The sequence below is a fragment of the Engystomops pustulosus genome, chromosome 2, assembly GCF_040894005.1.
Source record: "Engystomops pustulosus chromosome 2, aEngPut4.maternal, whole genome shotgun sequence".
In the NCBI taxonomy this organism is placed as follows: Eukaryota; Metazoa; Chordata; class Amphibia; order Anura; family Leptodactylidae; genus Engystomops; species Engystomops pustulosus.
Genome location: NC_092412.1, coordinates 193,597,375 through 193,741,553, shown reverse-complemented (window position 1 = coordinate 193,741,553; position 144,179 = coordinate 193,597,375). Strand labels below are relative to the sequence as shown.

The following is a 144,179-nucleotide window of genomic DNA, read 5'->3' as shown; positions in this document are numbered from 1 at the left end:
TTTTAAGCTGCAATTGCATCGGCCTGGAACTCTTATAGGTAAATTATATTACATAGATGTCATTACATTATTTATGTGCAGACTTCTGAAGACATCAATTCTATATGGCATGTTGTATACTAAGCTGTAAACGTGAGATGCCATGCCTTATTCAATTACTGAGTACATAATCTCTGTTAAGATGATTCTTTACCAGTTCATTTAACATTAAATCTCTCATTGGATAATATTTTTATTTTACAGTATAATAGCTATACATTTATATAGTATAAGAACTAGTGTTGATGTGATTTTTCACTGAATCACAATGTCAAACACACTGCCATCCTTTCAGGCCTTGCTTGAAATTAACATAACAGTTTTTACAAGGAGTATTCCTTCAGGGCTCTTTAGAATTATTGACATGCCCCCTTAGCTTGAATTTTGTTAAATACCCTCATGGTTAATGAAATCAAATAAATGTTGAAACATTCTAAAAAGATGAATGAGGCTGCAAATCACAACACAACAACTAGCCTGTCACACGCAACTACATGTAGCACATGCAACACAATACTGTGCCACATTTATCAATGAAACATGGCTAAAGGTCTTCATGGATCTGGCCACCCCGGCACTGCTCCAACAGAATGCACCAACTTTATTTGGTGCACCTTTAACATAGGGCGTGCAACAAAATTCTGTTCAGTCGCGGTAATAATTGTGGTGCACGGTTTGACTGTGCACAAGAATACCCCTTTAGGTGCAGACATTTGTGTAGCGTCAGGCATGGTGCAGCTGCGACAAATTTGTAACATTTTATAAATACATCTGTAAGCAGTTTGCACTGAAAAGTTTTAAACCATCCCAGACGTAGGGGCACATTTACTAAGAATGGTTCAAACTGCACTAGGTGTGGCTTGCCTGTGTATAATGCAGGGTGCAACAGATTCATGATTTCAGGTGCCTGTTCTTCATGAATCTGGCGATCCCTGAAATGACCCGACAGAGTGCAGCACTTTTTTTCTGGTCTAAGTGTGTGCAACACACTTCTGTCGGATTTGCATGTTAAATGTGGCGCATGGTTCAACTGAGCATCAGAACGCCCCCTAATTTGTGCTGCATGGTGCCTAGTGGCACACTGGCACAAAGCGTAAATGTGCCCTATAGTGTCAAGTAAAAGAAAGGGATGCAGGCCCTGAATCCACCCACAACACCAATGTTGTACTACTGGTTGACAATCCCTATTCTCAATATGTGCTCAGTATAGAAGATGAACAGAGAGACAGATAAATAGACACAAGAGAATCAGGGAAGAATCTCAGGAACAGGGTTCAGTTTTCCAGATTAAGTTGCAATTCATGGTTCAGGATCATGCAGGATTTAGACTCAGGTACAGGTTCTGGGTTCTGGATCAGGCTTGGGTTCAGATAACCAGACGAGGCAGGATACAGGCTCAGGTACAGGTTTTTTTATGCAGGTCCAGCAAAACACAGACAGTAGTACTACAAATCACAGAAGAAAGTATAACTAGCCCTGTGTGAACTGAGGATTGGATATTTATTGGATCCCTGGATGCCACCCTTGCAGCTGACTGGCTACTCCATCTATCAATCAAACCACACCTGAAACCCTCCAAGCTCAGAAGCAAGATAAAACCAACCAGCTTACCATAAAACCCACACCCAACTTAGCCAAGAGAATCTCCTCTACATGTCATCTAGCAATCACATCTCCAACAAAGAAGCCCTGTGTATGGTAAACAAGCAGCCAACTCTGCAGCCAGAATCTATTTGGATGGCACTGACAGATTTTCATAGAAACAGTTTAAGGAAAAGTACTTAAAGTACAAGTTTACAGTATTACAACTTTTGCCTAGCTCTGCACTACGCCAAAATTCTCTAATTTACACTAATTAGTTATCTGCAGCCATTTGTCACCTAGCAGGCTGGAAACAAGCAGTTACCTTCTCTGTCTGGCTGTCTCTCTTTGGTTGGTTGCCATGGGAATCCGTAGCTAAATGGAGGAGAGGAATGGTGGATGGATGTTGTTGGGAGGGGTTACTAGTACATGCACGCTCATGATCAGTAGATGCTGGGTACAGGAGAATATCAGTCCCGACAGCATGTTAAAAACTCCACGACAGATATGTCATAAGCATGTGACTGATCAAATCCTTCAGGTTATCCAATTACATATCAGGAATGGTATGTAGCAGAGCTGTTTGTGTTTAAAAATTTTAATATAGTGGAAATGTGTAATATGAAAATGTGAATGCACAAATAAAGACAAGGATTGTTGTCAAAGACTCTCTCCAGCTGTGCTGAAACTATTTTTTGTCAAGTAACTTTACAGTTACGCTTTAAATTTTTTTCTCTTCTCGCTTCATTAGGAAGGACCACAATGCTAAAAAATTACAACACAATCACATGGAAATTCCACCACCAAGGAATGTATCTATGAACTTATTTACTGTCCTGGATTTACTTTACCCTCTTTTGTTTTACTTTTTTCTCTTCACGCCTTCAAAAATCTATAATTCTTTAATTTTCCGTGCACAGAGCTATGTCAGGGTTTGTTTTCTGCATAACAAATAGTAGTTCGTAGTTACGGTATTTCATATTCAATGCTGCATACAGAAAAAAATATTAAATGAGGGGAAATTGGCAAAAAACTTAATTTGCACAATTTTCATGGTTTTCACTGTGAGCTACAAATTACACATCTCTTTATTCTTTCAGGTGGTAGGATCAACAGTTTATACAGTTTTATTGTTATACAGTTTTATTGTTTTTAATACATTTAAAAAATTAAAACCTTTTGTATGGAAAAAATTTTTTCGCTTTGCATATTCTGACACCAATAATTTTTTTTCTACTTTGTGTGCTAAGTAAGAAGAAACTTTTAACAAGATGAGCAACCTTTTGATCACCTTTCATTAAATTTTAAATGGCAAAAAAGTGGCGCTTTGGACATTTGGGGTTTACCACCATAAATAATAATTTTTATATTCTGACAGACTTTTGGGTCATAGAAATACTTAACATGTTTATTATTTTATTTGTTTATATTTATATCAGTTCTTGGGAAAGGGGGGTAATTTTAACTTTTAGGATTTTACATTTTTTTACATTTTTTAACTTTTTAAAATGTTTTACTATCTTTACACCCCCTAGGATATTTTAACTCTAGGGAATCTGATTGCGCTTACCATATACTGCAATACTAATGTATTGCAGTATAATTAGAATTTGCTATAACCACTAGCACACTGTTACCGATCTTCAGCAATGACAGATCCTGGAGTCTTATCAGGGGCGTAACTACAATGGTAGCAGCCATAGCAGCTGCTATTGGGCCCCGTAGTACGGAGGGCATACATTGGCGCCGGGGAGAGGAGGAGCGCTGCTCACCCCTGCCCCTCCCCATAGTAATAGATGGCGCAAGGCGCCTTATTACAGGGAAAGATAGGACATGTCCTATCTTTCTCCTGACCACGGAACAGTTCGGTGCCACACAATGCCCATAACATCCTTGTGACATACAATTTTACACCTTCCTTGCGATCCCCTATGTCAGTGATGGCAAACCTTTTGGAGAGCGAGTGCCCAAACGACAACAAAAACCCACGTATTTATTTCAAAGTGCCAACATTGCAATTTAAGCAATAACTTTTTGCTTACTGCTTAGTCAAAGCTTTCAATCGTATTGGCGTCCTGAGGACATCAATGCAGTAGAAAGAGGAGAAATTTAGATTTTGGTGGTGTCCCTCCAGGGTCCCCTGTGCAGGATGAATGCAAGGCCTATGGCAGAAGTCCTAGGCAGCCAAGGATGTGTTGCTTTAAAATAATACACAATGTCCTGTGTGGCCTGGGACTGCAGGAGGAGGCCATGGGTCCTGTATTATATACTCTATGCTGAGGACCTGGGTGCCCAAAGAAAGGGCTCTGAGTGCCACCTCTGGCACCCGTGCCATAGGTTCGCCACCACTGCCCTATGTCAACTTTCTCTAGGGAGAAACTTACTTACTTGTCCTATTGTAATAACATTGTGACTATATACATATTGCTTTTGTAGAAGTTAATTTGTGCCCATTCCCTGAAATCTTTAGGTTTACAAATTATGCTGAGAAGACTCTTTTTTTCCATTGAAACCTCTGATTCTGCACTATTAACTATAGGGTCTGACCTCTGATGTATGCTGGCTGTAAAAAGACCAGATTTTACAGTTAGTCCTATGAGCCCATACAGATAATTACCAGGTCAGCTCTTCTGAATAAGCCACCTGTGCTGAAACTGAGATTTAAATCCTTACGTATTATGGCAGGGCTTGTATCAAGGGCATAGCAATAAGCAGTCAATGAGCAGCACAGAAACCAGGGATTAGGATGCTGCCTTCATGTCTCTTTTACAGAAAATAAATCAATTTTCAATGAAAGTAGGTTGTACATGTTTCATTTTAAGATACTTGTTTTTGATGAGTCATTTTACAAAAATAACTATATATAATGTATAATACTAAGTGATAAAGTATATTCATATACAGTAGTTCGTACATGAACAAATTATAGGTAAATGAGCATCAAAACACATTTTCTTAATGCGCCCAAAGCCTAATTTTTGAGCACTCCCTGGGATTCTCTTATGTATATTGCATTCACTTCCAGGCAGTTTGCTGATCAAATTCCATCTTGCATTTAATATTAAATTATGATTTCTTTCCGCTTTGCTATCAATCCCATGATTTCTCAGCACAAAAGTAAATGTATTGATTCAGGACTGCTGCACTGTAATCTAGTGGATTATTACTGTGTAACAGGAGCTTGTCTAATCTTAAAGAAGTTGGCCAAGTTACTTAATGTTCTTGTAATGTGTGTGTAAGTGTGGGGGGTTGAATATTACGAAGCTGCCAATATACGCCAATAATAGTTATGGACCAATTTCTTGATATGTAAAGTTAAGCCCCTGTTTCAAAAATGTCTGTTGCCTCATCAGCTGCCATAAACTGGCTGCAAATGGAGGGCCATGGGATCCTAAGCATCCATGACCAATCTCACTTCCAGGAATCTTTAGGATAGTATTCATGAATGCAAAACTTTAGGTCCTGGAAGGGCAATTGGACTTGAGCCTAACTCTCCATTTTATGGACAGGAATGGCATCTGATGAGGTAAAAGATATGAGGGGTGCATTACTATGCACTCTGTCCGTGTGCACTCACTGTGATGCCGCTGGCTGATGACATCATAGCGGGTGCGCGGCAGGCGGCATAGATGTTTCTCTCTCGGCAGTGCCGGGAAGACAGAAAAAGCTGGGACTGATTTTTTTTTCCAGATTTCTGTTTTTGGCCGTGGCCCAGGTATTGCACGGCCGGTTTTGGGCCGCAGCCCGGCTGTTGCTGCCCACTGCTTTAGAGGACCCAAATAGTATCTTCTCCCCATATAAATAAGCTAATATAAAAATTATACAATACAGATGGGAAAACAGATTCAGATTTTGCATAAGGCTCATAAGCACATATAAGCCTTTGCATAACTAAGTAACAATGACCCTGATAGATACGTGTCCTTTGGAGGTAAGTAATAAAGGTTCCCTTACAATATATTAAACACGTGCATCCCTGTCTCCTAGGTACTCCAGCGCATCGCTTTCCCAGATTTTGATAAAAGCCGACATCTCCCGGCGTTTCTATTGTACAGCGCGGCAGTGTCTGCTATCGGAGATAAGCAGCTCCTACTGCCGTTTTTACAGGTGACAGGTCCTCTTTTAGCCACCCCCCCCCCCCCTTAAGTGTCTAAAAACTATCTGTAAGGTTTATAAACTGTTTTCTGGTGCAAATTAGGACATACTTCAGTTGTAAATGGATTGATACATTTTACCCAAGATCTCTAGACTGACTTTCCCACTTTCCAATAATGGATACTGCACATAGGTTGTTGATTGTTAAAGGGTTATGTAGGAATGCACACAATAAGAGATGGTAAATGATGAGTTTTTCATGGTACAATGATCAATCGTAAGCTCTCTAGTCTGCTTTCCTAAGAAACTGCTTACTAGACAATTTTGCAGACTGTCTCATCTCCAATCAATTCTGCTGGATCTGAACTGCGCTGTCATTATCATTAGGAGAAATTATATGCTATTATTAGAGTTATAATCAGATCATCATTGTGTCGTTTTGTGCATGCACTGTCAGTATGCAAAGAATGTTACCTGGACTTTATCTTCATTTTCTTGAACTTCCATCATTTAAAGGGAATGTTCAATTAATTTTCATGAACCATTAGGGATTTTTTTTTTTAAACTTTCAACATATTGTTATATTTTAGAACCACAGCTTTCAGGGCTACAGTGATGCTGGTTCTCCGGCTATGTGCTGTGTGTATTATGCCAGGTCAAACACGATCCAAACAGCTGATCAGGGGATAGGAGTAGCCATCCCCTCCATTTAGATATCCTGGGGATATTTGTTTGTGATAAATTACAGCAAACACAGTGTTGCTAGTCTCCTTAAACTATAAAAGGAGAAATGAAAGGGGTTTTCCCACGGAGACAAGTTAGGCCCTATCAACTACCTGCTGATCAGGAGGGGGGTCCCAGTGCTGAGACACCCGCAGATCGCAAAAAAGAGGGGTCCGTCAGACCCCTCGTTTCTCCTCAGACTAATGGAGCAGAAGGGGCATTTGCAACATCCCCCACTGGGGCCTCGCCTTTTCTTGGAGCATGGAGGAAGCCTGGGCCCATAATACTGGAGTGGCTGGCTATTGCGGCCTAGGGCATGCTGATGTCACGGTGCTTGGTATGGGGACTGGAGGGCTTCCTTACAGCCTGGCAGGTCTCCAGCAGGTGGTGTGTGCAAGAAATATGGAGGGGGAGGATGATGTGCTGGTTCTCTCTTAGAAAACCCCTGAGTGTCTGTAAGATAGGTCCCTGGGTAATGGGTGGTGGCCCGTATCAAGGGATCAGATGGAGGCAACGTTGTGCAAATTAACTCACCGTTCTTTATTGAACAGGTAGCAGGCAACAGGCCTAAATGGTTAACAGCAGATTCTGGTACTGGTGTGGTCATGCACAGTGGTCCTAAGGAATAGTGCACCAGCCTGCAGGATGGGAGAATTAGGATGGAGCTTTGTCTAAGATGCAGCTCTGAATTTCTGAGTCTGACTCTGGGATCCCTGACTTGGTCCTGGGATTAGGTTTTGTGTCAGTACTGAAGGTGTACTGAACTCTGTCTCTCTCTCTCTGTTCACTCTGTCTCTGTGGACAGAACATACGGTCTAGAAGATGTGCTCTTCAGGAGAGCTGGTGGTAAAGAGGCCTGTGCTCCCACTACCCAGGGGTTTTATCCTCCCCCTGTTCAGGTGGTAGCAGCTCTCCAATCACACTCCAGTTTACAATACAGCCAACTCATTGGTCAATAACTTACACCCATTTAACTATTGCCTGTTTAAGCAGGATCTGCTATTACATAACCTTCAGAGAGGGTTCACGACTCCCCCTAACGGCTCCTGACCTGGAGAGGGCGTTCTTTGCAACCAACATGCCTTTGTATTTGCAGGGGTGTTGCACATTGGAGGCCCCTGGTTTATATTTTTGTCATTAGTGGCCAAATGCTCTTCAAAACAGTGGATTATAGTGTGTCCTTTTAGTGTTGCTCAGGGCAAAAGGGTATTTAGGATGGAATGGGGGTTCCTAACCACCCAAACAGCATGTCATAATCACTTATTTATAAGCCACTTACTGAATAAAGAGTAGGCCCAAGTATGGGGATAGTTTACTATTATGTAAATTATATTAGTATTGTATACTTATAATATAAGTATAATTATTTAGGTATTTTTTCATTAGTTAGATTTTTTATATTTGTATTACTTTCTATTTTATTTTTCATCATTTTGGCATGTCATTAATAGTGCAATTGTTTTTCATACTGTCTAAGGCCGCAACCTGGGTGTAGCATACTTCTGACTTCAAAGGGGATGAGCACTCCTCAACCATCCCCTCTACACTGGCATTAACATGAGCCATGTGGCAAAAGCAGGGCAGAACTTTTTTGGATTATATTATCAATCTCCACCATGCCTTAACATCATTCTATATGGGTTCCAAATTCTGTCAACAGCCTAGAGCAGTGGTGGCGAACCTATGGCACGGGTGCCAGAGGTGGCACTCGGAGCCCTCTCTATGGGCACCCGTGCCATCAACCCACTGCAGAGTTCGCCAGACAGGACTCAAGGCCTCTTGCAGTCCCAGGACCCTAGAAGGAAGCTACAATGATATTCCAAACTTCTTCTCCTCCTTTCTACTGTATTGGTGTCCTCAGGTGCCTATACAATTTAAACCTGTGACAGAGCAGGGAGTAATAAGTAACTGTTTAAATTGTCGCATCGGCACTTTGCGAAAAATATGAGGGATTTGGATGTAGTTTGGGCACTCAGTGTCTAAAAGGTTCGCCTCCACTGGCCTAGAGCATATACATAATTAATCCTACTTGTTGTTCAATACTATTATACTATAAACAACAACATTGAAAAAAATCGTTAAAATAATTATTTAATTTGGAAGGGTTCTCTAGTGGGGAAATTGTTCTTAAAACTGGTGGAAAATGGGTAAAATACATACAAAATTCCTAATTAGGGCCTGGATTAGGGGAAGGTAAACTGTGCAATTCTAATAGTACTTGATGCAACCAAAGTAGGATCTTCAATTACTACTTAATCCTCTAGTGTAAATACTCAGTGTAGGTGTTAGCGCCTCTTTTCTGATACTTCTTTTGTTGTCACTTTTACTTACCCCCTTTTGTTGATCGGGTTTGGGCTGTGGGCTGCAGTAAGATATTGGTTACAAATGACTGAATTGTCTATCATGTTCTTGAAGAGCAGGGTCACCTACTTACCTTTGGATTTGATAATTGTATTGTATCTGTATTTAGAGACTTCAGAATGTACCACAAAATTGGAGTTATCAGGAATTGTGAGGATCAGGCTTACTTCCTTACTGCACATACTTTTTACATTTTTTATGTGCTAATCCTTAGTAAGCCCTTGAGAAAAGAAATTTGTTCTGCCAAAATGGTTGCCCTTTACGATGGATATATCTGTGTAATTAAATGGCAAAACTGCATGTTGTATGTTCTTTTTAGTGCAAACTGCTTGCACATGTATTTATAAAGTGTGTACTATATACCGACCCAAAATTCTGCACTCACAGGGGGTGCTTATTATGGCCTTTTAACCCCTTAACACTGAAGCCACTTTTCACCTTCCTGACACGGCCCATTTTTTAAAATCTGACATGTGTCTATTTAAGTGGTTAAAACTTTGGAACGCTTTAACACATCCAGTTGATTTTGAGATCGCTTATTCGTGACACATTGTACTTCATGTTGGTTAAGACATTTAATCAATATGTTTAGTATTTATTTATGAAATAAATGGAAATTTGGCAAATATTTTGAAAAAAGCAATGTTTTCCAAATTCAAAATTTTCTACTTTTTGGAAAGTTGGTCATATCACTAAAATAACTTGATAACTAACATTTTCCATACATCTGCTTTAACTTGGCATCATTTTTCAAACATCTTTTCCTTTTTTTAGGATGCTAGGAGGCTTATAACTTTAGGTGCAATTTTTCAGATTTTCATGAAATTCATCAAAACCTACTTTTGGAGGGTCAATTTAGTTAGAAGTGACTTTATAAGACCCACATGACAGAAAACCCCAACAAATGACACCATTTTAGAAACTACACCCCTCAAAATATTCAAAACAACCTTTGGGAATTTTGTTAACCCTATGAGCGTTTCATGAGGGTGAAAGATAAATGAAAGTAAAATTAAAGAAATGTAATTTTATCTTACTATAGATTCATTGAACACTAAAATTTGCACCTTCACAATGGGTTAAAAAGGAAAATGCATTTTACAATGTTTAGGGCAATTCCTCCTGAGTATGCCAGTACCCATTTTGTCACTGTACTCAGCTGTACGGGCACAGGGGGGCACTTGGAATGGAAAGAGCGTTGTTTCGTTTTTGGAGGGCAAATATGGTTGAAAAAGTTTTCATGTGTCAGGATGCATTTGGAGAGCCATAATGGTACCAAAACAGAGGAAAGCCCCAACAAGAGATACCATTTTGGAAAGTTCACCCCTTGGAGAGTTTAGCAAGGTGTAATTTGTGTATTTGCCCCAACAGGTGTTTGATTCAATTAGGCCCCAAAAGGAAAAAAGGTGAAAATTTTCTCAAAAAAATCACTTTTACCCAAATTTTTGTAAACCACAAGGGATAAAAGATGAAACAACACCCATAAATGTGTAAAACTATTTCTCCTAAGCACAGAACTGCACCCCTTTTGCATATAAAGTGTTGTATGGGTACACAGTAGGGCTCAGAAGGGAAAGAGGGGCTTTGGCCTTTTAGAAGCCAGATTTGACAATCATCCATTACATGTGTCAGGATGCATTTGGAGAGCCCTAGTGGTACCAAAACAGAGGGGAACCCCAACAAGTGTCACCATTTTGGAAAGTGCACCCTTTGGAGAATTTAGCAAGGTATAATATGTGTATTTTCCCCTACAGGTGTTTGCTTCAATTAGGTCCCTAAATGGAAAAATATGAACATTTTCCCCAAAAAGTCACTTTTACAGCTAATTTTTGTATCCCTTAAGGAATTAAAGATAAAACAACCCCAAAAAATGTGTACTAGCATTTCTCCCGAGTATAAAATTGCCCCACACATGCAAATAAAATGTTGTATGGGTACGCAGTGAAGCTCAGAAGGGAAAGAGGAGTGTTGGCCTTTTAAAAGCCAAATTTGACAGACATCCTTTACATGTGTCAGGATGCATTTAGAGAGCCGTAGTGGTACCAAAACAGAGGGGAACCCCAACAAGTGTCACCATTTTGGAAAGCACACCCCTTAGAGAATTTAGCAAGGTGTAATATGTGTATTTGTCCATAAAGTTGTTTGATTTAATTAGGACTTAAATAGGAAAAAGGTGAAAATTTTCTTATAAAGGTCATTGTACCCCTAATTTTTTATAGCCACAAGGGATAAAAAAATGTAATAACCCCCCAAAATGTGTAAACCTATTTCATGTGTATATAAAATGTTGTATGGGCGCAAAGTAAAAGGAAAGGGGGATGTTTGCCTTTTATAAGCCAAATTTGACAGAAATGTTTGACATGCATTTGAAGAACCCTAGTGGTATAAAACAGATAAGAATCCGAAAAGTGACCCTAATTTTTGAACGCACACCCCTTAGAGGATTTTGCAATGTGTAATATATGTATTTGCCCCTACAGTTGAATGATCCAATTAGGCCCTAAACATTACAAAGGTGAAAATTTTCCTATAAATGTCACTTTACCCCTAATTTTTGTAAGCCACAATGGATAATATATTAAATAACCCTGAAAAAGGTGTAAAACTATTTCTCGCGAGTGTAGAAGTACCCCACATGTGCATATAAAATGCTTTATGGGCGCACAGTAGAGGAAAAGAGGGATGTTTGTCTTTTAGAGGCCAAATTTGACAGAAATCCTTCACAACAGAGGAAAACCCGAAAAGTGACCCTAATTGTTGAATGTACACCTCTTGGGGAATGTATTGCACTGTGTAATGTAAGACACTGAGCATGCTGCGCATGCCCAGTGTCTTACAGCCGGGTCCTGCCAGAAGGCAGGGACCCAGCACCGGGAGGAAGATCGCGCAATCGGAGCTGCGGACCCCACGGTAAGCGCCGCGGGGGGGTCCGATTGACTTTAAATATCCGATCGCGGGTGTTAGAAGCGGGTGTCGGCTATAATATATAGCCAACACCTGCAGCTTCTGGTGCCGGCTCCGTTCAGGTGCCGGCACCAGAAGCTTGACGTAATAATACTGCATTTTGCGGGAACGCACCTCCCGCCATGCAGTACTATTACGTCAAATGTCGGGAAGGGGTTAAGCGGAAAACTGGCAGTGTTTTTTTCGTCTTTGTGCCTTTTGCACCTGCATTTATTTAAGTGTCGGTGGCTTAATATTAGTGTTTTATGACACTCTCGACTTGTTCTACTTTTGGGTGCAAAATTTTGGCGCCACTTGTGAATCCACTAGTTTTCTGGCATTTCTTTTTTTCCTTCACATTTTTGACCGCTTTTTGTGGTGCAAAAATAGCTCAGCAAAAAGCTGGTCTAGGGAGTTTAAAACCTTTCAGTCCATGCGTCAATTAATTAATCCCTTACACCAAAAACTTATATCCCACTGAAAAATATAGAAGGGTTCTAGGACCACCCTGCACCAAAATTAATAAAGGTTCCAACAGAATTGCACGTTTTATGTTAAAGGTGCACAAAGAAAGTTGGTGCTCTCTGCTGCAGCAGTGCAGGGGACGTCAGAGTAATGAAGAAAATGGCACAATTGATTAATTTGGCGCACACAACACAAGCATTGTACTGTTTTTATAAATTTGGGCCATTATTATGACACTGTGATGCTTTCTGAAGATGGATTGACACTACTAAGAGGTTGTTATTAGTTATTATTATTGTAGTCAGCATTTATGATCGTCGTGTAAGTGTATTTTTGAGAATTACCTGGTAATTTTGGATACAATGGGGCACATTTACTTACCCATACCTGGCGCGTTCCCCGATATGCATTATCCGACCGGAATGCACTGTGCCACGATTCACTAAGATTGTGTGCCCGATATCCTGCATGTGTCGCTTCCCCGATCAGGTCAGCTGGAGTTCACCATCTTCTTCCTGGTGTATGTAAGTGCATTGGATGCAACACAATTTAAATATTAAATCCTGTGCTCAGACCGAATCAGTGAAAGCCGTCGCATGAAAGCCGGCACCACTGCGCCAAAATCCGAACACGTGCAACACAATCCCCTTCTAAATACGGTGGCACATCCTGAAAACGTCGGGAAGTCCGACAGAAATGCAATCTGCGGACCCTTAGTAAATAAGCCCCAATATATTGAAGGGATCAGTGGCAGTGGGGAGGCAAACTTAACCTTCCTGAACCTGCAACTACATACCCCAGTTCAAAGCCTGTTAATCATGATTGTCATGAAAATAATGTCTCATTGCTTCTTTATGACCACAGAAGTTTGCAGAGCTTACCTGTCTATTATAAGTCAAAGGGATACATTAAGACCAATTACCAAAAATATCAATGTCATATTCACTAAGGCTCCTACAAAATATTGCTGCCTTGTCATCTGTGTAAACATAGACCAATACAAAATTTCTGCATTATCACCATTATTGTAAAACATCAAAAGCTTTTATGTTTCAAAGTTGTTAATAAGACTGAAAAGCAAAGGATGACAGCCAGACAGGGTTAACAAGAGCGTCTTAGGCAGGTCAGACGGTGATACATAATCGTGTCAGGGAAGTACCTGAGGCTGGCACTCTGAATTCTCCTTGTCAGCATTTAAACAATGTCAAACCAATAAATCACTATCCCACAGCTAGTAAAACTCACTTGTTCATTTTTGTTGACGAATAATGCCAGCGAAAACAGTGTATCGTGTGTCTCATTTGAGGATAACCTGAATCTTCTACAATTATCTGTTATAACTGATATATTCAGGTCTTGTATGGAATGTATCAGTGTTGGAACAGGGGATTTATCAAATCACTATTGGTTACTTTGTTATTTTATCACATGTCTGCCTTCCAGCCCTTTTTATCTTGAACAACTACTTTAAATAACATAATTTTGGCTTTTAAAACTTTGAAGTGTACTCTATTAGTCAGCGTTGGCAAACCAGGGCATGGGTGCCAGAGGTGGCACTCAGAGCCCTCACTGTAGGCACCAAGGTTGGCACCCTACCACAGAGTTTGCAAGACAGGAGTCAAGGCCTCCTCCTGCAGTCCGAGATAACCCAGGACATGCCGTGCTCAGTTCTATTTTCAAATACATGCTGGTCTGCCTGAGACTACTGGAGGAGCAAGAAGATGTGGTCAGAGCTGGACTATAATTGGAGATTCCTGTTCAGGAAGGAATCTACAATTCTACATTGAAGTTCTCCACTTTCTCTCTACAGTGTTTTACTTAGGACGCTGAAACGATTGAAAGCACTTTGTAATAAATAAGTGGGTTTTGGTTGTGGTTTTGGCACTTGGGCCAGATGTACCACCCGTACCACTGTCGAAAATAACCATGTTTTCCTCATTTATCCTATCAATCCAAATGTTTTGCTGCGCCTACTTATGATTCACTTTTTCATTTAGGCACAATTTAGGCGCAAAAACACTCCAGCCCAAAAGTGGCGTAGACAGATAAGCAACACTGAGCTCTTCTGCAGAGCAGCGTATCCCCAACAGCAAAGCAGTGTATCCCCTGTATAGCACAGCAGCAGAGTAGTGTATCCCCTGTATAGTACAGCAGCAGAGCTTAGCCAGACACTACATGCAGCCTCTGTTTACAGTTAATGAGCTTCTATTTACAAATAATCTGCAAAAGCACCAACACAAAGCAGGAGAGAAGAGAAGTATGTGGGATTTTGCAGATAGTACTTAGAAGTGTCCCATTGTGGCAGGATGACCACACTAGTGTGTGAAGATGAATATTGGCCAGAATTGACAGCAGAAGATCAGCACTGGAGGATCCCCTCCAGGGAAAGCCACTGCAGCTTGTCAGAGCTTGTCTGCAGCTTGTAGGTGGCTTACATGTTATTGCCCAAATCAAACATTGTGCCTATATCGCACCTAAAGTAAAGTGCAGTCGCAAAACTGCAAAACTGATAATTCATGTGCAACAATGCACCTTATTTAGGCGCAAAAGCAGAACTATTGAGCCACAACTGTGATACATCTGGCCCCATGTCTCTAAAAGGTTCCACATTACTGCTATAGATATATTCAAAAAGAAAATAGTATAAACTTTAGAGGAATCTTTTGACCTTCCCATCCCTACCATAGTAGCTGTATGTAACATCTGGCGTAAAAATAGCCTCTGGATTTTTGGAGCCGCAACATTATCATGAGCTGGCCTACAAGTGGCGGCGTATGATATATAACCCCCCATTGCATCCACACAATGGGGGATTTATCACGGCTCTTACACCTGAAAAGCAGAGCCAGAAATTGCAACTTCTATGCCGGGTGGGCATGGTGGCGGCGTTTCTGCCCTGCACCTGTGTACTGCCTATAGCCTGTGCCCTTTTAGATGCAAGTGTAGAAGTGGTGTACACCTGGTGTAGAAGTGTCCCTTCGGCACAGCGCTGACACCCGCTGGGATTTATCAGGAGGCCGGAGACCCGGTGAGTGCCTAGTGTAGGGGCAACATCATATGCCGGTGCACTTTGCTCCAACATTTGATAAATATGTTCCAATATCATTTTTTTTAAATAAAGAAAACCTTGATTTTGAAATATTCTGTCTTTAGATGTTTTTTCAATGTATGGGTTTCTTACCACTGGTGCTGTGATTTGCTCCCAAAAAGGGGTGCGAATAGCAAGCTGAGATATTAAAAATTATTAAAAAGCTAGCAAGTTGAGATATTTTGCTGGATTTTCTAGAAGGTCCAAATTCAAGCTAAGAAATGGGTGGACATCTGTAGACTGTTGTCTGTAGACAATGTTTAGGTTAAGCAACATAAGAACTTATGTACTTGATACATGCAACCTAGTGTAATTTTGCTATGTCGTATTCTTTCATATTTTACACATATGTCCTGCCTTAACATTGATCAAATCTGAGTGTGGATTTGTGCCACAAAAGACACACGATAGAGAATAAGTGACAGATCACTAGAGATGTTGTCACTGGGGCCCCTTAGTGATCAGGAAAATGGTGAACCTCATGGGCACAGGTGCATGCCCCACTTGCACTTAATTTACTTTGAGGAACTTCCAGAATGGCAGTCCTGGAACTCACATAGAAGTTAATGGAGGAAGTTTGGCTTGTGAATGGAGCACATCACAGGGACTTTTAATCCCATATCTTCCACTGGTCGAAAACTCTAGTGATCATTTATTCCCTATCATATGGATAGGAGATTGGTGTATTTTATGGCACAACTCCTCTAACAGCAATTTCTACTTAAGCCAATATACAGGCTGCAATTTACCACAAAACCATTGCGTGGCTGCACATGTAAAATACACATATAATAGCACATCGTTTTTATGCCACAAATTGCGCCAAAAAATAGAACCCCAAGAAAACTGTATGGATTCACAAGCGGTGCCAAAATTTTGTGCTTAAAAATAGAAAAAGTCGAGTGTCGGAAAACAACAATATTGTGGAGTCGACACTTCATAAATTAAGGTGCAAGAGGCGCAGAAAGGGAAAAAAAACACTGCCAGTTTTCCATTTGAAAGGTCATATAAAAGACCCCTATTGGCTTGAAAAGCTGTTCATCTAGTGACATATAACCAGCCAAGAGGAGAGGTAAGGAAAGAAGGACACACGTGTTCAATTCATATGTAATGAAATGCCATCTATTATGGTTTCAATGGGCCCGATGGATTATGGTTCCTGTGCCATTTTTGGCTTGCATAGTTTATTGATTGCCACAATTTAAAAAGTTGCAAAAAAAAGTTGCAAACGTACACCACAGAAAAGGTAAGCTAAAAAACCCAAACAGCTATAAAGGAGATTTACGCGAAAGTATTGCAAAATAAAACAGTTCACAGTTAGACTACACATTCTTATGCTGTGCTAGATTTATCACTGTGCTTGATTTATCCCTGTGCTTGATACTGGATGATAAATCTTATCTAATTGTACTGTGCACCGTGTATACGTTGGTCCAATCTATGAGCCTGAAAACTGAAAGGGATGCATTTGCATTTGAGTTTTTTTTAGTGAAGCAACATCCTCTTTTCTGATTGAACCAACTTTTTTCCATACTTGACCTAAAACCTATTTAAAACCCTAAATAAATATGGTTCAGGACATTTTAAATGCAAATGGTGCAGATTCTAACAGAATTCTGTCACAAACAGTTTGATAAATCTGCCCCACTTCTCTGATCTAAAGTTACACCAGCATCCAAAGTTTCATAGGCCATATGACATTATAATAATTTTAGTCTCTGTTAGAGTCCATCATTTTACACATCAGTGAATGCAACTTATCCGTAACCTTTTTTACCCCAAATCTTTTAGTGCAGCAGTAAATGAAAATTACAAAACACGGGTCATTGGTCAAACTGAGCATTTTATACACAAGCATCAATAGAATACAGTATAATTGTCATCTATTAATTACATCATTTATACTTTAAATGGACCAATATGGTGTAAATAAATCTTACATATGGTATGTAAGAATAAAATTATTGTGTTTAAAAACATGTACTGTATTTATGTGCATGTGCTTGTATTTTATATGCATATACCTAAAAATGATAAAACATTGACATTTAAACCTGTTTTTCGTGAAGAACTTGCAAGAAAATGTCATATTGTAATAAAGAAGGAAATAAACATATACAATTGATTTAATCATACACTTAGATTTTGCTTGTGGCAGAGCTGGATTCATCTAGGAAGTAAATGCTCAGGGCAAACAGATTTTGAAATTAATTTTGTCCATTTTAGATTAAAAAGTCATGAATTTTTTTCCCCGGAAATAACACTATTTTTGTTAATAGGATGAGCATGGTATTGCAGCTATATTTAACATTACAGCAAAATAATATACATTCAATGGGAGAGATTTGTGTTATTTATGTTAAAAAAAACAGATCTTAGTCTAAACAATATAATCAGAAAAACAAGCAAAAAATAAAGTTTTTTCTATTTCATGTGGTTTCACTTTTACTCTGCTTTTTGTTATCATTACCTAAAGTAAGTATAGGAACCTCGAACCATAGTAGAGAGGGGGGGGGGGCATCTACAAGGTGGTAATTGTGCGGCCTCCTCCATCTAACGAAAACCAGCAGGACACAGATCACATCAGGATGTCCGAGTCCTGCTGCCAAAAGGTTCCGTTCCAAATGAAAGAAATCAATGGGGAAAAGCAGGGAGGTTCAGAACAAGAATCACAGGGATTCGTTTCTACTGCTTTGCAATTTCGGAATAAATTGCAAACATTTTGTATGAGAACAACAATTATTTACCTTTTGGAAGAAAAAATGAATAGAAAGTAACAGAAACCTTCTGTTATGTTGTTTTTGGAGGGAATGCACAATAAAATGCTGAATTATGTTTTTTAGCAACACACTGTTGTATTTTTTGTATTGAGTCGCAAGGATAGATTCTCTAAACCAGTCCTAAAATACCTGATGCAAAAGGGCCTAAAAGCAAATAAATTTAATAGAAAAACATAAACACAGTTTACATATCAAATGAAAAAATAATCAAAGACTCCTGAATCAACAGTACTCGACTGTACAAGATATTGCCATGATTATGGTCCAAAAGCATAGAAATGAATTGTCCTTTTGTATATTTAGCATTGACATAAATTGTTAACATTTTTAACAATTTCCACAATTAAGCAGCTGTTCATAGAACCACAATGTTCTATAATAAACAATATGAACTTTCTACAAACCCCAAATATGTTGTATCATTCCACAATATAATTATAGTGACATTCCAGTTTTCTCCCACCAAGGAACTCTTTCATACAAAACTACCTTGGCAAGAGTAAAAATCTTAGACTCTCTTTGTCTGCTGCAGCCCAGGATTACCAATCTCATAGTTAAATAGCATATTTTTTAAAAATTCTTTGGGGCTCTCAACTGTCTAATTGGTGCTCAACAGCCTTGCTCTATCTATCTGACAGTAGAGATCCAAAAATATTGGCATTAATTCCTCTAGAGAGATTAAATTCCAAATATTTTACAATCAGTGGCATGGCACCTATTAAAGGACACAAAGTGTTGAAGTTGATGGAGGTTTTGAAAAGTCCTCTTTAAATGTACGTTGGTAAGTTACCAAATATCCTGCCCCCCATATATTACAAAAAGATGTAAAAGGGTTTTTTTCCACAAATTAGGCCCCAACTTGCTGATTGGTGGGGGTTCGAGTAATAAGACCATCACAGATCGTGAGAATGGGGGGCCTAATGGGTCTGATGTACTCCTATCTGACCCCTTTTCACTACCCGAGATGAGAGGAGAAGTCGTCCCGGCTTCCCCATTTATCTTTATGGGGCTGACGAAGATTGCCGAAGTTGTACTTGGCAATCTCTATCAGCTCCATGGAGATGAACGGAGCAACCAGGACATGCGCATCCTGCTGCTCCACTCATCCCGAGGAGCCACATCGTACCACATCATACCCCTCATTTTGGGCTCATCACTGAGAATTCCACCGATCAGCAGGTTAGGCCCTATTCTGTGGATAAAGCCTAACTTGTTTTGTGGGAAACCCCCTTTTAAGTTGTTTTGTAATAAATGGGGGGGGGGGGGTTAGGTAACTTACCACTGTACATTTAGTAAAACTTAAGGACAGGAATGACCGTCTTTCACCTAACATGAACAAGGAAATCTAGGCTTATACGATCTTAAATGTCTATGAGCAGTCTGCACATACTCTACCCCCCAAGACGTTAAGGTAGTATTCAGTCCTTTTTCATTACTGTCACTCCCCTGCACTTCGCTAGGGCAGTGACAGGAGGAGAGGATTAATAAACAACGCCCCTTGTCTTCAGTAAAGGAGAGTGACAGTAATGAGACTGAATACTAAACAGTGCAGACCCATAGATTAATAAGAGCTGAGCATTGATAAGCACAAATCTCTATACAAAATAATACTAAAAATAGTAAACATGTAAATACATAGTAAAACATGTAAACATGTAAAACTCAGTAATAATTAAAAAAAGTTAAATATTAAACAAAGTTATCCAAAATCCACATCAAAGTCAGTCAATACTACACTACTATATATTAATAGTGTGATATTGGTATTTACTTTAAAGGGGTTGGCCACTCTTTTATATAAGATGCCCCTTTAATGCCTTAATAATAATCCCTGAATATTCATCAAGTGATTCAGCATACCTGCTACTTACATTTGTGATCTCTGTAGACTATCCGAGGGGCATTTTTTAATCTTGCCACTGGGTGGCGCTAGAACCGTGCTATATTTTTCAGTGGGATATAAGTTAGTGGCGCAAGGGATTAATGAATTGGCGCATGGACTAAAGGGTTTAGAAATCCCTAGACCTGCTTTTATCTGGGCTATTTTTAACAACAAAAAGAACCAAATAACGTGTCAAAAAATAGAGCCGTAGGAAACTGGTGCCTTTCACAAGTCAAGAGTGTTGGAAAACACCAATATTATGGCGCCAACACAGAGGGGGAAAAAACTGTTTTCCGTTTTAAGGCCATAATAAATGCCCTCTCTGTGATTATTTCTTTACATGTGTGAAAACTTATATGTAGGAGGAGCTGAACCCCCTCCCCTTTTCCTGTGTCTGTGAGTTTGAACAGACAGAGGGACAAAATGGGAGACACCACCAGAGGACGGCTTAGAGCAGTGAAAGGAAGCTATGTATATATGCAGGGGGCAGCACGGTGAGAAGAGGGAAAGACACAGGTACATATACATGCAGAGACATGTCTAATGGAACAGATTTACTGAACAGTGACCAATCCCTTTAATGTAATGCATTTTACATTCAAATGATACTGTCCTCTGATGGGCTGCAACTGAAAGCATCATAGATGACTGTACATAGGAGTACAGATCCAGAGCAGTGTTCATTCTCATAAATGTGACAGTCATACCAGTCATGATGTGATAGAATGAATTTGACCATGGAAAAGAGGAGCAGTCATAGAGGTTGGTCACACCCAGGTTTATCAATGTTTTTATATTTCTAGGAGGAATATAGTAGTTGAATGGCACATAGTAGAAACAGAAATTTGTATCATTGTTGCTTTAAAGGAAGTGTAAAGACATAGAAAAAGAGAATCTTAAGGTTTACTTTAATACCAGAGATTCAGTGAGGGATTTGACTAATCACGTTCACTATTGTTCAGCAGTAGATGTGAGATCATATGACAGACCAGGCAATTTGCAGCTTATACAGAATACTAAGTTATGTATTCTAATACGGCCAGACATCTATTCATGGACAGACGATTTTACTAGATGTGACGGATGAAATTTGTGGGAATAAAAAATCTTGTTATATGAATGCAATAAACCCTTATATGGTAGAATACATTCATTATAGGGTCCAAAAACTTCTACTCTCTGGTGCGGGTCATCTCATCATCTCTATCATCTCATAGGATTAATTTACATAATTAGAAAATCCAAACTTCACCACCATTTATAGTATGTGGCAAAGGATTCATGGAGCAGTATGGCTAAAATTATTGTAACCGAACTGTTACATTTTGGAGTGTAACATCAATATTCTGAAAACACATTACCAGAAACAGTCCAAAAGAACAAAAAGTTATGTTTCATCTAACTGCAGAAACTAAATTATATCGGCCTATTAAACGACAATGGGGGCATTTATCATTGGCCTTGTTTTTTGTTACAGCATCTTTTTGTTGCAGCTCTTCAATCTGAACACTGTTCCTAGTGCATTGCACTAGTTTCACATCACTTTTTAGGTAATTTTTTGACGCAAGATTAGACCAACAAAAAGAAAGTCTACCAACTTCTAAACCCCTTCTTAAGTGTTTTGACATTTCTGACGCGCATTTGTTCTTCTTTTGGTGCGCAAAATACATAAAGCCCGTGCTCCTCTGGTGCTCCAGTTAGGTTTCTGGTACCGTCCTGGCCACAGCCATGCTACATCCTACAGCCTGAAATTCCTACTATTGCAAGTGCTCGGCTATGGTTGGGATAGCCAGCCTCTGTATACAAACAGAGACCAGCTGTGGCTGGTGGCACGGCGGGTGAATCACTTGAAAAAGTGAATATAAAAGGTTTGTTATTTTTAAAGCCTCCTCCCCTCCCTCAACCCAACCATATGTAAAATAAATGGTATCCCCGGACATCCCTTTTAAACCTTTCAATATTTGAGGAGTATACACTGTAATAATTATTAATTGACGACAAGCAGAGTTTATGAAAACTCATACATTGGGTATATTCACAAACTGGATAACTTTTTATCACACGCATTCACAGTGTAATACATCTTTAAATATTAACAGAGTTTTAATATCAAGGGCTGTATGTGGCACAGTTGTATCCCAAGATCCTTGGGGGATGTGATATTTTGTTTTTCCCTTTTATATATATGCCTCTTGTATAATTGTCTATTATAGCTGGTGCCCTGTGTAAATTTTGCATTGAAGCCCCTCGCAGAAAGCCCAAACTTTCTTTAAATGTTTTGAATGTATTTATGTGTAATTTGTAAATAAAGCAAAAATGAAGACAACACATAACCCCTGATGGCCAGGAACATAACAATAGGCCTATAGGGAAAAGAGGGCACATACTTTCAGCTGTTTACTGCAGTTGCGGACCCAATTCACTGTGATAAGCAAAAGGGACATGGGCCCCCTTTCCTATGATCCGTTACCTTAGTACTCAATGTGCCAGAACACGTTTGAGTACTTAACTTACTGTAGGCTTTAATATCCTATGAGAATTTACTGGAATAATTGGAGAGTGGTGTATTAATACAAGATGTATATCGGAACATGGATATTAGTAAATTATTGAACAAATAATAGGATAAAGTAAAAGAGTGGCTGAAGGTTAGGGGGGTGTTCACATTTAGTCTAATATGGTATAATTTTAATCTTAAAGGGGTATTCTCGTCTGCGCATTCACATTCAGTTTGATAAATCTGCCATATATAAACATTTCTTCAATTAGATGTTATTAAAAAAAATGTTCCTGTGTGAAGATAATTTCTCATAAATGTAGTGATTTTGTCCCTTAGAAACGAGATGGCTTCCTCGGATACGGCCACCTCTGCTGGAGGGATTGCACAAAGAAACAAAAGGTTTTTGTATATGAAATGTCCTGGATTTACTGTATGACCCACAGCGGTCCTCTGGTAATGATTTCTGAATCCAGGAGGTCAGACAGGACTCAATAGCGCATGTCTGGCCACTGCTACCAGAGTGTGACGTGGTCGTAACCGAGGAAGCAATCTCGTTTCTAAGGGACAACATGGCTACATTTATGAGAAATTATCTTCACACAGGAACATTTTTTTTAATAACATCCAATTGAAGAAATGTTTATAAATGGAAGATTAGTTAAACTGATTGTGAATCCCCAGACGAGAATACCCCTTTAAGGAATTTTTGACTATCCTAGAACACAATTTTTGGATTAAACAGGGGGTTAAATATATTTCACAAATTGTAGATAAGGACGGTAGAATCACCATGGATTTTTTGATGAAAATGCCAGAATTAAGAAGGATGGGGTCATTTAGGGCCTTTCCAGTCTATCACGCAGCATACAAAATAGAAAGGGAAAGACTGGGTTTGGAGATACACGAAAGTGTTGAAATTTTAAGGTTAGGTGTTATACACAAAGGGGTTTTGTCACGGTTATATAAGAGCATAATGAAGGAGAAATGTAATTATAAACACTATCCTGCAAGGAAATGGTGGGAAAAGGAGTTAGGAAGTATAGTGGAAAGAAAATGGTTAGAGATATATAGGAATATAAAATGTTTGTCACTAGGTGGTAATCATAGAATAGTTCAATTTAACATTATACAAATATTGCATTATATGCCCGAAAAAATGTACAGAATGAAGCTGAGGGAAAATGCTGATTGTGAGAAATGTTTTAATCCAAACGCTGGCTACCTACACAAAATATGGGAGTGTCCAAAAATTCGGGCCTTTTGGGGGAAAAATAAATATTTGGTTTATAGAAAATTAGAAACGGGTAGAAATAGAGGCTTCCTTCTATGTTATTGGTTGATGGTAATTTAAAAGACATAGCCCAGTATCATTCTTGGCTAACTACATTTATATAAAGCAAGAATTGAAAATTTTTTAAGGGCAGGACGCTTTGAGATTGTATTTCAATTTGATTGATATATGTAATTTTATGTATCTGCATGCAAGTATATTGTAAATGGTGGGGGCACCATTAGAAATATTTCCCAAAAGGGCCCAGAAGACTGTAGTTACACCACTAGTGATAGTGAAGACCACTCACTGGCATTAAATTATTCTATTAAAATGCATTTAAAGGGAAACATCTTTGATCTATTGTAAAATATACTGTCTACACATATGCTAATATGATCTGCGTCAGCATTAACTGAGGTATAACAAAGCCATTGTGAGCATTGTATTGAGGTTTCCAAGTCTCAGGGGTTAAATTGTAGAAAATGTCTAATTGCAGATTTGCTTAAGCAATCCCAAGAAACAGATGATTTGGCTGCCCTTGACTGTTTGTAGACACATAAACCAAATGTCTATATTTTGTAAAAAAAAAATAAAAAAAATACAATTAATTACTTGAACAATGACTTATTTGTGTAACATTTGATATAAAATGATGCTTAATTTTAAATTATTAGCAATTCATGTTTATATAAAAAATAAACCAGACACCTTTGATCGACTAACCTTATGTTTTATATTATCTTATATTGTTTTATGTTTTATATTGTATCCGCATAATAGTTTATCATTATTACTCTGCATATCGTCAATTCTGTCTTCTATCAAGTCGTGAAATGTTATTTATAGTAATTATTGTATACTTTTTATATTATTATGAAATATAATTTATATAGGTGCTAGCTCTCTTTTGGTCTTAGAGGTACTTTATATGTGTAGAATTTGGACACATTAGAAACCTCTTGGTAGTTTTTAGGTTTTATTCCATTTATGAAAGAGGATTACACAGGGTTCCTTTGGAATCTGTATGGCCCAAGCAAAGTTATATCTAGGTGGACCCTCCTAATGTACCTCTAACTCCATTTAGTTGTAATTTTTTGTTTATCCCCCACCATTGTTACTCTCTCTACAGTTATGATCACAGGGTGATCCCGCTATTAAATAGTAAATAAATTAACACATTTGATACATATTAGGTCCCGAAATTACCTGCCACAATTGCTTGGGAAAGGAGGGGCCAGAGAGAAATTTCAATGAGTTGGACCCTGTGGATGTGGTAAAATGTTTTCTTTAACTTGTGAATGATGATTATATTTAAAGCATCGTATCCACTTCTACACTAGTTCTCTATCACTGGGTACCCCATGCATTTTCATGGATTTCATTCACTACATGTCAAATCAGGATCAGTTCCCACGGTTCAACATGAAATTGAATTACTTTTTGTCACATGGATTACAGTAAATGCCATTTAAATATCCATATTACAATCCAACCTCTCTGACCTATTTATGGCACAACTTAACTAGGCTCAGATAGCCCATAGGGTCTTATATTGAATCAGGGACTGATACATTTGGTTTAATTGAACTCCAAGAATCTCAGCTGTAATAAAAACACTAAAATATGCCCTAAATGGGGCTGTCGGAGTCTATATGCACACCCATATCTGTTGATTTTGGTTACTGTCCTACAAAAACAAGGCATCACAATCCATTACACAAATACCCGGAGTAAGCAAGCCTGCCTATATCAATTCTATTGCACCAATACATATATGTGTCTTACATAAGCTTGACTATATTTGCATCCTTTAACAAATAGAACATACAGCCATGTACAGTATTTGTTATACATATATACTTACAGTATGTTATAGAATATAATCTCAATATAAATTTGTACAATTTAAAGTGGAAAATATATTCTTAAAATTACCCATTTCTGCTTTTATATATACATAGCACTGGTCCCACAGGAATGTGCCAATGTATGACTGCATATTTGTGCATATATATTAATATACATATATATGTATATACAGTGTACATATATATATACACACCATAATTTCACAATCTAAATATACATTGACACCAATCATGCACATGCATACACGCTGCTCACACACAGACACACATATATACAATGTGCAAGGTTTAAGATGCTATTTGTGCCTATGGCCAATCAAATGATTTTTTTCAATGGCTGCCATAATATTTTTATTAAACATGATATAACACTTTTGTTCCCCCACGTCCTTTATCTTCCCATTTTCAATGCAGTTGTCTTTTATTATATGACTAGAACAATACAACAGATATACTTTCAAGTGTAACAAAGTTTCCCTGAAATGTATGTACAATCCTTGGTGCAAGCATATTTGACGTTGAAACCTCTTGATAAAATGTACAATCAGTGTGTCCCTTTTCCTGATCTGAGATTTGTATTTCAATTAGAAAGTTATTACAAGAATGAAGTCCTAGAATAAATAGTAGAAACAGTGATACTGAACTGAATTGGGAAGAGGATAACTAAGATGTGTGTGCATTATATGTGTACTGATGTATGTCTGCGCGTGTATGGGAATATATATCTATATAGATAGATAGTGTGTGCATGCAATAATTATCCATGCATTACTCTTTTTTTCACAGTTACTAATTCATAAATGGAATGTAGTCAAGAGTATAGAAGTGTGATAGAATACTAGATTTTCTAACACGACACCTGAAACCTTCACACTAGAGGAGGCCTGTTACACTTTAGCAGCAAGGTATGGTATACCTCTATAATAACCTGATATGTAGCAAAGTGTTAAATCAGGGGCTCTCCCTAGGTAGGCCTGAAGTAGAAACGTTTTCAAGCGGATGTAATCCACTTTATAGAGAACTGCTAGATAACAGGATTGTTAGTAGCAGTGAAAAACGACTATTAACATATGCATGCAGTTAATTTACATATAGTTGGAGTTATATACGTGGGTTACCCTAACCATGGTCTTATTGCAGTCCCAAACAAATGTGATAGGATTTGACCTTTGCACCCTGTGCAGCATGTCGCCTTGAAGGGTGAAGGTTCCTCCTGAATATTGATTCTTCCATCCAAGCTACTGCCCTTCCCATCATCTTCTAACTAAGAAGCAGTAGACCATGGCGCCATATTTCTTCCTCAGTGGTCTGCAGATCATAGTACACATTAAGATCCTGTTAGCATTGTTTTATACATCCCAGCAGAGACACACTGCATTTGCAGCAAAGCATTTTTTTCTACAGTTCTTTCAAAAATAAAATTCAAATATTGAAGCTCGATATACAAATAATAGAACCTTAACACAAAAATATATATGTTCCTCATTAAAATATGGAAGGCCTTTTTTTAATCAGCTATTTAATTATTAAAGCATGAAATGTAGCGCTGTACATATGTGCATTGATCATTTAAGTGCAATTATCGTTTACATCACTACGGGATATGCGGTGCACATCCAATAGAGTCGGACTATATTGTACTACTAGTTTTCTTGCCAGGGTAATATAGTATCCGTGAATTCATTGTGAAGTTCATTTCTTTGGAAACCACCATCTTTTAGGTGTAATTAACAGGAGTTGTTTATCTCCTCCGCATTGCAATAAATAGAAGTGATACCACCAATGTCTCCAATAAGTGAAGTCAGTTGTCACTGCAGAACCTCTTGTGAAAAGTGCCCTCCATGATGCTATGTCTTTACACGGTCACAGAGCTAAATGTGACACTTATGGGTTGCAAGAGGTTGTACAGCTGAGTTGGATTATTCACACTATTCTGGCTAAGATGCCCATTTATATATGTGAATAGTCAAGTTCACTGATGGCCACCCCATCATTGAAATACTCCCTATTCAAGAATGCTACCAGATGAGTCTGGCCTACCAGTGTTGACAATAGATGTTTCTGTGAATTAGTATTTGTTGCAGATGCAATAAAACATCACTTACACAACTATTGCTTTCCATGCAGAATTGACACATCTAGAAAAAGTATTACCTAGCAGATTATTGCATTACACAAATTCTGCAGCTGCTCCGTACACTTGCAAAGAGCAGATTCGTCAAACATCAGTCAGCATTTTGGTTATATTTACATAGTTCGTATTTCCTAAGGTGCAATTTGCAGTTTTTAAATTCTTCTCCCTAAAATCTTCGTTGCTATGATTAACTCCTTCTTGTATCTCCATGTAATCCGATTTACTTAGCGTGGAGGCACTTCTGCTTTTTTGAAGGTCAGGGGAAGAAGGGATCTTTGGACAGCTGGTTACTTGCAAATATTGTGCTTGCTCCTCACCCTCTGTCTCTCTGTGGTAGAAGTAATTGAAGTTGGACACTATTACAGGGACTGGTAAGGCAATGGTTAACACGCCTGCAATTGCACAGAGGGAGCCTACTATTTTGCCACCTATTGTTGTAGGGACCATGTCTCCATATCCTACTGTTGTCATGGAAACCACAGCCCACCAGAAGGCATCTGGGATGCTGGGAAACTGAGATTCTCTCTCATCAGCCTCTGCAAAATATACAGCACTGGAGAACAGAATAACACCAATGAAGAGGAAAAAGATTAGCAGACCTAGTTCCCTCATACTTGCTTTGAGTGTTTGACCCAAAATCTGAAGGCCCTTTGAATGTCTGGAAAGTTTGAAGATCCTAAACACCCTAACCAGTCTTATTACTCTAAGAATTGCTAAAGACATTGCTTGCTGACCCTGTTGCCCATCTTCAGTTTTCTCTGCCAGTTCTGTACCTAGCGTTATAAAATAAGGAATGATAGCCACTATGTCAATGATGTTCATTATATTGGTAAAAAATCCAGCTTTGCTTGGACAGGCAAAAAAACGAACCAAGAACTCAAATGAGAACCATATGATGCAAAGTGTTTCAACAATGAAGAATGGATCTGTGAAGGTATTGGATTGTTGGTACCGGCCTGTGCTGTTGGAATATGGATAGTAGTTTACAGCACTCCCATGCATGTCCTCATTCTCATCCCTAAAAACAGGCAAGGTTTCAAGGCAAAAACTCACAATCGAGATTAGGATCACCATAACTGATATAATTGCAATTATCCTAGCTGGACCAGAGCTTTCAGGATATTCAAAGAGGAGCCATACTTGTTTCTGAAACTCATTGTCTGGCAAAGGGCGTTCCTCCTCCTTAATAAACCCTTCATCTTCCCTAAAGATCTCCATGGCTTCTTCACCAAGTTCATAGAACCGAATTTCCTCTGAAAATATGTCTAAGGGCACATTCACAGGTCTCCTTAATCGGCCACCAGACTGGTAATAATACAAGATGGCATCAAAACTTGGCCTGTTGCGGTCAAAGAAATATTCATTCCTCAATGGATCAAAGTATCTCATTCTCTTTTTAGGATCCCCTAGCAATGTTTCAGGAAACTGAGATAAAGTTTTGAGCTGCGTTTCAAAGCGAAGGCCAGAAATGTTAATAACAACTCTTTCACAACATTCATGATCAGGATCTGGATCATAACTGTCCTGTGGGTGACCCGGCAAAGCTGATGCTTCATCTGTGGGATCTCCAGTGGCAACTGTCATAGTTAGTCCAAATTATTGCACAACCTTGTTCTTCTGGTTGGCTGTTGAAAGGTGACCACAGAGTAGATAGATGCACTCAAGATAGGAATGGTTTTCGGAAAATGAGAGGCATATAACCTCTCACCTAAAAGAGAGGAGAAAATAGTTAAAATGATGGTCACCTTTTTCCATATATCTGCACCATTCTGTCTTCTGCCTAGCAACTGTTCAAGAAAACTACAAGTAGTATGAAGTGCTGAGTGCTCCGTAGATCAATGCATATATCCTGATAGCATTGTATAGATTAAAGTTATCCATCCTCACCCTACATTATAGCATCATAAATGCAGTCTTACTGCATTCATTTCATATGAGATCCCAGGAGCATTATCAGTAATATACATGACAAGGCCAGTATAGATAGCCTTGTGTATGGATACACCATACAGTTACTGTAAATATAGATTTTAAAGTCGTTGGTCATTATAGAAGACAAATATTGGTAACATTTCTCATCCGTACAATAAAAAAAAATATATTCATTTATCTATACATAGAGCCATCATCTATCTTAGCACTACATATATAGATTATTAATATCTCCTCACCTGTCATCATCAAGGAGTTATTCAGTGTTGCACAGCAATGACAAATTGTGAAACAGATTAATACAAAATGATATTTTATTTACAAAGACATTTATTCATATTCATATCTAGCACAGTATAACACCTAAAGGTCACACCATGCAACATATTCATCTTAACATATCATAAATGATAAAAATCCTCTGTGTCGTTCTCATTCTAAGCAGTGCCTTCCTATATTAAAGCAATGAAACATTACCTTGAGAAACAATCCTCCAGGTTTCTTAGTAACCAGACTAGGTAGAATCCGTTCTCCAGGGAATACAATGAAGAAAAACAGGTTTTCTGGCATCCTATACATTTATTTGTCCAAAGAATCCCAAAAAAATGAAATCAGCTGTTGCTAAAATGGGGGATTCCTTGGTAAGAGGAGCTCATTCTTCTTGAAGTGAAAGGATAGGATTGGTCTGGCAGGTTCCCTTTCTTGAAAACCTCTGTTAAAAATGTATAATGTAATAGATGGAAGATGCAAAGCTCAGCAAAAAGGGGAAAAAAATGGTCTGGTGTCCTCAAGAGGTGTGACGTTGCCTGGTGGTAAGGAATAAAAAAGCAGGAGCTAGGTAAAGCTGGTACATCATGAAACATCTGCAGAGACCCAGTTTCCAGATGCAGTAGTCACACAGCCTTCCCCCTTGTCAGCCTGCGTTATGATGCTTCGCTATTCTGCACTGCAACAAAACAAGAGGCAGCATTCACAGCACATCCCACATCACAGGGAGAGATGAATACAGGGAACAGTGGAATCCATATAGAATAAAATCTCTCAACAGAAACATCAAGACACGTAAATAAATGTATGCGGATGTAACAGTATATGTAACCCACAAATGCAGTATTCTGCCAGTACAGCTATATTAAACATAACCCATGTCCTGAGTTCTAGCCTGCAACCACCATTTGCATAGCTAAACACAAGACTAATGCTGAAAAAATGTGAACTTGAAAACTAAATGTGATCTTTAAAATGTCAGGACAAAACACCCATGTCTACAATAATAGCATGGAAGTAGGACACCTCTCTGCAGTATGTACATTTCATTATTCATCTTTTAACTTTTCCATACCCAGAGCGCAGAGATATAGACACAACATGAGTGCATGTCCTTCATCCTACTCATGGAAGTCATTCATAAGCAAGGATGGGTGCAGTTGGGGAAGCAAGAAGAAGATAATATGTGGTAAGCATTGTTTCCGCTTGTAATATTGAAGTCCACTCTTTTGCTCCTAACAACAATACAAGGAATGCCATATATTCGCCCACTGTTTTCGGAGGATGTGGTGGATCCCCACCCTTCAGCAATAAAGCAGGCTTTTTGTCTCCTGCCCAGGTCACACAGCTCAGAGAGAAGACAAATGAAATGTGTATTCAAGTGTATTCTGCATAACAAATGAGCTGCCAGGGTACAGAGCCTTGAATCAATTGGATAGGTTTACTGACAGCAGACAGCAAGCTGACATTTGATCTCTTGCAAAAGGAATCTTAGCAAATCTAACACTGCATTTTCAAGATACACCCTGCTGTAAAATGTTTCATTAATGCAGATGAATTAACTGGAACATATTATGCACTATGTATAGATCATTGTGGAGCCTTTTTTTTAACACAACAGGAGTCTCAGTGCTGACGTTGTAATGGGGAGATCCCAAGTCCCTTTATCTACTGTTTCACTGCTGGGGGATGCCAGTAAATGCATTGATTGCACTGCATTGATCTTTTACACAATGCAGCGGCCCAGTACTCAAGAGGTTAAAGTAAATCCCTCTAGTGTTCTACCTACAGCAGCTACATAGCTATGTCTTCACAGCCCAGGGATTACAGAATTAGTCTAGGGACAGGTGGGGTTCCACATGATCTCCAAATGAATTCCACTTTCAAAATCAGCCACTAGATATTCTTAAAATGCCGGTATTGTTGCCACAGGTTATAGTATGCTTCCATATAATAAATCATTTTGTTTTGGAGAACAAGGAGCATCAGCAATCCATTTTCCTATGTATCACCTCCCTTTCCTAAACATCAGAGAGATAGTACATTCCTTACAGTTCCCTGCACAGAAGGCTGGAATTCCCTATTAAGTATAGTCTACAGATTCCATTAATGAGCCATGTTCTTAGGATTCAATAACAGCTTTATAAAACAACCTGCAAGCAAAAATGCATGAAGCTACAATCACAAAATCCATGCATAAAACTCAGTCATACCAAAGTAATACCTATATAAAATAATATCAAAACCTACAACATTGTAAACAATGAGGACCTTATAGCAAAGAACAATATAATAAAGAAATTACAGTATACTGTATAAGAATTTGAACAATGAGGGAAATACAACTTAGAACATAAACAATGAAGAAATCACAACATATAACAACATAAACAATTAAGATGTCAAATGACAGCAAATAACATAAGTAACAAAGAAATTGTATGATATCATAAACAATGAATACATTATGACATATAATAACATAAACAATGAAGAAATCACAGCTAATAAAAGCATAAATAATAAAAACAAATATAACCTATGACATTATAAAAAAAAGAAGAAATCACAACATATTCCACTACTATAAAGATATTCAAGAAGAGCGTAATGTAATAATGTACACAATGGAGCAATCACGGCAATAAAAAGAAACATATAAGAATATTAAAATGTCTTCAGTACTTACAATCTATCCCTTACTAAATTACAAGGAATTGTGCCTCTATCTAGAAGTGTCCTCCATGAAGTTACATCTCTCAGCTGTAAGACATTGATTAAAGGTTTATGCATGGAATAGCTCAAATATGGTCCATGTACCCATAATTTGGCTTCTCCTATGCAAATGGCCTTAATTGGTGTTTCATCACAGCAGCATGCACACTGTTGATGATAATGAACCACGTTGCAGGCACTTGGCCTCCCATATTATACATGCAATTACTAATTCTTTCTTACAGACAAGAACAGGTCACAATCTGCATGCAATGAGGTAATTGCCATGTTTGATTTACCCTTTTCATTCGGATTCTGAAGCATCCATTTTCCCAGTTTGTGGTAAAGCTTTACTTAATGGGTGGGGGGGAGCAGAAACTTACAATTGGCTCTGCAGTAAGGCATGCAGTGCATACATAAAGACTTCACTGCACTATAGTATCTCCACAGCACCTGACAACAGTTCTCATAAATGGATGAAGCATTTATATCAATTCTCTACAAGACCAATTACTTGTTTGTGTTATGGAGGATTTTTTCTTTATATTGCTCTTTAAATTTTAATGTCATGTTAAATTAGGCTTAATTGATTGGTATATACATATAAGATATATATGAGATGCAGGCTGAAAGCTCCTTTCAATACCAGAAGCGCTGAGAAAAATCTTCAAGCTGCACATACCTTTGACAGTGCAATCCAAACAGTACACAGTGAGGGGCATTTATTATTTTTGGCGCAGGTTGGTGCTAGAACCATTCTATATTTTTCAGTGGGATATAAGTTTGTGGCGCAAGGGATTAATGAATTAGCGCACGGACTGAAAGGTTTAGAACTCTCTATATCAGATTTTAACTGGGCTATTTTTGCACCACACAAAGTGTCTGAAAAATAGAAACACCAGATTCACAGGTGGCACCAAAATTTGGCGCCCAAAAATAGAATGAGAGGGTTAGAAAACAGGAATTTATGGCACCATCATTTCATAAATTCAAGTGCAAGAGGCGCAAAGAGGGAAAAAATTTTTTTCCCAGTTTTCAATTTGAAAGGCCATAATAAATGCACCTCAGTATGTAAGGCAAAGAAACAGTTACGGAGCCCCAAAGTTTTATAAACATGGGGGCCATTCATTATTGACTTATTGACTGTTTTTTTTTCTAACCATACGCCACAATATTGATGAGTTTTTTTGTGGCATGCAATAGAGCTGTAATAAGCCGGTCTCATGCGTTCTATTTCTCCTTTATGAATGTGGAGACAGTTCTAAACCTTTTCGGTCCAAATGAACATAGGACACTTTGACATAGACCCTGCGACTTTTGATGTCTTTTTGCGACTTTTCATGCAACTGTTGCAAACAACTCTCGTAACATAAGACACTGCCAGCAGATTTATCAAGAGCCAAAGCCACTTTAATGAATTTGACTGCAAGGAGCCAGTCTAATGATAAATTACCCCCAAGTCCAATCTTACCTGCTCTATGTTCTGACAACTTTGGCCTCCCATATATAAATAAGCCGTGCAACCAAACAACCCAGAACAGCAATGTTACTAAAAAGTGTAGGGCACCGTATTATTCTCACATTTGAAGATGAATCTTCAAATAAGGGAAAACATTTTCCACTGTTCATATCAGCAATAGAAAGAGTAACTACCACCTTAAACTATATAGGGATAGGGTCATACCTGCTTCAGTAGTTGTATAGACAATAAACAATAGACAATGAAATGGTCTACTAAACATAATACCCAGACATATGCAATCAACAATGGTCCAAAAGAGGGTCAATGATTCTACGGTGGGCCACAGAGGTCCTGCTGAAGACAACCCAGTTTAGAGGCTACAGGGGCTGTTTTTTACAGACTTAGGGAGTGCATGTCCTGAAGAAATTTAGTTTTTTTGGTGGGTGCAAGGAAATGGGTGGGTAAACAAGCCAATGCAGTTTACTCCCATAAAAAGTATTTTATGCACTATGTGGGGTATTTAGCAATTTTGTTGCAGGGTCTGTGTTTTTGGAGCACAAATCATGCATAATGTATACTGGGATGTTATGTGGTGCAAGGGGTTAATGAATAGGCGCACAACCAAAAAGGCTTAGAACTTTCTCCACATTCATGATGAATGATGAAATTCCAAAGTCCAAAATTTTGCGCAACAAAAATTGGGCCATATTGCCGCTTAGCATTTCATTTTTTTTTTCACTTATTTCGTGCGTATTAGATAAAAGAAACGACAGGAAAGCTACATTAATGTATTTATTTTATTACTTTAGCGCACCTAGCATGTTGATTTCACAAATTTATACTGTAAATATATTAGTGAGGCTGTGGTAGATGGCTGTTCCTGCCAATCACAAAGGAAATGCAAGAAGGATGTGGGCATCTTTTCTAAGAAAAACTGTTTACTAGGCTATAAAAGCATTAGGTCTTCTGCTATTCTGCTAAACATAGGATAAAAATGAAAAATCCAAATTGCTTGAGATGCCTTCAGGGGAGGCTGGACTTGTTTGTGGTCCTGTGTAAAGGACTCCTGCCATGGTGTATGTGATAAAGAAATTGCTTGTGATGGGACTCTGGACTCAGGGACGACAGATAAGACAGTGAACCCTAAAACTCAATCTCCCCAACAGCACTGCCTGTTTGCCTCAGCATCTACATGGTAATAAGGGACAACCATGAAGATGTCCCTACCTATTCCATACTGTGGTGACAAAACAAGACAAAAAAAGCAAACAATACAAAATAAAGGTCAGCAATCGGGGTCACAAAAGAGATAGCAAATCAGGCATAAAATTGCACATGCAAGGAATGGAGGTTTAGAGCTTGGCAAGACAGGAGGAATGTATTTTTCCAAAAGGACACTGGATAAATGACTTCAGTTATTACACATGGACCCATGTTTCCAGACTGAATGTTAAGGTTCTTGGTAGATAACCACAATCACTTTTCCAACACAGAGAGATACCCAGACAACTACAGAACTCTCTCTGGAACCTAGACTCAAATTTCACACCACAGTCAGAAACAATGGGGGTCATTTACTAAGGGCCTGAATCGCTTTTTTACGGCGAATTACCTGAATTTTTCCATTTTGCGCCAATTTTTCCTGAATTGGCCCGGGATTTTGGCGCTCCCGATCAGATTTCGGCGCATTGGCGCAGGCATGCACACGACGGAAATGGGGGGCGTGGACGTACGAAAACCCGCCGTATTCGGAAAAACCGCCACATTTAAAAAAAAAAGTGTTGCTGGACACGCGGTTACCTGCACTCGGCCAGGCTTGGTGAAGTTCAGTGCATTCCGAGGAATTCAGTGCAGGAGGAATTACCTTAGTGAATCCCGGCAGAACCCAAATCCTCCGCACAGAACGTGCCACTGGATCGCGAATGGACCAGGTAAGTAAATCTGCCCTAATATGTTCTAGAATTCCATGCAGACGTAGTATGTGGCTAAAATCTTAGCTTCACTGGCCAGTTTCTTCAGAAGTATTAAATGAAACATCTTAGAAAACCTGTCACCCAAATAACTGTTTTACCCTGGGTAAAATCTATTATAAAGTCCATGGAAATGTGGGTCCAGGGAGAGGCAGTGAATGGAGAAGCCCCTCAGACAGGTAATTGGTACACACTTTGCAAGCAGCTACAAAACTTTGAACATCACGTTACCAGGATGGCTACCATTAGGACCTAGATAACAGATACTTGGTTCCAGCAATACCCAGATGTCCTGCTAAAAAAGTGCAATGTATTTCTTCAAGTACACGAAGATGAAGATTGGGGGGCACAAACAAGCTTTCTTCAGGAATATTTTCAGGAGCAGAATCCTGAGTATTTGCGATAGATGTGGTCACATCCTAATCAATTACAGCAAATGACAACCATAGAAGACAGGATTTTTCATAAGCAACTCCTGGAGAATTGCTGGAAAAACTGTGAAAAAAGGCATCACCCTTAAAGGGAACCTGTAATCAGGAGCTCTTTGTCTTGCCCCCACCCAACCCCCATGTCCCTACAGAGAATAGAGTGCACATTGCCAAAGTGTTTTTATAATAAAACTGTCTTTTTCTGATAAAAATCAAAGTTAGATGAAAGTTTATTTTTCTCTATGTTCAGAGCAGTGTCCCATCAGAATGAATAGTGAGAACCAGTTACCCCACACACAATCTTGGGAAACTGCTCCGTCCTGCGTCTATTTCAAATTTAAAAAAAACACCCATTTCCCTCCTATTTGAAATAGATGCATGACGGAATGGTTTCCCAAGGGTGGGTGGGAAACTGCTTCTTACTGGCCACTCCCGTGGGACATTGCTTTGTTACTAAACTGTAATTTTTTGCAAACAATATTGTGAACCAAAATTGCTAAATTTTGCAAACTATTCTCAGCAGTTTATGTAATGCATTTACTGTTTAACCAGCCCAGTATGTACAGACTTGGAGCAACTACTTATATTGCAAAAATTCTTTGTGATATTGCTAAATATTCAAATTGAGTCTAACAGGAATAGTACACAGCAGTTGTGTGGTGGAGTTGTCTATTTCAGGTTCCCTTCTCAATAGGAACATATTTGTGTTTTTTTTCTAATTCCGGATACTCATCTAAATGACTATTAGCACCATAAACTGGTACATCATGTAGCATAAACTGCATCATTGGTCTCCCCTTAGCTCTGTACCTAGGGGCAAAAATGTTACAATGATTTTATGGCACTCAGAGAGGTTGTCACCCCTCTTTCCCCATACATAACTGAAAAGGACAGGAGCTTTCCTAGCATAGGTGGAAGGTTTGTCCAGCCTAGAAGTTCTTAGATTTTGGCACTCTGCCAGATATTGATCTAGTACAGACACCTTTTATCATGTTAGAGCTTTTCCAGCTAGAAAAGAGCTAGTGTGATTGATTGCACTTAACTCCTTAACTCCTCTTCAGACAGACTTCAATCTGCAATGTACACAGATTTAAAATTGTTATGAAAACTGGGCATCTTTTAGACTATCATTGGCTCTATATCACAATTCTACATTATTCGTCATTGCCTCTAATTCTGTTGCTGTGACTTATGTTAGATATGGCCAAATTCATGCTATCCTGGACCAGAGACATTAAAGATCAGTACAAGTTTTGGAAGAATGTTATTCGCTTCCATATATCTTCAGGATAAAGAAGAGTGGCAGCGAGGACAGGTAACGGTATGGCTGACACCACTGTTCTCTGCACCATGTGCATTTGATAGATTTAGCAATGCAAAACTCTGCAGATACAGTACGTAGCTTTGTAATTGGATAATTCATCCTCATTATCCTCATTACAATCTGGTTTTAAAAGTCCACAGTGAACATTTAAAGGCATCAGTTACTGATACTATTAAAGGAAGAACTGTAATTTGAAGCTCAGAGATCCCAATGCAACAACTGGTCCCAATTATCTACAATGTGCTACTGATAATACTGTATTTTCTTTGGGTCACCTCTGAATCCAGAAATTCTGCCTATATATATGTCCCTGGGAAGTGCTGTTTGGCTGACACATTTGGGGGCAATGTGTGAATGTAATAGGAGACTTAATATGAGCCATAAAAATAACAGTTAAATGAATGCTACCATACACATCAATTATGATCAACCTGTGACACTTACATATAGATCCAGGCACTGCGGTTGTGATAATCATCTCATATTTGTTAGCCATGGCCTCCTTCCTTCTAAAATTAATTTTGAAAATAGTGCTAATGAGCCATAATGGCTCTGGTTACCAGAGACCCGCATTGCTGCAGCTTTACAGGCTGTTACACTGTGAAAGGAGCACTTCCACCTTCCACTGTTTGCTAAAATGCATTATTGTAATATCAATATATTACAACAGGCAACAAAAGGGGGAGTGATGAAGGAGCAGGAGGGAGTGTGAGAAAAGTCTAACAGCCTGTAAAGCATCATAAGCATAATTTCAATAGTTGATTTTAGAAGGAAGGAGGCCATGGATAACAAATATAAGAAGATTACCACAATCATAGTGCCTGGATAAATGAGTAAGTGTCCCTGGTTTATCATGCTTGATTTTGATGGTAGATTTCCTTTAGGCCACATTCACACGGCCTTTTATATATTCACCCCTCATAGGCTGACACACGTGCCATACCATACCATAGCATACCATACCATTCTATGCCCAGGAGAAAGATAGGACATGTCCTATCTTTCCCCAGAATACGGCGCTGTGCTCCATACATCTATATAGAGAGAGGCGGCGGTGAGCGGTGATCACCCCCTTCTCCTCTCTCGGGTGCCGACATGTGCTACGGTACGTAGTGAATATAGCCTATGGTTGTAAGCTTCTGATAGCAACAATTTAATAGCTGGAGAAATTTAGGGAGTGCAGATTCATTAGTCAACCTGGTAGCAAGAAAAATGTTCCCCTCATTTACATTTGTGCCCGATGCAACCTTAAAGGGGTACTCTCATATGGGCATTCACATTGAATTTAATTAATCTGCCATACATATACATTTCGTCAATTAAATGTTATTTTAAGAAATGTTCCTATGTGAAGATAATTTCCCATATATGTACTCATATGGTCCCTTAGAAACTGTATCCAGAAGACTGTGTCCCTGGATACAACCACCTCCACCTGTGATTGCACAAATAAACAAAAGGTTTTTGTATATGAAATGTCCGGAAGTTACTGCATGTCCCCCAGCCGTCCGGTAATGATCGCTGAAGCCCAGTGGTCAGGCAGGGCTCAATAGCGTATGTCTGGCCATTGCTGCCAAAATGTGACGTGGTCGTATTCGAGGAAGCTATCTCATGACTACATTTTTGACAAATTATCTTCACACAGGAACAGTTTTTTAATAACATCCAATTGAAGAAATGTTTACATATGGCAAATGAATGAAACTAAATGTGAATGCCCAGATGGGAATACCCCTTTAACAATCTCATGAAGCTATTGTCCTAACTAAATTTTAAAAAGACTTTGTTCTTTAAAAAGATTTTACAATTATCTTTCTATTTGGATTCCTTCACCTTTGTGGGTTAATGAAAGAGATGACCTAAGGCCGGCAGTGAAAGAAATGAAAAAATGAACAGATGAAATATCATTTCAAATGTAATGTGAGATGCCTCCTGTTCTGTCTTCACTACATCTCATTTCCACTTTGTAATCTCCTTTTGTTTAAAGGGAACCTGTCACCAGATTTTACCCTATTAAACTACCCACAGCATCAGGTAGGATATGAAATGTCTTTTCTAGAATTCTCTTTTCATAAGAATCTTTTCCAAAAATGAGCAGAGAAGGGGAATACAACTCAAGATACAGACAGTTAAAAGGCCAGGAACTAGATAATTTCCAAATATTATTTAAAGGAAACCTGTTAGCAGGAAGGTTGACTTTGACTGCCCAAATCTCTGGTTCCTGAAGCTTCCCTTCAACTTATCCTGAGTTCTCTACTTAAAGGGGCTGAACCATTAGGATAATTCATGTGTCCTATTAGTGCCTACAGTCAGAAAGTCTATCAATGCATTATAAAGCAGCCAATAAAACACTTGGCTTTAATTTGAAACTACTTAGCATCTGTATCTTGTGATATGTGCTTTGACGTGGCTCATATCTCATCCATCATCATGCATTAATATGAGCACCTGATCAGAGGAAACATTTGAGATCCCAGTGATGGAATTTCTCAAATGCTTTAAAAGCAGGGTAATCATTAGTATGATATAACACTTTACAATAGAACCTTATGGGAGACTTATCATTAAAAATCAATGGAGCAGATTATGAAGCCTAACACTTACATTTACTGGTATCTGCTTGACAGTAGTATTGTTACACTGATGTATTAGTTCCGTACTCTTCTGTAAATCTTTCTTCTCAACTATTAGCACTTGCAATTTATTTCCTCCAGGGCTCAGAGCCATGTCTCCTATTTCAGAGTATAAGCCGTACCAAAGAAAAATAGAAAATCAAGATCCTCTGAAGGTTGTTTACTTATTTTTCTTACCTAATAATTATTATTTCATGTACAAATGTGACTTATGTGGTCATCCTATGAAAAGAAGATTTAATCACTTTCCATTACCATGCAACTTAAAGGGAATGTGCTGCAAATTTTCTTTTTTATGAAAAACTGCACAAGAAGTGATGCAATAAACTGCCTCAAAGTATAATACAAAAAATACAAAAGTTTATTATTCAATCACATAGGATACACAACACTAATAAAAACACCCCAAAAAGGTGCAAAACAATGCACATTGTTACAGTGACAGAGAAAGGTACAAAGCAGTGTCCCTGAACAATCCCCTATAACCTTCATAAATTCAAATAAAGTTCAACACCCCTGCCAATACATAGGCAGGCTGCTGGTAGTTGCGAATAGCGCCCCCTCCAGGTTAGGAGCTGACGGAGGGAGTCATGAGCCCTCTATGAAGGTTCTAGAACCTGAACAGGCAATAGTTAAATGGGTGTAAGAAATTAACCAATGATATGGCTTTATTGTAAACTGGAGTGTGATTGGAGAGGTCCTACCACCTGACCAGGGGAATATAAAACCCCTGTGCATTGGGAGCACACACAGACCTCATGGTCTTTCCACAGAAAAGCAGTCCAGTCTGCAGATACAGAGAGTCAGTGCACAGCACACCTTCAGTACTGACACAGAACCAAATTCCAGGACTGAGTCAGGAGACTCAGATTCAGAGCTGCAGCTTTCTCCCAGCCTTCATCCACTACCAGGCTGCACTATTCCTGAGGACCCTCTCCACAACCACTCCAGTACCAGAAACTGGTGTTGTTCAATAAAGAACCGTGAGTTAATTTGCACAACGTTGCCTCAGTCTAATCCCTGGATACGGCTGTCTACCACCACGGGCTCCCCCATCCATTACCAAGGGATCCATTTCACAGACACTCAGGGTCTGCCCCAGGGAGATCCAGTACATCAGCCTCTTTCTCCATATTTCTTGCACACACCAACTGCTGGAGACCAGCCAGGCTGTAAGACAGCCCTCCGGTCCACATACCAAGCACTGGCTTCCTCCAGGCCCCAAGAAAAGGCTGGGGGATGTTGTAGAAGTAATACATGATCTTCACTGCAGGGTGACTTCCTTAGGGTTAGGTGAGGTATCTGTTGTGTGATACCCCATAAATAGCCGTGTTACCACTCCCCCACAACACAACCCCCCCCCCAAAGCGAAAAATCACAATACACCTGTGATGCTCAAGCAAGCTCCAACAGTGTCCTCATGGAGAGAACATCCGGTGCGCTGCATATTTTTTGTATTATAGTTAAGGGCTATTTATTGCATAACTTCCTGTGCTTTTTTTCATGATTCTAATTGATGCATGGCCACATATATTTAGCTGTGCTAACCTCATTTCTTGCAAGTAATGTGGTCTTCACTATTCTGTTCATGACTTGTGATGAGTGGGTTGGCAAAATTTGGGTTTGATGAGTTTGATGAGAAATTTTGTGACCCATAAATGGCTGTAAAATGTGGGCTGTAAGAGCTAGATGGCTGAAAATGATGGCAATAACAGGGCTGTTGCCCTGCCCAAAATGGGCTTCGGTAAGTACTTGAAATAATTAGCATAAAATAAATTTAATAAACAAAGAAATAATAGTAGAAAAAAATGCTAAAAAATGCTGTTAATGTTATAGCGGATAAAGGTGCACTGGGTGTTCAGTCCTAGTTATTTACATAGAGGTTTAAAGAAGCAATGGAGAAACTCCTCTAAAACAGTAACTGTCTCAAACAGGAATATTAATTTTTCACTCATTTCTTTCTGCTCTTTAACATCCATTCATACATATTTTAAGACTTAATTTAATTAAGCAATAACAATATATGAAACATAATACCATTTATTACCCCTCAATCAGCAATTGAATTCACAGTTATAGAAGATCTGGACAGTTTTTAATACAGTATTGCTAACTGGATTAGCAAAAACTTACCTTAAAAGATACAGGTCTTCAATGTGGTCTTCATCTAATGGTCTTATAGCTCTGTACAGCTTTGCTCTAGGAATTATGCCAACAATTATTCCTCATAACGATCAATAAATAATATAAAATCTTTTCTGTAGAACTTTTAATTGGTAACGTTACAAGACCAAGCAAAGACCAGTTATGTATAACCTAATCCTCTTTCACTGATATCTACTGTATGAACAGTATATATTTACCTAGTCACATACTGTAGTTTATAAGGCTCATATAGTTCATATAGTTCAGTATTTGTATTGTCAGGAGAGATTTATCAATGCTTCTACGGCAATTTCTTGCAAAGTGCAACAAATTGTGACTATTTCCATGACTGCTGAATGTTTGCGGTCTTTTACGCAAAACTATGCCCGGTCGGACAAGATCCGAGGTGGCGGCATGGGAGCGGGGCATACTCTGGTGCACAAAGCTAAGTTACTCATTAGTTATTTCTTACACTAATATTTGAATCTTTTTGGGTACACTTTACCCTTTACATTTGTTACTTTGGTGACCCACTTCAGTTCTGCTACATGTTTTCTAAACTATACAGTATATGCCTGTCCCAGGTCGTCACAATGATGGTGGTATGGGTGCCAGAGGTTGCCCTCGGAGCCCTCTGTGGACGCTTAGGTTGTCACCCCAGCATGGTCACTCCTGCAGTCTAAGGAAGCCCATGACATGCAGCTCTCAGTGCTATCTTAAAGCAGCACATCCTTATCCGCCTGGCACTGCTGAAGGAGAAAAGAGGCCCTCTTTCTCTGGGCCCAGCAATTCTTTCTGTTCAGTGGACCCTGCAGAGAAGCTACAATAATAATACTAATTCTTCCTCCTTCCTTCTACTGTTTTGGTGTCCTCAGGATGCTAATATAATTGAAAGCTATACAGGGAGGAATAAGTTACTGCTTAAGGACATCTACCACCAGCATGAACACTGCAGGTTTTATTTTTGCTTAAAAATGTCTTTTCCAAACTGCAATCAGCAATTTTGCTTCAGTTTTGTCCGATCGTCCAAATTTGCACAACTTTTGATGTTTCTAAATAAAACCTAAAATATTTTTTAAAGTGGTCAACTTTTTTGCATTTTTTTTAAAGTCCCAGTTGCCAAATCCATCTAAGTATAGCTTATCAAGGCTTCTGCGCCACACTCTAAAATAATCGCATATGTTAGGTTATTGCAAGCACTTGCCATTATTTCCCCTTTTCGCCACCACCACACCAGGGGGGTGTGGAGGGGCATGAAGGGGGGGGGGGTGGCACAATCTTTTATCGGTAAGCCAGACAGGGCCTGGTATATAGATAATTGCAGAGCAGGACCCTGGCCGATACATCAAGATGTATCTGACTGCGACGGATGCACGGCGTGGTTATCGCATGAGCGCGGACATAACCCCCAGTGAATCCATTGAAAAACTGCAAAAATCTGTAACTTTTTTGTTCTAACATTTTAACGAAACATAGTGACAATTCTCTCTCCACATGTATAAATAAGCAAAAAAATGCTAAAATATATATGATCAGAAGAAAAGCCAAGAAAAATCCCAAAAAACAGATGGACAAAGCCAAACTTATGGTACATGTGCCCCACATAGTTTAGAGAGCTAGATCTGTAACCAGTCCACCAGTTCAGGACTCCAAACTTATACTATAAAGTATATAACAGAGAATGAAGCCATTCTAAAAAGGTTATGCATTACTTCAAATCACCCTCCTCTCTTTGGAATAATTTTACGTGCAACACCGCTGCCAATGCATATGCAGGCTGGTAGTTGCAAATAGCGCCCTCTCCAGGTCAGGAGCTGTCAGGGGGAGTCATGAACCCTCTAGGAAGTTTCTAGAACTTGGAGTATTGTGTAATTACAGCTGTAGCTACTGCCTGGTAAGGCAACAATTAACATTGTGATATGTGATTGTCCAATGATATTCGTGTAATAGAAGCTGGAAGGTGCTACCACCTGACCAGGGGAGTATATAAACCCCTGCTGGGCGGAAGCACAGGGTTCAGTCAGAGTGAGAGGCTCCGTGTTGAAGTCAGTCTCTGGCTAGAGTCTGCAGTAAGAAGATATGTTATATTGTACCTTTCATTAGCATCTGCTGTGTGACTAGGCAGTCGTCCACTGGGAGGGGCTGGAAAGGAGCAGTTTCTCCCCCACCCTTGGGAAACTGCTACTCCATGTGTCCTCTTTTTCAAATATGGACATGAAACGGTAAGTTAGGTGCTGCAATCGGGTTCAACCATGGCACTTAACAGGTTAACTGCCGCGATTGGTGCCAGTATGGACTGCGGCAGTAACAGGCGCCTGTCAGCTGTATTATACCAAATGAGATATAAAATTATATAGCTCAGTTATGTCTTAATACTTTTAAAATTCAAAAACCTTACATCATTGCATATTCCCACTTGCATTGCTATATTTCCACACCCATACTTTATTTATACTTCAGTGCACAGAGCTGTGTAAGATGTCGTTGTTTGCAGAATGGGATGATCTTTTCAATTTTACCATTTTGACAACTGTATGACAAAGGGTGTAAAAGTGCCAATTTGAGCATTTAGGTGTCATTTTCTGTTACAGAGTTCACTGCTGGTCATAATTGTTAACTGGGACAGAGTGATGAGTATCCAAAAGAGTGTAACAGGGTGGTAAGGGCAAGAAATAAACAAGTTTACCCCCAGTTAAACTAATAATGATAACCAAAAATTTGTAAATCAAAAAAAATTACACCAAAAACATAATTAAACTTTAAATCTTTATTCAGTTCACATGATTAAAATGTAGCCATTGGCAAAGAAAGCCAACAAAATTAAAAAGGTGTGTGTTATAATCCATATCACCAATTAAGCCAAAGTATAAATATGGTACAAAACATATTCTAACAGAAAAGACCTAAGTTTAGTTGTCAGATATTAATTACAAAAGAATTCATACAATGGGATAAATCATACCAGTAAATAGGACACCACACCAGAGTGTGGGACAGAGTGATCACTAACATGTACATATGATTTTACATGTTTGTTTTATATGTGTTCTAATCTAAAATATATTTGTATATATATATATATATATATATATATATATATATATATATATATATATATTTTTCAGGACCCTTAGGTTACTTTAACAGTTAGGCGGTCTGATCACCTATACAATATACACCTATACTATTGTATTGCAGTATATTGTAAATATATTGCTCCTGTATCACACCTTTGCACTGGCGAATGATAGCCCCGCCGCTGTTCTTTCGCAGCCCGATACACCAAGAGGTTTAAGCCTCTGGCAGGTTCTTTGCAGCATTTATTTCTACCCTTGGCTGCGACCGCATCAATTCCCCCCCCCCCCCCCCATCACGCCCCACGGGCCTGAAGCTGACAGATTGGGGAGGATAATCACAAATGCTAGCAATATTTATGAGGCGCAGAGGCCCTGATAAATATACCCCTTTGTCTCCAACAGGATGCCGAATGACAACTATCGGGATGTCACAGGGGAGGGGGTTGGTGCTCATATGCACCACTGTTAGGCCATGGATAACAAATATAAGCAGATTACCACAGTTGCGGTGCCTGTGTCTATAAGGCCCCTTCCACACTCACGTTGCATTTCACGTCAGAGTTTGATCAGGGTGAGATCAGGGTTTGGTCAGTGAAAAACGCACATTTTGCATCAGAGTGCAATCAGTTTTCAGTCAGTGTTTGTCCAGTGTCTCAGTTTTTCATGCACGTTTTTGATGCAATTTCAATGCAATTTCAATGCGTTTTTCACGCGCAGAAAATGCGCGTGAAATGGACTCAGGACTGAGCTCTATCTTTTCTATGTCAATTGATGCGTGAAAAACGCATTGTACTTGCATTGCACTTGCAAGTGTCTCAGAGTGCAATGCTTTTTTGATGCGTCTCCATAGACTTATATGGTGCGTTTTTCATGCGCGTGACTTGCAAAAGTAGAGCATGTTGAGATTTAAACGTGCGTTAAAATCTCGACATGCTCTACTTTTGCAAGTCACGCCATAGAAAAGATAGAGCTCAGTCCTGAGTCCATTTCATGCGTGTGAAAAACTGAGACACTGGACAAACACTGACTGAAAACTGATTGCACTCTGATGCAAAATGTGCGTTTTTCACTGACCAAAAACTGATCGCACCCTGATCAGAGTGTGGAAGGGGCCTAAGTGACCCTGATTTATCATGCTTGTATTTGAGGGTAGATCTCTGCACTTGCTAACTGAATTTGCTATCTATATATTTCCAATACTGACTATGTGATATTGTACCCCAGTTCAGAGGTATTAGTGCCTCTTACTGTCCCATTATTATACTGATGCCCTATCTTACAGACAGACCCTCAGGTAGCCAGGGTCACTGCCCCTGTAATGCCCCTATAGTTACACCCCTGCTGTTCATAAAAAGATGTTCTGATCTCAATGTCCAGAAGATCAGCAAATGCATTACATTTTGCCAAGTCAGCATCTGGAAGCAAGTGAAAAAGGAGGATGTTGAAGTTGCTAAGCAACATGGGCACAGCATGCTGGATCCAATATCTTTAATGTATGGTTGTTACGTGTTTCTAAAGCTGTAAAACACACATGCCTGAAAACGTGAGGAGAAACCTGTACTGAAAGAGAAACACACTGAACGTTCAGGGTAGAACCATCTCTGTGTTATTGTCAATGTTCTCAAGGTCAGACTTCTATTAGAAATGTTGCCTCACAAAGCGCAAGTATAACAGATTCCTGTTCACCACTCATTGATAGGACGCGACTTCACCCTTCTTATCCCAGTTTAATAACAAGTGGGAGAACAACAAGGAGACATCAAGGACATAGAAAACACTTTATTTCTGGCACTTATTTTTATTTTTATAAATTACTTCATAGGAAAATTATGCTACAAATCTATCTACTCAGACGCACAGCACCCGCAGCAGGAGAACCAAGCTGAAACCCTGTGATGAAAATGTAGCCTGCATCTAGGATGTCTTCCTAAAGTATTGGAAGATATCAAGGATTTACAGAAATAAATACATAGCCTAGGGTACATTCACATGCGCCCGCACATGCCCACACACTATCTATCTTTTTGCTGTGTACGGTGCGGATCGGTGCCACACATGTGCCGTCTATGTACCACCGCTGGGCCGACATTGCCGTCTATTTTCGGCCACATGTACTTCCCCATGAACGGCTGTGTGAATGAGCCCTAAGACTAAGTTGTAGAGCAAACTACCTCTTGATAAACAGGCAAACAAGGCAATGGATTATAGTTTTTAACAATCTGACTTCTGTCTTCCTAGTAGACCTGGACACTTCATTGGAATAGATTTATTATTAGATAGGCATCTTACTTCAGCTTTATAGAGAGTCTTAGGTGCTCATTAGTTGTCTTTTGCTCATCAGATTTATTATAGTGGCTTAGGCAGCCTGAAAAATGTGGTTATTTTAGTAGTGCATAACTACTAGGTCAGAACAGCCCACACAAAGGGGGGATTGCCAATTTCATAAAATGACCATTGTACTTCTCATCATCCAATGATGCATCGACTCTTAAAGAGGTTAACCACACTTTTACATATGTTGCCCATGTCCCTTTACCACCTCAATAATAATCCCTGAAACTTCATGAAGTGATTCAGCAGTCATGCTACTTACTTTAGAGCTGTTTGAGCTCTGATGAATAGGAGGGGCTGCAGCAGAAGATTATAACTCATGCTGCTCTCCCCTCCCCCTAGGAGAAAGAGGCACAGTGGGAAATGCCATGAAGAGGGCCTAGAGCAGTGAGTGAGAGGGCAGTTGTGTACATATACAGAGGGCAGCACGGTAGAACAGGGAAAGGCTGAAGCTATTAAAGGAGGCACAGGTACAGGTGCATGCAGAGTGGCCATCTCCTTTAAAGTTTGACAACTAGTCAAGGTGCATTAGAGAGGCATGTCTAGCTATCAATGAATTACCACCAAGAGGTATACTAGCCAAAAGTAGCCTCTGATATTAGAGAGCAGGGCAGAGAACAGAGCAGGCAGGAGGCACTCTTATGCACACTTGTAAGGCCACATGTGTAATCAGTTACATATTTGACTGAAACAAACAGAATTCAGAATTTTAGGGTATTTCTATTTAGATGCTTATATTTCTTTCTGCTTTGAAGATGGTTTAAAGGGAACCTGTCACCAGGGATTTCATTTTCACTAAAGACAGGTTGCAGGAGCCTATTACAGCTACATTGCAAATATGTCTTTCTGCTTTCTCTAAACATTTGTATTACAGTATAATTGTGTGTTATAACTTACCTTGCACCCTGACAGAATCATCTGTGTAGTCCCAGGGCTTAGGCTTTGGTTTGGATGCATTTCAAAAAATTTTTTTAATGCAACCAAACCAAAACAACCCCCCACAGGATTCTGTCAGGGTGCAAGGTAAGTTAAAACACACTATTATATTGTAATGCAACTGGTTAGGGAAGGCAGAAAGGCATCTTTGCAATCCTACTGTAATGAGCTTCTGCAACCTGGTGAAAGGTTCCCTTAAAGTAATATGCCACATTTCAGACACGTAGCTGTTAGCACACTTTTCTTTTAGATCAATACAGTCCCTTGACTTTTTTTGCAATGATTCATTTTGTTTCTTCTTTCACCTACTGACATCAAAAAGTCAAAAGCCACTCCATTCATATTCACTTATGATATTGCTGCAAGAATATACTGAAGCTGAAGTTGTTCCTGGGTAGGTATCAATTATTCATTGGACTATATCTAACAGATCCACACACTAAGTGCAATCTATAAAACTACTAATCATACCATTGAGTATGAGATCATTATTAAGGGTAAGGACACACATTTTAGTAAAGTATTTTATAGACATTTCAGAACAACGTTTATTATTCATTTCCTACCATTTGAGTGTATGCCTATACATTCAGTTTTTTGGAAAGCCTAAACCAGTTTTTGGATCCATCAACTGCATGATAAAAACTGAATGTGTAAATACACCATAACACACAGTAGGAAGGACATTAAAGAGTTAATCGTTTATTACAATGCATTGCTGAACAGAAAAGGGATAAGAACAAATACTTATATCATATTTACTAAATGGTTTTCTTACTGTATAGCAACAGCAGTACAGTTATACACTGGGAAATGGTGGTGTAGCCCAAGAGAAGAACACCCGACTTACAGACAAACCTCTGGATATTGGTAATTTACTGTACTTTAGTCCCAGGTTACAATGATCAGCTGTAACAGTTATCAAATGTGTCTGTAATGAAGATTTATTGTTAATCCTAGTTCTTATGACTACCCAAAAGTTTTAAAAATCCATTGTTGAAGAAACTGAAAAATTTTTGGCTGGGGTTACAATATAAAATATAAAATATACAGTTCCGACTTACATACAAATTCAACTTAAGAACAAACCTACAGAACCAATCCTGTATGTAACCCAAGGACGGCCTGTAATTGACCTGCTAGAGACCACTACTGCCTTAGTGTATTATATAACTGTTAGTCATGTAGTCTTGAGTTTGTAGTCAGATACTGTGTGTATCTGTAAATCCCAGAATAGGACATTGAGGAGGCATTTTATTTTGTATTATAACCATTTCTGTATTTTGTCATCTATGTGGCCGACTCTATGTACATGTTCAAGAGAGGCCTGGATGCCTTTCTGGAGAGAAAAAATATCACGGGTTATGGGGATAAAACATTTATTTAATTCTTGAAGGTTGGACTTGATGGACTTGCGTCTCCTTCCAGCCTTATATACTATGATACTATGATACTATGATTATACCATTTTAATTAAAGAAGCCTTTCTCCAAGAAACAACTCTTAGTTAGAGCAGGTAAAAGGAAAAACTCACATATTACAGTAAGGCTACATTCAGACAAATGTATGGGGGACGTATATACGGCCGATATGCGTCCCCCATACACTTCTATGGGCTCACGGCCCTGTACGGGGTAGCCCGTAGAAAGATAGGACATGTTCTATCCTTCTACATGATATGGCGCCGTGCGCTGTATATTCCTATGCAGAGGGGCGGGAGTGAGCTGCGCTCAACCCCTACTCCTCTCCGCAGCGTAGATGTATGCACCCGTACTACGGTACAGCGGGCAAACATCCTGTGCATGTAGCCTAACTATGAGTAAAAATTGGTCTTCTAAAAGTAGATAGTTGTAATCTGCAATATCTGCATATATATAGGATTGGGTACCATTGTTTGACTAATCCTGATTCTGCTCAGGTACCGCTGCTCAGTGGTTCCCTTATGAAAAAACGATGCAGTATGAAGATATAAAAAGAAGAAAAAGTAAATCATGAAATTCTGGCTGCATTTTGCTAAAAGCAAACCAAATAAATTGTATACATATCAGGGTTGCCCTCCCTGAGACAGTATTGTAATTGTGTATAGTGTAGAATAAATGCGGAATGTTAACGCCTAATGTACCTGGATTTCTATAAATTCCCTTCAGTTCGATAATGGCTGCTGTGTACAGTGATTCTCAGGCCTTTCTTCTTGTCTTAAGTATATAACAAATGAACACCAGCCTAATTACTGCAGCAAGACAAGTGTGCTAGTCTTACATTTTCTATTGGCTACTCCTCAGGCCCTAGCAACAGCGACTTCTTCAGCAGGCACGGCTGCAGGTAAGCTATTTTATCATCATGTTTTAAAGTACAAACTTCAGAGGCTGAACTTTGCAGTAAAATCGATTTCTTGGCAGCAAAGATTAACTGTTCCAAATCTCACTGAATCTAATCAATCCATTCTTATTTCATATTCATACTGTATTACCAGGGGGCTTTCCTTAATATATTATGTTTCAAAGCAATTGACTTGGTAGGCGCCAAAAAAAATGTTTTTCATTTGAATACATTGTAATAGATATTCTCTAGTTACATAAAAAAAATCTGGAATTTAGAGTTAAAAGAGTTTAAAAGTCAATAAAATCATATTACCAAAACTTCAATCAAACATAATGTGAAAATTGGCAACTTCACAGTGCTGTTACATCCTCATGATCTGTAACTTTGTGAAGCTTCTCCTTTGTGCTTCTCCTTTGTTAGGATACGGGATGCGTGGATCCCCTGGACCACCGCGGGAGGGGGTACTAGCCGAAACCTGGGACCGGAATCTAAGTGGCACCTGGTATTCACCAGAGCCCGCCGCAAAGCGGGATGGACTTGCTGTGGCAGGGTACCACCAGGTCATTCCACAGATGCAACTAGCCCGCGGTGGCAGCCAAGGTCGAGGTACCTTAGCAGGAGATGTTCTCAGGGTCAGGGCCAGGTACGGGGCAAAGGCAGGCGGTAGAGATGCAAGGTCAAGTCCAATCCGAGGTCAGCAACGGGAGGTCCAGGCAGATGGTAACGGGAACACAGGCACACTGGAACGCAGGACACGGGAACTCAGGAGCAGGAACACACGGGAGGAGGAACACAGGATACACTGGAACATGCAGGAGACACAGGAACGCAGGAGACACAGGAAAGTAGGAATATCGCTGGGGAGCTTTTTCTATGGCTGTGAGGCACAAAGATCCAGCAGGGCAGGAAGGAAGGTGATGGACTATAAGGTGGCGGTTTTTAGCCAGTGCACCAATCAGCGGTCTGCTGGCCCTTTAATTTTCCGACAACCAGCGTGCACGCCCTAGGAGGCGGGGACGCGCACGGCAGCCCGAGGCAGGTCGGCAAGTCCGGCGCTGCTGAACCAGCAGGTTTGCATGGAGGAACACGGGTGCGTCCGCAATCCGAGACATCCTTTTATGCTACTCAACAAATAAAAGATTGTTTTCATCTGGCATTTTAAATTACAGTTTTTAAATTTCCATGCCTATAAGCTAACATAGCATTTTACACAGGATATGGGATAACTTGCAGATTGGTTCAACACCCATTGATCATGAATAGAGCGGCAGGTCAGACATGTGCACTGTCACTCCATTCATTTTTTATGGCACATAGCCGAGTACAGCACTATCTCCATCAGCACCATAGAGATGAATAGTGTAGCAGGGTAGATGTGCGATTGGCTGCTCTAGTTATTTGTGGTACCAATCAGCTAGTATTCCCCTATAATTATTTGTAGAGAAGTTTATCTTCTGTCATGTTTCAGTATTCTTTTGGATATGGAAGTCAATAGAGACTGATTCTAGAAACAAAAATGAAACAGAAAATCTTCCATGTGTATCAGTGAATAGTTTCCAATGTTCTGTTCCTATTACAGAACAGACAAATGGAAACTTACAATGGCAATGAGAAAATGTTTCTCTCACAATCTCTCTATCCTCTCCTGCAGATGACAGCAAAATGGACATTTGGGTGGCCAAGGGCCCTGCTCACATCTTAAATGCCATATTAATTGCCAAAACTAATAGTCAGGATCCAGCAACAACATTAATGGAGGGGGGCTGGCACCAGTACAAAAATAATCTACGATAATGGGCTCTTTAAGAGGCCTGATACCCAGGTTCTCTCCTCAGCAGCACCATTGGTATCATTTTGGCACCTGGGTCATTGCAGGTGGCAAATATAGAAGATGCAGGGCCGATGGGAGGTAAGTAACTTTGAACATATGCCCTAGTGTTTTTTAGCCTCTGACAGGTTTTCCTCCAGGATTGGCTTGCATTTAGCTCCATCCATCTTACCATTAATCCTAACAAGCTCCTTTAATATTCTTGCTATACACCCTACATAACTTTTTGCAAACTCTAAACTGGACTTCTTATAGCTTGCTTAAAAAAAAAAAAAAACACGGGAAGCCATTAAAAAACTGCCATATTTATAAAGTGTCAGTGCCGCAATATTTGTCCTTTTCCAACATGCGCAACTTTTCTTTTTTGGGCTCACAATTTGCGGTGCAAATTTGAAATCCTAACGCTTTTCCTTCTACACTAGTTTCCTGACTGTTTTGGGCTAGATTTTTGGCGCACACTTAGAGCTGCAAAAATCTGGTCAATGGCGTTCTATTTCACCTTCATGAATGGGGAGACAGTTCTAAACCATTTTGGTTAATTCATTGACCCCTTGCCTTGTGCCACAATCTTACATCCCAGTGTAAACTATAGCATAATTTATGCGCTAAAAAACATGGACACTACACCCAAATTAATAATTGCCTGCCTATGTGTGGAGGAAAGCCAACACTGCACATCACCCTGAACACACCCAGCAGGAACTGGGTAGTTGGTAAGAGATATTGGCAATATGGATTTGATCTTAATACTGGGCAATCCTGGAGAAAAACTTATTAAAAGCTGCAAGAAAATTGAGACTGGGAAGAAGGTTTGCCCTTCAGTAGGACAATGAGCCGAAACATACTGCCTAAGCTAAATACCAGACCTAAATACCAGACCTAAATCTTCGACTTGACTGGAAACTTGCTTTTCATAAACATTCAACAACCAATCTGACTTAGCTAGAGCTACAGTTTGCTGCAATGATCAGCGGAGGTACCAACAGTTGGAACACCACTAAACAACACCTTGGGGCACATATACTAAGGGCTTTGCGTTGCTTTGTGACTGTTGAGACTGTTCACGTTCTTCATGGCTAAAACAGCGTGCACAGGTATTTAAAAAGTGTGTGCGCTGCGATTGTGTCCCATGCAGCAGCAAATCAATGATATGTTGCTGTCTGTGGTGCACAAGGAGAATCAGCACAGACCATATGACTATTTTCTGGAAATATTTTATGTATTGATTAGGACACTTTTCAGAGGCAGGTTCTATTCTCAATCCTTAGACCATAGTGTGTGAGAAACCCAAATATTAACATATCTTATGTTGAAAAATAATATGTCATAAAGGGGTATTCCAGAAATATGAAGTCTGATACAAAAACCCATAATGCTATACATAAATGAATATAACAAAACTCAATGTCATTAAACACAAAATGGAGCTTAAATAGTTTGATTTTAAGATTTACAAAATTTTATGGCCTCTGTAAAGTAGGCAAAATTATCACCAAGATGGCCGCCACTAGAAACTACAAGTCCCATGATCCTTTGGTTCTCAGCAATTCCTCTTCCCTCTTATGCTCTGCTCCCAGTAATGATATAACAGACTGTCCTACTCTGTTACCATAGTAATGATATGTAACTGTCATCACTGCACATTACCTCACTGAGATGGTATCTCACCACAACACTGGCCATACTGGATACACTGCAACCAACCGACTACAGCCGACTACAGCCAAATTTAGTGGTGATCACATGATCTGCCCAGGCAGGGGCAGGACATGTGATATGGACATGTGACCAGTGGCCATCTTCTGTCTTGTGTCTGCTGTGCACAGAGGAAATCAACTGACTTAAAGGGCCAGTTACATTTTAATTATTCATCAGTGTATGCCAACAGCATTTTTCTGCTAAAGAGAGCAAATGAATTATGATGATTTTTGGTTTCATTACACCGGCGCACATGGAGCTTCCGGCCGGCTGGAAGCTCCCATGCGCACCATCTCCCAGCGCTTACAACGCTGAGAGATAGGGACGGATGGGAGGAGCCGTCCACATCACGGACCAGAAGCTCCCTGTGCGCGGCTTCCGTGCCCCTGTTTGTTTACAGGGGCACGGATCGAAGTGACCGCGGCACGGGACATCAGCGGCGCCGGAGGAGGTAAGTCCATGTTTATTATGTTTAACTAGCCCTCCCCAGCCCGGCCATAAAAATTTTTTTAAACCCGGATAACCCCTTTAAAACTGCCGTGGGCCCTGGGCACTTTCTAAATATGGTACTAGAATCAAGCTTCTTGGGGAATGGAGTATTCCTCCATTCAGTCTACTTTCAATGTGCGGTTTTAGGACCCTTGGAGGTCCTGAAATGGCTCCTGTCTATATGTGTATTAAGAAAGAAAACAGATGTACAAATATTTAATGGATGAAGGTCCTTCTTAGTATAACATTTGTTGGGTAGTTTGGCTGGCAAAGGGCCCCCTAGAAGGTTTGGACCCTAGGCTACCTCCCAAAGACAAATCTCCAGCCTGGTCCAGCCTGGAATATCAGAGCATCAGATGCCATGGACCCAACCTTGGTGCACCAACTGCTTTATTAGCATACAGAATAGGAAATATGAATTTCTCAGAAATGGCATAATGGACAGAAATAAAAAGATAGGTTTTAAATTATAGTGCATTTATGTACCATAAGCTGCTAACAGATTAAAATGCTTGCGGGCCTTGACTTATCTTAAGTACGCAATTCATTACACATCCTTAATCATAATAAGAAATACCCCTAAAAGTATGTTTTTCTTGTGAAAGCAAAGTTACCTTAATTATACAGTAAAAAAGAAAGTGTGGCCATGTGTACCATGTGTAGACGCATGCTAAAGTATAAACTTCTGGCTTATGTTGCATATGTTAATTTACTATTGGAGGCTTTGGAAGCTATCAGTACTAAACATACAATGTAGTCAATACACAGCATTTCTATCTCAACATCTCGAATGATTTTTCACATTTCTCTATGTACATTTAGTACATGTAGTCTTGTTTAAATCATTACAATTGTAAATGTAAAATCCAGTCAGTCCAATAAAATATATTAAATGAATAGACACCAAATGGCACACTGGTATGTAATTCCATACATCCAGAACTATCTGTGTAATACTGGAGACTGACAGATAATTTACTGTAAAAAAGCAGGAACATTCAGTGTGTTACAGTCAATTGACTAGAAGCTCAGCAATGGTTCAATAGTTCAATAAGCATTAGTCATTATAAGTTCTGCGCAACAATGGAAGTTACATTGAGCTTCTTGTAAATAAGGAGATGCAAATAAGCAATGCCATTTTCTGGCATGTAATTGCACTTTCTCATTGAACATCATGTGGTGATTATAAATGATGTCATAGACTGCTTTATGTTACAGATGTAACAGAATCAGTGTGCAGATGATGACATCACAGAACTACATGTGTGTTTATTTATCTCACACGTACTGTGTATATTCATAGGTAGGGGCTTATGTAGTTTATGTGTGTGTATTTAAATACTTGTGCACTGTCACAGAGGGACACATATACCAAGGGCAGTGCACCAGTTTTCTGTCAGACTTTGCACATTCTTTTAGGTGCAAAATGCTTTCACAGGTATTTAAGGAATATCTGCACCATAATTGTGTCGCATACAACCTTTTTATGGCGCAGCTTCAGCTTCAAAAGAGGAAGTCCCTCTTTTATGTAAAAACCTCCCCCAAAGTCAGGGAAATGTGACTCTTCTCACTTTATTTTCACATGACATGTGTCAAGTTTAGAGGCTGCTGCAGGAGTGTCATTAAAACTCAATTATGCTTGGTTTTCAAGTACATATTCGTGTTAAAATAAAGATAAGAAACTCATCTATCAAATCACATCAAGCTTATGGATCAGCAATTGGATTAACTGTAGTAGCACTATCTGTGCATTTGTAGTTATTTCCAAGTTATTTCCTCTGTTCAGGTTACTGGTATGGTGATATGTAGAATAATGAAAAATTAATTACTAGTGATATTTCCAATTGTCAATAAGGGAACAGAAAGGAAATGAGTTGTTTTTTTTTCCTTGATCAACAAAGGTTCATTGAAATAAAATGTACACTTGTATTTTTTTTTTACTTTTCAGAACTATGTACCGTACTTATCCATGATGTCAAGCATGTGCTCTATTATTACAATAATGTAACATTGTTTTTAGTCTATGACTAATTGCTACATTTATATATGCCTTGTTATTTAATAGTCATGTGATAAGTTTCTATGTTTAAATATGGTATTGATATTGCTGTATATTGCATTAGAATAGGCATATTTATAGGCTGTGCCGTTATAATGTTACAATTGAATACAGTGGCTATAGAGGTCACAGTGGTTGCAATTGCTAAAAGGTCCATTAAGCAATGGAGTCACACAAGGCCCTATACAACTCTTTGGTCTACTTTGGCATCTTGCAATTTAAGCATTGTAAATGTTCCAACATTCTCTGTACACATAGGGGCAAATGTATCATAAGTCTGGTTTTATAGGATTTTTTCTGGGGATTTTTCTAGGCTTTTCAGTGGCCAGGCGTATTCCTTATTAATACATGTGGCATTTGGTCTTTAGTAAATTTGCGACTTTTTAAAAGAAAAGATGCAAAAAGTCTCCAAAAGTCGCAATCAGTTCTAAGTTCATTTCTTCACCTGGTCAGGGAGAGCTCTAGATTTGCCCCAAAATTTGTGACTTTTTAAAAAAATTTGCAACTTTCACATCTGGATTTAGGTGATAACTAAGGAAGACTGCAGAAAACTAGACAGTGGCAAACTTTGAAGGGAGACTGTACTAGGTGCAAAAAAAAAAAAATCTCAAATGAGCACATAAGATTTTAGCACAGCAGTATTGAAAACACCTAGATATGAATAGGAATTATGTGAAAACGTGAAAATACACTTTTTAGTGAGCCAGTCAGTTTTGCACACTAAGTTCAGTCCTGCTCGTATATACCTACTACTTTAAGGGGAGCTGTAAGGGAGTTTTTTTCTGACCTCCAAGCTACTTTTTGGATATTGTTGTCAGGCAGCTAACAGTATACAGTATAACAGCGATACATTAAAAAAAATAGGTATAAAATAAATATTGTGTACATAAAGGTGGTGGGTTTGATATATGTAATAACTGATGTGAGCCACACTATCCTGAGTGTACATTAACCCAAAACTACAAGTACTGTCTATTTTAAAAACACTAGAGGATGAATGAACCTGTCACAGATTGGTCCAAATACAGAGACTGAAAGCTGACAGACCTGCCTCCTTTCCTGTTAGGACATTGTTAGCTTTTTAACCCCTTCACGCTCCGTGGCGGATATATCCACCACGGAGCGCAGTGACTTAGCGCTCAGTGGCGGATATATCCGCCACGGCGCTTATGCCGGCTCGGCTCTGGATCAGAGCCGAACCGGCATTGGGAAACACGGGGTGCGACCGCAGCATCTAACATGCATCTGGGGGGTCTTTCCCCCACGATCGGCCCCCCCGAACCGTTTTCGGGGGGCGCCGATCGTTGCTATAGCAACTCTGGGGTCCGATCTGGACCCCAGAGTTACTTGCAAGAATTGCCGGTAAGATGGCGTCTGTGACGTCATCTTACTGGCACAGTGCCAGCCTATGCAAGTGTATAGGCTGACACTGATAATACTCTGCAATACATCAGTATTGCAGAATATTATCATGAAGAAGCAATCAGAAGATTGCTTGTTCATGTCCCATGGTATAAAAGTGAAAAAGTAAAAAAAAAAAAAGTTATTCAATAAAAAAATAAAGTCATAAATCATAAAAATGCCCCAAACCCCCAAAACATATAAAGAGACATATAACTAAAAAAAAAGTCTAAATCATAACACAAACCCCACATATATAGTATCACCGCGTCCGTAACAACCCGTAGAATAAAAGTAAATCATTATTGAACCCCCACGATAAACGCCGTAAAAAAACTGTTATAAACCCTCCAAAAATTATGATTTTTACCTTTTCAATCCCACAAAAAATGCTATAAAATGCGATCAAAAAACCATATGTACTCAGACATGATACTGGTGCAAAGTACAACATGTCCCGCAAAAAACACGCCAACAACCAGCTCCGTAGCCAAAAAAGTAACAATGTTATGCCACTTGGAAGACGGCAATACATAAATGATAGATTTTTCCCCACATTAGGGTTTTGTTTGACAAATTTAGTAAAACGTAAGAAAATATATTCATGTCTGGTATCCCCGTAATCGTATCAACCCATAGAATAAAGATAACATGATTATTAGTCTATACGGTGAACACCAAAAAAAAAAAAAAGTAAAAAATCCAGTACAGAATTGATGCTTTTCTACTCCTGCCCTCAAAAAAAGTTCCTAAATTTTCAACAATAGGCGATACCAACCCCAAAATGGTAACAATGGAAAAAGCATCTCATCCCGCAAAAAAAATGCCGTCACATGGCCCCAATAACGAAAAAGCGAAAATTTTATAGCCTTCAAAAGGGGCCAATGAGGAAACTAAAATCCTGGCAGCTGCAGCGCCCTCCTTCCCTTCTGCACCTCGCTGTGCCCCCATAAAATAAGTCACAGCCACATGTGGGGGGTCTTTGTACTCAGGAGAAATTGCAGAACAAATTGTATGGTGGGTTTTCTCTTTTAATATTTTGGAAATGTGTAAATTTTAGTGCTAAATGAACGTATAAGGGAACAATATGACCATTCTAAATTTCACCTCCATTTTGATTCAATTACTATGAAGATCTCAAGGGGTTAACAATCTTCGTAAAAGCTGTTTCTGATAGCTTGAGGGGTGCAGATTTGAAAATGGGTAGATTATATAGGGGGTTTTGATGCTAAATATGTAAAATTTCATTCAAAACTGTATTTATCCCCAAAATAGTCAATTCTGAAAATCCGGAAAAGCGATATTCTATTTGTAAGCCGCGTGACATCAAAATAAATTATCCAGACATTTCAGAAATTATGAAAATGTAAAGTAGACAAATGGGAAATGTTATTCAGCAACTTATTTAGGTGGTAAATCTATCTGCCTGAAAACGCAATGATTTAGAATTTCGAAAATGGCAAATTTTTCAAAAAATTTATCATATTTTCTTTTTTTTTGTAAATAAACGCAAAACTTATCAGCCAAAATTTACCACTAAAATGAAGTACAACATGTGGGGAAAAAACAATCTGAGCTGTTGTATCTAATCTGCCATTATATAGGCAGATGTTCTTCTAGAGAAGGATGAATTTGGATACCTCCAATCAGATGTACATAGAAAGGAAACGGCAGGAAATTCCCTGTTGCACGCCTCATCATCCCACCCTCCACAAACCATTACGGCAGTCCCCATTGGACAATACTTACGTATGAGGAGAATCTGCTCAACGGACGAATCTTTTGAACTCCAGGCGCAGGAACTGAGACGCAGATTCAGAGACCGCGGATATAGTCAGAGAACGCTAAGGAAAGCCTATAACAGAGCAAAACAGACCCCAAGAATTGAATTACAATATCCAGAAAAGAAACAGAAGGAGGATTGCAAGGTAAGATTTATTACTGAGTATCACTCGCAGTGGAAGGAGATGAAAGAAATACTGGAACGGTTCTGGCCTCTATTGAGAGCGGACCCTATTTTACAAAAATACATCCCTGAACATCCAGGCATAGCAGCACGAAGGTCCAAAAATCTCAAAGATCTCTTGGTTAAAAGCCATTATGAGAAAAAGAACAGACATACTTTTTTGAGCACTAAAGGCCCCAAATGGGGGTGTAAACCATGCAGTCGATGCGTGGCATGCCCCAACATCGTGCAAACAGACTCATTTAAAAATTCAGATGGATCACGGACGTATAAGATTACACATACAATCACATGTAACACAAAGACAGTAATTTACCATGCCTCATGCCCCTGTGACCTAATTTATATAGGTCTGACAACGAGAGAGCTAAAGATAAGGGTCCGCGAACATGTACGGGATATTACAGCAGCAAAAAACCCTGTGTTCTGCACGGACGGACTTCCCGTTGCAAAACATTTTAGAGATAAACATGGATGCAATCCGAAAGATCTCCGCATCTGTGGCATTGACCACGTCAAGAATAATATTAGGGGAGGTCCGGTAGCACAAAAATTGGCCCAATGTGAGACCAAATGGATCTGGACCCTCAAATCCCTAAGCCCATTAGGCTTGAATGAGACCCTGAGTTATGCACCCTTCCTCTGATTCCCGACCCGGTTCACACTGGGTTTTTAAATTGTATATATATATTTTTAAAATTATATGTCTGATGAAATGTTGTTAATTTGATTTTATTATCATTTTTCTCTACTAGCAGGTCCATTATATGATCATCTAATGAAACAGGAGCACTTGGACTCAAGAGAAACCAGCTATAGGACTACAAGCATAAGACCTCCTTAATCACCCAGGGATCAATTATTATTTTGATCTGGGACTAACATAATATATTTTTCCCGGTCCACCTCAGGTTTTTTTCCTTTCCTCCTCCCCCTCTTCCCCCCCCCCCCTTATATATTTTTATAATTTTTTTGGGCACTGCAGATCATAAATATACACACCATTGCATCACTGCATTAGCCCTTTCAACCCCTTCTATAAGCCCCCCTATTTACATGAACCAGTACCTGGGCATGCTAGAGACATAATCATGGATTCGGTCACCCATGAGAGACACATACATATTCTCTTGGACCACCCTTGAATCCCTGGGACACTTAAATAGTCATCACAATTTTTTAGATATATTATGACCAGAGCCAATATGCAATATCACCTCACACATACATTTTTTAGGTTTGTAGTTTTTTGTGCACTTTCTGCACATTGTTTTAATGTTTAGATATGTTTTTAAGCAGTAATATTGAATATCACTTGTTCTGAGCACTCCACAATAGACCTACAGTAATTCTATGGTGGTTACTCCTATTAATTTTAATAATCTCCTTATTCATAAGTCACTCGATGCACTTTATATGCCACAATTCACTTTATGCACGGTAAAAGTGTTGTGCACACGTATATATTATTATGCATTCTAACAATGGTATGTGGAATGCACGAAAATGTTAGGTAGAATGCGCTTGAGTATTGTTAAGGTAGAATGCACTTTAATATAGGTTTATATAGAATACATTTTTTCAAAAAATGATATACACAGTGATATATTCACTTTTCATGCACCTTAATAATAATGTCTTGCATATTTAGTTTGTAGTCACTTTCGGACTGAACCCCATGATATATGTGTCTTTCGTTTAATACGTTGTAAGACCCCTTTTTAACTCTTTCCCTCTGTCCCTCCTCCTCTCCTCCTTATTTTGTGTATAAATAGATAAGTTTTCTCATATATGACTCCCTATAGAAAGTGCTCCCATGACAACGGTTTCTAGTGTTCACTTTACCTGTCAGGTCCCGATCAGCAGCGCACACGCTCGGTGGGAGACACGCCCCCCGATCACCTGATCCATTACCCGCATCACGTGCCCCGGCGTGACGTCACCATCACGTGGTGGGTCACATGTTCCGGGTTGGATACGGGTGAGGGAGTGTCACCCCCGGGACGGCGTGCGCTCAATAGCGCTGACCGGAAATGTTATTCACCACCTGACAGGTACAGAGAGGTTTTCCTCTCTACCATTGGCCACTGCTTATTTAAAAACCCAGGTGTCCTAGTCACACATTACCCCCAGACGAAGGCTAGCGCCGAAACGCGCGTCGGGGCTTCTGTGTCAGACGGCAGGCGAACTTACTACAATGGGTATGTGCAATATGATTACTTCACTGCTATCATGACAAATATATATGTTTACCTTTAGAATAAGACATATAATAGAGCTGTCTTATTTGTTCCATGATAAGCTATAATGAAATGTGTGCTTTTAGATTAAGATATGCCCCCTATTGGGATGCACAGGCACTATGCACTTTAAACACTGTACATCGATTTTAGGATCATTCCTCCTTTTGGACTTATAGCATATCTCCTCAGGCACACCTCCCCCTAGGAGGGTAGCACCCATTCCCATGTACCACCCTGCAAGATTTGTCTGATTTTGTGTAGTGTATCCGCTTTCCCTTCTATGTGACCAGCCTGTTCTTGTTTCTTTTAAAGTGTTTGTCATTTGATTTGTAATAAAGATTAATTGTACTTTATAATTCTTTGGTTGGAATGGCTTTTTTTGTAGATAGGTTTTGCATTATATAGGCAGCCAGAGCTACTGCGCATGTGCAAAACTCCGGTTTCACGGACGAGTGCGGGCAGCTCCTTGTATCTGCGTGCTGAAGATGTCTGGGTAGGAGGATCAAAGAGGCTACTGGGGTGTAGAGGAGCCTGTGCAATCCACATGAAGTTGTGGAACATCATGGTGGCGCAAATATTATGGCTTAAGGGGTTAAAGGGGTTCTTCCGGATTAGGATATTGATGACTTAGCCTTAAGACTGGTCATCAATATAAGATGACTGATAGTGTATATAGCTGCAGCAACTCTTCAATGAAAGGTATTCCAATCCCTAGGCTGGTGATGCCACAGCCATTGGCAACATGGTCTGATTTAACAGAATGGGGTAAAGTTTCAATATCCAGTACACCTGCTATAATATATACAACATTGTGCTTGACAAGCAGTATAGAGACAACAGCACTCAGTTGACTTACACAATAGGAAAACTAAGCAGTTGCCTATGATGCCATTAATGGGGGACACCCACAGGATGTGCATGGAAAGGTACACTAGGGGCAATTAAAATATGATTCTACTGAACTCCAGAGACTGAAGAACGGTGTGTCTTCTTAGAGTATGACCTTGTCTCGTCCCTCTCGTAACCAAAGTCATAGTAGACTAAGCAACACTGTATCATCATAGTATCATAGTATCATAGTATATAAGGCTGGAAGGAGACGCAAGTCCATCAAGTCCAACCTTCAAGAATTAAATAAATGTTTTATTCCCATAACCTGTGATATTTTTTCTTTCCAGAAAGTCATCCAGGCCTCTCTTGAACATGTACATAGAGTCCGCCATAACAACCTCCTGCGGCAGAGAGTTCCACAGTCTCACTGCTCTTACAGTAAAGAACCTTTGTCTATGGTGATGGTAGAATCGCCTCTCCTGTAGGCGTAGAGGATGCCCCCTTGTTCTGGTCACAGGCCTAGGTATAAAAAGATCTTTGGAGAGATCCTTGTACTGTCCGTTCAGGTATTTGTACATTGTAATGAGGTCTCCCCTCATGAGTCGTCTTTTTTCTAAACTGAATAATCCCAAATTTTGTAATCTGTCATTGTATTCTAGTCCCCCCATTCCCCTAATAATCCTGGTTGCTCTCCTCTGCACCCGTTCCAGCTCTACTATATCCTTTTTATATACTGGTGCCCAAAACTGTACACAATATTCCATGTGTGGTCTGACCAGGGATTTGTATAAGGGCAGAACTATGTCTTTATCATGAGAATCTATTCCTTTCTTGATACATCCCATTATTTTATTTGCTTTAGCAGCAGCCGCCTGGCTCTGGTCACTAAAATTAAGTTTACCATCCACCAATACGCCCAAGTCCTTTTCAGCTTCAGTTTTACTAAGTAATTGACCGTTTAGAACATAATTATACTTTTTGTTTCCATGGCCCAAGTGCATAACTTTACATTTATCTACATTAAACCTCATCAACCATTTCTCTGCCCATCCCTCAAGCTTCCACAAATCCCTCTGTAATGCTAAACTATCGACCTCAGTATTTATTACTTTACACAGCTTAGTATCATCTGCAAATATTGAAACTTGACTGTGTAAACCCACTACAAGGTCATTAATAAAAATATTAAAAAGAAGTGGCCCCAATACTGACCCCTGTGGCACTCCACTGGTAACATCAACCCAATCTGAGAATGTGCCATTAATGACCACCCTCTGTTTTCTATCACTAAGCCAATTACTTACCCAGATACACAGATTTTCTCCTATTCCCAGCAGTCTCATTTTATATACCAACCTTTTATGTGGCACGGTGTCAAATGCCTTTCAAAAGTCCAGATATACAACATCCACAGCGTCCCCCAGATCCAGTCTTGAACTTACCTCCTCGTAGAAACCAATCAGATTAGTCTGACAGGACCGATCTCTCATAAACCCATGCTGACGCTGGGTTATAAAGTTGTGCACAGTGAGATACTCCAGGATAGCATCTCTAATAAACCCCTCAAATATTTTCCCCACCACAGCAGTTAGACTTACGGGTCTGTAGTTTCCAGGATCGATATTTGATCCTTTTTTGTATATTGGTACCACATTTGCTATGCGCCATTCCTGTGGAACATAACCAGTCCTCAGTGAATCTTCAAATATTAAAAATAACGGTCTGTCTATCACCGTACATAATTCATGCAGAACCCGGGGGTGTATGCCATCTGGCCCAGGTGATTTATCTATCTTAGTGGATGCGAGGCGGCGCCGTACCTCTTCCTGGGTTAAACTGTTGACATTATAAAAAGAATTTACATTATTCCTCATTGTGTCTTCCACCAGGGGATTTTCCTGGGTAAAGACAGTTGAGAAGGCGACATTCAGTAGATTGGCCCTTTCCTCATCTCCTTCCACCATGACCCCCATGTTATTTCTAAGGGGACCCACACTCTCTGTTTTTAGTTTCTTATCATTTATATACTTGAAAAATAATTTGGGATTATTTTTGCTCTCCCTGGCAATTTTTCTCTCAGTCTCTATTTTTGAGGCCTTTATCTGCTTTTTACAGGATTTATTTTTCTCTCTATAATCCTGTAATGCCTCATCGCTACCTTCACGTTTTAGCACCTTAAACGCTTTATCTTTCTCGCTTATTGCTTTCCTTACAAGACTAGTTAGCCACATAGGCTTTTTCTTGTTCCTTTTATGCTTTTTCCCATAAGGTATGTGTTTCTCACAGGACTTTTTCAGAATATATGAGAAAAAGTCCCATTTTTGGGGGGGGCTTTTGTCTTTGAGAGCATTATCCCAGTCTATGCCTTTAAGGTCTTCCCTTAGTTGATAAAAATTTGCCCTCCTGAAGTTTAGAGTGTTGGTTGCCCCTTCACTAATGTGCTTAGTAAAGCGTAATACAAAATCAATGATATTATGATCACTATTCCCCAGGTTCCCCCCAACCTGTAGTTTTGATACCCTATCAGGTCTGTTGGTAAGGATAAGGTCCAGCAGTGCCCCCCCTCTTGTTGGCTCCAGGACTAGTTGCAACAGGTAATTGTCTTTTGTTGTTGACAAGAACCTGCTACCTTTGAAGGACCTGCAGGTTTCTGCCCCCCAGTCAATATCTGGGTAATTGAAGTCCCCCATGATAAGTACTTCACCATGCTTTGAAGCCGCATCCATTTCACTTATCAGCATTTCCTCTGCTGCCTCCATTATATTTGGAGCCTTATAACAAACCCCTAGTAATATTTTATTTTTATTTTTCCCTCCTCTTATCTCCACCCATAGGGACTCCACATTTGCGTTACTGATGTCATCTCGCAAGACGGGCTTGAGGCAAGAATTCACATATAAACAAACCCCTCCCCCTTTTTTATTTATACGATCCTTTCTAAAAAGACTATAACCATCTATAGTAACAGCCCAGTTATAGCTACTGTCCAGCCATGTCTCGCTGATACCCACTATATCATATTTCCGTTCCAACATCAAGAGTTCCAGTTCCTCCATTTTGTTTGTGAGGCTTCTGGCATTTGTGTACATACACTTTATATGGTTTTCCCTGTCCGTATTCCTTTTGTCCTTATTCCCCAATCTCATTCCAGCCCCCCTTCCTCCCCCATGGACTATGGCTCTTCCCAGCTCTCTATGTACACCGTCTATTTGCCCTTCACAAGTGTAGTTGCCCTCCCCCCAGGTCTCTAGTTTAAACACTCCTCCAACCTTCTAGCCATTTTTTCCCCTAAAACAGCAGCCCCCTCCCCATTGAGGTGCAGCCCATCCCTACTGTAGAGCCTGTAGCCCACAGAAAAGTCAGCCCAGTTCTCCATGAACCCAAACCCCTCCTTCCTACACCAACTTTTGAGCCACTTATTTACCTCCTTGATCTCCCGCTGCCTTTCTGGTGTGGCACGTGGTACAGGCAGTATCTCAGAGAAAATTACCTTTGAGGTCCTTGCCCTGAGCTTATGGCCTAAATCTCTGAAATCATTTTTAAGGACCTTCCACCTACCTGTTACTTTGTCATTAGTGCCAATGTGGACCATGACCGCTGGTTCCTCACCAGCCCCTCCCAGTAATCCATCAACCCGATCCGCAACATGCCGAACCCGAGCACCCGGCAAACAACACACTGTTCGGTATGCACGGTCTTTGTGACAGATTGCCCTGTGTGTTCCCCTAATAATCGAATCTCCCACTACCAGCACCTGTCTGACCTTGCCTCTGCTCCCATTACCCTTCTTACTGGAGCACACATTCCCCTGGTTGCTAGCGGCCACATCTTTCTGCAGCATTGCTACCCCAGAGCTGATATCCCCCTCATCCGCCAGCCTGGCAAACTTATTGGGGTTTGCTCATTTATAGGAATAGCAATGCATGTTGCTTAAAGGAAAACTGTCAGCAAATGTCCCCTTAATTAACCATTAACGCTGTTGGGTAGATCCAAGCAGTGTGATTAGAACTATGGGGAAGATCTATCAGAAGTGTCTGAGAGCAGAACATTTCTAGTTGCCCATGCCAACCAATCAGAGCTCAGCTATCATTTTCAAACATCTGTTTATAAGCTGAGATGTGATTGATTTCCATGGGCAACTAGAATAGTTTAACCTCAGACACATTTGATAAATTTCCCCCTATATGTTTGTTAGGAGCTTTACTCCAGTACTTTACTTAGAAAATGAACATTTATATTATATTAATTTAAATGTAGCACTAGTGCCCCCCCCCCCCCCCGAAGCATTTGTAATCACCTCCATGCTACCATGCTGAGATTGGGAATGGGAGGTCGGAGAGGAAGCAGGAAGTGCTTCGGGAGGTATGTTAGCAGAAATTGATCTATTAGGGCACTCTCAGTATGTTGTCAAGCAGCTAAACATATTTCAGATCATGGCATCATCTGGAAAATCAGATACATTTCTTGTAGTCATGGAAGTGAAGAATTTAGCACTGAATTCAAGCTCTCAAGACCTGAGAATATGCCCTCTAATGTTGTTGACACCATTCACCAGACTTAAAGAGGACCTGTCACATATATAAAAAAAGCACTAGGGGGTGGGAGCATTGGGGTGGGATATATGTATGTTATGTATTGTATTGTGTCTGTAATTGTAATGTTTACTTCAATGTGTTGTGAAATCAGAAAACTTCAATAAAAAATGTCTGAATTAAAAAAAAGGCACTAGGAGCTGCTTACTAAATTAAGCAGGTCCATGCATTAGCCCATTTTTAGCAGTGATAAACTGCTAGCTTTATCGGAACCCTCCATTAAGGCTAGCAGACACTGCCGTGAAGTACAATAGGAACGCAAAGCTCAAAGTGGTCCAGCATATTCATGAGGGGGTGGACTAGGAGTCGGAAACCTATGGATTGGGAGGGGCGGTCCAGGGAAGAAGTAGCACCTCGGACCTCATGAATACCCCAGATCGCTATGGCACTAGCAGCTCCTAGTGCCTTTTTTATGGGTGACAGGTCCTCTTTAAGTAGGGATATTTACACAGCATGCTGAGACGGGGAGAGCATTAATACATTAAGAAATTTAGATATTACATTTTATTTGAAACTGAGGTAGGTACTCATGACTCATGACAGTGATTATTGTAGGTACACTGTCTATGGAGTAGACATTTTGTTACGGCATATTCCTTAGTACCATTTCTTCATTTACAGATCAGTTGGTATCACCCCTACATAGAAGTACCATTATTACAAACAGTTTTTATACCCCCTTATATTTTGTTTATGATATATTTGAAAATATTAACAATGTATTTCAGAAAGTCACATTATATTACTTTAGAAAAATTAGCTGTTTTACTTACATGGGAGTGTTTGTTTTCTTAAAGAGGACCGGTCTCTGACTGACAAGACAAGAATCATTAGTAAATTGCAATTCTGGAGATATTCTCGTAAACATTTTATCTCTCTTCTGTAAAGATAAGGTCAAAGGGCTAGAATTATCAGGGCTTGCTAGGCGAGAAATTGTGCCTATTTCCCCACCTCCACACCAAGTGGGCTTGTAAAGGGGGCCAAGGCATGGTTAGGTGCAGGCTATGGCTCAATTCTACTCCAGGCTGGTGCAGCACAGCTCAGCCTTCTTTTAAATCCAGCGTCTGCCGGGGGTCGGTGAAACATCATATGCTGGCATTTGGTGCCAGTACATGTAAAAAGTGTGTATGCATGTCCCAATGGTAACTCAAATTCATACATGATGCTCTCGAATTGTTCCTTACATTGCAAGGAATCTGATTGTCTTCTAAACATGCTTGTTATGAAAGGCATTTTTTAGGGGTATACTGGCAGGTGACAGGTTTCTTAACCTGTTCCTGACCGTCCACTGACTAAAGTTGGTGTGGGTCCCGAGACCGGGTGTCCAGCTGTCAAACAAGGTCAGAGACCTGGGGAAAAAGTGGAAGTGGTTTGTTACTGCTTTCACCTTCTCCTTTCTTCACTGCATGGTGCTGAAGTAGCAAAGCTGTCACTGCTGTCGGTTGTATAGACCCAGAGGTCAGGTGATCGTCAGCTCTGCAAGGGTTAAGCAGAGCTGCTGGGTATGATCAGACAGTGTTTTTTTTTTTAAGGTATTGCACAAAGTTATGGCCCTGAGACCAATGCATACAAAAATTTGCTAAAAATGCATCCATTGTTAAAGCCTTTTAAGGTCTGGTCAGAAAGGGGTTAAGAAGTGGGAATAGTCTGGACATCAGTAAGGCTAATTTGACTTCTCATTTTTAAATGTTTCCCTCTGTCTTCTCATTATCTGCCTTTTCATTCTTCTTCCTGCTGGAGTGTGCAGTATACAGTATGCTCAGCAGAGGCCGTAGTACTGAATGGGTGTATCGCTACTGCATCCATTCCAGTCCTCCACTGAGCGTACAATGTGGGTCTTTCCCCACTGATGTAACTGTCAAAATATAGACAGTTATGGCACACACAATCTGCAGACACAAATCACTGGCTGCCGCCGATGTTCACTCATCCCACTATAAAAGTATACAGTTAGATATTCTGCTGTTCTCTATTGAAAGGATACAAAGGGAATCCTCTTAATGTATCCTTACAACAGAGGGAAATAACAGGATGTGAATGGAGCCTTAATGTGTCTGACATGCTGGCAAATTAGATAAGGTTATAGAAAGTTGGAGCTGCTCTTTAAGTGGTAAGTTGATTTGAATTAAAACAAAGTGCTGTTCTTATGGAATATAAATAGCGGCCATCATAAAAACATCCGCCATCATGTGCTGACATTTAGCAGTTAACTGTCAGCTGCTATGAATGATTTCTTCAGGAAAGGTTAATGGTTCCAATGTAAATCTCCCACACGGTGACATCTCCATTTTATTATATTATGGGAAAAATAGAACAAAAAGCAACGAATAGCATTTTATCGGAGCTTTTTTCTTGCCTTATTTGTTATCCAACTCTCATCCAATATATCATACAGTGGAATACATACTGGAATTCTGTGGTCATTGTCTACTTAATGTATCCTAACTTTTATATTTTCCTTAAATGATGCAAAGCTCCAAACCCCCAATGTAGTGTAGTTTTAGTCCCAACTTCTGTTGATACCAGTTGATCAGTTGGCATGCCAAGGATTTAACTTTCTCAAATCCAATATTGATAACCAATCCCTAAGAAAAGTCTAGCAAAGACCTTTAAATAAATACAATCCTTTACGGGTATGATTGCAAATAAACCAAGTTTTCTACTATCATCCTCCATTTAGCCAAAAAGAGTAGCAGAATGTCATTTTTTATTTACTCACTTTACATAATAGACTAGATGGATTCTGGCTGTAGGAAGGGCGGTGGTGACCATGTGATGCTGCACTGTGTAGCTAGCAGAAAAGCTTGTGGTCGATCTGCTCGAATAGTGGTGGACAGTCGCTCTATTGGTCACTCTATCCCAGTCTGTGATCCTAGACAAATCTGTTCCTCCCTCCGCACCTTAGGCTGCACCACAAGCAACATCTTCCCCCTCTTCCCAGCCCATGCTCTCCAGACACTTTTGCTGAATTTATTATTGTCTTGCTGCACTTTTTGCCCCTTATTTATGAACTTTCGTTGGCACAATATTAGCGATTTTATGACATTAATGCCTTTTTCTGGGCAGAGAAATTTTGGCTCTGCTTGGGACTCCGACACTTTTGTGGGGCTTCTAGTTTATTGACACTTTTTTGGCGCCATGTTCGGTGCAAACTAAGAGCAGCAAAAAGCTGGTCTAGGGATTATATTTCATATTCTGGAATGGGGAATTGGGTTATACTATTTTCAGCCGTGCTCCATTTCATCCCCTGTGCAGCAAACTTACATCCCGCTGAAAACTATACAACACTTCCTGCGCCACAATTGATGTATTCCTGCCTTTATCTACACAGCAGCTAAGCTCTTGTTCCTAAGTGCTTACACAGCACATACTTTACACTTCATGAAACTATTTTACTGCTGGTTTCTACTATATATATAATGCTTCTCCATTTAGTGCTGGGGTCCTGCGTTCAAATCCCACCCAGGTCAACTTCTGCACAGAGTTTGTATGTTCTCTCCGTGTTTGCGTGGGTTTCCTCCGGGACCTCTGGTTTCTTACCACACTGTAAAACATACTGTTACGTTGTTTAGAATGTGAGCCTCATGGGAACAGGGACCAATTCAGCATGCTTTGTGCAGCGCTGCGTAATCTGCACTATATAAATAATTATTATACAGAATTATTATTAAAGAATAATAATTCCTTTATTTATAGAGAGCACATAGATAATGCAGTGCTACACAGAGTTTGCCTAATCAGTCTTTCAGGCTAGTCAATACAGGCGGTCCTCGGGTTACATACAAGATAGGGTCTGTAGGTTTGTTCTTAAGTTGAATTTGTATGTAAGTCGGAACTGTATATTTTATCATTGTAATCCCAGCCAGAACTTTTTTGGTCTCTGTGACAATTGGATTTTAAAAATTTGGGTTGTCATAAGAATCAAGATTAACACTAAAGCTTCATTACAGAATACTGTGATAACTGTTACAGCTGTTTATTGTAGCCTAGGACTAAAGTACAGTAAATTACCAATATCCAGTGGTCCGTTTGTAACTAGGGGTTGTATGTAAGTGGAGTGTTCTTAAGTAGGGGACCGCCTGTATATAGTTCTTGTGTGTACTGACTATGCAGAGCTCATTGGATTGTCAAAATCTCAACAGATTTGCTGCTTCACTCCTTTGTAATGAAACAGAGGGATTCATGGGTGCTATATGCAGGATGTAATATACTCACCACTTCTCATCTCTGCTGCAAACCGAAAATATCAGGAATAAGCAGGAATCAGATATCTGTATTGCTGGAGGATAATGGCAAAAACATAGAAACATGGGTCCCTGGGTAACACAATGTAATGTTTCACTGCTTGTTTTGATTATTCTTAATGGTTTGGGCTCACTTAAAGGTTAAATGACAGCTGTGGATTTCTTCAGTGTGGAAGGGGCTGACCAACATTTAAAAATAGATTCAAGGAGGAAGCTTATAGCTTTAAAAAACAAAACAAAAAAAAAGCCTCAATGTTGCAACTTTGGTGCTCTGGTTCTCAGGGCTTTTGATCCCCATTGATTTTGAAAGTACTGACGCTACATTTATTCGGAATTGAACCAATTACTGCCCTGTGTAACCAAATGAGTGCCATTGAGGACAAGGAGTGGCTCAGGGTGTCACATGTACAAAGAACGTGAAATCACTTTTAGGGATCATTTAGATGGCCGTGTCCACAAAATAATGAGGATGTGTGATACCTGTGTGCAGTCTATATTGTATCTGCATCTGTTCTTTTTTCACGTATGCAAAAAATAAAAAATAGATGAGTTCCCTATCTACTCACTACCCTGCCCAGCTGATTGCCTGGCAACATTGGAGAAAAAAACGGACTTCATAAGGATGTTATCCACAAGCCATCCATTTTTTGCAGATCCATTAACTTCTTGAAAGGTGCATGGTCTGCATTTCAGAAAAAATAGTGCATGATGTGTTTTTTTGTCACAGTCCATACATCTGTGGAAAGAAATGGGCATGTGAACAGACCCAAAAAAAGAGTCTGAATGCTATCTACAAAAAAACAAATAGGGGGTCATTTACTAAGGGCCCGATTCGCGTTTTCCCGACGTGTTACCCGAATATTTCCGATTTGTGGCGATTGTACCTGAATTGCCCCGGGATTTTGGCGCATGCGATCGGATTGTGGCGCATCGGCACCAGCATGCGTGCGACGGAAATCGGGGGCGTGGTCGAGCGAAAACCCGACAGATTCGGAAAAACCGCTGCACTTAAAAAAAAATTGTGTTGCGAAAATTTCACTCACCTTCATCCAGGATAGGCCGGTGTATTTCGAGGCATTCCAGCGGACTTCAGCGCAGCAGCGCCACCTGGTGGACGGCGGAGGAACTACCATCATAAATCCCGGCCGTACCCGAATCCAGCGCAGAGAACGCGCCGCTGGATCGCGAATGGGCCGGGTAAGTAAATCTGCCCCATAGTGTACTGATGTCAAAAACTCCTTTCTAAAAGAGCCCTTAGCCCCACACGGCTGCAGCATTGCTTTCAATTTGAAACATTGGGGCTTATTTACACTGGTGTCCCGCAGCCGCATTTTCGTTGAGTTTCCCAACTTTTTGGGGATTGCACTGGGGATTGTGTCGCCCGCATCGGCACTGGCCTTCATGCGACAGAAATCAGGGGGGGGGGGGCGCGAGCCGTGGGACGATCCGACGGATTTGGACAAAACGCGGGATTTAACATTTAAATTGTGTCGCAAGCCAAGCACTTACATACACCGGGAAGAAGAATGTGAACTCTGGCACAACTGATTGGGGAAGCGACACATGCAGGATATCGGGCACGCACTGGAAGTGAATCGCGGCAGCTGTGCATTCTCGTCGGAGATCGCACCTCGGGGATCGCGCAGGGACTGGTAAGTAAATCTGCCCCATTGAGTTTCACATTGTAGTTAACTCTTGACTTTACAATATAATGTATTTTTTTAAGTCAGTCTTTTATGAATGAAATTATTTGCATGACCTATGGATCAAAGTTAGAATAATACAGTTGTTATAAACATTGAGGGAGATTCTTTATTTAGATATGATGAAGTGCATACAGTATTTTCACATATATAACAACTTACTCTACATTGTTCCGACGTGTTTCGTTAAGACAAACATTGATATTATTTTGGTAACAAGATCACAAGATCTAAATCACAATATTGTCGCCAAAGTAAAGATATTTCAGTAATGTGAAATATACATTCTTATTATTGTCACTTTATTAGGATTATTCCACTCTTACTACAACTTGTAATGGCAGTGTCTGCTTTAAAGGGCTACTCTACCCAAACTAACAGCTTGAAAATGAAAACTATGCATGTTACCCATCTTTTATATTTATGGGAGTTCCTGTAGGGTATCCGTAACAATATCATCATAGTACTGACCATGGGGCAGACATTTTCATGGACTTCCTCTCCACAGTCTGAAATTGCACTTTTCTATACAGCTAATGTAGCTAACAAACTTTAGGACTGTGTCCATTTCAAGAGGATCTGTAAGTTCTTCTGCCTATACTGTAATAGTTAATTCTTGTGTTCTCATACAAAATAATAATTCTGGAGCAGTTATGTTTGGCAGTAATAGCATTAGAGATATGCCTGATGACAATATTGTTGAGTGCTATCAATAACAGCCGAATGGTGAATGCAGCTATGTAGTATAATACATGGTAATATCGTTAGTGATACATGGTTTATAATGTTATTATGTGTGGGTTGTAGTATATGAATGAGGGTTTAATATCAGCTTTTACCTTGTAGTTGTCAGATATTGTATATATATTTTATATTAATTGTCCTTTGTTATTTTGACAGGAATTTTGGAACCCTTCCCTTCCCCCAGGCTCTCAGTTTCTGTGTTAACTCCCCTATTTCCGGTTTTCAGGCCTGTGTCTACCTAGAAGTTCCGAGGGGTCACAGGACCAGCTTCAACCCTCATCAGACTAGGGGACTACACAGAAGGTAAAGTCTACTGGTAAATGGTAAATGGAAGTATTATCCCATAGTCTGAAATTGTCCTGTGGCACCTCAGCTTCCTGCTGTAAGTTCCAATTTGGCACAGGCCTAGAAACCAGGAGCGGGTTAAAGGGGTATTCCCATCTGGGCATTCACATTTAATTTAATTCATTTGCCACATGTAAACATTTTTTCAATTGGATGTTATTAAAAAAATGTTCCTGTGTTGTCCCTTAGAAACAAGATAGCTTCCTCGGATACGACCACCTCACATTTTGGCAGCAGTGGCCAGACATGTGCTATTGAGTCCTGCCTGACCACCTGGCTTCATTGTTCTTTACTATAAGACGGCTATGGGACATGCAGTAACTCCCGGACATTTCATATACAAAAACCTTTTGTTTCTTTGGGCAATCCCTCCAGCAGAGGTGGTCGTATCCAAAGACACAGTCTTGTTTCTAAAAGACCATATAACTACATTTATGACAAATTATCTTCACCCAGGTAAAATTTGTTAAAAACATCTAATTGAAGAAACGTATATATATGGCAGATTAATCAAACTGAATGTTAATGCGCAGACGAGAATACCCATTTTAGGAATGTGTTTCTTTTATTCCCCCACCCCGACATATTCCATATTCCTGGAAAAAACCTTTAAGAGTATTCTGAGTATAAGGCCTCATACATATGGATGCACAACATGGATTTGTTATAATGCAAATAAATGGGGTTTAGAATAAACTTTGTAGGGATTCTAGAATGATGAAGATAGTATAATCTCCAACACACTGGGGCAGATTTAACAAGTGTCTGAAAGTCAGAATATTTCCAGTTGCCCATGGCAACCAATCACAGTTCAGCTTTCATCTTACCAGTTCTCATGAATATTTTAAAGGGGAGCTGTGATTGGTTGCCATGGGCAACTGGAAATATTCTGACTTTCAGACACTTGATAAATCTGCCCCACTGTTGTGGACCTCCACCATCAAATTAATAGCATTTATATAGTCCATAAACCCAGGCTAACGGTCAGAGCTAAAAGTCCTGTCTGTAGTATGTACTAAACTTTTATCCACTATTTGGCAACCTGATCACCTGCTTTAACACATCATACATTATACCAGCACGATAGACATTCACTAGGATAACCCTTTTACACAACAAGAAAGCAGTATATAGCAGCACTGAACAAAGAAAGAAAAATATTCTGGAACAGAACTTTTATACAGAACTTAGGTCATTTTATTGCTTTTTTCCCCTAATTGTCAGCTTGTCACTAGAAAAAGAAACAGCTGAGTACATTGATATGGGACAGATAATACATAGATATGTAACATGAACACCTAGTGAACTGCACTCACAGTGGAAGCAAACATTGACAGTTCTGTCAGTTGTATGCCCAATATAATATTTAGGAAGCGCCATATTTTTTAACCCTTCAAAATGTACAGATTTGTTAAAAAAAAAAGAGTCTGACTTCTTTTTACACACAGCCGAAATTACTGTTTTTCTCAGATCTGTAATGGTTTAGGAGTGACTGTAATTACATAGAGGCATGGGGCTTGGCAGTATACAAGTATTAGTAAATGGCCCTGCCCTTGTGGATGATATATGTGGAAAATAATATGATACAAATTTTTAAATTATGTATCAGTAACTGAAGGGTTCTTCGTGATCTGTGTAGATATTTGTATTCAAAAATGTGTACAATAGGTCACAGCTAGACATACCTACTTTAACTCCTTAATGGAAACCTGTCACCAGAAACCTCATTTTTCACCAAAGACAGGTTGCAGAAGCCCCTTACAGCTGCATTGCACATATGCCTTTCTGCCTTCTCTAAGCATTTGCATTACAAAAAAAATTAAATTGTGTGTTATAGGTTACCTTGCACCCTGACAGAATCCTCTGTGTAGTCCCAGGGGTTGGGCTTTGGTTTGGATGCATTTAAAAAAAACAATGCGTGTCTTGTCTGTGCTGCTCACTCCTCAGCTCTCAGCTGTACAGCTCACCCCCCCACTGATGTCAGCTCACCAGGCTGCGACCTTTGTGAAGGATGGAGGAGATGTACAGAAGAGCAAAAAGGTGGGGGCTGAGAGCTGAGGTCTGAGTAACACAGACAAAGCCAACCCCTGGGACTAAAAAGAGGATTCAGTCAGAGTGCAAGGTAAGTTATAAAACACAATTATAGACAGACAGACATATTTGCACTGCAGCTGTAATGCACTTCTGCAACCTGTGAAATGAGGTCCCTGGTGACAGGTTTCCTTTATGGAACCAGCTAATTTTCACCAGATTTTTCAAATCTACCATGTGTGCAGATTTCAAATGCTTTAACTTACCACAGCAAGGTTGAAATAGTTTTTTCTAGATATGGTGGCCACATAGAGCTCCATTAGGAGTATAGACCAGAATGAAGAGAAATAGTAGTAATGTTTAATCCATGTAGAGACTGATATATGTAAATGACACAACTATATGGGTATGAATAGAAGGTGCAATCATGATGCAGTTGTAATGCAGCCGGCTGCATCATTAATGAACTTGTACGATAATTTACAACAAAATTATTATTTAGTGACAGTTTCATGTACAGTTAACATGAAACTGTCACTAAAAAATTACTTTGTTGTGAATTATCAGTTTCTTAATTGCTGCAGTCAAGCACATCACAACTGCATCGTGGCCTCATCATGGCCTCACCGTCTATCTGTACCTTTAGGGGGACACTTAATGCACTGCACAGGATGACACAACGTCTGGATTTACATTGATAGCTTTGGTACATACACTTATAACATAGAGATGTTTGTCGAACATAAAGCTTGTAGCATCATGAGGAAATGGATATGTCCACAGTATATTTGACCACCCGATCACAACATCAGTTAGCAGCACTCTTACACTGGATACAGTGTTCTACTTTTACATGAATGGCAATGATCCCAAAAAGAAACAACTTTTTGCATCAGGCATATTGCACTGAATCCGGGTGAGTTTCAGGTTTCAACAAAATTTCTTCAACATAATGCACTTGTGTAGAACAAAAAGCTAAAAACATATTTTATAAAAATAGAAAGCAAATTTTCCTAAGAGACCAAGTCGTACTGCTGTGCCTCTACATAAAGAGTCTTTAAAATTTTGTTCATTTCGTCCTGTAGAGATCTGTCATTTGAGGCTTCTTCAGCAACATATATTTCTTCAAAACATTATATGTTTTCTACATTCTCCAGTTCCTGGAAAATGACTAAGGCAAACAATCTTGCATTACGTAGGATGCAGACCTTTGGAAATCTTCTGTTACTGCATAGAAAAAAAAAATTAATAATTAGAAAATTTGCATTCAGTACATACATAAGATACATAAGATCATATCTAGGATTTCCTTCATTTGGCTCTGAGTTTCAACTCTCTACATTACTCCCAGCTCTAACACCAAGTGCATGTCCTTACTTCTATTTATGCAAATCATTTTCAATCTTTATTTTATTCTTTTGCTGCTTTTTTTCTTAAAGGAAATCAGCCACTGAAAAAAACATAAAAAAACCTATAAATACTGACCTCCGCTCCTCTTCATCTTGGTCCCAGCGCTGTCCGCCGCTAATCTTGACACGCCAAGTTCACCTACGAAAGAAATGTATAGTTAGCAGCACGGAGCACGGGGACAAGATGTCCGGTGCTCTGGGCAGCTAATTATACACACCTCTCGCCAGACATCATCTTGCTCTCCCATGCTCCCAGAGGGGGGAGGGTGGAGAGGTGCAGGGGCTTGCATAATCAGCAGCCCAGAGCTCCAGACATCTTTTCCCCGCACTCTGTGCTGCTAATTGCAACTTTCTTTTCTAGATGATTCCACTTTAAAATGCTTAGGTCCATTGACCCAAGCCCAAAGAACTAGAACTATAGGGTGAGGGTGAACTGTTGAAACTTCCTTCCTTAACAAGGTGAGTTACTTCCTTCCTCTCCGAAGCCCCTCTTTAGCCTCAGATATCATCTCCATAGAAGACAGTCTCCCCGGAGTGCCTAGTGTACTGAAATGCCTGGTAATCTCTGTATCTGTATAGTGGTAAATTATAAGTTTGTGCTGTAAAAATAAACATTTAGCCTTATTGCCTACCCTCCTTTCTGATCCCACATTTAACAGAGTAATACCCAAATCTTAAAGGTATTAACCTGTCACCAAGGTTAATCACCCCTGATGAAGCCTCTATACTAGGTATATGCGTCGGGTGCTTTCTCTAGGGCACAGATTGGTAATGGTATAGGCCAGTGATGGCAAACCTTTTAGAGACCGAGTGCCCAAAATGAAACCCAAAAAACACTAGCTTTTACCAAAGTGCCAAAAGGGCAATTTAGGCCGTAAAAACTTATTGTTACCAGAATCTTTGAGCTCTAATCTGACCCTGTCCACACCTTTTCACTCTTTGGACAGGACCAAGCAGCACAGGATGGGTCACTTTAAAATAGCAGGGCACTGCTTGCACTGCCTGAGACTGCAGGAAGATGCCATGTCTGGCAAACTATGTGCCTGGGAGACAGCCTGTGTGCCCACAGAGATGCCTCAGAGTGCCATCTCTGGCACCAGTGCCATAGGTTCGCCACCACTGGTATAGGCATTGTTAAAAACTTACTTGATGTGTACATGTGTAGCCTTTTCACTGTTTTCATTTCATCTAATTTTTTGTCATCTTATGTTTTGCATAATTTTTGTAGAATTATTTTTGGTCCATTTCGGTCATTTGGCCACATGATCATTTCCATATGTGCTATTATATACCTTTTTTTTAAAATTTCATGTTACCAATCTATTTGTCCATCCTGTGTATTGAAAACCCCTCCGTGGGTTGTTAAAGGTTTTTAAATAACATGATTTAATAAAATTTGGTACATTTTGCATAAGCATCCCTCTTTTTCTTTCTGGAGATTATAATTCAATCAATGATGTGTGTAGACAACATTCTAGACACAGCTATCTGAGCCCTCTAGATACAGCTTAAATCCACAGAAGCAACACTCCAAACAATGGTGATGTTTATTCACCAAAATAGAAAGAAAATACAATGTTTCAAATGAAAAATAGCTTCATTAAGCATCTTTAACGTTGTATTCTCTTTCACCATTGTTTAGCGATTCTTTGTAGTGCTGTTTCTGTGGAATTTTGCTTTACTCGATATACAAGCAGCAGAATCTGGTACGTCTAAGGCATCCTACTGAGGACTGGGATCCTTCATAGCACAATGTTGCTCTACTTCTACTATCAGTAGTGGATTACCACCCACTAAATGTTATAGTAAGAAGGATCTTTACCCATGAAATCCTTGTACGTCTGTTTCTGCTTACAATACACATGTACACAAGGGCCATTTAAGAACCTTTGAAGGTTGTTCAATAGTCCTGAAACCGCAAATTAAAAGCAGGCAGAAGGGACACATCATCCATTTCCCCATTAAAGGGGTATTTCCACAAAGACAAGTTTCTTATATGTACTCTCTAATTCACAACAAAAATGCAGCATTTCACAGATGTAAAACCAACCTGTCTCTATCAGTCCTGGTGTACACAATTTCAGTTACCCCTAGACATGACCCTGTAACTTCTGACTTAGGGTAGATTGGCCACCATCTTGGATTTGTATGTAACAGTGTGGAGCTGAGATTTCTGTGTCTCTCTGCTGTGTGCCTATAGCCACGCACCCTGCAGTACAGTACGGAGCTTACACTGATGCACAGTGAGACACAGACACTTCCTGCCAGGACACCGCGAGGAGAGCAGTTGCCAACTACAACCTACATACAGGTGTATATACCCCTGTACCCTGATAATGTAACCACATTGTCACCCCACAGAACTAGATAGGTCATAATGTGTCTGCTTAGAGAGGCCCCACCCACACTCTGGGATTTTTCACTGAGCAGCCTAGGGAGGGATAGGAGCTAAAACGGCAATAAAACTGAGTAAAATTGTAAAGTAATGGGTTAAAATGATCTTTATTGTGTTAACATCACTAGCGGATTGAAATGTAAAAATTTTCTTTCGTGGGAAAACCCCTTTAAGGTATGACATTGTTTCTGATCAGTATGTGACACTCTCCGTTTTCTAGCAGTTCTTCTCTCTTCTAAAAGATTGTTTGCTATGGAATATTGCAGAAAACTTGTCTGACAAATATAAACATTGCAATGTGCATTCAATTACTATAATAAAGTAAAGGTAAGGATATTAAATAATGCTCATCAATACATAGTCATAATACTGGTATAAATATCTGCACAGAGATACAAGATAACAACCAAATATTTGTATTCCAATTCCTCAGTGCAATCCAAAGGCAAAGGCAAGAATCTATTGATGTATCTCCTCCTTTTTAGAATTCTGTAAGCCTTTTTTAGAGAGCACAGCTATATATCAAGATGTCCTGTCTACTAAACGCTTTCATTTTAGAAAAAGCTGCATCAGATTTTCCCAGGTCACCTTTACAACAAATGTCCGGCTGTTGAGGCTTCACTTAAAACATCATTAACAACCAATCTCATCAAAAACACATTGCAGCCAGTAATACTAATGTAAGTTAAGAATATTGTGTGCACCAGAGGAGTAATATGGGTGCTAGGGATTTCATTGACAGGTTGATGTACAAGGGCTATATAATATATGATATATGTGAAGATCCCCTTGGGGACATAATTGGGTAAATGATTGTGTTCAGAGCGACCCAATACCATTTACATTCTTGTTTAATAGTCAGCAATGGCAGATCCAGATTACGGTGGTTTGGGGGGGCTGCCCAAGTCCCTTGGCTTCCAGGCGGCCCAAGGCCACCCAAAATGCCAGCATCCACCACATTGTATCCTCCCCGGAGTGGTAGTCAGGAAGCTTTTATTTATTCTCCCCGGCCACTGTCCTGAAACTTCCTGAAGTCTGAGTCGGCAAGAAAATAGCTGCACCAAAGGGAGGAAACAGTGAGAAGAGAAGGGCAGGTCTAGGATTCCCTCCATCCATCTCTACTGCTACAAGCCTTTTCTGGGGTTCCTGGAGCCCCCCACTGTACTAAGTACTGTGTATGATGTCACAAAGTGGATTTATACATAGATTTTTTTAGTGGGAGAAAAAATCTGCCTCCTAGGCTACATTCACACTGCCGTATGGGAAACGTATATATGCCATAAATACTTCCCCTATAGACGGTGATGTGCCATATATCATTATGAAGATGGCGGGGTGAGAGTACTACAGTATGGTGGGCACACTTAAGTGTGAATATAGCCTTAGACAGTAGTTACATGATGCACCTAAATTGTACCTTGATTGAAACACATTGCAAACGCACTGTGCGAAACTCCTTCCCGAATATATGGCATATTAATGCTTGATAACTGGAAAAGCACAGGTTGCTACTTACTACTCACAAGAGTTTTGGGGAACATGCATATGTGTTTAGGGAGGGCTTGGAATTTAAGCACATTCCAAATCTGGCCTAAGCTTGGTTACGGTACAATAGCTATAAAGTCATTTTGGTTCTGGCACTATATCTTTTTCATATGTTTGATTCAGGTAGCGTATCTATGCAGTAGGCTTAGTTCTGGTAATATATCTATGGAGTAAGAATTCCCTGGTGGAGCATCTATGGCTTTAAGTCTCCACATGCCTTTAAGGTGGCCTTAATTGGCATTGTCTCCTTAAGGAGAACACCTACTGTCTGATCCTACAGAAAATCACGGCAGCATTATGTTTTGAAGCTTTGTCTTTGCAGCTGGAGCTGACGCTTTCATTCAGGAGAATAGAATCTGAAATTTGGCACAAAACTTTCAGGCCTCTGAACAAATTCACCATTCAGGACAACATCTGCCTAAAGAATAACTCCACATCAACATAAGAATGGTGTTGCCAGACAAGTCAAAGTCTCAGAATGGCCAGAGACCAGACCTGAACCCACTTGAAAATATGTGATTTGACCTGAAGGCAGTTGTTTACAGGAGAAGACCTTGAATGCTGGTCCCATCCTATCCAAAAAGACTTAATGTTTTAATTAATAATTTCTTGAAATACTCTTTGAATTTGTGTAAGTGTGTGCATATTTCTGCAAGCACGTAGTTCCTTTTTTATTTTAACATCCTTACAGATAAGGGAAACATGTCCTGAATTTATTTTTCTTGGTCTAACCTGGAATTTTAACATGGGTATTTAGACTTCTCATATTCACTGTATATAGCACCCACTTACTAGAAATCCTTGTTCCCTCTTGTGATTATTGACTAGCAACAGCAGTCATACAACACTTTTCAACAAGCCACCTGAGTACCTGTACTACTGAGCACAGGAACAGTACAGGAACAGAGAGAGGTACCCCCTTTTTAAGCCACCATCACAGGTATCTTGAACTGACTAACTGAATTTTATCCCACTGAAAACACATCAATTTTTGGGCAAGTTTCTAAGTGAATAAGGGTATGGGGCTGGGAGGGACAGGTGTCTCAAGAATATATCATTAAAGTACCTTCACAAATTGCTAGTCACAATTAGGGTGAGTTAAAAGGGTATTCCGGGCATATGAACGTCTGATACAAAAACCCATAATGTTATAAATAAATGAATGTAACAAAACTTAATGTCATCAGTCACAAAATGGAGCCTAAATAGTTTGATTTTATGATTCACAAAATTTTACGGCCTCTCTAGAGTTATCATTAAGATGGCTGCCACTGGAAACTACAAGTCCCAAGATCCTTTAGTTCTCAGTAACTCCTCCTACCTCTTATGCTCTGCTCTCAGTGATGATGTAACAGGTTTTCTTGCTCTGTTACCATAGTAATGATGTGTAACTGCCATCACCACAACACTTACCATACTGGATGCACTGCAACCAACCAACTACAACCAAATGTAGTGGTGATCACATGACCTGCCCAGACAGGTGTAGGACATGTGATGTGAACATGTGACCAGCGGCCATCTTCTGTCCTGTGAATGCTCTGCAACGGACCGCGAGGAGGAAATTAACGGACTGATTAAAGGGCCAGTAGCATTTTAATTCTTCATTACAGTGTATGTCACCAGCATTTTTCTGCTAAGGGGAGCAAAATTTTGAATAACAACTAATGACATATAAGCTTATATTTTAAGGACCCATTTGTATATGAATTAAGCTTATTCCTGGAATACCCCTTTAATACTCAGGCAAATTTGCATTTGGCTACTTCCATTTTCTAAGCAATCCATAGGTAACAGCAAGTCTAACCCAGCACCTATAAGCAGTGGTTTCAAATAGTAACCCCCACTTTGAATACGAGGCCGGGGGAGCAATTTGTCACATGACTTCTGAAAATTAAGTGGTACCAAAATCACAAAGCAAACATCAGATGCTTACTACTAGACTTTACTATGCAGTTCTAAAGACCATGAGCAACACACACTGAGAAATCAGCGTTAAAACCTTTACTTACAAAGGTTATTGTACTAACAGTGAAGTGACATGAGCTTTTACAACAAGTCAAATATTCTTAGATTTTTCTTTTTTTGAGGTATTATTTCCTTTAGCCCTATAACTTTGTTATGAATATTGATTTGACGTTCAGGGTTCCCAGAATAGGTACTGAATGAGTACATTCTAATGGTAATATTACTACAATGCAGACGGCAGGTAGTTATTATATCCTGAATCTATTATTAATATGAAGTGAAAGGGCCCAGACAATGACTGAGAAACCCATTCACTTTCTGTTTTTATATCTGCATATAAGAAAATAGGGATTAAACAGTCTCTTAATTCAACTTTAATCAAAACCACAGTATAACAACTATATTCTAACATAAAAGGTATAATACATTGTCAGCTGTGTCTGTTAGCTGGCATTCCCAGAATGCATCATAATGTGAGTGTAAATCTCACAAAAGTTCCCGTTTGGAACTAACCTTAGGGTATGTTCACACAACATAATCTACACAATGGAGAAAATCAGACTGTTGATGACATGCCATAGATCTAGGGCCAAGCTACTCTGTAAGACTTATTGGAAATCGCAGCAAGATTAGGAGGCCAGTATATTCACAAGAAGAGATCATCCTCGCTATTCAGGGTTGTGATCAGGGTTGTCTACTGTTGTGCTCCTAAAAACCATTCAGCACAACAATCTTAGGATCTACTGGATCATTTAAGCATGAACCTTTAATGTTAACGTGGATGGTCACTTATAGGAAAACTTTAACAGGGTAAGTTTAAGACCATAATACGGTTACTCATATTGTAATTACCCTGATAGTTTCTCGTTTGCCCGCTGGTCTTGTGACCCCCCCAGGGAGGAGGACTTAGGACTTCCTGTGACGTCCCATATCCTGCTGGCTTCTGGCTGATGGAAGAGACCGTGCAGACATTACTGTCTCACACGTGCATACAGTAATTAGCACACGTCCTCTTCCATCTGCTAGAAGCAGGACGTCACAGGAAGTCTTGAGTCCTGCTGCCAGGTCACATGATCTCGGCTCCCGTGTATAACAGAGACTTTCATTTGGTATGTAGGATATGGGTGATCCTATAAGGGTCTTAAACTTTCCTATAAGGGTCTTAAACTTACCCTGTTTAAGTTTCCTATAAGTGGTCAACCTCTTTAGTATGAGAATCTTAAGTAGAACAATGAAAATAGAAAACAAACAACGTGTTAAGATGGCAACTTACACGTAAGCCCAAAAAAACTCATAAGATTTTATAAATTCAAGTATTGGCAGCATAGAAAGGAAATAAACAGTCTACAGTCTGTAAAACTCCAATTTCTTACTAAGGAACTGATGCTGGAAGTTGTAATGCAGCTTTTCTATTTCCTTCTTATGCTGTAAATCCTACAAATGCCAACAGGACAATACAAGGAGGAAAGAAACCCATAAATTACCCAATTTGGATTTCTTCCTGGAAATGTCTAAGTTTGCTATTACTGTACAATTCTGGGATATCACCACAAAAAGCCTTCATTCATTCATGTTATCACAATTTCCTTCTATAGATTAAACAGTTAATGCAAGTCAATTGTGTCACTAGGGCCTATGGGCAATTACTAACTCTTCCACCACATAAGAAATGTAAGATTTTAGATTATTTTAACAAACTCATTTTAAAGGTCAACCCAACAGAGGGAACTAATATAATGGGGTAATTGGTAACATTTAGAAAAGGTGATATATATAACTTAATACGATTATTTTTGTTGGGTTCCTTAACACCTCGTCTAATGAGGTGACATCTGCAGTTACATAGTTTATATGGTTGAAAAAAAGACATATGTCCATCAAGTTCAACCAAGGAAGAGATTGGATGAGAAAGGAATTTGGGGGAAACAATTCTATATAACATAACTGTCAATTATTTAGGTGTAAAAAGGTATCTAGACCTTTCGTGAAGCTCTCTCCTGTCCCTGCTGTGACCAGCGCCTGAGGCAGGCTATTCCACAGATTGTCAGTTCTCATAGTAAAAAAGCCCTGTCGCCTCTGGAGATTTAACCCGTTTTTCTCGAGACAGAGACAGTGCCCCTTGTCTTTTGAATTGGTTTAATCTGGAACAATTTACCACCATATTTTTTGTATGGACCATTCATATATTTATGTAAATTAATCATGTCCCCTCGAGGTCGTCTCTTTTCCAGACTAAATAAATCTAGTTGTTTTAATCTTTCCTCATAACTGAGCCCTCCGTACCGCTTATCATTTTTGTGGCTCTACGTTGTACCCTCTCCAACTCCAGGGCATCCTTTGTACCGGAGCCCAGAACTGGACAGCATATTCCAGGTGAGGCCGAACCAATGCCTCAAACAGTGGTAATATTACATCCCTATCCTGTAGATAGTCACCCAGGTCCTTCTTAACAAGGGACATATGTTGCATGTTGATTATTAGCCCTGAGGTGCATAAAATTACATTTATCCACATTGAACCAAAAGGATGACCAAACACTCAGTTTGACCCTGCAGCCTATGAACATCCTCCATAGACTGTATTATATTACACAGCTTGGTGTCTTCTGCGAAAATAGACACAGTGCTATTAATTCCTACCTCTATATTGTTAATAATTATATTAAATAGTAGTGGGCCAAGCACAGAACCCTGGGGTACACCACTTATACTGGTGACCATTCTGAGTAGGAATTACTGACCACAACTCTCTCATCCTTCAGCCAGTTTTCAATCCAATTGCAAATGATTCCTTGCAAACCAATAGACCTTATTTTACCCAGTAGGCATCTATGAGTACTGTGTCAAATGCCTTTGCAAAGTCCAGGTACACAATATCCACAGCAGGTCCTCTGTCCAGGCACTCTACAATTTCTGTGAGCTCCATAGAGATTACTGACTGAGGGGCGAGGGGTCCGAAGGAGGTATGTGGGACCCCATCAGACCCCTCGTTTCATGATTTGTGGGGGTCTCAACACTGAGACCTCCACTGATCAGCAAGTTAGTCACTATCCTGTGGAAAGGGCCTAATTTTTTTTTGTTGGGAAAACCCCTTTAAGAACTCTGTGGTGTAACCCATCTGGTCCAAGAGCCTTGTACACATTTATTTTATTGAGCTTAGATTGGATCATGTCTACATTCAGCCTGTCTACTAAATTACAGGATGCATCATCCGCACTGGCAACACGCACTCCAGACGTTTTCTTCTATTGTATAAACATTGAAAATACATACGAAAAGGAGGGTGGTGTATACCCCCTCCTAAACCCCACTTGGTAGGTATAACAAAGAGTACAAGGAAAGTGGAGGACCAATATAAAACTTAGCTTTTAATGCAAAATATCCTTAAAAATGTTAAATACAAAAATAGATGTGTCAGTTACCAGTGTTCGTGAGGATGATGCCGTATAATGGGTGTAGGCACCGATGATGCAGAGTGGCACTCACAATTTTCTGGGTATATGTGTTTCTGCAGAGGTTATCCCATTGCGGGATGCCGAATGTCATGCAGAAAAGATACCGTCTGTGATAATGTATCGATGCTTAAAGAAGATGTGTGGTGCGGAAACTCCGAGAGAATGAGACAATGGTAAGAAGGGGTGGGGGTGGGGCACTCCAGGGTGTAGAGTGCGGGGTACCCTATAAGACCCTAGTATTAAAGATGAGTGGTCCCTGTCCGACCCTTCGAACCTCGCCACGGAGCCGCAGCCCTAGATGGCTGCCGCCCCGTCTGGAGCCTATCCCTACCAACGGCCCTCTGACCCTAATACAGGGGAGGGGGGAGGAGGGGGGGAAGGAGGTGTCCAGAAAAGAGTCTCTTGTGATGCAACAAGTACCCGACCTATCTAGAGGGGAGAGATAGATGTGTCCTCTATTGTGAAAATGGTGGGTATTAATGGCAATAGGCAAGTAAAAAATGTGTAGCTGCAGGGTCACATCTGGTCTTGAGAACCCTACATGTCATGTTTCGCCTCTTCAATTGGGCTCATCAGGGGCAAAAGGAGACCAGAATAACCTGCTTCAAAAGCCTATATAGATGTCTCGGCTGAAGACAGCAAAATGGTGTTAAATAATCTTGAGATAAATTAGGGCAGTGGCCGGATCAAGAGGGTCCGTTCCAAGGAATGGTTGGCAAGGACCATAGGTGCCTGGACTTAGAAACGCCAGATGCTGCGCTTAGCGTCCGGCGTGGTGCCCAAGATGTCAGTGGAACACATGAGGCATAATGGAGCTCCATTATGCCTCATGTGTTCCACTGACATCTAGGGGCTTGCTGTATACTACTAGGGGCTGCTGTATACTACTAGGGGCTGCTGTATACTACTAGGAGCTTGCTGTATACTACATGGGGGCTGATGTATACTACTAGGGGCTTGCTGTATATTACTAGGGGCTGCTGTATACTACTAGGGGTTGCTGTATACTACTAGGGGCTGCTAAATACTACATTGGGGCTGGCAGGCTGTACTCTTCTGGGGGCTGGCAGGCTGTATTCTTCTGGGGGCTGGCAGGCTGTATACTACTGGGGGCTGGCAGGCTGTATACTACTGGGGGCTGCTGTATACTACTAGGGGCTTGCTGTATACTACAAGGCACTTGCTGTATACTACTAGGGGCTGCTGTATACTACTAGGGGCTTGCTGTATACTACTAGGGGCTTGCTGTATACTACTAGGGGCTGCTGTATACTACTAGGGGCTTGCTGTATACTACATGGGGGCTGATGTATACTACTAGGGGCTTGCTGTATATTACTAGGGGCTGCTGTATACTACTAGGGGTTGCTGTATACTACTAGGGGCTGCTAAATACTACATTGGGGCTGGCAGGCTGTACTCTTCTGGGGGCTGGCAGGCTGTATTCTTCTGGGGGCTGGCAGGCTGTATACTACTGGGGGCTGGCAGGCTGTATACTACTGGGGGCTGGCAGGCTGTATACTACTGGGGGGGTTTGACCAATGCATTTCCCACCCTCGGCTTATACTCGAGTCAGTAGTTTTCCCCAGTTTTTGGTGGTAAAATTAGGGGTCTCGGCTTATACTCGGGTCGGCTTATACTCGAGTATATATGGTAATTTATAATTTATTGCCCTTTTCACTGTAGCTGTAAAGCACGCGGGGTGTGATCTCGCCCGTCTATACTTGTTACCTATTGGAATAAATTTAGAAGTATAATGATTAGCCTTATTCAAAATTCACAGTTTTTTATTTTGCCACATGTTTTTGCTTTTTACAGTTTAAGGCCTCATTCACACGGCCGTTGGGGGACGTATATATGGCTGGCGTATATACCCCAGATATACGTCCCCCATAGGCCGGCAATGGGCGCACGGTACCGTATGGAGTAGTATGGTGCTGCACATGTTCCGTAGCCGGGAGAAAGATAGGACATGTACTATCTTTCCCAGGAATACGGCGCTGTGCCACATGTTTCTCTATGGAGAGGGGCATGGGTTAGCCGCGGTCATCCCCCCCTTCCTCTCCCCGGCGGCGGCGCCTGCCCGCTGTGCTTCGGTACGCTGGGCACATGGGTGTGTGAATTTAGACTAAGAGGAAAATAATCATGTTATGATCGCTGTTCTCAAGGGTTTCCCAGACAGATTTCCGCATTGTTAGAAATCACAAAGTCCAACCATACATCCAGATGAAGAAGAGCCCTGACCCCAATTTATATTTGGAAAGTTAAAGTCGCCCATTATCACTACCAGCGCCGGACTAGCCCACCGGAGGATCGGAGAATCCTCAGGTGGGCCCCGATGCCGATGGTCATGTGTCCGCCGTGTCAGGTATTACACAGGAGCTCCGGTATGGAATGATGCTGCGGGCGCAATGACTGAGTTCCGGCGCGGACGATTTCTCCTCCGCCGCCCGCCTGATCGCAGAGTTCCGCCGTGGAGAACCGGCACAGGCGCCATAACAAACTTCTGGCGCGTGCGCGATTTCCTCCGCTGCTGGAACTCATAATTAGCAATCCCATACCACTCCATCGCGGAGTTCCGCCGCGGAGTGCAGGTACGGGCGCCTTGACAGACTTCCGCCGCGTGTGTGATTTCCTCCACTGCCGGAGATGATGCATCCATCTGCCTGCACACCTCGGCCGGAACAGAGGTAAGTATATTTTTTTATTTTTGTGGACCAGGACCATACTGAGCTGCTGGACTCTGTTGGAGGAGGGGGTGCCCTATGAGCTGGGGTAGGTCTAAGACTATACTGGGTGCTGGGGGGGGGGGTTGGGAGAGGGGTTAGAGGGACTGTGACTGTACTGGCTAATAATGGGGCCCTGTGACTGTACTGGCTAATAATGGGGCCCTGTGACTGTACTGGCTAATAATGGGGCCCTGTGACTATACTGGCAAATAATGGGGGCCCTGTGACTATACTGGCAAATAATGGGGGCCCTGTGACTGTACTGGCTAATGGTGGGGGCCATGTGACTATACTGGCTAATGGTGGGGGCCCTGTGACTATACTGGCTAATGGTGGGGGCCCTGTGACTATACTGGCTAATGGTGGGGGCCCTGTGACTGTACTGGATAATGGTGGGGGCCCTGTGACTATACTGGCTAATGGTGGGGGCCCTGTGATTGTACTGGCTAATGGTGGGGGCCCTGTGACTGTACTGGCTAATGGTGGGGGCCCTGTGACTATACTGACTAATGGTGGGGGCCCTTTGACTCTACTGGCTAATGGTGGGGGCCCTGTGACTATACTGGCTAATTATGGGGGCCCTGTGACTATACTGGCTAATTATGGGGGCCCTGTGACTATACTGGCTAATAATGGGGGCCCTGTGACTATACTGGCTAATGGTGGGGGCCCTGGGACTATACTGGCTAATGACGGGGGCCCTATGACTATACTGGCTAATAGCGGGGGCCTTGTGACTATACTGGCTAATGGTGGGGGCCCTGTGACTATACTGACTAATGGTGGGGGCCCTGTGTGGCATAACACAGCCATACATGGAGCTACAGCAGCAGTACACAGCCATACATGGAGCAATAGCCGCAGTACACAGCCATACATGGAGCTACAGCATCAGTATACAGCCTTACATGGAGCAATAGCTGCAGTACACAGCCTTACATGGAGCAATAGACGCAGTACACAGCCATACATGGAGCTACGGTCACAGTACACAACCATACATGGAGCTACGGTCACAGTACACAGCCATACATGGAGCTACAGGGGCAGTACACAGCCATACATGGAGCTACAGCCGCAGTACACAGCCATACATGGAGCTACAGGAGCAGTATACACCCATACAGGGTGCTACGGTCGCAGTACACAGCCATACATGGAGCTACAGCCGCAGTACACAGCCATACATGGAGCTACAGAAGCAGTATACACCCATACAGGGTACTACGGTCACAGTACACAGCCATACATGGAACTACGGTCGCAGTACACAGCCATACAGGGTGCTACGGTCACAGTACACAGCCATACAGGGTGCAACGGTCACAGTACACAGCCATACAGGGTGCTATGTATTCCCACTGTGTATGTAGCTCTGCCTGGTGACAGGGGAAATTGTAACACCCAGAGGAATAACACAAGCACAATTGACAATTCTAACTATACTGGCTACTTGGGGGTCTGTGCCTATACTGGGGGCATTGACTATACTTGCTTGCATATTAGAATTGTTAATTCATGGAAAGGACAAGTATTTACTGTACACAGTATTTATCTGTGTTGCTCCAACTAGGCCTGTTTCTGACACCGTATTTGTAGGGTATAGTGTTTGTATGGAGCTTATTTTGGTGCTGTATTTCTGTACTGGGCTTGTCTGGGGTATTCCAGTTATGTACAGAGCTTGGCAATGTAGTTTTTATACACTTTTGCGTGGTATAACAAAAGGGGCTTTGCCTCAGTTATGTCAAAGTGTCCCCATAATCTGGCATATTTTCTGCCATGATGTAAACCCACCAATAGGACATACACCACCTCCCCTCCTATTACATACACACATACACCACCTCCCCTCCTATTACATACACACATACACCACCTCCCCTCCTATTACATACAGACATACACCACCTCCCCTCCTATTACATACAGACATACACCACCTGCCCTCCTATTACATACAGACATACACCACCTGCCCTCCTATTACATACAGACATACACCACCTCCCCTCCTATTACATACAGACATACACCACCTCCCCTCCTATTACATACAGACATACACCACCTGCCCTCCGATTACATACAGAAATACAACATCTGCCCTCCTATTACATACAGACAGACACCACCTGCCCTCCTATTACATACAGACATACACCACCTCCCCTCCTATTACATACAGACAGACACCACCTGCCCTCCTATTACATACAGACAGACACCACCTGCCCTCCTATTACATACAGACATACACCACCTCCCCTCCTATTACATACAGACATACACCACCTCCCCTCCTATTACATACAGACATACACCACCTCCCCTCCTGTTACATACAGACATACACCACCTCTCCTCCTATTACATACAGACGTACACCACCTCCCTTCCTATTACATACAGACATACACCACCTGCCCTCCTATTACATACAGACATACACCACCTCCCCTCCTATTACATACAGACATACACCACCTCCCCTCCTATTACATACAGACATACACCACCTCCCCTCCTATTACATACAGACATACACCACCTGCCCTCCTATTACATACAGACATACACCACCTCCCCTCCTATTACATACAGACATACACCACCTCCTCTCCTATTACATACAGACATACACCACCTCCCCTCCTATTACATACAGACATACACCAACTCCCCTCTTATTACATACAGACATACACCACCTCCCCTCCTATTACATACAGACATACACCACCTCTCCTCCTATTACATACAGACATACACCACCTCTCCTCCTATTACATACACACATACACCACCTCCCCTCCTATTACATACACACATACACCACCTCCCCTCCTATTACATACAGACATACACCACCTCCTCTCCTATTACATACAGACATACACCACCTCCCCTCCTATTACATACAGCCATACACCACCTGCCCTCCTATTACATACAGACATACACCACCTCCCCTCCTATTACATACAGACACACACCAACTGCCCTATTACATACAGACACACACCTCCTGCCCTCCTATTACATACAGACATACACCACCTGCCCTCCTATTACATACAGACATACACCACCTCCCCTCCTATTACATACAGACATACACCATCTCCCCTCCTATTACATACAGACATACACCACCTCCCCTCCTATTACATACAGACATACACCACCTCCCCTCCTATTACATACAGACATACACCACCTCCCCTCCTATTACATACAGACATACACCACCTTCCCTCCTATTACATACAGACATACACCACCTCCCCTCCTATTACATACAGACATACACCACCTCCCCTCCTATTACATACAGACATACACCACCTACTCTCCTATTACATATAGACATACACCACATCCCCTCCTATTACATACAGACATACACCACCTGCCCTCCTATTACATACAGACATACACCACCTCCCCTCCTATTACATACAGACATACACCACCTCCCCTCCTATTACATACAGCCATACACCACCTGCCCTCCTATTACATACAGACATACACCACCTCCCCTCCTATTATATACAGACATACACCACCTCCCCTCCTATTACATACAGACATACACCAACTGCCCTCCTATTACATACAGACATACACCTCCTGCCCTCCTATTACATACAGACATACACCACCTCCCCTCCTATTACATACAGACATACACCACCTCCCCTCCTATTACATACAGACATACACCATCTCCCCTCCTATTACATACAGACATACACCACCTCCCCTCCTATTACATACAGACATACACCACCTCCCCTCCCATTAAATACAGACATACACCACCTCCCCTCCTATTACATACAGACATACACCACCTCCCCTCCTATTACATACAGACATACACCACCTACCCTCCTATTACATACAGACATACATCACCTCCCCTCCTATTACATACAGACATACACCACCTCCTCTCCTATTACATATAGACATACACCACCTCCCCTCCTATTACATACAGACATACACCACCTCCCCTCCTATTACATACATACATACACCACCTCCTCTCCTATTACATATAGACATACACCACCTCCCCTCCTATTACATACAGACATACACCAACTCCCCTCCTATTACATACAGACATACACCAGCTCCCCTCCTATTACATACAGACATACACCACCTCCCCTCCTATTACATATATACATACACCACCTGCTCTCCTATTACATACACACATACACCACCTGCCCTCCTATTACATACAGACATACACCACCTCCCCTCCTATTACATACAGACATACACCACCTGCCCTCCTATTACATACAGACATACACCACCTCCCCTCCTATTACATACAGACATACACCACCTCCCCTCCTATTACATACAGACATACACCACCTGCCCTCCTATTTTATACAGACATACACCACCTCCCCTCCTATTACATACAGACATACACCACCTCCCCTCCTATTACATACAGACATACACCACCTGCCCTCCTATTACATACAGACATACACCACCTCCCCTCCTATTACATACAGACATACACCACCTACTCTCCTATTACATATAGACATACACCACATCCCCTCCTATTACATACAGACATACACCACCTCCCCTCCTATTACATACAGACATACACCACCTCCCCTCCTATTACATACAGACATACACCACCTCCCCTCCTATTACATACAGACATACACCACCTCCCCTCCTATTACATACAGACATACACCACCTCCCCTCCTATTACATACAGACATACACCACCTCCCCTCCTATTACATACAGACATACACCACCTGCCCTCCTATTACATACAGACATACACCACCTCCCCTCCTATTACATACAGACATACACCACCTCCCCTCCTATTACATACAGACATACACCACCTCCCCTCCTATTACATACAGACATACACCATCTCCCCTCCTATTACATACAGACATACACCACCTACTCTCCTATTACATATAGACATACACCACCTCCCCTCCTATTACATACAGACATACACCACCTCCCCTCCTATTACATACAGACATACACCACCTGCCCTCCTATTACATACAGACATACACCACCTCCCCTCCTATTACATACAGACATACACCACCTCCCCTCCTATTACATACAGACATACACCACCTCCCCTCCTATTACATACAGACATACACCACCTGCCCTCCTATTACATACAGACATACACCACCTCCCCTCCTATTACATACAGACATACACCACCTCCTCTCCTATTACATACAGACATACACCACCTCCCCTCCTATTACATACAGACATACACCACCTCCCCTCTTATTACATACAGACATACACCACCTCCCCTCCTATTACATACAGACATACACCACCTCTCCTCCTATTACATACAGACATACACCACCTCTCCTCCTATTACATACACACATACACCACCTCCCCTCCTATTACATTCACACATACACCACCTCCCCTCCTATTACATACAGACATACACCACCTCCTCTCCTATTACATACAGATATACACCACCTCCCCTCCTATTACATACAGCCATACACCACCTGCCCTCCTATTACATACAGACATACACCACCTCCCCTCCTATTACATACAGACATACACCACCTCCCCTCCTATTACATACAGACATACACCACCTGCCCTCCTATTACATACAGACATACACCACCTCCCCACCTATTACATACAGACATACACCACCTCCCCTCCTATTACATACAGACATACACCACCTCCTCTCCTATTACATACAGACATACACCACCTCCCCTCCTATTACATACAGACATACACCACCTCCCCTCTTATTACATACAGACATACACCACCTCCCCTCCTATTACATACAGACATACACCACCTCTCCTCCTATTACATACAGACATACACCACCTCCCCTCCTATTACATACAGACATACACCACCTCCCCTCCTATTACATTCACACATACACCACCTCCCCTCCTATTACATACAGACATACACCACCTCCTCTCCTATTACATACAGATATACACCACCTCCCCTCCTATTACATACAGCCATACACCACCTGCCCTCCTATTACATACAGACATACACCACCTCCCCTCCTATTACATACAGTCATACACCATCTGCCCTATTACATACAGACACACACCTCCTGCCCTCCTATTACATACAGACATACACCACCTGCCCTCCTATTACATACAGACATACACCACCTCCCCTCCTATTACATACAGACATACACCATCTCCACTCCTATTACATACAGACATACACCACCTCCCCTCCTATTACATACAGACATACACCACCTCCCCTCCTATTACATACAGACATACACCACCTCCCCTCCTATTACATACAGACATACACCACCTTCCCTCCTATTACATACAGACATACACCACCTCCCCTCCTATTACATACAGACATACACCACCTCCCCTCCTATTACATACAGACATACACCACCTACTCTCCTATTACATATAGACATACACCACATCCCCTCCTATTACATACAGACATACACCACCTGCCCTCCTATTACATACAGACATACACCACCTCCCCTCCTATTACATACAGACATACACCACCTCCCCTCCTATTACATACAGCCATACACCACCTGCCCTCCTATTACATACAGACATACACCACCTCCCCTCCTATTATATACAGACATACACCACCTCCCCTCCTATTACATACAGACATACACCAACTGCCCTCCTATTACATACAGACATACACCTCCTGCCCTCCTATTACATACAGACATACACCACCTCCCCTCCTATTACATACAGACATACACCACCTCCCCTCCTATTACATACAGACATACACCATCTCCCCTCCTATTACATACAGACATACACCACCTCCCCTCCTATTACATACAGACATACACCACCTCCCCTCCCATTACATACAGACATACACCACCTCCCCTCCTATTACATACAGACATACACCACCTCCCCTCCTATTACATACAGACATACACCACCTCCCCTCCTATTACATACAGACATACACCACCTCCTCTCCTATTACATATAGACATACACCACCTCCTCTCCTATTACATATAGACATACACCATCTCCCCTCCTATTACATACAGACATACACCACCTCCCCTCCTATTACATACAGACATACACCACCTCCCCTCCCATTACATACAGACATACACCACCTCCCCTCCTATTACATACAGACATACACCACCTCCCCTCCTATTACATACAGACATACACCACCTACCCTCCTATTACATACAGACATACACCACCTCCTCTCCTATTACATATAGACATACACCACCTCCTCTCCTATTACATATAGACATACACCACCTCCCCTCCTATTACATACAGACATACACCAACTCCCTTCCTATTACATACAGACATACACCACCTCCCCTCCTATTACATACAGCCATACACCACCTGCCCTCCTATTACATACAGACATACACCACCTCCCCTCCTATTATATACAGACATACACCACCTCCCCTCCTATTACATACAGACATACACCAACTGCCCTCCTATTACATACAGACATACACCTCCTGCCCTCCTATTACATACAGACATACACCACCTCCCCTCCTATTACATACAGACATACACCACCTCCCCTCCTATTACATACAGACATACACCATCTCCCCTCCTATTACATACAGACATACACCACCTCCCCTCCTATTACATACAGACATACACCACCTCCCCTCCCATTACATACAGACATACACCACCTCCTCTCCTATTACATATAGACATACACCACCTCCCCTCCCATTACATACAGACATACACCACCTCCCCTCCTATTACATACAGACATACACCACCTCCCCTCCTATTACATACAGACATACACCACCTACCCTCCTATTACATACAGACATACACCACCTCCTCTCCTATTACATATAGACATACACCACCTCCCCTCCTATTACATACAGACATACACCACCTCCCCTCCTATTACATACATACATACACCACCTCCTCTCCTATTACATATAGACATACACCACCTCCCCTCCTATTACATACAGACATACACCAACTCCCTTCCTATTACATACAGACATACACCAGCTCCCCTCCTATTACATACAGACATACACCACCTCCCCTCCTATTACATATAGACATACACCACCTGCCCTCCTATTACATACACACATACACCACCTGCCCTCCTATTACATACAGACATACACCACCTCCCCTCCTATTACATACAGACATACACCACCTGCCCTCCTATTACATACAGACATACACCACCTCCCCTCCTATTACATACAGACATACACCACCTCCCCTCCTATTACATACAGACATACACCACCTCCCCTCCTATTACATACAGACATACACCACCTGCCCTCCTATTACATACAGACATACACCACCTCCTCTCCTATTACATACACACATACACCACCTCCCCTCCTATTACATACAGACATACACCACCTCCCCTCCTATTACATACACACATACACCACCTCCCCTCCTATTACATACAGACATACACCACCTCCCCTCCTATTACATACAGACATACACCACCTCCCCTCCTATTACATACAGACATACACCACCTCCCCTCCTATTACATACAGACATACACCACCTCCCCTCCTATTACATACAGACATACACCACCTCCCCTCCTATTACATACAGACATACACCACCTGCCCTCCTATTACATACAGACATACACCACCTCCTCTCCTATTACATACAGCCATACACCACCTCCCCTCCTATTACATACAGACATACACCACCTCCCCTCCTATTACATACAGACATACACCACCTCCTCTCCTATTACATACAGACATACACCACCTCCCCTCCTATTACATACAGACATACACCACCTCCTCTCCTATTACATACACACATACACCACCTCCCCTCCTATTACATACAGACATACACCACCTCCCCTCCTATTACATACACACATACACCACCTCCCCTCCTATTACATACAGACATACACCACCTCCCCTCCTATTACATACAGACATACACCACCTCCCCTCCTATTACATACAGACATACACCACCTCCCCTCCTATTACATACAGACATACACCACCTCCCCTCCTATTACATACAGACATACACCACCTCCCCTCCTATTACATACAGACATACACCACCTGCCCTCCTATTACATACAGACATACACCACCTCCTCTCCTATTACATACAGCCATACACCACCTACCCTCCTATTACATACAGACATACACCACCTCCCCTCCTATTACATACAGACATACACCACCTGCCCTCCTATTACATACAGACATACACCACCTCCCCTCCTATTACATACAGACATACACCACCTCCCCTCCTATTACATACAGACATACACCACCTGCCCTCCTATTTTATACAGACATACACCACCTCCCCTCCTATTACATACAGACATACACCACCTCCCCTCCTATTACATACAGACATACACCACCTGCCCTCCTATTACATACAGACATACACCACCTCCCCTCCTATTACATACAGACATACACCACCTACTCTCCTATTACATATAGACATACACCACATCCCCTCCTATTACATACAGACATACACCACCTCTCCTCCTATTACATACAGACATACACCACCTCCCCTCCTATTACATACAGACATACACCACCTCCTCTCCTATTACATACAGATATACACCACCTCCCCTCCTATTACATACAGCCATACACCACCTGCCCTCCTATTACATACAGACATACACCACCTCCCCTCCTATTACATACAGTCATACACCATCTGCCCTATTACATACAGACACACACCTCCTGCCCTCCTATTACATACAGACATACACCACCTGCCCTCCTATTACATACAGACATACACCACCTCCCCTCCTATTACATACAGACATACACCATCTCCACTCCTATTACATACAGACATACACCACCTCCCCTCCTATTACATACAGACATACACCACCTCCCCTCCTATTACATACAGACATACACCACCTCCCCTCCTATTACATACAGACATACACCACCTTCCCTCCTATTACATACAGACATACACCACCTCCCCTCCTATTACATACAGACATACACCACCTCCCCTCCTATTACATACAGACATACACCACCTACTCTCCTATTACATATAGACATACACCACATCCCCTCCTATTACATACAGACATACACCACCTGCCCTCCTATTACATACAGACATACACCACCTCCCCTCCTATTACATACAGACATACACCACCTCCCCTCCTATTACATACAGCCATACACCACCTGCCCTCCTATTACATACAGACATACACCACCTCCCCTCCTATTATATACAGACATACACCACCTCCCCTCCTATTACATACAGACATACACCAACTGCCCTCCTATTACATACAGACATACACCTCCTGCCCTCCTATTACATACAGACATACACCACCTCCCCTCCTATTACATACAGACATACACCACCTCCCCTCCTATTACATACAGACATACACCATCTCCCCTCCTATTACATACAGACATACACCACCTCCCCTCCTATTACATACAGACATACACCACCTCCCCTCCCATTACATACAGACATACACCACCTCCCCTCCTATTACATACAGACATACACCACCTCCCCTCCTATTACATACAGACATACACCACCTGCCCTCCTATTTTATACAGACATACACCACCTCCCCTCCTATTACATACAGACATACACCACCTCCCCTCCTATTACATACAGACATACACCACCTGCCCTCCTATTACATACAGACATACACCACCTCCCCTCCTATTACATACAGACATACACCACCTACTCTCCTATTACATATAGACATACACCACATCCCCTCCTATTACATACAGACATACACCACCTCCCCTCCTATTACATACAGACATACACCACCTCCCCTCCTATTACATACAGACATACACCACCTCCCCTCCTATTACATACAGACATACACCACCTCCCCTCCTATTACATACAGACATACACCACCTCCCCTCCTATTACATACAGACATACACCACCTCCCCTCCTATTACATACAGACATACACCACCTGCCCTCCTATTACATACAGACATACACCACCTCCCCTCCTATTACATACAGACATACATCACCTCCCCTCCTATTACATACAGACATACACCACCTCCCCTCCTATTACATACAGACATACACCATCTCCCCTCCTATTACATACAGACATACACCACCTACTCTCCTATTACATATAGACATACACCACCTCCCCTCCTATTACATACAGACATACACCACCTCCCCTCCTATTACATACAGACATACACCACCTGCCCTCCTATTACATACAGACATACACCACCTCCCCTCCTATTACATACAGACATACACCACCTCCCCTCCTATTACATACAGACATACACCACCTCCCCTCCTATTACATACAGACATACACCACCTGCCCTCCTATTACATACAGACATACACCACCTCCCCTCCTATTACATACAGACATACACCACCTCCTCTCCTATTACATACAGACATACACCACCTCCCCTCCTATTACATACAGACATACACCACCTCCCCTCTTATTACATACAGACATACACCACCTCCCCTCCTATTACATACAGACATACACCACCTCTCCTCCTATTACATACAGACATACACCACCTCTCCTCCTATTACATACACACATACACCACCTCCCCTCCTATTACATTCACACATACACCACCTCCCCTCCTATTACATACAGACATACACCACCTCCTCTCCTATTACATACAGATATACACCACCTCCCCTCCTATTACATACAGCCATACACCACCTGCCCTCCTATTACATACAGACATACACCACCTCCCCTCCTATTACATACAGACATACACCACCTCCCCTCCTATTACATACAGACATACACCACCTGCCCTCCTATTACATACAGACATACACCACCTCCCCACCTATTACATACAGACATACACCACCTCCCCTCCTATTACATACAGACATACACCACCTCCTCTCCTATTACATACAGACATACACCACCTCCCCTCCTATTACATACAGACATACACCACCTCCCCTCCTATTACATACAGACATACACCACCTCCCCTCTTATTACATACAGACATACACCACCTCCCCTCCTATTACATACAGACATACACCACCTCTCCTCCTATTACATACAGACATACACCACCTCTCCTCCTATTACATACACACATACACCACCTCCCCTCCTATTACATTCACACATACACCACCTCCCCTCCTATTACATACAGACATACACCACCTCCTCTCCTATTACATACAGATATACACCACCTCCCCTCCTATTACATACAGCCATACACCACCTGCCCTCCTATTACATACAGACATACACCACCTCCCCTCCTATTACATACAGTCATACACCATCTGCCCTATTACATACAGACACACACCTCCTGCCCTCCTATTACATACAGACATACACCACCTGCCCTCCTATTACATACAGACATACACCACCTCCCCTCCTATTACATACAGACATACACCATCTCCACTCCTATTACATACAGACATACACCACCTCCCCTCCTATTACATACAGACATACACCACCTCCCCTCCTATTACATACAGACATACACCACCTCCCCTCCTATTACATACAGACATACACCACCTTCCCTCCTATTACATACAGACATACACCACCTCCCCTCCTATTACATACAGACATACACCACCTCCCCTCCTATTACATACAGACATACACCACCTACTCTCCTATTACATATAGACATACACCACATCCCCTCCTATTACATACAGACATACACCACCTGCCCTCCTATTACATACAGACATACACCACCTCCCCTCCTATTACATACAGACATACACCACCTCCCCTCCTATTACATACAGCCATACACCACCTGCCCTCCTATTACATACAGACATACACCACCTCCCCTCCTATTATATACAGACATACACCACCTCCCCTCCTATTACATACAGACATACACCAACTGCCCTCCTATTACATACAGACATACACCTCCTGCCCTCCTATTACATACAGACATACACCACCTCCCCTCCTATTACATACAGACATACACCACCTCCCCTCCTATTACATACAGACATACACCATCTCCCCTCCTATTACATACAGACATACACCACCTCCCCTCCTATTACATACAGACATACACCACCTCCCCTCCCATTACATACAGACATACACCACCTCCCCTCCTATTACATACAGACATACACCACCTCCCCTCCTATTACATACAGACATACACCACCTCCCCTCCTATTACATACAGACATACACCACCTCCTCTCCTATTACATATAGACATACACCACCTCCTCTCCTATTACATATAGACATACACCATCTCCCCTCCTATTACATACAGACATACACCACCTCCCCTCCTATTACATACAGACATACACCACCTCCCCTCCCATTACATACAGACATACACCACCTCCCCTCCTATTACATACAGACATACACCACCTCCCCTCCTATTACATACAGACATACACCACCTGCCCTCCTATTACATACAGACATACACCACCTCCCCTCCTATTACATACAGACATACACCACCTCCTCTCCTATTACATACAGACATACACCACCTCCCCTCCTATTACATACAGACATACACCACCTCCCCTCTTATTACATACAGACATACACCACCTCCCCTCCTATTACATACAGACATACACCACCTCTCCTCCTATTACATACAGACATACACCACCTCTCCTCCTATTACATACACACATACACCACCTCCCCTCCTATTACATTCACACATACACCACCTCCCCTCCTATTACATACAGACATACACCACCTCCTCTCCTATTACATACAGATATACACCACCTCCCCTCCTATTACATACAGCCATACACCACCTGCCCTCCTATTACATACAGACATACACCACCTCCCCTCCTATTACATACAGACATACACCACCTCCCCTCCTATTACATACAGACATACACCACCTGCCCTCCTATTACATACAGACATACACCACCTCCCCACCTATTACATACAGACATACACCACCTCCCCTCCTATTACATACAGACATACACCACCTCCTCTCCTATTACATACAGACATACACCACCTCCCCTCCTATTACATACAGACATACACCACCTCCCCTCTTATTACATACAGACATACACCACCTCCCCTCCTATTACATACAGACATACACCACCTCTCCTCCTATTACATACAGACATACACCACCTCTCCTCCTATTACATACACACATACACCACCTCCCCTCCTATTACATTCACACATACACCACCTCCCCTCCTATTACATACAGACATACACCACCTCCTCTCCTATTACATACAGATATACACCACCTCCCCTCCTATTACATACAGCCATACACCACCTGCCCTCCTATTACATACAGACATACACCACCTCCCCTCCTATTACATACAGTCATACACCATCTGCCCTATTACATACAGACACACACCTCCTGCCCTCCTATTACATACAGACATACACCACCTGCCCTCCTATTACATACAGACATACACCACCTCCCCTCCTATTACATACAGACATACACCATCTCCACTCCTATTACATACAGACATACACCACCTCCCCTCCTATTACATACAGACATACACCACCTCCCCTCCTATTACATACAGACATACACCACCTCCCCTCCTATTACATACAGACATACACCACCTTCCCTCCTATTACATACAGACATACACCACCTCCCCTCCTATTACATACAGACATACACCACCTCCCCTCCTATTACATACAGACATACACCACCTACTCTCCTATTACATATAGACATACACCACATCCCCTCCTATTACATACAGACATACACCACCTGCCCTCCTATTACATACAGACATACACCACCTCCCCTCCTATTACATACAGACATACACCACCTCCCCTCCTATTACATACAGCCATACACCACCTGCCCTCCTATTACATACAGACATACACCACCTCCCCTCCTATTATATACAGACATACACCACCTCCCCTCCTATTACATACAGACATACACCAACTGCCCTCCTATTACATACAGACATACACCTCCTGCCCTCCTATTACATACAGACATACACCACCTCCCCTCCTATTACATACAGACATACACCACCTCCCCTCCTATTACATACAGACATACACCATCTCCCCTCCTATTACATACAGACATACACCACCTCCCCTCCTATTACATACAGACATACACCACCTCCCCTCCCATTACATACAGACATACACCACCTCCCCTCCTATTACATACAGACATACACCACCTCCCCTCCTATTACATACAGACATACACCACCTCCCCTCCTATTACATACAGACATACACCACCTCCTCTCCTATTACATATAGACATACACCACCTCCTCTCCTATTACATATAGACATACACCATCTCCCCTCCTATTACATACAGACATACACCACCTCCCCTCCTATTACATACAGACATACACCACCTCCCCTCCCATTACATACAGACATACACCACCTCCCCTCCTATTACATACAGACATACACCACCTCCCCTCCTATTACATACAGACATACACCACCTACCCTCCTATTACATACAGACATACACCACCTCCTCTCCTATTACATATAGACATACACCACCTCCTCTCCTATTACATATAGACATACACCACCTCCCCTCCTATTACATACAGACATACACCAACTCCCTTCCTATTACATACAGACATACACCACCTCCCCTCCTATTACATACAGCCATACACCACCTGCCCTCCTATTACATACAGACATACACCACCTCCCCTCCTATTATATACAGACATACACCACCTCCCCTCCTATTACATACAGACATACACCAACTGCCCTCCTATTACATACAGACATACACCTCCTGCCCTCCTATTACATACAGACATACACCACCTCCCCTCCTATTACATACAGACATACACCACCTCCCCTCCTATTACATACAGACATACACCATCTCCCCTCCTATTACATACAGACATACACCACCTCCCCTCCTATTACATACAGACATACACCACCTCCCCTCCCATTACATACAGACATACACCACCTCCTCTCCTATTACATATAGACATACACCACCTCCCCTCCCATTACATACAGACATACACCACCTCCCCTCCTATTACATACAGACATACACCACCTCCCCTCCTATTACATACAGACATACACCACCTACCCTCCTATTACATACAGACATACACCACCTCCTCTCCTATTACATATAGACATACACCACCTCCCCTCCTATTACATACAGACATACACCACCTCCCCTCCTATTACATACATACATACACCACCTCCTCTCCTATTACATATAGACATACACCACCTCCCCTCCTATTACATACAGACATACACCAACTCCCTTCCTATTACATACAGACATACACCAGCTCCCCTCCTATTACATACAGACATACACCACCTCCCCTCCTATTACATATAGACATACACCACCTGCCCTCCTATTACATACACACATACACCACCTGCCCTCCTATTACATACAGACATACACCACCTCCCCTCCTATTACATACAGACATACACCACCTGCCCTCCTATTACATACAGACATACACCACCTCCCCTCCTATTACATACAGACATACACCACCTCCCCTCCTATTACATACAGACATACACCACCTCCCCTCCTATTACATACAGACATACACCACCTGCCCTCCTATTACATACAGACATACACCACCTCCTCTCCTATTACATACACACATACACCACCTCCCCTCCTATTACATACAGACATACACCACCTCCCCTCCTATTACATACACACATACACCACCTCCCCTCCTATTACATACAGACATACACCACCTCCCCTCCTATTACATACAGACATACACCACCTCCCCTCCTATTACATACAGACATACACCACCTCCCCTCCTATTACATACAGACATACACCACCTCCCCTCCTATTACATACAGACATACACCACCTCCCCTCCTATTACATACAGACATACACCACCTGCCCTCCTATTACATACAGACATACACCACCTCCTCTCCTATTACATACAGCCATACACCACCTCCCCTCCTATTACATACAGACATACACCACCTCCCCTCCTATTACATACAGACATACACCACCTCCTCTCCTATTACATACAGACATACACCACCTCCCCTCCTATTACATACAGACATACACCACCTCCTCTCCTATTACATACACACATACACCACCTCCCCTCCTATTACATACAGACATACACCACCTCCCCTCCTATTACATACACACATACACCACCTCCCCTCCTATTACATACAGACATACACCACCTCCCCTCCTATTACATACAGACATACACCACCTCCCCTCCTATTACATACAGACATACACCACCTCCCCTCCTATTACATACAGACATACACCACCTCCCCTCCTATTACATACAGACATACACCACCTCCCCTCCTATTACATACAGACATACACCACCTGCCCTCCTATTACATACAGACATACACCACCTCCTCTCCTATTACATACAGCCATACACCACCTACCCTCCTATTACATACAGACATACACCACCTCCCCTCCTATTACATACAGACATACACCACCTCCTCTCCTATTACATACAGACATACACCACCTCCCCTCCTATTACATACAGACATACACCACCTCCCCTCCTATTACATACAGACATACACCACCTGCCCTCCTATTACATACAGACATACACCACCTCCCCTCCTATTACATACAGACATACACCACCTCCCCTCCTATTACATACAGACATACACCACCTCACCTCCTATTTGCCCTGTCTCTCTGAAAGAGTATAAAACCTTGGATATTAACACCCCAATCATGTGATGCATCTAGCCATGTCTCTGCTACATCTACCTGTCTCTCTAATATCAGAGCCTCAAGCTCACCCAACGATCCGACGGATTCAGACTGAGTGCTGGATTTAACTTTCAAATGGTGTTGCAAGACAATGCACTTACATGCACCAGGAAGAAGAAGGTGAACTCTGTTGGACCTAAGCGGGGAAGAGACACACAGGGGCAAATTTACTTACCCGGTCCATTCGCGTTCCAGCGGCGGCTTCTCCGCTCTGGATTCGGGTCCGGCCGGGATTTAATAAGGTAGTTCTTCCGCCGTCCACCAGGTGGCGCTGCTGCGCTGAAAGTAAACTCATCGCGCCGGAATGCACCGAGCTGGACCAGGTGAAGGTAAGCGGTCCTTATGCGACACATTTTCGGTTTTTAAATGCGGCGGTTTTTCCGAATACGTCGGGTTTTCGTTCGGCCACGCCCCCCGATTTCCGTCGCGCGCATGCCAGCGCCGATGCGCCACAATCCGATCGCGTGCGCCAAAATCCCGGGGCAATTTAAGTACAAGCGGCGCAAAACGGAAATATTCGGGTAACACGTCGGGAAAACGCGAATCGGGCCCTTAATAAATGACCCCCACAATTTTAGTTAATCGCGCACAGTGCATTATACACAGACAATGCACTTTCTGTGAACTCCTCCAGATGGGTAAGTAAATGTGCCCCATTATATATAAAAACGACTGAAACAAAATAAGAAATTCATTAATAATGTTCATTTTGTGTTAATTTTAAAAAATGTAAAAAATATGTACTGTACATTTTTTTAAAAAGCATTTTTTCCACCTGAGCCAGAGTCTAACTACTCCTGCAACCATCTGAAAAGTGGATACATGTTATCCCACTATACAAAGTCTGCACTTTAAACTGATACATTGTAGCAAACTACCAAAGTGCTTTGTGATGATGGTGCTAAGCACCATGTGCTGGTAATAGATAGTAACCTTGTTCTTCACCTCTACTATGTAGGAACTACAGCAATCTGCAAGTGCCTTATATTTCTTTTCTTACATTTACTAGCACATCAATGAAATACAAGAAATAGATGAAGTATGTTAAAACTTTAGAGGTATGCAAAGATGTTTGCTAAATACAGTACTGCTCCGTACAATCATATATTATAAGAGAGAATATAAATAGATTGTAGGTTGGCAGAACAGTGGCACCTGGAAGTTACATTGGGGCAGATAGAATATCAGCTGCATACATATCCAGCATAGATCTGTGTTATGTTACATAATAGCTGCAGTGAGGAAATTCATATAGGATAAAGCTTGGTGGTGGTGCCATCTAGTGGCTGAATAGATTCCTGGCATGAAAACAAGGTATTTTCACATGACATTAACACCGCCACCGTTGGAAAAATGTGCACAGCTTCACAATGCTTTATTAGAAACCTTACCCTGCTTGGTATTAATAGCATGCTACTACAGTACCTAAAACCACCATGCACAGCCAGAGAGCATTGGAGCCCCCAGCAAGCACACAGGGATGTCACAGTGCAGAGATAATACACACATAGGGGCAGATTTACTTACCCGGTCCTGGCGCGATCCTGCGGTGCATTGTCTGACGAGGATTCAGGTCTGCCGGGATTCACTAAGATCGTGTGCCCGAGTTCCTGCAGGTGTCCCTGCTGCGCCGAGGTCCGCCGGAGTTCACCTTCTTCTTCCTGGTGCATGTGGGTGCTTGATCTTGCGACACAATTCGTTTTTTAAATTCCGCAGTTTTTCCGAATCCGTCGGGTTGTTCGGCGGCCACGCTCCTGATTTCTGCCGCATGCAAGGCGACACCGATGCGCAACAATCCAATCGCATGCGCCAAGAACCAGGGGCAATTCGCCGCAAAGCGGAAATATTCAGGAATCCCGACAAAAGTGCGGCGTTCAGACCCTTAGTAAATGAGCCCCATAGTGATGTCTCAGTACAGGGATGATACACACTATCATGCCATAGTGCTGAGATAATGTACACAGTGATGTCACATTAAAGGAATTATGCACACAGTTATATCATGTTGCAGAGATAATGCACATAATGGTACTGTAAAAGAGAATTCTGTACAAAGTAGTGGTTAAACTTAAACTTAAAGTAAATAGATCCTTTTAACTCACAAGTAATGTTTTTAACTGAAGAAAAAGGGTTTTGCCCATGAAAAACAGTTCTCAAATTGTAATCCCCTTGTGATGTTTACACAATAAAGATCATTTTTAACCCCCATACTTTACAACTTTAGTCAGTTTTATTGCTGTTTTTGGTCCCATCACCCAGTCATGGTCAGTGTAAGATTCAGCAGTCTGGGCATGCAATACCTGAGCAGACAGTTCATGAGATGGATATAAGACACAATGACAAACTCAGCTCTGATGCCTCACCTTATCGATAAAACACAGAGCTTATCTTGTGTGTAGAGCTTCTGATACCTTCTCTCAGCGCTGCTGAGAACAGTGCAGAAGCAGCTGCTACTGGACTAGGCAGTGCCTCTGTCAGTAGTGTGCTGTCTGCTTCCACCTCTCCCCCTTCTTCTGCAATACAAGAGAAGCTAAAAGAATCTGACACCATAGTCACAAGTTTTTACGTTCGTTTCCAGGAACAACCAAATTGTGTACACCAGGACTGATAGAGACGAGTTTGTGTAGTGAAAAGTTATACAGTTTTCCAATATACTGTCTGTATCATTTCCTCACGGCTTTCTAGAACTCTGCTTGCTGCCCGGCTATAGAAAGCTTCCATCCCAGTGGATAGAAATCTGCCCATGATCTTGTATTGGACCTGCAGGTGTATGAGCTGTTATATACCACAGAGAGTAATCAGAGCTGTGTGACAGTAGTGGCTTGTGCACTTGCATGACCATCACATGACCATGGACAGATTCTATCTACCGGGAGTAAACTTCTATAAGAGTACAGCAAGCAGAGATCTAGAAAACTGTGACAATTGATACAGAAAGTATATGGGGAAATTGTAAAACTTTTCATTACACAAACCATATCAATTATTTGCTGAAAGTAGACAACCCCTTTAAAAACATTATTTATTAGTGATAATAAAACATAGGGTAATGTAATAAAAAGATACTGCAGGGGAGATTTATCAGAACTGTGCAAGGTTAAACTGTTCTAGTTGCCCATGGAAACCAATCACAGCTCAGCTGTCATTTGAAATCAAATTGAAAAGCTGAATGCTGATTGAATGGGTATATATATATCCCTCTAGTGCAGTGATGGCAAACCTTTTAGTGACCGAGTGCCCAAACTACAACTAAGACCCAAGTATTTATCGCAAAGTGCCAACACAGAAATGTAATTAGTGATTTATACTCCCTGCTCTGTCACATCTTTCATTCATACCAGCACCCTGAGGAAACCAGTAAAGCAGAAAATAGGAGAAATTTGGATGTTCATTGTAGCTTTGCTCCAGGGTCCCATAAACAGTAAGAATTGTCAGGTCCGGAGCAGGAGCTACAATGATAATCCAGATCTGTCCACACCGTCCCACTCCTCCAGTAGTCCCAGTTAGCACTGTCACTTTAAAATAGCTCTGTGCCCAGCAACTCCTGGGCTGTCTGGGACTGCAGGAAGATACCTGGAGTCATCTCTGGTGATGGCCTGAGTGCCCACAGAAAGGGCTCTGAGTGCCACCTCTGGCACCCGTGCCATAGGTTAGCCATCAATGCTCTAGTGTGTCCTAAGAGCAGTTCAACAATTGTTAGGAAACTGATTATCAGATATATCAGGTACACAACATATAATCAGATGACTGACAATGGGTCTGGGGAATTAACCAGAATAACCAGAACCATCCTAAATCCATTTACCCTAGGTAGAGCCTATGTCTCCCCTAACATAAAAATAACATTTTTCATCAGTGTATCAAGACTGTAAGACAACAAGCTGATGTCTATCTCATAGCATATATATATATATATATATATTATATATGTACACATACATAGATGCACGGTGACCAGCACCAATAGTTCTGGTATCCATTGCTTTATTAAACTATCCCTCCTCACAGGTTCTCTGTACTTGAGTCCCATATGTAAGACATCTTCATGATGGTAATGGAGACTGGTGCTGTAAATGGCTATAGGGAGGAGGTCATATATGGACTTTAAATTAACCTACCAATAATAATACAAAATAGCATTATATCTGTCAATATATATATATATCATCCAAGAACAGTGACCCTAATACAAGCAAACAATAAACTACCCCTGATAGCAAAGAAACTTACATGTATTAAATAATAAGTTAATATTTTTTAACAGGATGTACACGTTCACGTGGTACATAAGGAAAGCTATATTTATCTGTAAAGGATATGGAGCTTGATCTAATTCCCACTAACTATGTTACATCAGCTCCATCTACAGGTCAAACTGCATACAGATCGGGTCATTTATCAAGCATTAAGTAAGGTCAGCGCCATCTGTGCAGAATATTCCTGCAATGAGTAATTGATATGTCTTGTAAAATTCAAACCACATGTAAAGGGATTGTAAATATACTAAAATTCTGGCAAAAAAAAAAAACAAATATGACAAATATTTATAAATGGATCAACCCACTGTACAAAGCATTGGTTCAGCCTCATCTGGAATATGCCGACCAGTTCTGGGCACCGGTCCATAAAAAGGATGCCCTGGAGCTGGAGAGGGTTCAATATAGAGCCACAAAATTGATAAGGGGTATGAAGGGTCTCAGTTATGAGGAAAGATTAAAACAACTAGATTTAGTTTAGTCTGTAAAAGAGATTACTACGAGGGGACATGATAATTTATATAAATATATGAATGGTCCATACAAAAATATGGTGGCAAGTTGTTCCAGATTAAATCAAATCAAAAGGCGAGGGGGCACTGTCTCTGTCTAGAGAAAAACAGGTTTAATCACCAGAAGGCGACAGGGCTTGTTTTACTATGAGAATCTGTCAATCTGTGGAATAGCCTGCCTCAGGCGCTGGTCACAGCAGGGACAGCAGAGAGCTTCACGAAAGGTCTATATGCCTTTTTACACCTAAATAACATTGATGGTTATGTTATATAGAATTGTTTCCCCTAAATCCCTTCCTCATGCAATCCCTTCCCTTCCTTGGTTGAACTTGATGGACAAGTGTCTTTTTTCAACCGTATAAACTATGAAACTATCAAACTATGAAACCCCTATTAATGCGAAACATGAGACAAGGACATTGATTGTATCCGCCAGGAAATAATTGCTCAACCCACTCACCCCTCCAATCCCCTTCCCTCCCATACCTTATCTTGTTCACTCTCTTCCTTTGAGCCAGTCACAGAGGAAGAAGTGTCTAGGCTCCTTTCCTCTGCTCGCCCCACTACCTGCATCAGTGACCCCATCCCCTCACATCTGGTACAGTCTCTCTCCCCAGCAGTCACTTCTCACCTAACTAAAATTTTCAATCTCTCTCTCTCTTCTGGTATCGTCCCCTCTTCTTTCAAGCATGCTATTGTTACCCCTTTACTAAAGAAACCTTCACTGGACCCATCCAATGCTACTAACTACCGACCAGTTTCTAACCTCCCTTTCATCTCCAAACTCCTGGAACGCTTGGTCTATTCTCGACTAACCCGCTATCTCTCAGCTAACTCCCTCCTTGACCCCCTACAATCTGGTTTCCGCTCTATGTATTCCACTGAAACTGCTCTTTCTAAAGTCTCCAATGATCTCCTCACTGCAAAATCCAAAGGTGACTATTCTCTCCTCATTCTCCTGGATCTATCGGCAGCGTTCGATACTGTGGACCACCAGCTCCTCCTTAGGATGCTTCACTCCATTGGCCTAAAGGACACTGCACTCTCTTGGTTTTCTTCCTATCTCTCTGACCGCACCTTCAGTGTCTCCTTTTCTGGATCTTTCTCTTCTCATCTTCCTCTCAGTGTCGGGGTTCCTCAGGGATCAGTCCTAGGTCCTCTTCTCTTCTCTCTCTATACTGCCCCCATTGGACAAACCATCAGCAGATTTGGTTTCCAGTATCATCTTTATGCTGATGACACCCAGCTGTATACTTCTGCACGTAACATCACCCCTGCCTTAATCCAGAACACTAGTGACTGTCTCTCTGCTGTCTCTAACATCATGTCCTCTCTCTTCTTGAAACTTAATCTTTCTAAGACTGAACTTCTTGTCTTTCCACCATCTACTAACCTAACCACCCCTGATCTCTCCATCTCGGTCTGTGGGATCACTATAGCACCGAGGCAGCAGGCCCGCTGTCTTGGGGTCGTGCTGGACTCTGACCTCTCATTTTTACCATATATTCAATCTCTTGCTCGCTCTTGCCGGATGCATCTCAGAAACATCTCCAGAATCCGTCCGTTTCTGACATTTGAAACTTCTAAAATGCTAATTGTTGCACTTATTCACTCTCGACTAGACTACTGTAACTCCCTACTAATTGGTCTTCCACTCTCTAAACTCTTTCCTCTTCAATCTATTCTTAATGCAGCAGCCAGGCTCGTCTTTCAGGCCAAACGCTACACAGATGCCTCCAGTTTGTGCCAATCACTGCACTGGCTACCTGTCTCCTTCCGTATTCACTTTAAAATAATAACCCTAATACACAAAGCTCTGAATAATGCTGCACCTCCCTATCTCTCTTCTCTCATCTCAGTCTATCGCCCTTCCCGTGCTCTTCGATCTGCCAGTGACATTAGATTAATCTCTACCTTAATTCGAACCTCCCATGCACGTCTCCAGGACTTCTCCCGAGTTGCACCAGTTCTCTGGAATGCCCTTCCCCAGACTCTGAGACTAATACCCACCCTCCAAAGCTTCAAACGTGCTCTTAAAACCCATCTCTTTAGGCAAGCCTATCACACTCGCTAACTGCATGAAATGTCAACTCTCCCTTTACTAATCCATGCTATGTACTATCCTATCTGTTATCGGGCAAACAGCAGATATATACCAAGCTCCAGGCTTCTCTGCAGTCTTTTTCACCTAGGACCCTGTAAATAAGATGGCGGCTGATGGCTGGTTCAAGCAGCAACATCGTTGTTTAGTAAATTATTTATTAAATTATTTTATATTGTTCCCTTATAAAGAATGGCTGGACCATTATACAACCTCTTGTGTCACCCCCTCATCCTCATAGTCTGTAAGCTCTTGTGAGCAGGGCCATCACTCCTATTGTTCCATATGACTGTTTGTTCTTTGTTGTGTAATATAGTTGTATATGTCCCCTATGATTTGTAAAGCGCTACGTAATTTGATGGCGCTATATAAATAAAGATTATTATTATTATTATTATTATTATTATTATAATGTCAAGGATGCACTGGAGCCCCTATATTGAACAAAAAAAACAACAGATGGGAATTAGCCATTTAAATGTGGCTTTAGCCATAGACAAGTCTTTCTAGCTTGCACATGTTTATAAGAAGTGTCTGCACCAGTTTTTGGTTGCGGCTGCACTGTGTCCGACAAGACAGAAAAATTGTGCATCCATAGGGGAGTGCTAATGCTTAGCCTAAATTTGTAACACATTTAATAAAGCAATGCAACAGAATCGTGTTGCACGCTGTATGGAAAAGGTAAAATGGTGCGCTGCACTGTGCGCCAGATAATTTAAGACGGTGTGCCAGTATCCAATAACCTGGTGCACCCTACACAATTGAATCACAGAAACTGACTGTACGTCCGTCAGTAAAAAAAAATAATAAAGATGTATCCTCAGGAAATAATGTACAAACACTGAAAAATAGGAACATCTAAAAGATAACCTATATTAGAGCATTTAAATGAAAAAGTAGCAGCTATCCACTGTCTACCTATAATAAATATGAAACACAAACAGTGTCCCAGGTGAAAAAATAAGTCCTCTAGGCCAGGCACACTACTAGACTCCAATAAAAAGTTATTGTCAAAATTACTAACATCTGAACCAACAACATCTGACCCAACGCATTTCGCTGCTTAACCTTTACGGCTCATCAGGGAACTAAGATATTTCTATAAGGTAATTACATGGGAGCATTCATGTCCCTGTATGTTCAACTATTGTAAAACATATAATGTAGTCTAAGAAGTTTCACAGACTTCGAGTGATGCTTTACTGTAGCAGAGATTAAAGGGGTGTTCCGATTTCACCAAATTAATGTTATTGTTTGCATAATAAAAAGTTATACAATTTTCCAATATACTTTCTGTATCAATTCTTCACTGTTTTCTAGATTTCTGCTGGATGTCAGTCTTTAGGAAGCTTCTATGTTTACTTCCAGTGGACACAAATTTGACCATGGTCATACAGGTGCACAACTCACTATTATCATAGAGAGTAATCAGAGCTGTGAGTCATAACGAGCCGTGCACCTCTGTGACCATGGTCAGATTTCTATCCACTGGAAGTACTGTAAACATAGAAGCTTTCAATAGAAGGACAGCAAGCAGAGATCCAGAAAACTGTGAAGAATTGATACAGAAAGGATATAGGAAAATTGTATAACTATTCATTATACAAAGAATAACATTCCCTTGCTGAATTGGGAACACCCCTTTACCCATACAGCCGACTTAGAAGACAAGAAGTATAAGTAGCAATGGTGTCCAAAAGACAAATGTACTTAAGAACCTCAAAAAAGCGACAGCTAGCAAGCTATCATGGGCCAACTGTATATGGTAATAATAACAGCCCAGTAACACCACAGAAGATTGCTAAGTTATGCATTATCAGTGATGTCGATGAAGGGAGACACCAACTAAAATACTGCTTAATAAAGATAGTCCATTTTTATTAAGAAGGTGTTGAGGGGAAGCTTAGAGATGAGGTCATCACAGTAGTCCACATAGTAGGTGGGTTGTCCTACAGCAGCCACTTAAATACTTGTCGTACCAATACAGGTACCTACGGTCCGACCAAAGCACTGTCCTGTGTGCATATGTGATGGAGTGACCAAGAATTAAAGGAGCCTTTCAGGTCAAGAACTAATGTTCGCGTTGTTCATTTGGAGGAGTGAAGTGTAGCTAGGAGACAAAAGCGCATGCGCTGTAGCTATATGGATACAGATCTAAAACCAATAACCGCCTTTTCTCATACAGCCACAACACAAGCACTAGTGCCCTGATGATCAACAGCATGAGAGTGTAAGGTTGGGCCTGTGCACACCTTTGTTTGGTTTAGATCTTTATCCATATAGCTACAGCGCATGCGCTTGTGTCTCCTAGCTACAACCAATGCTCCTCCGGATGAACAACGCATACGTTAGGGTCCTCTTGACCAAAAAGGCTTCTTTACTACTGGGTCATCTAACACACGATTGCTTGCAAGATGTCGCTTTTCTGAGCTTCTTAAGGATATATGTCTTTGGGACATGATTGCTAAATATTCTTCTTGTCTTTTAGATTGCATTACTTTTAATAAATGTAGGTCATTACGTTTAAATTGCCGCTTGAAATGCAATTCAAACACAATGGGAGGGGGCTTGGCCCTTCTGCATATAGGATTCTACTAAAACACTCAGGGAGTCAAGCCCTCCCCATTGTGTCTTCAAAACACAATTAAAACACAGGTTGTTAATGTAGTCTTATACAATTCTATATACAAGTTCAGTCATGATAAAGTCTTAAAGCAGATGAACCATATGAGAGATTTTTGCCTCGTTCCTCAAATTACTAGTGTTAACTACAACAAATTAATTTCCTCTTTTGTTAGCTATATATCTTTTCCTGCATTATTCTACAAGTAACAGTAATAGACGTCTTCCAGCCCTGTTAGTTACATACTGTGCTCTGTTTAGAAGCCAAGCCCTGGAGAGATGAAGCCTGCAATAGGAGAATATCCCCATCCAATTATTCAACACTGAAGAAATGAAAAGTCCTTGGGGTCCAGTTTAGAGAAGATCGGCAGCTATGGATTCATCACGACACTTGTTTTCCTGGAAACTGCAAGAGTTGCTGTGAGAGGTCACATCTTGTCAAAGATTATTATATTATGGCGCTGATGAAATGGATGCAGACATTAGTAACATACACGATACAGATTTACTAATCCTGTCTATTTTTAGGAAGCAATAAATGTAGGTGGTCAAGAAACATGTCATATTTATGAATGACTCACAAGGTATTAAAAATCTAGGGCATTTGCAGGGTCTCTTATTTTAATTCATACCACCTTGATGTTGGAATGTTTTATTAAGCCAAACGTTTTGGCATGTTTCACACTGTCTGCTTACATCATTGTCTGCGGTGGTCCAGTGGGTCCACTACCCCTGGTACCTGACATTGATAATACAAACCCCAGAGTAGACAAATAATACTAGAGAAAATAGTAATATAGACCACAGAGAAGACAAATTATAGTTATGAAGATCCCAGAGCATAAAACCATGGAGAACCCAGAGCAGGCAATAAAAAATGGAAACCCCCAGAGCAGACAAATAATAACTATGCAGCCCACAGAGCAGGCAAAATAAATGAATACTGACCTTGCACGTTCCTCTTCTGCCCTCTATGATACACTGGAGCTTCTTCTAAGCTACATGTGCTGCTCTGCTCTGTTTCCTGGCCCAGAGCAGAACAGTGCGTTGGATTTGGGTCCGGCCGGGATTTATTAAGGTAGTTCCTCCGCCGTCCACCAGATGTCGCTGCTGCGCTGAAGAGCATCGGAACGCACTGGAATACACCGAGCTGGGCCGAGTGAAGGTAAGTGCAATTTTCGCGACACATTATTTTTTAAATGCGGCTGTTTTTCCGAATCCGTCGGGTTTTCGTTAGGCCACGCCCCCGACAAAATCCCGGGGCAATTCAAGGAAAATCGGCGCAAATCGGAAATATTCGGGTAACACGTCGGGAAAACGCAAATCGGGCCCTTAGTAAATGACCCCCAGTGTCTAGAGCAGGAGAGGACCCAGGAATAGTGAATACTTGTCAGCTGTTCTGTACTCACATGAGCATGTCTTCTCCTGCCCCAGGCACTGATCTTATCTTGTTCCTGACACTGGCACATATTACTGGAATCAGAACACAGAGCAGAGTAGCAGGAGAGAAGTCATGAGCTGTGAGTACTGGTCGGTTGTACTCACAACTACCCGGGCTCCTGCACCAATCAGTACTCATTGGTCTCTATCAGACAGAAGGGTGGAGGGCACAATTCGAGTAATCCAGGAAACAACTATTTTCTAATCAGTGTGATAAAAAATCCATTATAATCAGTCCTGGTACATTCTGCATACTACTTACTGCATACCACTTCCACTACTTATCTCCAAATTCTATGGGACACAACACACAAAACATTTTGTCAAAATGCTGCACTAAAAGTCACAGTAGGAAGTTGTTAAGGAATGGGTGGGTTTATTTAGGTGGGGGAGAGGTGGAGATTTGTGACAATTTGTGTTGTGACACTTGAGAAATACAGTGCACCTAAGAGCATCACAGAAAAGTTTACCACTTTACAATCCCAATTCACTTTTAGTTGCGTGTAAACTTGTATTTACGTGATGAACTTGTATTGCTTTGTAGGGCAGCATGGTGGCTTAGTGGTTAGTGTTACAGCCTTGCAGCACTAGGGACCTGGGTGCAATTCCCAGGGTCAACATCTGCAAAGAGTTTGAATGTTCTCTCCATGTTTGCATGGGTTTCCTCCAGGTCCCCCGGTTTCCTACCACAATCCAAAAACATGCTGGTAGGTTGATTAGATTGTGAGCCCCATTGGGGGCAGGGACCGATTTGGCAAGCTCTGTGTAGCGCTGCATAATCTGTGTGCGTTATATAAAGGAATTATTAATTTTTTGATTATTTCGGCTGCCATGATGTTCGATGTTCCCCAACGTTGTGCAAGTTGCAAAGGCTCGGGAGCAGAGCATGTGCGATTTGTGCAGGTGGCTGGCTTTATGTGACAGTGTGACAGTCAAGTCCAAGAGGGGAACAAAAGAAAAGTGTAAAAAAAAAATAAAAAAATTAATAAATAATAAAAGTCCACTAAATTCCCCATATAGTGTAAAATTCCCAAACACAATAAAAATTGAATATCCCCACACAAACATCCCCATGTAACTATCCATGCAATAAAATATGGTGAACGCCTTAAAAAAATAAATTAAAAGCACAGCAAAATGTATGATTTTTGGACATCCAACCAAACAAAAAAACACCACAAAAGTCACATTTATCCCTGCATTATACCAATAAAAAGTATAACGTGCCCTAAAACAGCTGAATTAACAAAATAATAAAAACTTAACACCGCTTAGTAGACCGCAATGCAAAATCACAGGATTTTTGTTCTGTAGAACAAGTCAAACATAAAAATGCTATATAAACAGGATATTGTTCGCACTCACCCATAGAGCATAAGTAACATGTTAGCCATGCTATTTGGTTTATAAAACACAAAAAAAACAGTAAATCAATTACAGAATAGATTTTTTCAACTAAAATATAGCATTAATGTGCACAATATGTCATGAAAAAAAAACCTCTGGAAAATAACCTCAGTAAGATAAAGCGTTCCGAAGTTATAAACTGTGTCCTAATGGTGAAAATGAGCTGTTTCCTTAAGGGGTTGATAATTTTTTGCGTGTGTGTTTTTACTTTATATGTTCCCCCATGAGGTCATAAAAGACCCACGGGGGCCATTCTTACTTTTCATTTTTTAATTTTAACATTTTCGTTTCTTTATCAAGTTTTCCCCTGTAATTGAGGCATCTATAAGATCCAGCAATGCCGTTAGAAGTGGAAAAGCGGTATTAAACCCGTCTCCCTTTTGCCTATGGTCTCCGGGTTTCCAGGAGACCCGGTCCTGCTTCTACAGGAGTAGGAGCAGAAGAAAACTGCAGCAGGGTAATTGTGCACCAGATATCTGAGACATATGGGATAGGAATAACAAGGTGATCAGTGAGGGTCCGACTGCTGGGACCCCGCAATCTGGACAAAGGGATCCCTTTTTCAGTAATGGGTGGAGTACAACATGTCCCTTGTCGCTTTGGTTAACCCTTACGGGACTCAGCCTCTTTTGGCCTTAAGGACGCGGCCCCATTCTTCAAGTCTGACCTGTGTCACTATAAGTGGTTATAGCTTTGGAACGCTATGAGATATCCAGGGGATTTTGAGATTGTTTTCTCGTGACACATTGTACTTCAAATTTGTTTAAAAATTTGGATGAAATCTTTTGCGTTTAGTTATGAAAAAAAACAAAATTTGGCAAAAATTTGGAAAAAATTCTTTATTTTCAATGTTCTAAATTCTCTACTTTTGATGCAGACAGTCTTAGCACCCAAATAAATTCATAACTTACATTTCCCAAATGTCTGCTTTATGTTGGATGGTTTTTTAAGATTTCACATATTTTACTAGAATGTTATGAGGCTCAGAATTTAGGTATAATTTTTCACATTTTTTGTAAAATCACCAGAACCAGTATTTAGATGGACCAGCTCAACTTCTAATTGACACTGAGGGGCCTAAATAATAACGAGACTCGTAAATTACCCCATTGTGGAAACTACACACCTCAACGTATGAAAAACCACTTTTAAGAAGTTTGTTAACGCTTTACGTGTTTTATAGGGGTTAAAACAAAATGGAGGTGCAGTCTGCAAATTGTAATATTTTTTCACAATACACCCATTTTGGGTGGAAAATTAAACATTCACATTGGATTAAATGAAAAAAGGCTCCACAAAGTTTGTTACCCAATCTCTCCCGAGTACACGGATACTCTATATGTGGTGATAACCTGCTGTATGGGCGCACGGCCGGGCATAGGAGGGAAGGAGGCGCCATGCAGAGCAGATTTGCTATGTCACATTGTACAGGCTATAATTTTTGTTGGTGGAGGAAATGAAAATCATCAGTTTTCAGGAAGATTTTTATGGGGTTTTTTTTGGCCGTTTACCATACCATAAAAATAGTATATTATTTTTATTCTATGGGTCGCCACGATTACAAAAAGACCTCATTTATATAGATTTTTTATTTTTTCCCATTTTTACTGAATAAAAAGTAATTTGGCAAAAATGTTGTCAATTTTAGCATCACCGTCTTTCATATGCATAACTTTTTTATTTTTCGCCTCACAAATCTGTTTAATGGCTTATTGTTCTTTTTAGTGGTCTTATTTTAGAGTGCATAACATTTTTTAAATCACTTTTTAGAGCATTTTTTACAGGGTATTAATTGAAAATGATCTTTTTTTCTGGAGCTTTTTTGGTTTTTTTTTATGTAATTCACTTTTCGGATCTAATAATGTTTCTGTTTTATGCAGATTGTTAAGGACGCAGGGATACCAAATATGTGGGGGTTTTGTGTATTTTATTCAATTGTACTGAATAAAAACCAATTTGGAGAAAATCTTGTTCATTTTAGCATCACCATCTTTTCATATGCATAACTTTTTTATTTTTTGGCTGACAAATCTGGTTAGGGGCTTATTTTTTGCAAGAAGAGTTGTTCTTTTTAGTGGGCTTATTTTGGAGTGCATAACATTTTTTAAATTATTTTTTAGAGCATTTTTTTTTATAGGGTATTAATTAAAAATGATCTTTTTTCGGAATGTTTTTGCGTTTTTTTTCTACGGTGTGTACCGTGTGGGTCCAGTAACGATTCTGTTTTATTATACAGATTGTTACAGACGCGGAAATACCAAATATGCGGGGCTTTTTTGTGTTTTTGTATTTTTTATACTTTATTAAGTGTTTTTATAGGAAAGTGACATTTTAGGGGCTTATATTTTAATGCATTTATTTTTTATTTATTCTAATTTATTAACTTTAGTGTTTTTGACTTTTTTTTACTTATACATACTTGAACTTGAACCAGTGATACTCTGATCACTGGTTTAAGTCCAATACACTGCTCTACAATACTATTTTATTGTAGAGCAGTGTAAACTGTCTGAGCAAGCTTGCGCATGCTCAGATAGTTTACAGTCAGACCCGGAAGGGGTCTGACTGCCAGGGAGACCGGGCAGCTCCGGGGCACATGCCAGTCCTCGGAGCTGCCCAGAAGTGGATCGGATCCCCCGGTAAGCGGCACGGGGGATCCGATCCACAGCGCAAAAACCCTTACACGCCGTGGTCATGCTTGACCGCGGCGTGTAAGGGGTTAACACCCGCGATCGGAGCCGGCTCCGATCGCGGGTGTTAGCGCAGGCTGTCAGCTGTATTAGACAGCTGACAGCCGCTGCTTCTGGTACCGGCTCCGTTCGTGAGCCGGTGCCAGAAGCAGGACGTTATAGAACGTCCCCGTGCGCTAAGCATCTAGCCCCGGGGACGTACTATAACGTCCTGGTGCGCCTAGGGGTTAATTGTATGGGAGTAACGGAAATAGCAGTGCATAGAGTTAGGCTGCAACCAATCCTATATATGAAGGGGAGAAAAATCGGAAATACATAAACAGATAAGGGCATCAGCGACAAGGGGTTAAACTAACAGATGTCCCTAGTGATTGAGGGGCTTGTGGATTCCCCTGCAACTGCAATAACCCCCAAAGCTTGTCATCATGATATTAGGCTTCTTGAGAGCCATGCTTGGTGTTAAGGGGGCTGCTTTTCAAGGAAGCAAAAAGAGGCACTGTTTTCCTTGTCCCTCCCTGGAAAAGGTAATTCCAAAGTTTCCCAAATCCCCTAGAGAAGCATCAGAGTCTCCACACTCCTAAAAGGTGGCCTTAATTGGCAAACCTTCCATAAGGAGAACTATTACTTTCTGACCCTACGTCACATGTACACACACGACAGCCCATCTTGAAGTCACTGGATAAGTTAGGTATCTCTAAGCATTAATTATTGATAGAAGATGAAAAAAATTATACATAGAAGATGCTGACAATGAAACTAGAAAAGCATGACTTTATAATAACACCTCCTAGTTCACACATGCAGCATATTAGTCATTTCTGATTATTTTCTCTTTATCACGTTTCAGTCATCCCTCAATATGCCACGTTCAGTAGGTGTCTTCCACACCTCGCATACAAAACCAATTTGATTCCGAAACCGTCTATCGTGCTCTGTGACTCATTAGTCTTCACTAATCCAATTTCATCCATGTATAACTCATCCCTCACTCTTATAACTGAGCCTTGTGCTCACTCATCACACATTTGTCTTTTTGGATGATCAATGAGTAATAATAAAGTTCAGTATTATTCTTATGCCTGATAATGAGAGCCACAGATTTATTAAAATGACATTTAGTTTGGTTGCATATGACTTTTTATGATTGCTTTTTATTTTAATGTTTTGGGAGGAACAAAACACATAGGGACAGATATTACAAGCTGTCTGAAAGTCAGAATATTTCTAGTTGGCATACCATAGTTTTTTAGATTTATTTTTTTTACCAATTACTGCACAAGCAAAATAATTGCATATTATTTTAGCCCGAATTGTTACAAATGGGGGGACCCATTTTGTGGGTGTTTTTTTAGATTTTTTTCATGGAATAAACGAACTGAATAAAGGGAAAAATATTATTCTATTAAATTATTTTTTATGAAACTATATGTAACTCTTTTTTAACTGTTTAACTGAGTTTAAGCTTCCAAATAAAAAATAATTTAAGGGAATCTCAAAAACATGAACAATAAATCTTACTCACAACCTCCCCCCCCCACCCACTGTGCCTTTGTTAAAAAATGCAGTGCAGACGCCCCAGCTTAAATATACCTCCTCCCACCTGGAAAGCAGCACATTGCCCACAGCCAGGCAGGGACAGTCAGCTCACTGTTGCCTTGCCCCCGCCCGTGCCACTGCTTCCCAGTCCCTGTGAGCTGACTGTCTCTGGCTGGAGCGATACGCTGCATCACATCGCTTCCAGCTAGAGACAGACAGGACACACACACCTCCCAGACCCACGCTATTGTCTACAATGGTGGTGCTGAACATGTGACGTCACAGGAAGGGGCAGAGCCTCCCGGAAAGTCTCCTCAGTGCAGGAAGTAGAGGAGCTTCAACAACAAACTGCACGTGGCGAGAAGTCACAGTGGCTGTGTACATGTGTATGGAGGTGAGGGGGCCTGACAGAAAAGGATGAATGAAGTAAGGCCAAGGGAGCTTAACTGCAACAAGATAAGTATGTTACATAGGGCTTCATGGCTGGTGCGGCTGGGGTCAGCCACCAACCCCCCAGGACTGCATGACTTGTGCGGGCTGGGGTGTATGTTACATGGAATTGCATGGCTGGTGTGGACTGAGGTGTATGTTACATAGGACTGCATGGCTAGTAGGGGATGAGGTAGATATATAGATGGATTTCTGGGGCGAGGCAGCTGTACAGGCGGTCCCCTACTTAAGAACACCTGACTTACAGACGACCTCTGTTGCTATTACAACAAAAAATGAAGGGGGGTTTAGCGGCTGTATGGAGATGTTTTACTGGGGGGGTTGGTGACTATATAATAGATTTATTACTGGGGGGTTGGCGGCTGTATGTAGATGTATTACTGGGAGAGTTGGCAGCTGTATGTGGATGCATTACTGGGGGGTTGGCAGCTGTATAATAGATTTATTACTGGGGGTTGGTGGCTTTATAGAGATGTATTACTGTGGGAATGGCTGTCCTATATGGATGTATTACTGGGGGTATTGTGAGAAGGAGGATGTGTATGTAGGCTACCTTCAGTGGGGGCCTCCACCAGATTTTGCGCCCAGGGCCCACCACCAACCATAATAAGGCCCTGGTACCTAACACTGCTTTGCTAAACTGGCTGGAAAAGGAGAGAGAACCCGCAGGGAAGCAGTGGCGCGTACGACCAGGACTAGTGGTCTCCACTACTACCCCTCCCACTGGACCAGCTAGCCCAGCAGCCAGGCTCCTAAGTAGGAGAAAATTTGAAATATTTATGATGATTTAGAATAGTAATATGAACCAGATTTTGCACGCAAGGGCTCTTTTCCTGTATAATGTCCCCTTTATGAAACATGTGCCCTTTCAGAGTCTATGGCACCGTGAAAGCAGCCAAGTGCAGCTCTGACACATCGCATGAATTTATTTGCCATTTTATTACAGGAAGGCACTGATTGATTATGTAATAAATGGGCTGTTTATTTATTAACTGTATTTACAATTCTTAAATTATATCTGAAGTGATTCAATGGAAAGTTGTCTGCATAAATTTTCTTAATGGGTAAATTAACACACTTTTTAGCAGCTCCATTTAATCCTCCTTGTAGCCTGATCCTAAATGGAAATCAAACTCGCTTCCATTAAACTGTAAATGTGTTAGTAAAACACTATCGTCATTGACAAGAGGCCGGATCGTATTTCAGCTAAGAGGCCGTAAAACAGCTTGTGTCTGCTAGAGGGCTCCCCTGATATATTCCAAAAATTCTCTGAAGCGTTGAATGGCTAATTTCATTTAAAGGAGCCTGTCACCACATTAAATAATTCAAAAAAAAATCACAAGGTCACTTCCCTCCTCTCCTGGCGTAAGTGCTGTTGCGATTATTTTACTCTATTTGCGATTATTTCAAAAAAATCCAAGGCCACTTTAATAGATCTGAAAAGCAGCGGAGCAGATATAGAACTATCGCAAAGAGCCTGTCCAATGATTAGTCTCCCCCACAATCCCTATTAAGCAGGGATTGCTGTCTCACCTCTTCTTGTCCAATAAAAGTAGCGGGGGTACTTGCATGTGTGTGATAAATTCTGCCCCCTAATCCATAGAAAACTGTACGGAATCAGCAAATCGGACATGTTGAATGTTGTTATGCCTGATCCTTTGTTTTTCGGATTTATAACTACTTTCACAAACTTTAAATGTTTTTGATTAATCTCTGAACATTTAACACCTTTATGACGCAGGCAGTTTATAGCTTAAAGGAAATCTACCTACAAATACTCCACTGTCCTCCTCCTCAACTTCATCCCAGTGGTGTTCTTCGCTAAGCTTGACACACCAGGATCACCTAGAATGGAGACTTATAAAAAAGCAGCCTGGAGCACAGGGACTAGACATCCGGCACTTCAGGTTGCTAATTATGCACGCCCCCTTTCATTACATGAACTCCCTCCTCAACATAAGAGAGGGAGGTATCTATCACGCAGGAGGTGTGAATTCAACATTGGACCTGGGAGGTGCGAGAGGCGTGCATATGAGAGCCCCCCGCTGGGATCAAGATGAAAGGGAGGACAGGTGAGTGTAGGTGTTTGCTACTTTGGTAAAGTGGTAGATTTCTTTTAAGGCTCAGCCCCACTTTTTGTAACCCGACATGTGTCACTTTATTTGGTTATAACTTTTGATCACTTTAAAGTGTTACTGTTTAAAGTTACTGAAAAAAAATTGCTTCAGTACAACTGGAGAGAGCCTTTGACAACAATTCCAATGATACCTGTATCAATCTTCTGGCTTCTTCCTATCCTGAGATAAAGGGCTAATAGATATATTAGGCTTCATGTTAGTGGTATATTTTGGTAGATAAGCATTGTGTTTATATATTTAAAAAAATTAAAAATGGCAAATTATTTTAAAAATTTGCCATTTTCAAAATCCATATTCAAAGAAAAGTAAAAGAAAATCCTGGACATACAAAAAAGAATGAAGAAAAAGAATGAACATTAAAAATAATGAAAATAAAGAAAGAAATATTATGCATTCCCCATGCTTCCTACATGGGGAATGAACATGTTCACACACATTTAGCTGTGTACAAAATTCTGTGAGCATCCTAGATAAGGAATGAACAGGTTATTTGTGTAGATTATAGTGAACATTTATTACACATATTTAGCTGTGTACATAATCAAGTTATTCCATACACAGCTAAATAAGTGTAATATATGTTCATTCTACTATAATCCACACATATAACCAGTTCATTCCCTACCTAGGACATTCAGGGATTCCTGTACACAGCTAAGTAAGTGTAATATATGTTCGTTCCACTATAATCTGCACATATAACCTGTTCATTCCCCATCTAGGAAGCATGGGGAATGCATAATGCCTCTTTCTTTATTATTTATTAATTAGTTTCAATGTTCATTCTTTTTCTTCATACCTTTTCTTCATTCTTTTTAGTGTGTTCCACAAAATCCAGCAAGTTAAACTAGCAGGATTTTGTGTCAATTTTTTAATAAGGTCCAAACCATGCTATATTGACTAGGGCTAGCTTAGTCACTTAGCTAGACAGCTGTTTATGCCCAACTGTGATGGAGTTAGTTAGCTGGTAAAGATAGTGCTGCATGAGACTGATAACAGAGGTTTAGTCACTTAGTTAGACAGTTAGGCCCCTTTCACACATGCTATGTGGAGACTTAAAGGAAATCTACCATTTGTTTTTATGCATTATGAACTAAGCCTACCATGAGAATGCTGTAGCTAAACTGATGAAGAAATAAATCTCGTTACGCCCCTGAGCATTGTCCTGCCCACCATAAGCCGAGAATACGTCATCACTGTGTTGTCCCTGAAAGGCAGAAGTAATCAATCTCTGCTCCATACTTCTTTCTTGGCCCTGAACCAATATGCAAATTTCCTAAAGAGGCTACTGGGCCCCAAAGCTATGTAGGCAGCTCCTAGTGCTAAAACGGAAACCTCCGATAACGCTATCTAACACAGCAGTACAATGTAAACGCCAGAGGGGGCCGGATTGTGGGCGGGGGACCGGTGCCTTCCACATGATGCGCCGCAGTTACTACCGGCCTATGGAGCGAGCGGGGCGGTCCAGGGAAGAGGCGGCAAATCTGACTGTCTGCTCATGAATACACCGGACAGCTTTGAGAGCGGCCTGGCGTTTACATTGTACTCCGCCGCAGTGTTACATAGCATATTGAAGGTTTCTGATAATGCTATCATTCTAACACTGCGGCGTTTGTTTTAGCACTAGGAGCTACTTACTTTAGTAATCAGCTCCTAGTGCCGAATATCTTGGTGACAGGTCCTATTTAAAAATAAGGTTAGTATTCACTTTTCATGCAATAAAAAATGAAAAACATACAAAAACATTGTTTCTGAAGATATATACATTAATTGAAAGAATAAATAATGAATTTGCCAAGAACTGATATAAATCATTTTGTACCCAACACACAACTTGAATTCATGTTTATTACTTATCAGAAATACTACATTTATTGAACTCTTGTGAGATGCCAAAAGGTAATAAATAATAGAATAAACTACCGAGGTATTGACTTATGTTTTAACTTGGCTCTTTTGACTAGTTCTTAGATTATGAAACAATGCAAACTTATTATGATGTCACCAAAACATCATCTATGCTTGCTTTTGGAAGTATTCATGGTAAGCCAGCTGGATGCCCGATTTAGTGAGTACCAGATGGCACGACATAAACAGGCCAGAATTCAATCGCCAAAAAAAGATGAATAAATAATTTACTAAGGGCAGAAATGCTTTTTGTAGAACTTGACACATTCCAGAAATATCTCTTTATCATATGGCTCCCTGATACTTACAGCTGTTCAACAAAACACCCTAAATATTGAATAGAGATTTAAATAGAGATTTTTGCCATTTGGAGGCTTAAAAAGAAAAATACATGATTTGGGGGAGGTTTTAAAGCGTAACTGTAAAGTGACCGAGAAAAAAATAGTTTTAGCGCAGCTGAAGAGAGACATTGACAACAATTTCAACTATACCTGTATCAACGCACTGGCTTCTTAGTATCCTGAGATATAGGGTTAATAGATATATGAGACTATCTGTAAAATCCTCTCAGATTTTCCTGAAGTTGGTGGGAATTCCTGGTTGTGACATCAGCTCAGGGAACTGAAGCCAAAGCACTCAGGGAAATTATATGAATCGGGGAAAATGTTTGTAATTGGATGACCTGAAGCATGTGATGAGTCACAAGCTTGTGGCATCATTCAAGGTCCAAGGTATTTTCTTGCACTCCTCTACTTCTGCCCCTCCCAACAAGCCTCCACTCTTCTCTAGCTGTCCTATACGGTTTCCCATGATTACCAGAAAGCATGACAATTGCACTTCCCTTGCAACTTCCCAAACTGCCTCTTTCTACACAAGATGCAAAGACACGCAGCTTAGAAAAGACCTATGCATATGCAGCCCTGTCCGGCTCAGTGCGTACTGCATATGTGCCAGGGGTACTGACATACTCTCTTGAGGGGCTTCTCCTTGCTTCCCTTTAACTGCTTCTTTTTTCCATAAGGTATATGAATGAATTTTTGATGTGTCTAAAAAAGTTACTTTCTATTTTTATGTTGTAGGACATTGTCCCAGTTGATGCCATGGAGGTCCTCATTCATGTGCTTAAAAGATGATCTTTTAAAGTTTAGTTTTTGTATCCCCTCTATTAGAAATCTTAGTAAAGGATAAATAAATCGTGTGGTCCATTATTGCACATGTAATCCCCAACCTTTACTTTTATACCCTATCATGTCTATTGGTTTAGATTAGGTCTGGAAGCCCCCCCCCCCCCATCTGACCTTAGGCTTTGCTGTGTTTCTGATCACTTACAATTACTTAGTTCCTATTTGTCTGATCTTGTCTCAGGTGTACCAAATAATGCCATTGGTTTGGATTTCTGAAAAAAGGGTCAAACTAATTCTTGAAATATGTCAAAACTGTCATTGCAACGTTGCAATGAAAGACAGTCCCAATCTACTCATTAAAGTCTTCTTAGTTGACTACTTTAGACTTGCATTTTTTTACATTCTTAACACATTTTCTCAATATAACTAACATAGCATATGATTCCTTCTGTAAGTGTATGGTTCTATGGTTGCAACTTCAACCAAGCCACATGGTGGACAAAAACTGCATATAATAGATCCCTGTGGGAAGGGCCGGATCCAGGTTTCAGTAGACCCCTGGGTGACCAATCCTCGGTCCCTTTGCAGTGAACTCACATGGCGGCATTAAAATTCAGTTACTTGTTACCTAAAACATTAGATAGTTTATCATACCAACCAGCGCCCTCATGGTTATTTTATGTACAGCCTCATGATGCTTATTTTATAAAAAGCCCCTTCACCCCATATGGATTCAATAGATACAACCCCCAGCAGCCCTGGTCCCCGCCACTTGCTCGGGCATGCCCAGTGCTGGTGCCAGCCCTGCCTATGGTGCACAGAAAATGTACTTACAATATAAAAATATTTAGCATCTTATATTATATAAAAATTGGTGGGGGGGGGCTCAATTCCATAGCTACAAGTCTTTAGTGAAAACCTGCCATAGGGTGATCTTATATTTCACACCTGTATCAATCATAAAGTAACAGCCAGGGCCATTTCTACCGCTGGGCAGGTAGGGAGATCGCCAACTGCGTACACCATATATAATACACAAGAATTCTGTATTTGCCCAAGAATCAATAGCATAGACATCTTTTACCCTCACTGCCAGTATTTACAGCATCGCTCCCTCTTCCCCAGTAGTTACTGCATTTTCCCCTCTCACCCTAAGTTAAAGCATCTCCTAATATCCTCCAGCATTTACATCATTTTTCCTTTCCCCTCTATTTACAGCATTTTTCCTTTCCCCCTATTAACAGCATTTTTACTTTTTTCCCCAATAGTCACAGGATATCTCCCTCTCCCCCAGTAGTTGTAGCATCACTCCCTCTCCTTCAGTAATTACTGCATCCCCCCCCCCAAAGTTACATCAACTCCCCCTCTCTCCCTGTAGTTACAGCATCTCCCCCTCTCTCCCAGTAGTTGCAGCATCACTCCCTCTCCTTCAGTAATTACTGCATCTCCCCCCCACACACAAAAGTTACAGCATCTCCCCCTCTCTCCCAGTAGTTACAGCATCTTCCCCTCTGCTCCTATAGTTACAGCATCTCCCCCTCTCTCCCAGTAGTTGCAGCATCACTCCCTCTCCTTCAGTAATTACTGCATCCCCCCCCCACAAAAGTTACAGCATCTCCCCCTCGCTCCCAGTAGTTACAGCATCTCCCCCTCTCTCCCAGTAGTTGCAGCATCTCCCCCTCTCTCCCAGTATTTACAGCATTTCCCCCTCTACTCCTGTAGTTACAGCATTTCCCACTCTACTTCAGTAGTTACAGCATATCCTTCTCTCTCCCAGTAGATACAGCATCTCCCCATCTACTCCTGTAGTTACAGCATTTCCCACTCTCTCCCAGTAGTTACAGCATCCCCTTTTCTACTCTTGTAATAAAAAATAAACTGTATAATCTTATATAGTAAAACTATACAGTACCCACCTCACTAGTTTTCCGCCATATCACCATCAAAAATTGAAATAAAAAGTGACTATAAAGATGCACAAGATTTACCAAAATGGGATGAATGAAAATTTCTCTTTGTCTGCAAAAAGAACTTCCTTACTCAGCTCTGTACAGGCAGTCCCCGGGTTACATACAAGATAGGGTCTGTAGGTTTGTTCTTAAGTTGAGTTTGTATGTAAGTCGGAACTGTATACTTTATTATTGTAACTCCAGTTTTTAAAAATGTTGGATTGTCATAAGAATCAGGATTAACTATAAATCTTAATTACAGACGCCTGTGATAACTGTTACAGCTGTTTATTGTAGCCTAAGGATAAAGTACAGTAAATAACCAAAATCCAGAGGTCTGTTTGTAACTAGGGGTCATATGTAAGTCAGGTGTTCTTAAGTAGGGGACCGCCTGTACATCAAAATACAAAAAACAGGTACACATGTTAGAATGCAAATTTAAAGGATTTTTTTAGACTTTCAGTTTTTAAAAGATCATACTTAAATTGTATAAATGTTATATTTCTTTATTCATACTGACCCACAGAATAAAGGGAATTCGTCATTTGAACAGCACAGTCAAAACAAATGAAAACAAAGGGGTTATTTCTCATATTCTGGCGCTCATGCATGGGCCTATGATAGCTCCGCCATGCATTCGTCACAGTTGAATACATCAAGAGGCTCAGGCCCCTTGATGTATCCGGTGGCATCCTGTGCGTTTATCTCTACGCCACATATGAAAATACCTGGCAGCAGCGAGTGCGCAGGGACAGAAACGCCATGCACCGGCCCACTCCAGCCGTCTGCGCCCTTCAACTCCTCTCCACACACCCCTGATGGGGATGTGGCTGAAAGGGGTAAACAATCGCAAGTGCTAGCAATAAGGTAGCATTTGCAACTTTTTTTTACTGCCTTGGTGCAGAAGCCCTGATAGATAGATACCCATCTAAGCCTGTATATAACTCAACTGCATTTTTTTTTTTGTTAAATCCACCACTTATGGAATTTTTGCTATGAAAATTCTAGTAGTTGTCTCTTTTAAGTTTACATACTGCTATGTAGTGGAGATTGGCGTGCAATCATTTGTGCTACATATTGTATAGTCATTTATTATTTGATTTTGATTTCCCTTTTTTTAGTGCTGCAAATGTTTGCCTTATTTATTATGTAATGTTTACCTTATTATGTATAAGCACTTCTTTTCTAACACTCACACCAGTTTTATTTTTTGGTCGCCTGCTTTTCTAGTTCTCGGTTGTGTGCCTTTTTATTAATCTGTTGCACCACAACCTAATATCCCTTTCTAACTTACCGTGCAGTTGGGGGCATTCATTAATACTGTTGCAGGGTCCGTTATTGTGGTGCAAGGGCTTAATGAAATTGTGCACATTTATGAAAGGTTTTTAGACCATTGTTTGGCACCTTTGCAACTGGTCCAACAAAGGGGGTGTGGCCTAGAGAGAAAGAGAATGACATCCATAGGGGCATGGCCTGGCTGGAAAAAGTCCACACGCCAAAAAATGAAGGAGGGTGCACCACATTTTAGCTCAAAGTAGAACTCATCAGTCATGGGCTCCTATCACACGAACATAAGCAAGCATACAGCCACGCGCTGGAGACAGGACACCCCTCTCTATAGGCAGGAGTGCAGGAGGGCAAGCTCTATCTTTTCCCCATCAGAGTTATGGTATGGCGGGCAATACATCCATTTATATTGATGGACTATTGACCATTGATATGAATATGGCTGTATGCTAATGGAAACGAGATGGTATGGGTAGCAATCAAAAAAATAATAGAAATAATAAGTTTAAGTGAAAGAGGCTTAAAGGGAACCTACCACCACGAATCTACCTATAAAGGTAGATCGGGTGGTAGGTGGATGTATGGGACGTGAGGATAGCCCTTTTAAGAGCTAATCCTCACGTCCCCGCTAGCGTAGCATAAACTTTATTGCCTTGATATGTAAATTTAATTAAGCGGCTACTGGGGCGTGGAGTAGCCGGACACGAGGCTACACGGCGCGGCTACTCCACGCCCCAGTAGCCGTTTTCCCCGCCTACCCTGTGATCTTCGGCGCGCAGCTCCTGGCAGCTGCGCGCCCTCGTCCGAGAAGCCGGAGTTCTGCCTGCGCCGGAGTCCGAGCGCAGGCCCGAGGATGCGCGATCTCGGGAACGAGGCCGGAGTTACTGCGCATGCGCAGAACTCCGGCTTCTCGGACGAGGGCGCGCAGCTGCCAGGAGCTGCGCGCCGAAGATCACAGGGTAGGCGGGGAAAGCGGCTACTGGGGCGTGGAGTAGCCGCGCTGTGTAGCCTCGTGTCCGGCTACTCCACGCCCCAGTAGCCGCTTAATAAAATTTACATATAAAGGCAATAAAGTTTATGCTACGCTAGCGGGGACGTGAGGATTAGCTCTAAAAAGGGCTATCCTCACGTCCCATACATCCACCTACCACCCGATCTACCTTTATAGGTAGATTCGTGGTGGTAGGTGCCCTTTAATACTACAATAGATTCATCAACACACTGGGGGAGATGTATGAATGTGTATGACTTGTGAGTCCTACTTTGTACCTCCTATTAGTTGGTCTAGCTTTACAGTGTTGGGACCTCTGACACATTAATGAATCCCCCCCCCCCCACAGTATTTTGTATTTGCAGATAACCATTGCAGTCCACATCAACAAGTCTTAGCAACATGAGCCAAAACGTATAGCACAGAGGGTCACCGGATACAAGACGATGTTTTTGTGTTTGGGCAAGGATTTGGAGCAGAGAAATTTGTATGGTATCTCCTTGAGTATCTGATGTTTAATTTATACCTCATAAAAAATGCAGATTCCGGCATCACTTGAAGACAAGTGGTTGGATTTCATCAGTGCTTCAAAATCTGGAGGAGCAAATCTTTGACAATAACCTTATACAGGGGACATGGAAATAGGTCCTTTTGTAATAAATATGTTATAAGTTTGAGAATGAGAATGTGTAAGTATGAGAATGTACTGTATGTCTAGGAAAATACTAAATGCAATGTAGCCAATTTAATCAAGAAAAAAATTTCTGATATAACCACTTTTCTAATCTAATGTGATAAAACATTGTGACTCAGGAGGAATGCCGCTCCTCACTTCTGTACTTCACCTCCCAGCACTCTCATACTGCTCCTGAGATACCTGGAAATGTTTAAGGCAGAGGAGTAACAACTATGTGCCCCCATTGCTAAACATGGAATGATGTCCCCACTACAACATGACAATTTACCAGCATCTTTCCAAAGGCTTAGTCATTGCACAGTGATATCACAGGACATTATTAATACACAGAGATGTCACAGAACATGGATAATGAAAACCGTGATGTCACAGTACAGTGCAGGGATAATAAACACAGTGATGTCACAGTACAGAGATAATAAACACAGTGGTGTCAAAGTAAGTAGATAAAACACACAGTGATGTCACAGTAGAGGGATAATACACACAGTGGCAGACATTTATCAAAACTAGTGCAAGCTACACTATTGGAGTGCACAGAGTGCCCCAGATTTATCAAACTGGTGCACGGTCTTCATTAACCTGGCGCCCCCTGCACTGCTCTGGAAGTGGGCACCATTTTTTTTGTGCACTTTGTTCATGCTGCAGAATTGTAGCGCAGACAGTAACAAATGTGGCGCAAACTCTGACTAAGCACTAATGCCCCCTTAGGCACACATTTTTTCTGTTTTGTCGGAGACAAGTGCAGTCGCAACACAAAACTGGCGTATGCATAAATAAATCAGGAGCACATTCTTTTCATTGAAAATTCAGACAAAAAACTGCGTAATAATTACTTTAATAAATGTGGCCAGTGATGCCAAAGTGCATAGATAGTGAACAAAGTAATGTCACAGAAAAGTTGTAATGCAGACAATGATGTCACAGTGCAGGGATAATACATGCAGTGATGTCACAGTGCAGGGATAATACATGCAGTGATGTCACAGTAAAGTGGTAATACACACAGTGATGTTACAGTGCTAAGATAGTGATGTCACAAAACAGGGATAGTGCACACAGTGATGTCACAGTACAAGGATAATAAAATATAATGATGTCACAGTAAAGGGATAATACACACAGTGATGTTCTAGTATAGGGATAAGGCTACATTCACATCATGATACAACAGGAAAGCTCCTTGGGTACAAGCTGAACAATGTCCATAGACTTATACTGGCAGATGGAGGAATAATTTTTGTCTCCATCTGCACAATATACATCACATCCTGCAAGAAACACTGGGTGGAAAAAAACACAGCACACTGTGTCTTTCCCTCCTATTCCTTCATGTGAGGGACATTTACACTCAGTGGAGGTTGTAATACCCTATAGGGGACAGATACAATGCATTGCATCCCTTCCTGGCCTCCACTGAGCATACATTGTTGGGTGTCCCCAGTAATGTATCTGTCCATATAATACCGCATTTACTTGACCGTGAAGGGGACTTATGCACAGCCGCACAGTACATACGTTCCGACAGACGGCAATAGCCGCACGGAACCGTACCATTTAGTGGCTGCAAAAAGATAGAACATGCTCTATCTTCGTCTGTATTTACAGCCGTGCGCCATTATTTTCAATGGAAAGAGGAGGGATCACCCCTCCTCCTCCCCAGCGCGGCTCACGTATGCTTGCCCAAAGTACAGAATAGAGCAACAGCACACATGCTTAACAAGCTCATTCATTCAATAAGTGAGAATAACACCCCTGTTCTCCTGATCAGTGGGGGGCCATCAACAATCAGACTGCTATCCATTGTTCTGTGGATCAAACTTGTGACACCTCATTTAATGCCTGTTCCAATGGCGATATCCAATAATGAGAGAGCAAATTATTATAGAATTTTACATTTCAAAATAAATATTCTGTTAAAATGTCATCCACCAGCTCAGCTTCAGAGAGGGACAGCTAGACAAGGGCATAAATAATATCCTTCCAAACCGAACAATCTCATTCCTTTTCTATTACGCGTCGCCATCTATGCACCTGTGGCCTCCAAGTGCAAGGGTGAAGGAAGCGCAAATGTTTCCAGAATTTAGATGTCACCTAGTTCTTATTAAAGACAATCCCACAGAACTGGTTCAGATTTATCCAGTGACAGGTAAAATGTGCGTGACATGGTTTCTAATAACATACCAGAACAATAATATACATATTATAATACATAGATAGAAGAAGGAGAAGGTAATACTTGTTGAGGTAAAAATAAGTGATGAAAAGATGTGCCTCCAATAAGTAGTACTGTAATGTAAAATTAGAGGTTTCCCTACACTGTGTAATTAAAACAGTGCTAGACAATTCCTTTTGACAATAATTGGTAACAGCTATCAACTTATTCATAAATGTCGGAGAAGCGTAAAAGATAAAAGTACAGATTTACAGGTCTATTGTTCACATTCTTTCCCCTCCTATGGTAAATGCACATGTGAACTGAGACTAATAGATTGTAGATGGCCACGCCCCTTCCACTAAGCACCTCCTACATCTTGGACACTTTTTTATAAATATAATATGATCCACAATTCTGCAAGATTCTAAAGAGATATTTTCTGCGGTGTATGGATGAGATCTGATAAAATGTGGATGTTCTGGGGGGAATTGTAGTGTGTAATACATAAGACTTTTGGGAAGTTTTGTGCAACCATTTAGATGGTAGCTTAGCCCTGCTAGACTGAACCTGTCACAAAGTTTTTCCCCACTAAACTACTAGCTCATCAGGTAGGGTATGAAATGTCCTTTCTAATTTAACTCCTTTTTGTGAAGTCTCACTTGTCCCTTTAAAAAATTTTCTTCAACGTCAGGCAAATATGGCTCTTCTCATCTCATTTCACATAACAGGAGTCAAGTTTAGTGGTTGCAGGAGTAGTGTCATTTCAAAAGCCTGTATCTTTGGTTCTGTGAGCTACAGAATTGGACATGCATGCAGTTAAAAAATAGGCGGGAAATGGATCTTTATCTGCAGCTTGTGTTTCCAACTATGTCTTTAGCTCCCTGTATCTTTGGTTTTGTAGCTAACATAAGTCATAAGCCTGATGTGATCTGAGAGATCTAAATTAAGAAGCATGTTTCTGGGTACTGTAGAACCAAAGATGGGGGCCTCTGAAGTTGACACTACTACTGCAACCACTAAATTTCATTAATCTTGTGAAAACAAGGTGATATTTTCCTGACTTTGGGGGAGATTTTAAAGGTAAACGTGTCAGATTTCACAAAAAAGAGGGAATTCTAGAAAGGACATTTCATACACTACCTGAGGGGGCTTCTAGTTTAGTGGGGTAAACATGGTGACAGATTCTCTTTAAAGGAAATCTACTATCAAAATCAAGCGTGATAAACCAGGGACACTTACTCATAGAGGCATGCACCGTGACTGTGGTAATGTTCTTATTTTTCTTATCCATGGACTCTTTCCTTCTAAAATCAACTTTTAACATTATGCTACTGAGTGTCAAGGGTCCTTATGGGTGTTACCAGAGCCCTTTACCTACTGTAGCTTCACAGGTTCTTACAGTGTACAAGGAGCACTTCCCCCTTCCCAATGTTTGCTGAAACTTCTTCTGCTGCGGTGACTTGACATCAGGCAGAGGTAGAGGTGAAGTACTGAAGTGTAACAACCTGTTACAGCATCAGCACGGAGGGGCTCTAGTAACACTCTAAGGAGCCCTTTATGCTCATTAGCATAATTGTAAAAACCCATTTTAGAAGGAGGGAGGCGATGGATAACAAATATAAGAAGTCACAATGCCTGGATCTATGAGTAAGTGCCTTGATTTTGATGGTAGACTTCCCTTAACACTTTACATCACAGTACAGTTTGCAGATAGAGCGACAGGCTACAAGTTTGGAGAGTATAAACAGCTGACTCCCCCCCCCTTGCTATATTTCTATACTGTACTGCTACCACTAACTGAACACTGTACTTTACTGTATAGAGCATTGGGGGATAATGACTGAATACAGCACAACACTTTACCTACCCACCCAATTTATAAGCACGTAATTCTAAACACAAATTAATAAACACGTATGATACATTTGAGACCTGGACCTGTAACATATGTTATATTACGAATAGCAGCGGTAACACCAGTTCCCCCCCTCCCCCCCAATCTCTGTACATATACAATCTGACAAGTCACAAGATCCAAGCCACCGTCCACACTGCATCGTACACCCTCAGTATGTCACCACAATAAGATTGTCATCACATTTACAAGCAACAAACCTGGATATAAACTCATCATCATTCTAGCTGCACAGAAAATATCCATCTCCTGTCTCACATCTATTCATACGTCTATTGTCTCCCTTAACCATCTATATCTGCCATCTTCCCTGTATTCATCTCCTATCTGTCATCTATCATCATCTCTCATATCTAAATATCATATCCTTCCATATGATCTCTCCACATCTGTCATAATCTCTGCCAATGCCATCTGTCATCATGTATGTATCTCCTATAGAGCCAGCCATTATCTTCCATCTGCCAAATCCTATAACATCCATCTATGGAAACATTTACATGAACGCACTTATCCACATATCGATACCTGCTCACCTTTTTGAGGTCCTGCCGCTGCCCTTGGTGAAGGGGTCTGCCACCAGGTTGGCATCTAGTGCCCTGTGTTCCTCTGTGTAAGGCTTCTTTACTTGCTGTACAGTCATGTAAGTGCTGAGGAGTTTCCATACATAAAGTGCTTTTCTTCTAATGCTACAATTTATTTTGTCTGATTAAGTGTCTACGGGTCAGGGGGCCTTATTCCCTTTATCCCGCCCCAATGCAGACCATCCATGTCTACCACACGTTCCTCCTCCGAGTCTTGGCTTATCTTAGCTTCACATATCCAAGGTCTCAAGTGAGTTTGGATCTTCATACCTATTCTGTAAATCTCTCTGGGATTAACTTTCTCTGAGCATTTTCCCAACAAAAGCAGCGTATGTGTTAAGTTGGAACCATCTGGATTGTTGCTGTGGAAACAGGGATGCCATGACAACTAGGTTTCCCGGGAAACCTATGTTGCTATGGAAACTGCATCAGTCGGGTTAGAATTAGTAACTTCCGATGAGAGGCAAGTCCAGCAGTCTAATCTTCTTGTGGCATGTAGACTGGCACAGCATAGCAAGATGCAAAGGGGCAGCATCCACATACACACACACCTTGGCACTGACTGGCATGGGGAGGGGGCACTTGTTGCAGTCTAATGTCTAAATTATTCTGTCAGCTCCATCTACTGTCTGCGAGCTATTGTCATAGAAGGGGGGATCTGTCCTTACACTAAGTGTGACGATAGCAACTCCAAATGGCAAAGAAAGGAGAAATGTGCCTAAATTGAGGTAAAATGGTGATCGATCCCAAACAGTCCTATGTTACCATGAAATGCTTTGAGAGCACCAGTCCCCTGTCCTCCCAGCCTGATCCTCCCACATATGGATGAGGTTACTAAAAGCAGCACTTAAGAAGAAGGGGGAGGAAGCATCTGGCCACTCCCCACTGCAAAATAATAGGGATAAAGAAATGGGCAGCCTCCGTGTGCAGAGCACCTGTGATATCCTATAGGTGCAGACTCTGCGTGCAGGACACCTGCGCTATCCTATAGGTGTGCACAGCACCTGTGGTATCCTGGAGGTGCAGCCTCCTGGTGCACAGCACCTGTGGAATCCTAGAGGTGCAGCCTCCTGGTGCACAGCACCTATGGTATCTTAGAGGTGCAGCCTCCTGGTGCACAGCACCTATGGTATCCTAGAGGTGCAGCTTCTTCCCAGAGGAGCTTGAAAATGAACACTAAAAGTGGAACAGGCTGATGTCGATGATGGTGACATTTCTAGAGTTGAGCACATCTAGGACCCCTTCTCGGTGTTACACATCTGTGAAGATCTTCTTGATATTTACACAGTTTGGGTTATTGGTGGAACAGTTACCAGTCTTGAAGCTGGGCTGCTTAAAAGGTCCTGGGCTCACCCCTTCCTCTATTACCATGTACTCAGATTTGCTGAGGGTGGAGTTACTACGAGTCTTTTTTAGGTCCTCGTTGGAGGACAGGTGTTGGCAGCTGCCCACATGGAGGTATTGGGCTTGCTCCTCACCTTCAGTCTCCCTGTGATAGAAGTAGTTGAAGTTGGAGACTATGACGGGCACTGGCAGGGCTATGGTGAGGACACCTGCAATGGCACAGAGAGAACCCACTATCTTCCCCCCTATGGTGACTGGGTGCATGTCTCCATACCCCACAGTAGTCATGGTGACCACTGCCCACCAGAAGGCATCAGGGATGCTATTGAACCCCGAGGAGGGGTCATCAGCCTCAGCAAAGTACACAGCACTGGAGAAGAGGATAACTCCAATAAAAAGGAAGAAGATGAGCAGCCCCAGCTCCCTCATACTAGCCTTCAGGGTCTGCCCCAAGATCTGGAGCCCCTTAGAGTGTCTGGAAAGTTTGAAGATCCGAAAGACCCTTACCAGTCGGATCACCCTCAGGATGGCCAAGGACATGGCCTGCTGCCCATTGCCCTGGCGCTCCGCAAGCTCAGTGCCTAGGGTGATGAAGTAAGGGATGATGGCCACGATGTCAATGATGTTCATGATGTTCTTGGAGAAGGTGGCCTTACTAGGGCAGGCAAAGAACCTGACCAGGAGCTCGAAGGAGAACCAGATGATACACAAGGTCTCCACCACGAAGAAGGGGTCTGTGAAGGAGCTGCTGAGGTAGGGGCCAGTGCCATTGACAGGTGGCAGCACCGGCCCATTGTACTCCTTGTCGTCTCTGAACTCTGGTAAGGTCTCCAGGCAGAAGATGACGATGGAGATGAGGATGACCAGGACGGACACGATTGCGATGCCCCGGGCAGGACCCGAGCTCTCCGGGTACTCGAACAGCAGCCACACCTGTCTCTGGAACTCGTTGGAGGGCAGCGGGCGCTCCTCTTCCTTGATGAAGCCCTCGTCCTCCCGGAACTTCTCCATGGCTTCCTCGCCCAGCTCGTAGAAGCGGATCTCCTCGGAGAAGATGTCTATGGGCACATTGACGGGTCTCCGGATCCTGCCCCCGGACTGGTAGTAGTACAGGATGGCATCGAAGCTCGGGCGGTTTCTGTCAAAGAAGTACTCGTTCCTCAGGGGGTCGAAGTATCGCATGCGCTTCTTGGGGTCGCCCAGCAAAGTGTCCGGGAACTGCGCTAAAGTTTTCAGCTGCGTCTCGAAGCGCAGCCCGGAGATGTTGATGACCACCCGCTCGCAGCACTCGTGGTCGTCCTGCTCGTACGCCTCGGAGGAGTGCTGGCCCGGCAGCGCCGCCGCCTCCTCCAGGATGTTATCGCATGCCACCACCGTCATGATCTCCTGCTCCGCGTCCGTGTAGCCCGGGTTCACGATGTTGCTGTTGGTGCGGTGCCTGGTGGAGGACGGCGGAGGCGAGTGCAGGAGGCTGAGGTGCTCGTCCATAAAGCTGAGCGGAGCGCGGCCAGGGGAAGCGGCGGCCTCCTCCTGCAGCCGCCTGAAGAGCCGCCGGGTCCCCGCTCCCCCTGTTGCTTTCCTCCTCAGTCACTCGCAACCTGCTCTATAGGACGTCCGTGCGCTCTCCCTACCCCAGGATCCCCAAGCTGTGCCTGCGCGCCGACTTATATATAGTGGCCCCGCCCCACAGGCACGCCCCGCCCACAGAGAGCCCGCACAGAGGACTGCCCGGGGGTACTACAAGTGTCAGCATGCCACAGGTGCCATGGACCGCGCACAGGCTGACTGCCAGGAGCCTCGCCATGGCGGCATCACCCTCTACACCCGGGCTGCTCAATGTACACTGTGTACACAACTCATGGAGGAAAATACATAAAGCTTATCCATGCTTACAAATGTCCG

At 41.3% G+C, this 144,179-nt stretch overlaps 2 protein-coding genes across 2 annotated transcripts; both read right to left on the bottom strand.

Moving 5' to 3' along the window:
* Positions 1 to 23,089: 23,089 nt before the first annotated feature.
* Positions 23,090 to 30,606, bottom strand: LOC140119066 (potassium voltage-gated channel subfamily A member 2). Its single transcript, XM_072137694.1, has 2 exons — positions 30,142 to 30,606; positions 23,090 to 29,440 (listed from the first exon to the last, which is right to left on the bottom strand). Exon 2 carries the CDS (start codon positions 29,314 to 29,316, stop codon positions 27,817 to 27,819), a length of 1,500 nt encoding a protein of 499 aa, XP_071993795.1. The 5' UTR covers positions 29,317 to 29,440; positions 30,142 to 30,606; the 3' UTR covers positions 23,090 to 27,816.
* Positions 30,607 to 74,423: 43,817 nt separating this feature from the next.
* LOC140119065 (potassium voltage-gated channel subfamily A member 3-like) lies at positions 74,424 to 143,945 on the bottom strand. The gene is made up of 2 exons (XM_072137693.1): positions 140,886 to 143,945; positions 74,424 to 78,675 (listed from the first exon to the last, which is right to left on the bottom strand). The coding sequence occupies exon 1, from the start codon at positions 143,763 to 143,765 to the stop codon at positions 142,185 to 142,187; it is 1,581 nt and encodes a 526-aa protein (XP_071993794.1). The 5' UTR covers positions 143,766 to 143,945; the 3' UTR covers positions 74,424 to 78,675; positions 140,886 to 142,184.
* Between the last annotated feature and the right edge of the window lie 234 nt (positions 143,946 to 144,179).

What these genes read in the sequence shown, in the direction of transcription:
- LOC140119066 (XM_072137694.1), bottom strand. Translation starts at nt 29,316, where the DNA reads ATGACAGTTGCCACTGGAGATCCCACAGATGAAGCATCAGCTTTGCCG.
- LOC140119065 (XM_072137693.1), bottom strand. Translation starts at nt 143,765, where the DNA reads ATGGACGAGCACCTCAGCCTCCTGCACTCGCCTCCGCCGTCCTCCACC.